The sequence below is a fragment of the Camelus ferus genome, chromosome 8 (genome assembly GCF_009834535.1).
Source record: "Camelus ferus isolate YT-003-E chromosome 8, BCGSAC_Cfer_1.0, whole genome shotgun sequence".
NCBI lineage: Eukaryota > Metazoa > Chordata > Mammalia > Artiodactyla > Camelidae > Camelus > Camelus ferus.
This window is the reverse complement of record NC_045703.1, coordinates 63,127,878-63,272,056: the sequence shown is the minus strand read 5'-3', so window position 1 is coordinate 63,272,056 and position 144,179 is coordinate 63,127,878. Positions and strand designations below refer to the sequence as shown.

The following is a 144,179-nucleotide window of genomic DNA, read 5'->3' as shown; positions in this document are numbered from 1 at the left end:
GTACCACATCTTCTTTATCCAGTCATCTGTTGATGGACCTTTGGGTTGTTTCCATGTCTTGGCTATTGTAAATATTGCTGCTATGAACATTGGGGTGCATATGTCTTTTTGAATTTTATTTAAAAATTCTTACTTTCTTATATATAACTTGGGTTCCTTTTGGCAGGGTTTGAAGTTGGAAGCCCTTTGGCCTGGGACCTTCTGAGTGGGTTCACCCCTCACCAGCTGTTCGGCCTTGGACGATCGTATCTCTTGGCCTCTGTATCTCCTCAGTTCTCAGTTCCTTATCTGTAAATGGAGGGGTTGAGTAGATCAATGACTTTCAAATTGTGTCTATAAAGCCTTGATGTGACTGTGAACACCCTTAGGGGCCTCTGGTGGGATGGGGGCAGTGTGTAGCAGCGGCTGGAGCTCTGGGCTCCCACGGTCCCTGCTCAAATGGAACAGTTTTACTTATGTCTGCGGGATTCATGGGAGTTCTATATGAGCTTTCATTTGATGAAAGTGTTGTAAAGAAAAATGCCATATGACATCATTTATATGAGGAATCTCTATAATAATAATAATAATAAGGACACAAATGAACTACTTATTATTTATAACTAAGATGATTGATTTCTTGAATACATGTAAGCACATCTGACTGTCCTTTATGATTGGATTACCGCATTCTGTTGATTCTTATTTTGTAGTTGGCTTTATTCCTTTGATAACTATGTAAGTTTAAAAAACTAAAGATCTAATCTGTTCTTAGAAGCAATGATCAGTACATATACATAAACTAAAAAAATGTGCAGTATATTGTGTGTATGTATTTACATGCAATATATGTAGATGTGCAGTCAAACTGTAATAATTCTACCTAATAAAACTGAAATAGGAAAAAAAATGATTTGCAAACCATTAGGCTAGATAAAAATTAAGGTTACTATTTTGTTCTAGAATTAAATTACTCTACTCCAAGCACCTAGATGAGTCTGGTATGAAATAGCTCTTAAGAAATATCTGGTGAATGGGTGGAGCTCATGCCTTTAGGGGATGAATAACCAAATGGAAAGATCTTCCTCATCTTAGAAAATACTGTATTGAAACAATGCTTCTTTTATCCTATTGCCATCACACTTTCTATCATTTCTTAATCTTTCAATTTTGTAAGCAGCAAAAGGGAATGCCTGTTCTCCACCTAAATGTGCCCACACTGAAATCATTCCATTCAGGTGAGTATCAGATGACAAACTGCAGGCTATGATTGTAAGGAGTTTTGTCATTAAGCTGCGTAGCACCTGTACTAGTGCTAGAAACGCTGACCTTACTGTATAAACATGGAACAATCTGGGGTGGGATTAATGGAAATCTTTCTTTATAGAGAGAAAACTCTTCCTATGGTGTGTACATGAGCACAAATGAATATATCTTAGTATGCTTTCTAAAGAAATTTTTCAGGAGAACGTTGGGTAAGTCCACATCAGAACAAGCATAGAAAACCATGGTGTTGAAACAGTACTGCAGTCCACGAGAGTCTAAGGATTGTCAATAAGTGGTTGTCTTTTTTGCTAACTCTTTGTACATCTGTGAGCTCTAGCCTTTCAGAACATAACATTCTCAAAGTTGTCCTGATAGTTCACATCTACATCCACTGAAACTGCTTAGAATGCCCTCCCACGTTGTTCATCTATGTCAGTCTTATTCAACTTTCAAAATGTCACACAAGCATCGCCTACTCCAGGTTCACTTTTGGAGTCAACCATTTTTATTTAGATATTCCTCCTCTGTACCCCAGATCCTACACACATGTCTAATTTAACCTGGATCCACTGACTGCAGTAACCATGTATTGACTTTTCTTTCTCCCTGGCCATACTGAAATCTCTTTTAGGATAGGGGTCACATCTTACTTATTTGACTTTGTGTTTCCGATGCCAGGTGCCTGGTATGTTGTAATTGTCTCATGAATCAGTATTATTTTTTAATGAAAAACTGGGTGCTTGGAGAATGTTGTCCAAAAGCCACTATAGCACTGAGTCCAAACAGAAAGACAGAGACCACTCTGAGTATTTCAGGTAGAGCAAATTTAACACAGGGAGTTGGTTTCAAAGGCATCAGAAGAGCTGGAAGGGCAAAAGAACGAGGAGGAGGGCCTGAGGAACACCAAGGAATAAGGGTGAGACCCGAAGACCGGAAGTTGAAAATGCCCCTGGGCTGAATTAAGCCCATGATGCTGCCTTCATGGCTGTTGCACCTTTGCTCCTGAATCTCCTGAAGAGGTAGGGACAGTTAAAGACGTGGTCACTTCCGGGTAGCTGAGGTAGCGTTCCCACCCTCCTGCCGCCTTCACAACTGCCAAAAGCTGCCAGCAGCCACCACTAAACCAAAGCTGTTCTGTGCCTCAGATTAATACTTCTAGTAGTTAGAGAGCCAACAAGAGAGTGTAGAGGAAGTGGTTTGCAGACCTCCAGGCTCAGTGGGTCAGGGACCTGGGTGTGGAGCTGAGAGACTACTGTCCTTGAGAGAATTCTTGGGAATTCTCTCGGGAACCCTCAGTTTTGGAACCCATAGTGCTAAATATACTGGAGCTTTTCAGCAAAACATTACTGATTGATTAAAAGCACTATGTCAGACATTTTACCTTCTGCCTAGAAACATGCTAATCAAATGTATCTCTGACACAAAAATGGGGGATAGGAGGCACCTGGATGGAATCCATCAAAATTAGCATTCAAAATTATCACAATAGATGGGAACTGTGATGCTTAAGTCAATGAAAATCTAAAAGGGAAGAAGGAAGGAAATTCTGACACGTGCTCTAGCATGGATGAACTTTGAGAACACCGTGCTAAGTGAAATAAGTCAGCTACAAAAAGACGAATACTGTCTGATTCCACTGATATGAGGTCCCTAGAGTAGTCACGTTCATAAAGAAAGTGTAATGTGGTCGCAGGGACTGGGGGGGGGGGAGGGGGAAGGAGGAGTTAGTGTTTAATAGGTACAGAGCTTCAGTTTTACAAGACAAAAAGCATTACAGGGATGGATGGTGGTGATGGTTGCACAACAGTGTGGATCTATTTCATACCACTGAACTGTACAGCTAAATATGGTTAAGATGGTAAATTTTATAATATATGTATTTTACTACAATAAGAAAGAAAACATTTAAGATAAAGACAGTTTTAGATTTAAAAAATAAAACTAACAAGAATAAGGAAATGCAAAGCTTTCATTTGGATGAAAACAAAAAGCCCAAGTCACTTCACTTGTTTTACACGTGGGAAACTTATGACCATACATGTGATATGAACTGTATAATGAGTCTTCCAGGAAAATTAGCTACAACTGTCAGCTGCATTGATAAGAATATGATTTCTATGTCTAGGATGGTAATGACACCCCTGTACTCTATTGTAACATTAGGAGTTCCTTTTCAACTGTGAGTTTTTGCATATAAAATACAAATTTCTACAGACATAGCTCCATATATCAGATTGGCAAGTGGAAGAAATTGCAGTCTGTATATATGCCCAATGACCCTTTTTATAACTACTTTGTCATACCCATTTCTCTGTCGTGAAGTGAAACTTATTGAAAGGAAATTTATAAACATAACTTCATATAATTCAATATGTCTTATACATAATATAAAAAATAAAGAACAAATCAATAAAGAAACTCTCAGTTGCTACCCAAGAAGACATAGTAAAGTAGTCAGATGCCTGCTTCTTGTGACAATGAATCGTTTCAGATTTATAAGCCAGAACAATATTCAATGGAATGTTTTTCCCACTTTGTCTCTATATTCGATTTTTTGAAATAAGGGCTAAATAAATACGTTTGTTTTGTGACCCAGAATATATTCTATCTTAGTGAATGTTCTGTGGTTATGTGGAATGTTCTGTAAGTGACGATTAGTCAACTTTGTTTACAGTGTTGTTCAAGTCTTCTGTTTTCTTACTTTCTGGCAACTTATCCTGTGAATTACTGAGAAATCTCCAATTATTTCACTTCTTTTAGTTTTATCAGTTTTCACATATTCTGAAGCTCTATTATTAGATGCATAAACATTTAAGATTGTGTGTCTTTTTGATGAATTAACATCTTTGTCATTTAAGATTCCCCCTTTTATTCCTGAGAATATTCCTTGCTCTGAAATTTATGTTGTTTGATGTTAATATAGCCCCTTCAACTTCCCTTTGCTTAACGCTTTCATGGTATATCTTTTTCTATCCTTTTGCTTTGGATTTTCTGTTTCTCTACTTTGAAAGTGCTTTTCTCATAGATAGCATTGTAGTTAGGTCTTGCTATTTTTTTATCTGACAATCTCTGTCTTTTAATCGAAGTGTTCAGATCACTTGAATTTAATGTAAATATTGACATGGTTGAGATGAAAGCTACCATCTTGCTATTTGTTCTCTACTTATCTAATTTAGTTTTTGTTCCTCTTTTTTGTTGCCTCCTGCTTCCTTTTTGGATTAACCAGATATTTTTTAAATGATTTCATTTTTTCCTCACTATTGGCTGATCACCTATAATTTTGTTTCAGTTTTTTATTAGTTGCCCCAAAGTTTACAATATACATCTTTAACATATCACAATTCATCTTCAAATAATATTATATGACTACCTATATGATGTAAGCCCCATACAACAGTGTGTCTTCCTTTTCTTCTTCCTGCCCTTTGCATTATTGTTTTTACATGTGTTATCATACACTGTGCAATTTTTGTCACACATGCCACACAGTACATGCTATTATTGTGGCTTTAAATAATCCATTGTCTTTTAAAGAGATTGAAGTGAGAAGAAAAAGTCTTTTAATATGTACCACATTTTTATCATTTCCATACTCCTCATTCCTTTGTGTAGATCCACATTTCTATTTGGTATTATTTTCCTTCTGTCTGAAAGGCATCTGTTCATGTTGCTGTGGCACATTCTTTTGGTGATGAATTCTTTTAGCTTTTGTATGCCTGAATATGTCTTTATCTTGTTTTCACTTTTGAAAGCTATTTACTCTGAGTATAGAATTCTAGATAGAAAGCTTTTTCTTCAGAGCTTTAAAGATGTCACTCCATTGCCTTCCAGCCTGCAAAGCATCTGATGAGAAGTCGGCTGTCATTTTCATCTTTGTTCTTCTGTATGCAATGTGTTCCTATAACTCTCCCTCCAGAGCTTTTAAGGTTTTCTCTTTATCATTGATTTTATGATATTTCTTAGCTTTGTTCTTTGTGTTGATTCTCCTTTGAGTTCCCTGAGATTCCTAAATCTTAGAGATTATAGCTTTCATCAAATTTGACAATGCCAGCCATTATTCTTTAATTTTCTGTTCCTCCCACCTATTCCATTTATACATATTTTAGACCACTCGATGTCGTCCCATGTGCCACTGATGCCCTCTTTAGTTTTCCAGTCTTTCTTCTCTTTGTGCTTCATTTTAGAGAGACTGTCACTTCTAGTTTACTGATCTTTTCTTCTGCTATATTTAATTTGCTATTAATCCCAGGTAGTGTTTTCCTTTTCTTCTTTTTTTTCCCCATCAGGTATCATATTTAGCATCAGTACTTGGTGAAGATTTGAAAGAACCTTTTTTGCAGCTCTTGGGAGCTCTTTCTCTCTGTGTGCAGGTCCCTCCTTGCCAGTACTCTGCCACACAAATTCTAGCCCCTCTGGCCTTCTTAACTCTGATCTCTGTCTCCTTAACTCACTGAGACTCCTGGGCTTCGTGCTGAGGCTTGGAAACTGTCTCTAGGCAGTAAGCTGGAGCAGCCATAGCACTCACCTCATTAGATCTCTCCCTTCAGGCAGGGATTACAATCCGGCTGGTGCTCCTACTCGTCCAGTTCCTGAAAACAGTTATTTCATACAGTTTGTCCAGTTTTCAATTTGTGCATGGCAGGAAAATAATTACTTTAGCCATTAATACCTTATGAATGACAAGTGAAAGTCTATATAATAAATTTGTATGCTAGTTTAGCATCATTGTGAATGCAACAGTTACAAAACAAACTGACACAGACAAACTGGCTCTTATTGATGCCTCCAATACTGGGAGCAATTGTTGATGGTGGTTTTCTTCAATGATCAATTACTTTTGGTAAATTTCTGAACAAAATAGATCTCAATCTTCCCTCAAGTTACATGATATTTGCCATCCTAGAGAATTATGTATATATTAAAATGGAAATACTTTTAGATATAAGATGCAGTTGGGTTCTGGGCTTGGAAAATACAAATGGCTTTTCCCCTTACAGAAAAGTCACGTAGGATGTGGGACCACAATCCCTGTGTAGGACTGTAGTGTGGCATCCTTGGCCCTTGTCAGAAACCGTTGCCTACAAGATTAGTACCTTTCATACTTCATATATGTTATCTTTTGAATGCATAACCATGTGGTAATTTTGAAGCCTACAGGCTATTGGAAGAGCAATAAATATCAGGGAAAGGGAGAGATACTTACTGTTGTTTTACCAAGATACTCATGGTACTGTATAGTGAAGGATCTATTTTTAGTTCACCTTTAAAACAAGCAACTCTTTCTGCCAAAAGTCAATGTAAATTGTTCCCACATCACCACAATTCATTCATTCAACAATTATTTACTGAACTTCCATATGTGCCAGGTATTGAGGATATAAATGAATGATCCAAATGGACAAGAATCTCTGAACTCAGGGAGCTCACAGGTTTTTTTAAGGTTCATGGCTGAGAAACTGTGGCCACTAAAGGAAATACTCACACAACCCTCAAATGTAAAGACAGAGTTTCCATATCACTCATTTCTGTTAACTAGTAAAACAGGTGATGAGAATTTTAGAGTTTACAAAATGGAAGTAAAAGCTTCCATCCAAATCTTTTGGTGAAGATTCCATTCTTAAAAAACATTACTCTGAAGAAGACGAAGACCAGAACTTCAATCAAAGTTTGGATGATTTGCTTCAGTTCTATTAGTAGGTTCAAAAGGATCTTGACATAAATACTGCTCAACCCACACTTCATGCTTTACTGAAAGAGAAGAAGGCTCCTCTTTCACAGAACTTAGTTGCCCTGGATTACCTTGGCTTTTGAAGAATTGTTGGTTTGGCTGGGACCCCGCTTTTAGAATATACCTCCTTTGATCTGGCAACTTGAATTCTGGATGGATGATCACTTGGCTTGTTTGGACTGATTCTTGGGTTCACTCTCTGATGTGGCCTCAAGTAAGATGCACGTTGTCTCGCTCCCCTCAGGCAGCTGCAATGCCCCTGTGGGGCTGCATTGGGAAATCTGGGATCTTCAGCTCTATGGAATGTGTAGCCACAAAAATAAAACTTGATGTTAGGAGTTGCAGGTTCAAATCCCTGATCGAAGATCTATTTCCTGTGGGTTCTGGGGTGAACCAAGTAATTTTTTTCTGAGGCTCAATGACCCCAACTCTAAAACAAAGACAATAATAACTTTGTTCAGGGATTGCTAAAAGGATTATCATGAAATCATGTGTGTCAGAATGAGTTGTAAGCCACATAGCACCACACACATATGTACTTACCTACACCTCACGCGTATCCATTGCTGTTGTGCTAAGTGATAATGACAAGGGTAGGTGGCCTGTTGAAAGATTCCAAGGTCTGAAAAATCTGTAGACCGCTGGCCCATACATCTGAATGTAATGTATGTTTTCCTGCTTTTCCTGATCAAAAAACAATACATTTTTGCTCTCAATACTATTTCTAATTTTGACTTCTCTTTTGGATTTGTAGTCATTGCTTTCGGTCTAGTCTAGATGTGATTCAGCTTGGCGCCCAAGAGACTGTGAAGTAGGTGCACGTGGCACCCAGCTTCCCTTGGTTAGTATGGGAGCTGCTGCCCAGGGCTGACCTCCTTCTCTGGGTTGGAGGTGGTCCCTGTGTCGCTGCCTCAAACTGGCTGACCTGAAGATGATCCAGACACAACTGTGAATTCCTTACCTGGCAGGGTGGTGCCAGTCCTGGGGCTAAAAGGGTAGGCTAGCTCCTGTGATCTGTGCGGCCCAGTAAAAGATGATTATGGTCCTGCTGACTGTGTGGGAGTCAGTAATGTGATGACAGCCTCCCTTGAAAGGTGGCAGGCATGTGTTCCTGTGCTAACAAGACGTTCTTGCCAGATCATCAAAATATATTTCCCTTTTCAGGACAGGACCTTGTAGAATCTCACTCCTAGGTCTGAGGCTTCAGCACCTGGGCTTCCTCCTCAGTCTGACATCTCCTCAGACAAGAGATCTGGAAAGAAACGCTCCTCCAGGAAGTCATCCACATGCTGTTGACTTTTCCTTTCTACCATATCCCTTTCTCACCACCTCCAGCCATTTCTCATGAATGCGAGTCTGGGGCTAATAGGACTAAACTGGTTTGTCAGATCTATTTACAAGCCCCTTCTAGTTTATTGGTTTACTTGGCTTCAATTCCGTATTTGCTATGTTAATACTTTTTTGGTTTAGACAAAAAACATACAAGTCATTGTGCTTCTATCATGTGATCAATACGATAATAATAATGAGCCACTTTCCAGACTCCATGATGAATCAGATGTTTTTCACACATGATCTGATTTAATCCCCATAATGTTCCAGAGTTACTTATGAGGCTTAGAAGGTACCACAATTTGTTTAAAGCGACATAGTAATTATTCGCGCTAGAATAGGACTCTAGGAAGGTCTAAAGCCAAGTCCATGTTCTTTTCACTACACCACCCTGGATCTTGTATCTTTAGTTACTCTTTGGCATGGCATTGGAAACCAGTAATCTCTTTGAGTTTAAGCTTAGGTTCCCTCTATGTTTTCTGTGCAGGGTTGGAGGATAGGGTACATGTGGTTCCACGTTTTACAAACCAGAATGTGTCTAGAGAGCTTACTATGAAGCAGATTGTCATAAATTACACTAAACACCCAGAGCTTTGTCTAGATGACTATGAGAAGCAAAGTGTAGCACACTGAACAGTGTCAAATGGTAGATGGAACCCCAAGCTCGGACTCCCTTCAAACTCCCTTTCAGTAGCCAGAGTAATCGATTGGAAACACAAATCTGACTATGCCTTGACCACAGTGTATAAATTTACTTTGCTTCGTATGATCGTTCTTAAGTTGATGGTGGTTTGCCCCAACACACTCTAAGCTCCACACAGACAAGGAGCATCTCTCTTTCATTGGGCCCTGGATCCCACACTTAATGCAGTGTCTGTCCCTGGTCCTTTAACATACTGGGATTGTTCCTGATTCCAGAAATTTGTGCTGACTCCAGCTTCTGCCTGGAAAGTCCGCACCCCCACTCCCAACACCTACTTGCTCCGCTCTCAGTTTGTGCAACATTCTGCTGAAATGATCCCTCATCCAAGGGCCCTTCCTGGCCTCCCTTTCTAAAATGACACTCCCTGCCCCCTACCCTAGGTCCATCAGCCCTGAACCCTTTGTTTTTTTTTTAATTAAAAAACTTTTTTTCCGGGCACAAATCACTGACTGACATTATATTATTACTCATAAAAAAAAAAAAATCTGTCTTCCTCCACTAGATTCTAAGCTTATCGAGGGCAGGGAGTCTGTTTTATTTAATACCGCACCCTCAGCCCTTAAAACAGTGCCTGGAGATAGTAGGTGCTTAATAAATATTTGATGATCTATTCATTTAATAGATAATTTAGTAAAGATTTATTGAATTCATGAGCAATTACCCAAATGTGTCCCTCAGCCCCGTCTGTAGCAGAGGCCACTGGTGCCCTGTGTCACGGCCCCTCTGCCGACCTCCACCTGCAGCTGTGTCCGGGGGTGGAGGAGGGGGACAATGTCTGTGCCTGTGGAGGCTGGTTCACCTCACACGCAGACTGAGCGCCCTACCTCTCTGCATCAGGCTTTGTCGGAGGTTGTGTGAAAAGTATCCCCAAAGCCAGGAACTGCTGGGGAGTTAAAGTCCCCAGGGGCGACCTCTACCAGCAGAGGAAGGGGGTCAGAGGGTATATACCCAGGATGCCTTCTTCCAGCGGGACAGCTCCGCACCTTCTACAGAGTTGCTCCGAGTCCCTGGCAGGACTGCATCCGCAGAGATGAGCATCTTAGGGAGCCCCTCCTCATGATGTGTGTCCCCTTCCCCTCTGCCTGCCCCCTTTGCTCTGGCTGCCTTAGGTCACTTCTTAGACCATCTGCCTCCGAGTCTTTGCACCTGGAAAACCCAAAGCAAGACATCGCCCTTTACGACACCCTGCGCAATGATTCAGATGCGGAGATTCGTCACTTTTGCATGCATAGAGTAGTATATTTTAAATTTATACTGAATTTTGTAGTTACCATGTGCTTTTACTCAGATTGATTAATAAATTGCCCAACAGAATCGTGATCCAAATAAAATACTGATGGATCTTGAAAAATGAGTTAAATTCAAGATGTGAAATCAAATAGGAAAAAGTATAAAAGACAAGATTTAGGTTTGAAAAAAAAACCCCACATACACACACATATATAGAATGGAAAGAAATAACCCAGCCCTCACTCTCGTGGTTTTCCTTCAGTAAGCAACTTTGATGTTTCAACTCTCAGATGGTGATCCCCATGTCCTAAGTGGCTCTGGACTCCTTACACATCACTTTGCTTCAGCTGTCTTGACAGCCTCACTGTGGCCAACCTCCTTTCCGTGGCATCAGCTTTACAGAAGAGACCCGGAACCAGCGATATGCAGGTAAATGTTCAACAGCCCGCTTCCAGGGGAGGATTAAGCCCTGATGTGTGGCGCGTGCCCATTTCCACGATGTCACTACTTCCACCAGCACTGATTTCAAGCTCCCAGTGCGATGGTGTGAGTGTGGAGCTGGGAAGAGTGGGACCCGCTGGGCTCTTGTGAGCCGGTGTTGGGGCAGCTCCACTGCTGGCACCATCATTTTAGAAGTGGAGAGGTTCATATTATTTTCTCATTGAATGCGCCTCTATATTACCAGGAAGTTGGGCAATAATACTGGAAAATTTTAATTAGTTCATTCAATTAAAGGCTAACAACATATATAGGGATAAAAAAAATCTAGTGAGTGTTGGTCTCTATTGGAGAAGCTTTGCCTTCTGGCTGTAGGAACAAGTAGTCCTTGGACTTTTCCTTTTGTGTGAAATCCTTGGCCTCTGTGAGATAATCTAGATCTTAAAAAATAGCAGATTTCACATGTTAGTCTAATGTGTGAAGGGCAGGTCTGGGCGAATAAAGCCCAGCACAAGAAAAGACTCTCCCTAGTGGAGAGGGTATAGCTCAAGTGGTAGGGTGCATGCTTAGCATGCACAGGGTCCTGGGTTCAATCCCCAGTGCCTTCCCTAAAAATAAATAAGGAAACCTAATTACCTCTTCCCCCTAACAAAATAAAAATAAATTCAAAAAAATATTAAAAAAAAAATTAAAAAAAAAAAAAAAAAGACTCTCCCTGTACTTCTCACACAGGAGTTCCAAGAAAACGAGAGCTCTTAGTGGAAAGATAACCAATAGGTTAGAATTTTCCAAAGTGCGCATCCCTTGGAGCCCTGAGCTCACTTCAAGAAGAGCGCCAGCGTTGTAACACCTCCGAAGTACTTAAGACGCTGTCTTAGCAGCAGGCCAACCTCTCATCAAGAACTGACACTTTCCTTGGAAACTCTAGGGACATTTCCCCTCGGACCACACCACGATCCAAGTTCAGGAGCACAAGTGTTCGCCCGAGGATGCGGCGGTGGGTGTCCCCAGACACGTGTGCTCGGGCCGGACCCCGTCGGGGAGCTATCCGTGAGCGCACAGGCCCGCCATGCCCTGGGGTGAACCGCCTCCCAGGGATGAAAACCCCAAAGACAGATGTTTCCTCCTGAACGCGGCGTGCCACAGAAGGTTCCCTGAGAAATGTAAATAAGCAGATTTTGAACAGTATTCAGCATATGAAAGGTTCCTCTAGAATAACAGCGTCTCATTATGAAAACTGGAGTAAGAAAGAAGGACCATACTTGGAGCAAATGTTCTAATTTAGACATTTCCCCCACTTATTCCAGATCGAGAACAAGAGATGACCTAAAACAACCAAAGCAGTCAATGGAAAGACCACCCAAATACCGAGTCAGGGATCAAAAGGAGCTTTAGGAAGAAGCCTGTGAAAATTCCTAATTATTATCAGGGCTCCAGGACTTGCTGTACTTGTATTGAACTTGACAATGAACAAGAAGCTGATTGTTTGAGATACAGAGCCTTCTTGGCAAAGTTCACGTTGGGTTTCCCCTCCTCTTTTCATAGGATACTTTTCTTCAAGTTGGAAAACCACAACTCTCCCTCAACACCTGGTTTGATTTCTTTTTTTCTGAAAAAATAACCCCTTAATACAAAGCCCATTAGTAAATGCAAGAACAATAATGACTCTTAACATGTACTGAGTACTTGCCTTCTGGGTTATTATCTTATTTAACGTATGCACACATACACATCTCTAAGATGAATGGTGTTATGTGCCGACCCCTGATTATCGATGAGGAAAGTGACGCTTGGAGAAGCTGAATGACTTGCTCAAGATCATCTAAATATCATGTGGAAATGAGCAAGGTGGGATTGAATCCATGCAGCTTTCTTCTCAACTTACTCTGCAAAGTCTTCCGAGGGGGGTTAAAGGAACCCCCCTCAAAGCACACTGTTAAGGAAATCCCTTGTCCCTGTTTCTGACATTTTTATTCTGCTGAAGTCCTGTACAAACCAAAGGTAGCGACAGTGGGGACGGTGGCAGGGAAGGAGGCAGTGGGAGATTGAGCTGTGAGGGTGGAATAGTCAGAGTATTCAAGCACCTCTCTTTGTTATGACTATCCTGCAATATTGACTTTGGACATCTTCTTCTGATCTCCTACCCACACCCTCTCCCCAAAGTTAAACCATGGATTCTGCTGCAGGGGTCTCCCAGGAGGGCATGGGTCCTTTAAATTGAGGGGCCCCTGGGGGTCTCCCTGATCGGCTCTATCCCACCAGTAACCGTCTATAGTTTGACTAACTCATCCACGACTCCAGCAGCAGATACCAAATATAATAATGTCATTATTTCTCCTCTTTCCTAATGGATGTTATCAAGGGCCAGTTTGATCAGTTAAATAATTCCCCTACTATTGAAAGTTCTAGGCTTTAGTTATTAGAAGACAAATGAAAATGAAATAAAATTCCTGCTTGATTATGAGTGTAATTGATAGAGTAAATCTTTTCTGTATCTCTGCCGAAAAATTCGAGATCAGTTATCTAGTGCGTAATCTGAAACTGAGTAGCTCCAGTAAGTTTTCCTCACATCCCCGAGGCACCTAAACTCAGAGCCAACAGGCATCACCACAGTTCCTCAGCTCCCTCATGGGGTTTAAGGCATGGGTCGTGCCAGGCCATTCAGAACTGGGTAAATAAAAATCCTTTCCTACAGCATTTCCTGTAAGTTGACTTTATTGTTGTGGCCTTGTTGTGGCCTTGGTAGAAATATCTCTAGAGATCAGTAAGTGGTTTTTTTTTTTATTTATTTGTTTAACTGTTTGTTTTTTTGTCGACTATGAAGCAACCTGCACTTGGGGAACCGTTTTAGTGTGTGTCTGAAACAGTATGAAAGAATTAGTGCAGACAGACATTTAACAGAAAGCAGGCTGCAAGAGTTTTCCGAGGAAATATCGTCCAAGTGTCCCTTTTACCTAACAGTTGTTAGAATTAGAGGCGAGAATTTTTTTTTTATTGGGCAGGTCCCACTTATTTCTCCTCTTTTTTTCCCCTCCTATGTATCCCTGCCCACTTAAAATGATAACTCACTCTTCTAATACATTTTAGTTGACAGATGATCACATTCACATACATCACCTTATTGCTCCTGGACCTCACCCTGTGAGCCGGGCTGGCTTGATTCTACCCATTTAACAAGGGAGGAAGCTCAAGGTCAGAGATCTTGTGACCACATTCAGCTCCCATATGTGGCCAGCATGCCACCGGCCAGCAGCCAGGTCATGTGAGTCTCCCTCCATCCATTTCCGCTAGACTCCGGGCCAGCCGATCTGTTTAGTGCTGGGTTTGGGGGATTTTTGTTTTGTTTCTTGGCAGATGAGGCTTTGGCCCACAAAGTAAGAGTGTAATATCAGCCAGTCATAAAAACAGAAACTGAAAAGTAAATATCACTTTCCGGAATGTTAGGGACCAAACGTTCCACCCGACACGGAATAATACTGTGTCCAACCTCACCTGGCCCTTCAACGGAAACGTATTTTAAAGTGATGGCATCATCCTTCTCGTGATGTGTGAACTGACCAGGTCTGGAGTCGTGGATTTGGACCACTCCAGATGTTATTCTTCCAGTGGGTCATTTCCCCTCATTGTGTCCACAAAGTGGTTACTGAAACACAAAGTGATCCCTGTAGATGTCTGGGGCCTGATTGAAATTTTCCTGGATGCCCGTCTATTTCCCGGCAGCAATTTAATTGGTGCAGAAATATGAACCAAACATGCCTTCTGGTTTTGACATGTCTTCAAATTACAAGATGCTTTTCCCTCCAAACCTAATAGCTGGCATACACAGAAAGATCTGAAAATATCATTCCATAAAGTTTACTTGAAAGAGTGTCCACCACAGAATGCTGTTTTGACAGCTGTTTAAGACACAGCCGCTCACGTGAACCCACTCCGGCACCCTCGATTTTACGTCTTTAAATTGATGGATTGAATGGCCTCGCCTGATTTCATTTATTGTTTGAGTTCGTATTTTCAAACCTAAGCATTTGCCTTGTATTACAATTCACAAAAATCTAGAGCAACGCTCAATTGTGCTTTTCTTAGGAGTTACGATGGATTTGAGAAGAGATTTTGAACTATAATTTCCTTTCTCACCGATTCATTAATCTACCCACTCATCCATGATCCATGTTTGAACTTGGTGTACACAGCTTTGCTTCTTGGCATTGTTAAAGACTTCAGCTGCATGGGAAGTCTTCTATTTTTGTTTTTTAATATAATGGCTTCACAGATATATAATTTAAGCACCATACAATTCACTTGTTTAAAGTATAAAATTCAATGGTTTTGAATATGTTTACAGATTTGTGCAACCATAACCACAATCAATTTTGGAATATTTCATCATCCCCCAAAGAAACCCCACACTCATTAGTGGTACACGGACAGTCTTTTGTATATGATTAAAACCCTATAAATTCTGCTTAAACCCAGCAGATTAATACATATGTTTATCTCTGCTTTTTCTCAAAACTTCACTACAATAACAGCAAGGAAAAAAAAAATTTAAAGCATAAAACTGAGGACAGAAAGAAGAGAGGAGTTAACAGCAAGGGATTCTAAGTGATTTTGGAAACTGAGCCGTGCGCAGACAAGGAGCAACTGACTCAGGCTAGTGAACACGGAAAGCGGAGTCCCCGTCGGGGTGGCAGGCGTCATGCGGCAGCCAATCAGCAACAAGTCTTCCTGCAGAGCCCCAGAAAGGCTCGGAGTCTGAGGCATCTGCGGCCTGAAGGCAGAGGTGTTTTCAGAGCCCCTGAATGGGGCCTGCAGGTAGACTTTGATTTGGGGGACGTTGGTGGAAACACTTTTAGAGGAAGGGGTAATATATCAGCTTGAAGCTGAAGACTCAATGAAGGGAAGAAAACTAACGCAAAAACAAAAAACTAATATCCCGCCTTGAAAGCAAGGTGAAAGAGAAACTTGTCCCAATATTTCAAAATGCTTTTTCTCCACGTGTGACAATTTGAGTTCCTGGATCATTTCCGAGATTGCTGCCTGCTGGTTACAGCTAGACCTTGAGGGCAAGGGAGCTTGGGTGAATTGAGGGGAACTCCTGCCCTCCCCCGATTCCCACCAGAGAATCCAGATGATGGAACTTTCCAGGATATCCCGTCCGGTCATGCCAGGTGTGGTCAGGGTGCCGTGCACAGAGGAGCAATAGAGAGATGGGGGCAAACTCATGAAATCAGCTCAGCCCCTGGGACACACTCACTGCTGGCCACGTGGGCCTGACCGTTGGAAACCTACTGTCTATAGGCATTTTCTTCCCAGGGTTCAGAAAGTTCTAATGGGGCACGAAGATGTACATTTTCAGACCATTAATTTGGACAGGTGATCGTCCACTTTACCAACTGGTAATTGTTTTCTCCTCACACTTAACCTTGCCTTAAAATGTGGGGAATGTTTTTTGTTTTACCAGTCGTCCATTGAATAATCACATGGTAGCAAACAGAAAACACTTTGATCAGAGCCGTGCATCCAATGGTTGACTCTGATTGGCTAACCATATACATGGTCAGACTATTTATAGAGCATGTTTTTGTTGTTTTTTTTTTCCCCCCAGATGAAAGAAAGACAGATAGAAAAAAATATCCTTTCTCTTCCCCAAAAAATAAATAGTGTTTGTTACAGGAACAGATGCCTATTTAAACCCTCTCCTCTGTCAGAAAAACCCTTCTGGTGTTGTGCCAGGTCGAGGATGGAATGGGTTTCCCAGGACATTCCGGCTGTAGCTGAAGAATTCAGGAGTGTCGGATGCTCTGTTACCCAAACACTAGCTCCTCACCTAAGCCTGCTCAGAGAGCCGACCTCTGACCCGCGTGCCTCCTCTCCCCCACAGTAACAAAACGGAGTTTGTGCTTGCCTGCCCTGGGTGTTACTGCTCTCCAGGATTACACATTAATCCACACGATGTAATTACCTTGAAACCCAGTTCTCTTAATTATGCTGAGGTATCTAAGGAATTTGGCCATGTGGGTGCTAAGCTTGGCATTTGTTTATACCAACAACAAACATCATTAAGCAGCTTAAGTTGGCATGAATTTCAGGCATTAGAAATGTCATGGTTCCAAAGTGAAATCACATCACCAAGCATATCTCAACCCAGGTGCAAAGCTCTGACTTTTTATATTGAATAACAAGAGTCACTCCCTCCGGCTGGGGCATGGCTAAGTTGAACACAGAAATGACATCATCCTGACTTTTTTTGGGCATTTGGCCACATAAGGGATGTATGTTTCACTCTTAACAAAAAGGAGCGTTATCTTGTGTCTTTCACTCTGAGAAGGAATGTTTAAGTTAAATTACATTCAAATTCTTTTCAAAGTCTTAAAACTGTACTTCCTAGAACTGGACTCAAAGAAGTGGTGGTCTGTATGTGACCTGGTTCAGGGAAGATCTGAAGGTGTCCCCCTTTCCCCATTCCTTACCTGCTGTGGATACGCTGGGCACCGCTCGATGGGGTTCTGTGACAAAGAGGGGTGCTGAAGCCAGAACCCCAACATTGCTTCAGAGAGAGTCAATGTGGTAATGTGGTGCTCGTGGAAAGGGTCTAGAGGTATATGTGTGGCTGTCAGTTAATTGCTGAGCCCCCATGGGTCACAAACCAAACAGTCTCATTTTTTCCGACGCGCATTTTCCTCCGGAAGGGAAAGGCACAGGGCACAGACAGAAACTTGAAAGGGCAGGTGGACCCTGGGTCCTAGCCTGGCTCACTTTTAACTGTCTCTATGACTTTACACATACAATGGAAGCATTTTGGAAGTGGTAAAACACACCGAGATTTGCAACTTTTAAAAATAAATTGTTTAGGCTAGTGGTTTGAGCACCAGAGAGGTCAGGATCTGAATCTTAGCTCTGGGATGGAATTTCTGAATTGCCCAGGCAGGTTACTCCTGGAATCTCTCAGGGATTCTATCTCCTCCCTCTTAAATAAAAACAGTGACCTCAGAGATTTACCTGTGAATTACTGCCATGGGATCTGTTGTGCAACTGAGTCATTGCCTAAAACACTGGAGGTGCTCAGTGAACAGGAAGAATTATTATTACCAGTAAAATGGGCAGGAGGGGAAACACGATCTCTAGGGTCTTGTATAACTTAGAAACATTCTAAGGAAACGTTATCAGCAACTCCTTTGCCCCACAGTAATAGCTTCCTGACATCAGACTTTGCAAGAACAGCAACAACCTCCCTGCTGCTTTGGAAACTCCTTCCGATCTCCATGAATTGGTACCACCTCTGGTCAAGGACTTCAATCAAACACAATGTCCTTCCTCCCTCTTATTGGTAACTCTCAGATCCATTCATTTCTCCCCATATCCTCTGACACAAAGAATTACTGTTTAGATAATTGTTTTCCTATTTTTAAAAATTTTCTTACCATCTCCACTAATCCTGTCACCTTGCCACCATCCTAACACCATACTCTATTAGAAGCCATTTTGGTGTGTGAACTGTTAAATTTCATTTAGAAATCTAAGTTTATTTTCTGATTCTTTCATCTATTTATGAGAGTATTAAATTTCCTGTTTGTTTTATTTTGAGGTGTTCTAAAACTTAGTCAATTATCTGCTGCATGAATTGTTGCAATTGCCTTTTTTAAAAAAATTAAAGTATAGTTGATTTACAATGTTGTGTTAGTTTCTGGTGTACAGCAAAGTGATTCAGTTGTATATAAATATATACGTATATATGTGTATATATATATATTCTTCTTCAGATTCTTTGCGATTATAGGTTATTACAAGATATTGAATATATTTCCCTGTGCTATACAGTAGTAGGTCCTTGTTATTTATCCATTTTATATATAGTAGTATGTATCTGCTAATCTCAAACTCCCAATTTATCCCTCCTCTACCCCCTTTCCCCTTTTGGTAACCATAAGTTTATTTTCAATGTCTGTGAGTCTGTTTCTGGTTTGTAAATAAGTTCATTTGTATCTTTTTTTTTTGGTAGATTCCACATATAAATGATATAATATAGTATTTGTTTTTCTCTGTCTGACTTACTTCACTTAGTATGATAATCTCCAGGTCCATCCATGTTGCTACAGATGGCATTATTTCATTCTTTTTTTATGGCTGAGTAATATTCCATTGTAGATATATACCACACTTTCTTTATCCAATTATCTGTTGATGAACACTTAGGTTGCTTCCATGTCTTGGCTATTGTGTATAGTGCTGCTATGAATACTGGGGTGCATGTATATTTTCAAATTACAGTTTTCTCCGGATACATGCCTGGGAGTGGGATTGCTGGCTTCTTGCCTTCTAATCTTGCACTTCTTGCTTTATTGATGTGTAACCATGAATGGACTCCAGGTGTGTCCATCCCCTCAGACTTCATGACAGCTGAGCAGGGCCTGGGGCTCCCCTCTTTCTGTCCCCTCATTGTGCCTCACAATATTACCATTTTCCATGTGTGTCATGGGTGCAAAATCTGGGAAGCACTAGTGTCTAATCCAGTGTCTACGCTGCAGCCAAAGTGACCCTGAAAAGAGAGAAAATAATCATGTTTATAACAGTCTACAGGTCTTCATAGCCTTTAGGATCAATCAAAATTCCTTTAGCCTGCCAGATTAAGTTCACTTCATTGGCTTTAATTTGTATCAGGCTTGCCAGGCTAGCTTGAGAAAATATTTTCCAAATTCTTTTAATTCCTTTTTTTAGCATACCAACAGCTAAGCTTGGAGAGGGGGGCTTATAGAATTCTCCCACAGTCAATTGCAGATGGAGCCAAGACGGGAGGACAGGATGTGGGTGAAGCAAAAGAAAAGTCCACTCGTTTTCTGGCCCTGGGGAGGGTGGGGAGGAAAGGAGAGACACAGAGTGTTTGTGTGAAGGGGAAGGAGAGGGAGGAGGGCCAGAAGTCAGTCCTCAGTCTCTGAGAGGGTGGGGACCCATTAAATCAGTGAGTTACACTGAGGGCAAGGAGGAGAGCTACTGCCACAGCCACCCGAGGGTGCGGCCTCGGAAAAGTACAGTAGTGTGGGTACTTTCTTTCTTTCTTTTTTTGTTTAATTTTAAGTATAGTTGATTTACAGTGTTGTGTTAGTTTCTGGTGTACAGAATAGTGTGTCAGTTATATATATATATATAAAATGTTCCTTTTCATACTCTTTTTCATTATAGGCTATTACAAGATATTGAATATAGTTCCCTGTGCTATACAGAAGGAACTTGTTTTTTATTTTTTTTATATATAGTAGTGTGTATCTGTATATCCTGAACTCGCAATTTATCCTTCCTTAACCCCTTCCCCCATACCCCATAACCATAAGTTTTTCTATGTCTGTGAATCTGTTTCTGTTTTGTAAATAAGTTCATTTGTGTTGGGTTTTTTTTTTTAGATTCCACATATAAGTGATATCATATGGTATTTTTCTTTCTCTTTCTGGCTTACTTCACTTAGAATGATGATCTCCAGTTTCATCCATGTTGCTGCAAATGGCATTATTTCATTTTTTTCATAGCTGAGTAGTATTCCATATATATGTAGGTGTGTGTATATATATATATATCTACACACACACACACACACACACCACATACTACACCCCCCCCCCCCCAATTTCTTTGTCTATTCATCTGTCAATGGACATTTGGGTTGCTTCCATGTCTTGGCTATTGTAAATAGTGCTGCTATGAACAGTGGGGTGTCTGTATCTTTTTGAACTAGAGTTTCCCCTGGATATATGCCCAGGACGGGGATTGCTGGATCATATGGTAAGTCTATTTTTAGTTTTTAAAGGAATTTCCATGCTGTTTTCCACAGTGGCTGCACCCATTTACATTCCCAGCAGCAGTGCAGGAGGGTTCCTTTTCTCCCCACCCTCTCCAGCATTCATTGTTTGTGGACTTTTCAGTGATGGCCGTTCTGTGTGTGGGAACTTTCTGAGGTTCCACCTCAGTTTCTGTGTGAGAACAAAGCCAAGTGAGCCTAGGGCCTGCTGAGACATGGCAAGGCGACCTGCTGCAGGGCTAGGAGCCCAGGGCACTCAGCTTAGGGAGGGCAGCCAGCGGGCGGGAGCCCAAGTGAGGTGGAGGCAGCCTCAGAGCCCTTCCGGTCCTAACCAAGCCGAGGGGACCCAATCACAGGTTCCATCCACACCTAGGATGCCAAGTGACTCTGGATCATGCTGTGTGGATCTGAGAACCTCAGGGTCTCCCCTAAACCTCAAAGACACACCTATCCCTTACCTCTACTCCTGTCCACCTGAAAACACTTCAGGAAATCAGCAGAAGAGGGGGAAGCTTCTTAAGCATTTTTTCCAAAGAGAGACTGGGCATTCCCCCTACGTGGGCTATTTCAGTTATAGGGCTGGACAATGCTTTTAACAGATGTGAACATTAACTTAATTTGCTTTTCTAACCAGACTTACGAAAAAGACCAAAATAAAGAAATTACATTTTTCTGCCCATCTCAATTAGAATGTGTGAGACATTATTCTGCTAACTGCTGTTATTTGTAAAGTTTGAAGAAAAGTATGGTATAACGTTGAGTACAAAATTCTCTGTTCTCCTTTCCCATTTTTTCCCCCTTTCTCCTGTTTCTCATATTTTACAAAGTTGGTAGAGAACAGAAGGCAATGTTTGGAAGTTCCAAATTCAGGTGATTAATTGCCCGAGGCTGCTGCTAACACACAGGAGATTGGAGTGGATTTGGAGCTGGGCACATGAGAATGTACATTTTGGAAAAGTTTAACTTGATGTGGTTCTGCATTATCAATACCAAGATGGTAGGGGGCGGGGGGAGTAAAGTCCAAGTGGTAGAGCGCATGCTTAGCATGCATGAAGTCCTGGGTTCAATCCCCAGTACCTCCATTAAATGGAAAAAATTAAATAAAGTGAATTACCCCCTACCCACTGCAAAACAAAACAAAACAAAACAAAGAAACCCATAATATCCAGATACATTTTGGAAGTTGCAGGTATCTACTTGCTTAAGCAGGAGATTGGGATAGGAGGTGTAGATCAGAGAGTCTCAACAGATGAGTGGTAAGTGAAGCTATTAGGAGGGAGAACGAATCCCTTGGTGAACAGTTAGAAGAATGTATATTGATGGTGGAGGAAATGGCCAGTGAGAAAGACTGAGAAAGAAGAATGCTGTTCGCAAAGTGGCCAGTTGGGAAAAAGCAAGACAAGCTTGCGGAGGGCACAGAGAAAGAGAGTTTCAGAAAAGCATCTGCGATAACCTGGGTCAAACTAGTTCATTAATTATGAATTTGTTCAAGAGATACTGAGCACTCATCCTGCGCTTGGTCTGTAATTAGGCTCTGGGGATACAAAGATGGAAAGACAAAAGCTACGAAGTCGTTGGGAGAATGTGATTTTAGAAGAGGCCACCGGATTTTGCCACCAGGAAGGCACAGTGTAGTTTCATAAAGTGATGGCATTGGCGGTAAAGCTGCAGTAGCCGAGGCGTGGCTGGGAGGGAGGAAATTCCTTCAAGGAGATCTGGGGTGAAATGCAGGAGGGCAGTGGGGCTCCGAGGAATTCACATTGGGAAGAAGAGTGTTTTAGGGAGAGAAACAAGAGCATGTGTGTAAACTGAGAGGAATAAGCCAATGGATTAAATATGTTCTTTCAGCAAATATTTAGTGAATAGCTATTCTGTGCCAGACACGTTAGCGAGTCCAAACTCGTTCTGCTCGCTGCACGACAGGCCAATAAATCGGGAGACGAGGTGTGGGGCCAAGGAATAACGACTTTATTTGGGAAGCCAGCAGACCTAGAATAAGTCTTGGAGAACCACCTTCTCAAGTCAGAATTCAGGCTCCTTTTATACTAAAAAGGGGAGGGGGTGTGGTCGTTTGTTGCAAACCTTTTGGTATTGGAATCCTTTGTCCTTACAGCTGTCCCCGGAGGGTTAGGTCATGATGTGCCTGTAAACCTCCAACAAGACAAATGTTATTCTCCTTTCTGCAACTTTTTATCTCTCTGTGAATGGAAGCGTTCTACCCTTCAAGGTCAGAGCCTTGAGAATGGGCTCTCCCCTATATTTCAGGCTGTAGGCAATATTCTTTTACAAAAGGAGCAGACTCAGCAGGACTCAGCACAGGAAACAGAACACAGGGTTAGAGCTATGGGAACAGATCTAATACGGAGTCAGATTGGTTCTCCCCGACTACAGACATTGTTACTAGGGGAGGAGTGGGGCATGGAGCAGTGAATAAAACCCTGTCCTTAGGGAGCCCCATTCTAGTCAGGGAGAGAGAGAGAAACTCTGAACACATAAGCATTTTCACATGTATAAACAAGGTACAAGGCCAGTGATGTGAGGGAGGGGCACATGGTCCAGAAATCCAGGACCCCTGTGTGGTGGACGCTGGTGCTGGGGCCTGGGTGAAGGGGAGAGGGCAGCGCCCAGACTCCCAAGTGAGTAGCCTGGGAGTGGGGAGGAGGCGGGAGTGAGTGGGCTGGGGGGAGGGAAGGCGAAGAGGCTTGAAGTATAGGCAGCCCCAGTGCATACTGGTCAAGGCAAAGTGTTTGGCTTTTGTTTTAATCGCAGTGGGAAACAGCTGTGGAGTTTAAGCAAGGGTCTGATATTTGTTTCCTTGGGGCATGATGGCTCTTAATGGAGAGTTTGCTGAGAACAGGAGACACAGCAGGGAGAACCCTCAGGAAGCCTGTGTTGTGGGTGAGGCTGGAGCACTGGGCCTGGACCACGCCTAGAGGTTTGGCACCGAGGATGTTGCCAAGAGTGGCATTTAGAACACTTTTTGGATGTAATGCCATCAGGAGACCCAGGAAAGTCAGTAGTGTTGTTCAGTCCCAGTCCACAGGCCTGAGAACTGGGGCTCTGCTGGTGTAAGTCCCAGGGTCCGAAGGCTGAAGACCCAGCAACTCCGATGTGCCAAGAAGGGCAGGAGATGATGGATGTCTCGGCTCCTGAAGGAGTGAGAATTCGCCCTTCCGTCCCCTTTTTGTTTCATTCAGGCCCCCAACAGACTGATGCTGCCGCCCTCACGGGATGTGGATCTCCTTACTCTTCACTCAGAGTCAAATGCTGATGGAGAAACACCCTCACAGACGCACCCAGAAATGCTGTTTTACCAGCTTTCTGAGCATCCAGTCAAATTGGCACATAAAATTGATCATCATAGGGGTCAAAGGAAAAACTAGCTTAGAAAAAAGAGAAGTCAGGGGAGGATGGAGTGATTGATAAAGAAGTGGGAGGCATGGGTATGGGTGCACAAGTATGTGTGTGTAAGATTTGATAGAGATGCTTCATTTTATTTTATTTTTTATCTTTCCCCCACTGTATTGAGATATAATTGACAAATATAATTGCAAGATACTTAAAGTGTACAATGTGATAATTTGATATAAGCATACATTGTGAATGATTTCTCCCCATGGAGTTAACACATCTATCACCTAACATATTTACTTTTTTTTTTTTCTGGTGAGAACATTTATGTCTACTTCTTAGCCAATTTCAACTATGCATCACAGTGTTATTAACTATGGGGTGCTTCTTTTTAGATACAGAAGAGGAATACATGAATGAAGAAACTCGGGTGAATTCCTGAACCACTCAGAGCCTTTTCTGTAAAGCAGAGAATTGTCCTTGGGATTAAATCAGCTCATGTGTGCAAAGGGCCTGGTCTCATACCCGGCACCAGAGCAGGTGGGCAGCCTGTAGATTGTACAAATGTGGGGAGAGATTTTGGGGCAGCCTGTAGATTTTGAAAGGGGAGGAGGAAGTGAAGGGATTCTGACCCTACGAACGGTGCCGTCCTGGAGAACTGACTGAGGAACTTCGCTGAGTGTGAGGGCCTGGAGGGCGGGTCGGGGCAGGGAGGAGAGCGATAACGTTTAGAAAGCTGCTGGGGAGGAGGCCGAGGGGGGCCGAGAACTACCAAGACTTCTAACGTTCTTGTTATTCTGGTTCAGTGATGTTTTTTCCCCCTGAAGTATTTTTTTAAGCCAATGGTTTTATCCCAAACTGAAGTCTCTCTGTACTGAGCCCAAGAACAACAGAAGTCATGTTATAATAATAAGACTTGACAGGAAAACCATACCCAAGAGAGCTGTCCTGGGAGATGCTCGGGAAGGGGCTGGCCACCCATCCCCCACACTGACCCGCATCTGGTCCAGCCTGAAGCCTCTTACCTTGAAAAGGAACCAGCCTGGCAAAGGGATGGCATAGATGATGGTGATGGTGGCCACGCCAGTTTACTTCTAGTCCAGCCCATATGTGGGGTTCCTTTCCTGAGGGCTGTGGGATTCAGTTACATCCAGTAAGGGAGAGTGAGGGGTAAGCATGGTGTACAATGTTTGATACACAATTTATATGGCACAAGATCCAGTTAGGCTATATTTTGATGGATTTAAATACCCAATTCATCCTTTTTTCCATTTAAAAATGTATTTTGAAAGCATAAAATACACATATAATATCCCTACCATAAAAAATTACTTAAAATTTGTGCTATTTTTCTTTGTAACTAGTTTTCTCAACAAATACAGGTAATATTGCCATTAAAATATTGGGCTTTTATTTTATAATGTCCGCTATCTTTGAAGTTATTAAGTGAATGAAACTTCTTTTGTACTTCTTGTTTTCTTTACATAAAAATCAAAATGTATAAGTATTTTCAGTTAGCTATTAATAAAAGAAGTTAATTTAATCCTTCGTGATACTGATTTCACGATGTTTCTTTTCTATAAATTGCTGTTGCTTGTTTTAACGAAACAACTTGTGAAATTTCCTGAAGTACTGTTATTTTTCCCACATACTTTCAAATTTAACTTAGAAGCTTGCAACATATTTATTTTGGGATCTAACTGTTAAGGTTCTTATCCTTAAAAAAGCTTTCTTACACAGAAATTTAAGAAATCCAGACTGAGTGTATGGCTTTAGACTTGTGTTTAAGTCAGGAAGCAGTAGATATTGCTGGTGGGTAGGAGAGAGGTCTTCAGATCAGCAGTCCTCTTTGGTCTTTTGGAAAAGTGACCTTTTCTTGTTAAATGGCAGTTACAAGGAGCATCATGGAAAGAGATGCAAAGGCACTGCTGGCGGTTTATTAATGATGCTGCCTCCCTGAGATAAAGTCAGCGCTTCAGATGCTGATGTTCTGTACAGATGCTCGGTTTAAAAATGCGATCAGAGATCCATGTAACTGCAGTCCCTGGACCGCCTGGCCCCCTCCCACTGGTGCTGGGACTCTTTTTGGTGGTCCAGGTGGTTCCGCTTTCTGGACTGTTCCTCTTCAGTCTGAGTGGAAGTTGGAAGTTGCTTTGCGTAGCTGTATTACGGCATCCACACACTGACACTGAATACCACATCTGTAAACATATGTTACCATACGAGCAAACTGAAAAGCAGTTGACTCAGCCAGTTTCCAATGCTTTAACCTATATGATAGCATTGAGTTAAGTATTTTTAAAAAATTTTTCTTGCTGCTTTTGGACAGTGACCAAATCCGCAAAGGAAACTATGCAAATATTCAGACTGAACTTCTACGTGTGTTAAATTTCCACTCATGAGAAAAGTTAAAATATCCAGTGCTTCTTGGTCAATCTTTTTTCTCTTGATTAGTCTTATGATTTCATGCTTTAAATTCTGCTTTAATGATCATAACCAAAATATAGTTTGACATTTGAACAGTGTTAGCACATTGGCTGTTTGGAAGAACAGAGACTTAGGGTGGAGGGAAGGAGTGAAATAAAAGCCTTGGGAATTTAGATTTTCTAGTCACCGGGGAACGGATTTTTTTTTTCTGTCTGGCTTGGTGACAATGAGAAAATTCATTTAGAAGTCAGCATCAGAGAATCGTGAAACTTCTGAGATATGGAGAGTCTAAAGTTCTAATATAACTCTCTTATTTTTATAAAGAGGTAAAGAGAAGAGAAAGGAGGTGACTTGTCTGAGAACTGTTAGTGGCAGAGATGAAGTCAGGACTGAACTCGTGTCCAAACTCGCTGCTCTGCCAGCTACCCAACAGCTCCTGTAGGTGGAGGCAGGAGGAGTGAGAGGGATCAGGGCAGGATGTGGATAACAATTATCACCAAGTTCTCTTTGCTGGGTCCAACCTTTTTGGAACCTGCAACCCTGAGTCAAACGGAGCTAACCAATCAGTGTCAAGGGGAAAAGCAGGTGAGATCTGCCTTGATGTGTTTCACACCTTGAAGCCTGAAGGAGATTTGGACTCAAATTCTAATTTGGATATTTATGATTCGAGGCTTAGATGGCTCAGTCTTCATATAAACAGGGTGGCATAAATCAGTGGTTCTCCAACTTTACCATGCATCAGAATCACATGGTGGGTTTGTTCAAAACTAGCTGTCCAGGCCCTGTTCCCAAGATTCTGGTTCAATAGGTCCAGGTGGGACCTGAGAATTTGCATGAAGTCTGGGAAAAGAATGCAAGATACTCTACGGCAAAAGAAAATTGCGGAAGGGCTGTAGAGTACAAACCGAGTGCAGCAAAGGCCACTCAGTGGTGCCTTCCCATGGAAGCCGATCTCAAAACAAACCTTATTTATTTAAATTGGACTCAGTGGGAATTCCCAACAAGAAAAAATAGTTGTAAGATCAAAGCACTAAGTGAGAAACCAGGGAACAAGAATTTTATGGGACTACTACCTAAAGAATTATTTAGGTAAGAATTTTCAGTTACGTCTTACTGATGCTCTTTTGTCGTTAGAAGAGCATGAAGCCATAATTTCAATCCCACTTTGGTCCTTTCTTCACCTTTGCTACAACTCTGCTTGGTTGTTTTATTGAGTTTGGCAGTTCTTTAATCATAACAAAGAGAACTGGGGAAGTCCAAATGTATAGTTATTTCTTTGTTCCTATTACAGATCCACAGTTTTCTGTAGCATTTTTTTTTCCAGGAATATACGTTGGCTGAAGTTGCTATGCTGGGGTTTTAGATATTTCAGTTACATTTTGTACAGCATGTAACATAATTGCTAAATGGATGCACTGTTTACAGTTTGTTTTAGATGGGGTTTTAAAATACTCCTAAGAGTTGAAAAATAGCTTTTAAAAGGTAAAAATTGTACTTTAGATGTAAAAATATACCCTTGGTATAAACGATTTTATTTTACATTTCTTTTTTTTTTTTGAGTCACAAATGTGCTATGATATTTATTAGCTAAAGATATCTAAACTTGAGATCTATAATTTAGACATGACTCACTGGGAAATGATTTTTTTAATGGAAGTATAGTTGATTTACAATGTTGTGTTCATTTTAGGTGTACAGCAAAGTGATTGAATTATATATACACATATATCTATTTTTTTCAAATTCTCTTCCCTTATAGGTTATTACAAGATATTGAATATAGTTCCCTGTGCTACACAGTAAGTCCTTGTTGTTTACCCATTTTATACATAATAGTGTGTATCTGTTACTCCCAAACTCCTAATTTAACTGTCCCCTCCTTTCCCCTTTGGTAACCGTAAGTTTGTTTTCTGTGTCTGTGAGTCTGTTTCTATTTTATAAATAAGTTCATTTATGTCATTTTTAAAATTCCACATAGTGGAAACGGTCTAGATTCCACAAGTGATACTATACGGCATTTGTCTTTCTCTATCTGACTTACCTCACTTAGCACGATCATCTTTAGGTCCTTATATTTCTTTTATTTAAAAATGACCCCAAGTCTGATGTAAGTCACTTAAAAGAGGTGACTTTCTTTTTCTGGTCAAGATCGAATGCATTGGTGATCTCCTTTTGTCTTGAGGACCTATGACCCTTGTAAAATGCAAATGTGTAGGAAAGAAAGAAAAATGAACCCATACCTCTCAGTTGGCCTTCTGTTGGCTGTATAACAGAGTTAGTGTTTTACCTGGTTTTTCACTGACACAGCAGGAAGGAAGATGTCTGAGAAAGGGTCTTGTGGTGAAAAATAGCCTGACTGATCATTTAAGACCATCTGGGAAACTTGTGTCCAAATAGCTGGTGGGTGTCCTGGACACTGAGTGCCTGGGCACCACGTTCCCATGAGAAGCACGGAGAAGCTCTGCTGCTGGTGTCGGGCTTAATCAAGTCTCAAATTTAAGTCTTTCTTTTTTTTTTTTTTCTTAATCTGGGTGATTTGTGAGATTATCCATGGTTTTTTTTAGAAGTAATTAAATCAGATTAAAAATGAGGTTCATTATGGCTATTTTTTAAAAAAAAAGTCAGATTGTAAATGTTGACAAGATGGAGAGAAATTGGAACACACATTCTTCGTTGATGGAATGCAAAATGGCGTAGCTGCTTTGAAGAAGTCTGGCACCTCCTTAAATAGTTAAATGGAGAGCTGCCCTATGATGGGACAGTTCCACTCCCCTTTCTCTCTCTCCCTCTGCCTTCTCCCCATACGTGTTCAAACTCTCCACACTAGAGTGTAAGCTCTGGGAGAGTCCAGACCTGGTCCATGTGGTTGCTGCTCTGTCAACATCTTGAACAGAGTTTTTGACACATAGCAGGTGCTCAATGTATTTTTCATTGACCAAACCAATAAGAAATAGGCCCACAGTAAAGTTATTAGGAGCACAGCCTCTGGAGTTACCCTGCCTCACCGTGAATTCTGGCCCAACTCTTCCTGTGGGAACTTGCTGTTCTTACTCAGCCTCTTTGAACCTCAGTTTCCTCACCTGTGAAATGGGATAGTAACAACAGCACATAAGATTTTTGAGTGACAAGCAGTGAAAAAAATTATTGAAAATAAAGAAAATGTATTTGTAAAAGGTATTAGAAATAAAGAAAATTCATTTAACACAACATTATTAAGAATTGATTGCATAACACTTTGTACCATGTAATACGGACGTCATCTCTATAGATGAGTAGGATGTGGTCCCTGGCCTCCAGATCATAAGGAACTTTCCTCCTAGTAGGAAAGATACATCAAAGCCAAGGAAGAGGCACGGGTCTGTGATGAATACACCAAAGTGAATGGACCACATTTGGCAAACACCTTAGGGATCACGGAGAAGCCTAACTTTGTTCAGTTTTTAGCTTAAGGAGACACAGTAATTTTGAAATGAATTAGTTTCTCCAAAATATTGTGTTATATGTGAAAATGCTAATTTCTATATATTTCAAGTGGACAAAGGTTAGTCATCATGAGAAAATTTTATTTTATGCCTGGCGAATTTATTTAAAAACAGTGAGGCAGGGAGGGATAAATTAGGAGTTTGGAATTAGCAGATACAAACTACTATATATAAAATAGGTAAACAATGAGGTCCTACTGTAGAGCACAGGGAACTACATTCAGTATCTTGTAATAACCCATGATGAAAAAGAGTATGATAAAGAATATATATATATATATATATACACATATAACTGAATCACTGTGTTGTACCCCAGAAACGAACACAGCATTAGAAATCAACTATTCTTCAATTTAAAAAAAGTTGAAAAATAAAATAAAAACAAATAAGTACACTGAGCACAGGATATATTCCAAAATACAGCTTTGTTTTTGACTTCCCCTCTTCTTTAAAATGTATTTGGTGGGAGTATTGCCCCTGATCATAACTTGGGCAGGTTCCAGGACTCTGGGGCTCACTTGTAGTTCGGTTAGATGTGATCACAGTAGCAAGTTGTGCCTCTCTTGACTTAAAGTCCCCCTTAGACCTAAGTACCAGGGAATATGAAAGAATTCACAGTTCAGAGATGCAATGCCTTCTGGGAAAACAAAATAGAGACGGGAGACTGGGGCCATGATTCAACAGATTCTGTCCTTAGATTTGCCAACTCTAGCTAATAACAGTCAACTTTAGAAGATCAGTCAGCACAAAAGCAGCCCCAAACTCCTGCAGGCGTTGTAAGATCACTTACAGTTGGAGAACTAGAGTTAGGATCTTTTGTGAAGTTTCTCAGAAGATTATCATGCTGTGAAGACATCTCTGAACGTGGGGGCAAATGGAATCATTTCAAAAATCTGCTAGTTTGGGTCTGCTCCACACCTGGCTGTTTCAACCCCAGAAGACACCTCCTGCTGACCTCCTTAAAAGAGTGGTCTCTCCCTAGGAGGAAAGGGTGACAGCTTGGGAGGCGGCAGTTTCTTATTCTTAGCAGGTAGATGTTAGGAAATTTTGTAAGGAAATCAAGGCTTGGTTTTTACTAACATATTTTTAAAAAATGCATTGTAGGAAAAAAATGCATTGTAGGAAATAGCTAAAGTAAAGTTGATTATTGTCAAGAAAATTACTATAGCCATAGGATGTCTACCTAATGGTGTATTGTTGTCACTATTTTACCTAAAAATATCGTATATCTATGAGGTGTGTGTATCTTTTTATCTTTTTCATGAAGGAGCCAAGTATTAATAGGCTGCTTTCAGCTTAAATAATGGAGGCATTTCCACCACTGTTCTGTTAAAACTGGAATGTCCACGCTTGCCATCTCTGTAGGAGGGATCCAGAGTGGCTTTTCCGTATAAAGCAAAAGTAATTCTGTGCTGAGCAGACAAAGATCCAATTAAGTTACAATCTTTGTGTGATGAAAATTTATTTAGTTTTTACAAAGTCCCTTGCGTGTATTTTTGCACTTAATAAAATAAAAGAGTACACTAAATTACAAATTTTTGGTGGCATCTTATACATCTTAAACTAATAATAACATGTGAGGGACCATTCCTTGTCACATACTGTAGCTAGAAGCTTTCTTTCTCTCCTCCGTTTTTATGATCTTGAATAAATTCATTTTCCTCTATCACAAAAGAGATCCTAAGAGTTGTTTTTTTCCCTTTCTGGTCCTCCCTCCACATGTTCAGAGCCTCTTCTGGCTTCAATATCCAGAGATGTCCATGCTGGTTCCTCAGGTTCTAGTGTGATCCCTGGAGGTGTGGACCTGAGTAGTTGCGATGGGAAAAGTTTGGAGAAGCCGTTAAAGCTGTTTGATAGAGGTAAGCACTTCTCAGTTTCCTGGACCCCTGTCCTCACTGCTGTCGGGACACAAGGTTGCACAGTCTTAGCTGTGCCTGTGGTAACTTCTTGCCAGTGTTCCTGAATCTCTCTGGCCCGCCTAAGAGTTCTGTCTCAGGTTTGCTTTCCCATATACTCACATTACTTTCATGGTCTGTACCGAACTTGGTTACAAAAACCTTAGCTTCTACTTTGCCTGATTTTTTTCTGTTCCTAATTCACAGGATCTGCTTTTCTAATTATTTCCAAAAGAATAATTTATAACTCATGTCTGATCTAAATAACATATAAAAGTTAATCCGCTGTACCTGAAAATGGCATCAGGGGACTTGTGGTTGGGGAAGGAATTTAATATTTAAAAACTAAAAGCAAAGAGACAAATTGACACACACAACAAAATTAAAAAATCTCTCATTTCACGGATTGACTTCTTAATAGAGGATTTGCTGGTGAAAAAATTATCATTGATTATTGCTAAATCTGTGCAGCAGATTTTGATAGCATATGAGCATTTTTTCCCCTCTTCTTTTTTTTAGCCTAAAATTTTAATGAAAATATAAAACCTTTTTTTTCTGCAGCTTCCCCGTGACTTATTGAGTTGGCCAAGGCCATACCAACTCCTCATATAACAGTTACAGCACCCCCGGCTGCCTGACTCTTGTAGTATATTGGAATGCCTCTGAAATCAGGGCAGAATTTTATTTATTTTTACATTTCCCCCCAGCTCTTAACTTGTCAAATAAATTATCAGGGGAAAAATCCTTCTCATCACTGCAGATGATTTACAAGAAGTAATAAGGTCATTGTCTGCGTGTACCCTCCGAAAAGAAAGAAAGTTTAATTTGTGCCAATTAGTCATTTATTTCAATAGCAAGAAAGATTGGGAAAAAATATGGGAGGTAAAGTCAGGAGAGTCCCTCCAGATTCTTTTATAGCCAAAAAAAAAAAAAAAAAAAAAAATCACACAAAGACCTTTTGTTTGAATGTTTTAGTTTGCTGTTTCCATTAAAATTAACTCTTAACTCCAGATGTAGCTCTTGTGGGCAGGTCTTCAAGACTCACCAGCCTTTTCTCATCTTTAAACTGAAGCTGGTCAATAAGAAGGACGGAGTGAAGACATAGAGAAGGAGGCACACATGCATGCACTCACGCGCGCACGGCTGCCTCGGTGACCGCCCTCCAGCTCATCCGGTGCTTTATGGCCTTTATTGTCTTTCTCAGGACCGGGAACTGATGAGCACCCGCATGGTAACATGTGAAACCCAGAAGCATCTGTGCCCACTTGTTGTCACAGAAAACAATCCAGGTGAGCTCACCCGTATGGAGGAGTGAACATCATTGTCAGGGAGATGCATGGTAATTAAGCACAAATGTCTAGCACTTTTATATACATTGCTATCATAATTATTCTATTTTTACCAAAAAACACAGGTTTTTAATTTCTTACTTTGGTGTGTTTGTATTCAGTCCAGAGTGTTCCCGGTGAAATCTCCCATTCTCTTTTGCTGTCATCATTGCCAAGTCCAGCTGCATTTACTCACAGGGTACTTGGGACCCCTTGCCTTCCACGGCTTCCCTCCTGCACCCCCAGCCCCTCCGCCCTCCCACACGGCCCATACTGACGGGGCCCTGACACCCTGCTCCCTGCCCCCAGAGCCAAGGCAGTGAGCACAGGTCAGAGGGCTGAGGGCTCCACAGCGGGTGACTAGGATGATAATAATCCGACGTAAAAGGGAAGGAAGACCCAAGTTCAGGGACGTCATACAGGAATAAGAGGCTCATGGATATTAATGCCTGGCTCCCCAGAATCCTTGAATTGTGCTCAGCTGTGTTGGAGAAGAGGTTTAGGAAGGAAGGGGAGGGCCTGTCCCTGCAGGACACACAGGGTATCTGGGGCTTCTCTGACACCCCCACTTACTAGGAATATTCTACTTGGATGTGAATTTTAGGAGGTTAATAATCATAACATGCCACTTATGTTTGGAGCTGTATAATTTTAAAAGAGTGTTCTCATTTAATTCTAATAACCCCATGTGGTAGGCCTTATTATCATCCCAATTTAAAAAATAATTTTTAAAATTTCAGCTTTATTGAGGTATAATTGACATATAAAATTGAAAGATATTTGAAGTGTACATCATGGTAATTTGAAACATGTATATATTATGAAGGAATTCCCCCGTTTGGTTAATTAACATACCCATTACCTCACATATTTATCTTTTTTTTTTTCCCTTGGTGAGAACTTTTAAGTTCTAGTCTCTTAGCAAATTTCAATTAGATCCATTTTTTAAAATTAAAGTATAGTTGAATTACAATGTTTTATTAGTTTCTGGTGTACAGCATAGTGATTCAGTTATACATATATATTCTTTTTCTTTATAGGTTATGGTAAGAAATTGAATGTAGTTCCCTGTGCTATACAGTAGGACTTTGTTATTTATTTTATATGTAGTAGTATGTATTTGCTAACCCCAAACTCCTAATTTATCCCTGCCTCTCCTTCCCCCTTTGGTAACCATAAGTTTGTTTTTTTCTGTCTGTGAGTGTTTCTGTTTTGTAAATAAGTTCATTTGTATCATTTTTTTTTGTTCCACATATAAGTGATAGTATATGGTGTTTCTCTTTCTCTGTCTGACTTTTTCACTTAGTATGGGCACCTCTAGATCCATCCATGTGGCTGCAAATAGCATTATTTCATTCTTTTTTATGGCTGAGTAATATTCCACTGTATAAATATACTACAACTTCTTTATCCAGTTGTCTATTGATGGACATTTAGGTTGTTTCCATGTCTTAGCTATTGTAAATAATACTGCTGTGAACATTGGGGTGCATGTATCTTTTTGAATTAGAATTTTTGTCTTTTCTGGATATAGGCCCAGGAGTGGGATTGCTGGATCATAAGGTAAATCTTTTTTTAGTTTTTTTAAGGAAATTTCATACCATTTCCCATAATGGCTGCACAAAATTACATTTTCACCAACAGTGAAGGAGTAAACCCATTTTTAAATGAGTCAGTTGAGGCTCAGAGAGGAGCCGTCCCACAGCTAGCTGGTGGTCAAGCCAGAACCCTGACTCATGGTGAGAAAGCAGAGAACAGTGGGAGTCAGAGCAGTGAACTCAGGGTAGAAACGAGAGGAAAATGGGGAGGTGATGCTGCGAGGGTGAAGGGACAGCAAGGGACAGATGGGAGCCCGAGACGAGAAACGTGTGTCCCTCTCTGCATTGTGTTCTGCTGGCCTTGGTTAACCTTCATCTCTGTGCCATTGGTTAAGAGCTGTCACAAAGGGAATGTCAGGCCCTTGGAGGGTCTACTTTTTCATCTCAGCAAGAATTATTAGCTGTAATTTTGAAAACCTGAAAAAAAATCCTATTTTGGGAAATTGCTTCCTACAGCTTTCATTCTACCCAAATTATCAAGTTCTGTTTATAATGAATTTGAAAGAACCATAAAAATTCTTCAACTGCCAACATCTGGCATCAAATGTTGCTTCCACGAGACGTCTTGGGAAGTTTTCTTTCTCTTGCAATAGCTGAGTTCTCTTGCTTTAGTGCCACCTAGAAAATATTCTACCACAGATTATTCAGTGTTGAACTGCTTCCCTGCTAATCCTACTCTTTTCTAAATTTAAAATAAGGAAAAAAGGTTTATTTAGTTTTTAAATGGGATTAAAAAAAATCTGTTGTTTTTAGATGGCAAAATCTTCTCAGCCCACTCTCAGCAGTTGGGGAACAGTTGCTCTTCTGGAGTTTTCTCTTGCTTTTTACAGTTGCCTTGTGAATTCCACACTTAGATCATTTTCCTATAAGTAGAGCCAGGTTTACGTTACTTATAATGTAGAAGCAGGTCTCTAAATTAGCAAATCCGTAGTTCTCAAACTTTTCAGTCTTAGGGTCTCTTTGCCCAGTTAAAAATTACCTGAGAACCCCAGAGAGTTCTTCTGTGCATTTCTGTGGGGGTATATCTACTAATATTTACCCATAATAGAAATTAAAACTAAGAAAATTGTGCAATGTTTATTTATAATTCATTTAAAGTAGCAATACTAATGTTAACTGAAGCAACATATTTTTCTAATAAAAAATAACTATACGAAAACAAAAGAATTTATGAGAATGGCATTGTTTTACATTTTTGCAAATGTCTTCAATATCTGGTTTAATAGAAGACAGCTGAATTCTCATATCTGTTTCTGCTTCAGTCTGTTGCAATAGCACACATCATGTAGCCTCTGGAAAACTCCACGGCAAAAAAGACAAATAACAATTTCATTTTATTATGAAAATAATTTTGATCTTGTGGAAAATCTGAAAGAGTCTTAGGGACCATGACGGGTCCCCAAACCACACTTTGATAACCGCTACACTCAACCACCATGATAAGGCTTAAAAGAGCCCAGATGCTATTGCCAAGAGACACAGTTACACTTCAGCCCCTCCAAAATATTGGCTATCCACAGGTATGCTTGTAGAGTGCCTTTTCCATGGCTGTGCTACTGAGCATTTACTGTGTAGGGGTCGTTTTTTGTGTTTTGTTTTGTGTGTGTGTGTGTGTGTGTGTGTGTGTGTGTAAATTCTATGATTTATACACCATCAGAAGAGCTTAAGATTTGGAAGTAAACAATGTAGTATAATGGTTAAGAAAAATAGCTTTACAAGGTGCAGAATACTGTGTGCTACGATTTGTGTTAAAAATAAAAAGAGTGAGCAAGAGATGCTTTATAGACCTTCTAGAAGAATAGATAAAAAACAGTAGTCGTGGTTCTTTTTGGAGTGATTACTGGGGAACAGAATATTGGAGTAGAAAAGAATGGCTATCTCCCATTTATAGTTTATGAGTTATTTTTTAACCAGGTGCATGTGTTAGTTTCTCACTGAAAGTATATTATTAATAACAAAAGAAAAATACAACAAAAACCTTAAGAATCAGAAAGATTTAGGCTAGAACCTTAGTCTGCCACTTATTACCTAAACTTGACCTGTTTCTTATCCATTTTTTTAATCTGTAAACTGAAGTTATTGCTGGTATCTACCTGATAAGATTACTGTGTAAAATGAGAAAATGAAATAATACCTTGTTCTTGGCCCACGGAAGCATATGTTTTACTTATGATTGCTAATCACAGTGATCATCGCTTTATGAATCAAGGGCTTATTTTGAAAGTCACTAATCATTCCGTAATTTTTCTTTCATTGGGTGATTCTGAAGTGTCATTAGGTGGTCATGCAATTGCAATCATGATCTGCTCGTTGAGAGACTGTTTAAAAGTCTAGATTATTCTATCCATTTATGACTGCAGCTTCTTACCTTTCTGCCTAATATTGTTTGAGCTACACTTCCATAGTCACACTTCTGTGCTTTCCACCTGTCCTTGGTCAACCTTGACCTGAGCCTGGCTCGTAGGTCCCTGGTTCCCTTACTCTATGGCGGAACCCCTAGTTCTAGGCCAGCCAGCCTGAATTGGCCTTTTGCCCTTTTCATGCTTGAATGTGCATCTTTCTGCCCTGTCATTCCTATATTGGATTTAGAATCATCTGTTTTTAGTAAACTTCTTATTTCTTGATTATTCTGCTCAGCTAGGACACATTTGTAAGTTGCAGCTCCTCCGGTTTTGGCTCTGTGTATGTTCCTGTACTGAACGCATTTCTCACTTCCTCTGACTTAATATCGAGGTGATTACTTACTGCCTGCCTTCCATCCCATCATTTGGGTTTGATCCTTGGTGATCATTTGACAAGTGTCTGAGCTTCATCTGCTAATCCTTGGTGTCTAACAAATCCCCACACTCCTATCTCAATGATGTGCTGGTTTACACGAGATACAGATCACTTGGTGTGATGTGCCATGGAGAACAGAGAAATGTCATTCTCCGATACACACGAAACACATGGTTCACTCTCGCAGACATGGGTGGGGTTGAGACAGCATTCTATCAAGGGTGCTGTTTATTAGATTTTTGCCAGAATCTTGGTAACAAGTGTCATAAGTTCACCCAGTCCAGATATCTGTGTGAAATATTAGCTCTGAAATTATTAGGAAGGAGGAAGGATTTATTGAGTATGAAATGAGAAATACACATTTTTTTCTATAGGCCTATCCTAAATAAATTATTCTGGATTTATAGTGGGTTCAGATATCAATCTTTAGGTCCCTTTCAGTAAGGAATGAGGGGTAAACTTAAGGAGTATGGCTAACAAAGTAGCCTCTGTTTTAGTCTAGTTCAGTTTCTCATTCTGGACACTATTGACATTTTGAGTGGATAATTCTATGTTGTCAGGGGCTGTCCTGTGCGCTGTCAGATGTTTAGAAGTTTCCATGGGCCAACCAGGGATGCCAGTAGCACCCCCTTAAGCCATGATGATCACTAATGTCTCCTCCAGATTTTGCCAGATGTCCTCTGGGGGATCAAAATCACCTCCTTTTGAGAACCGCTGGTCTAGTCTCTAAATTTATAACAATGTCGTCTAACTTTTGATTTTTTTTTTTAACAAAATAGGTACAGGAATATTGGACTTAATTTTCTTCTTTAATTTCTTTAATTTCTGAAAATATTTTATTATTGTAACTTTTTCATTTCATTCTTTCTATTTTTCTCCTTACTAGAATAGTAAATTATTACATTTGCTACACATTCTTGTGAAATTTTTTTATTGTTATTATTATTACCATTATTACTAATCAGTATCCCAGTAGGTTCCTAAGCACCACAAGGAAAAAAACTTTTTCTGGACCGATGTATGCCCTTGTCTATATTAATAGCTGTCGACCGGCAGGTGGTTAAGAAATATTTGTGAAATGAGTGAATGAATGAATTCTTCCTCTTGAGTTGGGAGGCAGTATGTTCATGCAGGACTAGAAAAAGAGTTAGAAGATCTGGTATCCAGTCTTGGTTGCATGGTGGGATCTTTGGCAGATCTTTTCATTTTACGGGCGTTTCATTTCCCCATAGGTAACATGATGACCCGTGAGTAATCTTGCGTTAGTTTCCCACAGCTGCTGTAACAAAGTACCAAGTCCTGGGTGGCTTAAAACAGAAATTGATTGTGCCACTTTGATCTTAGGCTAGAAGTTTGAAATCAAAGTGTCTGCAGGGCCAGGCTCTCTCTGAAACCTGTCGGGAACATCCTTCCTTGCCTCTTCTAGGCTCCTGCTGTCTGCCCGCAGTCCTTGGAGCTCCTTACCTGCGAGATGCGTCACTCTAGTGTCTACCTCCCTTGTGACATGGTCTTCTTCCCTGGGTGTGTCTCTGTCTCTATGTCTCTTTGTATCTTATGAGGACACTAGTCATCAAACCCACTCTAATGACCTCCTCTTAACTTGATGACATTTGCAAAGACCCTATTCCTAAACCAGGTCACATTCACAGGTACCAGGGGTTAGGGCTTCAGTATATCTTTTGGGGGACACATTTCAACCCGTAACAGATCTTGTTTAGTTGGAATGTTGCTCTTATGGTTCTGCTTTTGTCCATTGCTCTTAAATGACAGATCATAATTAATGTCGAGAATAGAAGTGTAATTTGAATCCAATTTAGTGATTAGGCCCCTTGGAAAGAAATGGCTGAAATCTAACAGTGCTAAAGGAAATCTCTGAGGATTGACTTGGTTAAACCATCGCCTACACTCTAATGCCTCGAGCATGTGGACATCCAAGCTCCATCTCCACCCCCTACACATAGCCACACTTTAGGACCAGGGAGGGCACATTGGCAGTCTGTCTACACTTGGGAAGATGGACTTGAAGAAGAGCTTGCGTGGCACTGACTGCAGACTTGGGTCTACTTGGGCTGTCTTATTTTCCTAAACTAAGGGTGGCCATAACAAAGGACCACAACTAGGGGACTTAAAGAACACAGATTTACTGCCTCATGGCTCTGGAGGCTGGAAGTCCAAGTCAAGATTCTGGCAGAGTTACTTCCTTCTGAGGGCTGGGGGGCCTCTCCTCTTGGCCTGTGGATGGCCGTCTCCTCCTTGGTGTCTTCACATCATCTTCCCTCTCCATGTGTTTGCTTCTGTGCTCAAATTTCCCTTTTTTCTAAGGACACCAGTCATATCAGGGAAGGGGCCACTGCAATGACCCATTTTAACTTATCTATATAAAGACCCAATCTCCAAAGAGGATCACATTCTGAGATACTGGGGGTTAGGACTCCAATAGCTTTTTAGGGGAGGGACACAGTTTCACCCCTACCAGGCAGGAATTCTGGGATTCCATGGGTTCCAGGTGGCCATGTCCTCCTGGCTCCATAGCTGCCTTCCCCTAGAGGGAAGGCCGTGCCAGGGGCAGGGCACAGGGCCCCAGTTGGTAGTGTGCCTGTTAGCGATGTACTCTGTAACGTAGCATGTATAATTATAAACTGCACCGAACTCTGCCCCACCCTTTCCTCCAGTCTTTGCCATTTCAGAGCAAACTGGATCTTCAGCAAACTGGATCTTCGACCTCCTGCCAGCATCTGCATCTCTTTGCCTGAGGGTTTTCTCCGGCCAAAGAAGCCGGCTCTGAGCCAGGGAATGAGCACTCCCCTGGGAACAGCCCTCAGCCCATGAGTGAGGATGGCTGGGACATAGATGCCTTAGCTCCCTGGCTCCTTGGGAGGGATACTTCTGAGAAAAGGGTCAATAAGTGGGTCAATGTCAAAGATTTCCCCCCTAATTATAAAATTTCATTGAAAGATATTTGTTTAATGTGAAAAAATTAACATTGAATTGTCACATAGATACTTTTTTTGTGTGTGTGTGTGTATTTTGTTTATTGTCTGTTTCCTCCATATTAAAAAGCAAACTCTGAGAAGACAGGGATTGTGTTCTGTTTGGTTGACCGCTGAATGCCCAGGCCAGCACAGGACCTGGCATGTGAGCGGGTGAGCAATTCTGCCTGCGGATGTGAATAAGAGGTGAGAATGGCCGCCCTCCTGGGGCGGGGAGGATGGTGAGGAGGCAAAGTTCAGATTACTCATGATGCTGCATTTTATCATCTTACTGTTTTTTTTTTTTCTTGAGTTATAGTCAGTTTACAGTGTGTCAATATCCAGTGTAGAGCACAGTTTTTCAGTTATACATGAATATATATATATTCATTGTTGCATTCTTTTTTGCTGTGAGCTATCACAGCATCTTATTCTGTTTTTACCATGATTTCCCTTCCTCCTAATATTATGATTATTTGAGAGCTGTTTCCACCAGGCTCACGATATTTATCAGTATTTACATTTCCAAAATAACTGACCAAAGGAGAAATGTGGTTGTTGCCTGACTGGACCCATCATAACAACCCCTCTGGCTACATGCACACCACTCAGCCCCCTCCTGGCTCTCTCTTCTTCCAAACATAAGATCATACACAATTTTAATTCTTTCCCCTGGCACCAATAATTCATAAAGAATCAATTGTCACTTTTCTACTAAATGTGGAATTCTGTTCTTTAGTCAGTTTTTATGGAACTAATTTACATGTGCACTATTATTTTTCTCTGTTCTCTTTTTCTCTTTTTATTTTCTAAGATCGTTTTCTTCAAGACATATCAGGCAATTTGGTTTTAGCATGGGCCATACAAGACTTTTTTCCTTCTGAAATGTTTATTTTTGATTTCACTGAACTTCCACAGTTTCCATTTCTATGACACAATTCAGCCAGGAAACTGAATTAATGTATAATTTCCCCAGCTGCCTAACATAGTACTAGTGTGATGATCTTGTTTATTATGTAACTTTTTTTGAGTGTTAGAAAAGATTATCTTATTTATTAAAAATCTTGTTTCATTTACATCACCTAGAACAGTAGGGGCTGGTGGTAGACACTTAACTCCTTGTTGGATTGATAACAAGATAATCACAGACTTTTTAAAGTTGTCTTAGACCTGAATAGTAAAATACAGCATAGTCATTTACTAATTTCTTTATGTCCAGGGAATACAAAGAAAGTAAAATGACACAGTGACCACCATGGAAGAGCACAGAGGAATTGAATAAACCTTGAACAATGAAAAAAAAAAGAGTGAATTTAATAGAGAAGGATTTGGTGGGACATGGGTGGAAAATAGTTAGACTGTCTAGACGGGTCTTTGGATGCAAAAAGGAAAGCTGTTGAAATGGAGAGAACCGACGGACCTATCTGACTCTGCAGTGAACGCAGTACAGCAACAGCTTTGTAAATGTTGAAAATGAACACTGTACTATTTATTTTGGCTCTGAGAAGACCCACCACATTGTACTCATGTGATAGCTCTTCAGCATTTTCAAGTTATCAGTAGAGTTAATCATACGATTTAGAGAACTTTTAGTCCGTTCTCCCACACTAGATTCTGGGGTAGGGTGTGTGTGTGTGTGTGTGTATGTGCGTGTGTATGTGTGTGTGTGTATGTGTGAATGGTTATCATTTTGATTTTTGTTTGTTTTCTCTTGAACTCTCTTCTCATATTTGTTTGTTGGTTAACACTCTGTGGAGAGATTACAGAATTCATCTCCAGTTGAGCCATTTCCTTTTTGTTTTTCCCGATGGGTATTAAGTTGAGCCTTTTCCTTTTGTCAACAAATAGATTTCACAGATATTAAATCTTTGTAATAAAAATTATCTTAACAATAGAAAAGTTATTCCACCTTTACTATAAACACTATTACCATGTAGCCCCTTTGCTGAAGTTTATTCCGTTCACTACTGATGAAATAATCGTTGAAAACATTTTCTTATCCTCCACTCTTTATCCGACAGAGATTGTGACAAATTCATCAAATGATTCATACACTCAAGAAATATTTATTAAGCACCTGCTCTGTGCCACATAATTTTTCCCTGTAAAAGCACAGCACAAAACAGAAATTCTCTGCTTTCAGGCAGCTTATATTTTATTGAGAAGAGTTTGACAGTGGATAAATTAATTATATCTGAGATAGTGATATATATTTATGTGATGGAAATCTTTTTCTTTCTTATTAAGGGATAATTAAATGGGAACGTTTTAGTTTATTTATTTAATTATTTATTTAAATTGAAGTACCGTCAGTTACAATGTGTCAGTTTCTGGTGTACAGCACAATGTCCCAGTTATGCATACACATACATGTATTCATTTTCATATTCTTTTTCATTAAAGGTTATTACAGACATTGGAGATAGTGTCCTGTGCTGCGTGATGGAAATCTTAATGTAGAAATGGTTCAAATAGTCTATCTTGGTTATTTCCTGCTGCAGAACTTAACCCCAAATTTAGCCACTAAATAGATGCCTATTATCTCGCCCACTTCCCTTGATTCAGGGCTCCAGAATCAGCTTAGCTAACGGTTCATCTCAGGGTCTCTCATGAGGTCGCAGTCAGGACGTTGGCCAAGGCTGCGGTTATCTGAAGGCTGACCGATGTCAGAGGCTTCCTTCCAGGGCAGCTGAGTGCCCTGGCTGGCAGCTTAGTGCTGGTCTTTGGCAGGAGGCCTTCATTCCTCGCCACGTGGACCCCTCTGCACGGCTGCTTGGGAGGAGGTTCTCACAACCTGGAGGCTGGGTTCTGCCTCAGAGGGTAAGAGACAGGAGCCACCTGTCCTGTAAGCTGTGGTCTCAAAATCACCTGTCTTCTCCTCTGCTGTATTTTGTTGGAAGAGAGTCATCACTTGCTATGTCTTACTTTATAGCTGTTGGGTTTTTTTTTTTTTTAATTGTTTATTCTTACTACTTCTGGACTAAGAATTGTTAAAAATTTAGGTTTCTTCAGCTCTATACTTACTGTTTTGGTTGCGTTGCTATGGTGCCATCAGCACTGTTTAAGGTTCCACTGATGAAAACATTTAAGTTTTTTTTTCATGTCTGGGTTTACTTGATGAATTTAAGATGACTCACATTACTTCACATATCTATTGAGCATGATTTGTCTAGACGACCTGGAGACTGGAATTACATGGCCCAGGGGTAAAATAAAACCCACTCTGGGTCTCAAGGAAGAGTTCCTTTTGGTGGGGCATCTGTAGTGGACAGAAACGTAGCTCTGGTGGGGAACCCACCTAGGCCTGTCTGCACATAAATGCTATAAGCTGGGATGACAACTGAAAATTGTGCTCAGCGACACTTTAGCTAAGAAAATTGATGAGAGATTGTGCATGGTTGTTCGGAGGCTATAAACAACACACAGAGAAATGTGGGTGAAGGGGTAATTCTCTGGCTACTTGGCTATAATATTTGTCTATTTGACTGGACCAGATGAGAGGTTCCCCTTTGTGATGACCGTTCCAGGGCCTGTCCCTTAATGACTGAGATGGGACATTTGGAATTCATCAGGCTGCGGTTTTCTCCATGACTGGCCTTCCCCTTTGGGCAGTCTTCCAGGGGAAGCCTTTAGCGAGTCTTTAAAACTGGCAGCTCCACTGGAGACTGACAGTGAGTTAGCCTTTGGACCTTTAAAGATAAAGGACTCTTGTCAACTGTATAACGCCTCCTTTTCTCAGAAGGGAAGAATGCTTTTAAGTTTCTTAGTGGATTAATTAGTAACTGAAGACAGCACCATTCTTTGAATTCTTCCCACTTTTACAACACATAGCTGCAGAAACAAGGGCTAGCAGATGGAAAAATAAGAAAAAAAAAGTCTAAAAGATAATCAGTCAAATTTCAGACCTTGTCATTTATGTGGCAATTTCATCCCTGCTCCTGGATCCTGACCTCAACAGAAGAAGCTGTCGATGGAGTCAGGTGTTAAAGAGGAAATGGGGGAGGAGGGGGGGGTACTTTGTCTCCCCCTCCATGGGTGGGAGTTTAGCATCTCGAATAGCTGAGACATCTCTAGTTGTACAGAGACACAGACTGAGAAGGATGGCAGCTGGGAAAGACATCCTGTTCCACACAGTGGGTGCGAAATGAGGAATGAAAAATACCCCCCAGCTGCTGATTAAAGCCATATTTGGATCCAGGAATCCTTTTGGGTAGGAGGAGGCAATCCTCAGATGTATTTATGTTGATTTTTAAACAACGTTAAGCGGTGTTGCAGTGGTTACATTTATGAGGACACAGAGTGAGGAGACACTTTGTAGATGGTTTGCTTCTGACCCCAGAGAGATGACAGATGATTCGGTGAGTCATTACTGGTTAAAGGGTTGTGGTCAGAGCTAGTTCTAGAACCTTCCAGTACAATTTTTTTTTCTGGAAAAACCAAACCACTGATTTTGGATTTTTACTTTGTAAAATAATAATTTAATTAGAGGTCATCTTGTGGATATGTTTTCATTTGAGAAGTGGGGAAAATAGCTACAGAACTAAATAGAATATGAATTGTAAAAAAAAATCCATTGAAATTATAATTCAGAAAACGTTGCTTGTGAGATCTCGTGGGCTGGAGGTAAGACAGCAGTTCAGTTCCTAATCGAAATTGGGGCCCCTGCCTTCACACCAGGTGATATTCTTTCCTGGGGATCCAGAACCTCAAGGAGGAGCCAGAGTTGGCATCTGAAGACTAGCAATACTAATAAACACTTCTCTGTACATTTAATGTTTATATTTATTGTATTTGGATACTGACAGAAGTGAAACCCTCAGTTTAACAACCAAAGTATGATTTGCTATCATTATGTTATTGATAACTTCTGACAAATTGCAAAACTTTGTTCTGACAAATTGCATATCTCCAGTCTGTGTTAAAGTCTATAGACAATATACAGAATCCTGAATCTCCTCCTTCTTCTCCCTTTATCACTTGGCCACGTCCTGTTTCCTATGCTGGTGTCAGCAAGTGAGTTTATACAACCGTGGTGAGCCCTGCGGACTCACAGTGGACAGGAAGGTGGGGGTCAGGTCCCTCGTGCAAACCGCCTTCCCCCTCATCTGCCCTCAACAACTTGCCATTCTCATTAGAAAAGAGAATTTTGAAGCTTGAAGGATCCTTAAAGTTCCTTTAAACTGAAATCCACAATATATTGGCCCAAAAAGGCTGACTGACTTGAGGTTACAGGGCTGGTTATAGACTGTGCAGAGATTGAGATAACAAGTTAGTTGGGACCTTAAAGAGTTTCACTTCAAAACATGAATTCTCTGAGAAGAGGACCGTCTTAGGCCAGCACCTTAGTAAAGACGAAATTCTTTGACCACAGGACATGGGTACAAAGTGGGAGGAGGTGGCCCTGGAAGAGAAGGTGATACAGAAGGCAGACCTGACCTCCTGGACATGTCGCCTTGGTCCTCGCAGGTGAGGCCAGTGTTGTATTTTTTCTCTGTTCTCATTTCCTGCTCCACCTGGCTGGTCACTTAGTGGGATCCACAGAGGGCATTTTTTGAAGTAGGGCAGAGGTGAGCCTTGCTGGCTTGACTCCCTGGGGTTATGCAGATCCCCAATTTGCTGCAGTCCCCCCAGCACCAAGGGTCTCCTAGGACCCAGGCATCATGAGCTTAACCAGCAGTGGGCTTTCTGTTGACCCCTAAACCGAGGTTCCTCTAGCTCCTGAAATCTCCACCACTCCTACAGTTTTTCCAGGAGAAAAACATGGCAAAAGAATGGCTACAACCCCACTCCTCTGTAACTAAAAGCAGAACTTATATGGTGCTCAAATGGAAAAAGAGATTTGATCTGGGAGCTTTTTTTCTTTCTTCTTTTTTCCTTTTTCCCCAGGGTGGAATGCATACTGTAAAACAATTACCGTAAAACAATGACTAGCACTTGTGAGCTGGTTGTGAGTTTTAACAACCATTTTGCTGACTTTTTGGCAGCAAGTGTGAGTTTTCCTGTTCAATTAGACCTTTGGGAGTGCTCTTAAAATCCTATGGAATCATTTGCCTCCCTCCAGGAAAATACTGATCGGTATTCATCTTCATCCTTTCGCCTTTGATGCTGAAGTAGACCGAAACACTTCCTGCTTTTCTAGTATGTTCTTTTTCTCTCTGCCTTTCCCCCATCCCAAATGATTATAGTATTTCCAAATACAAGGGACTAGTTGTAGAAAATTAAGGAATAGGATCCTGTTACAGGCTCCAGTGTCTAAGGATCCCACATGGGAGGCATAAACTTGCTTTCAGTGAAAATCTGGGTGTGTTGAATGGCAGTGGCTGCAGAACTTAAGTGCCCTTGATAGGTGACAACTAGGGAGAAACCTTCCTCTCCTGTATGCAATTGTAGCTGTGTAATGAAAGGCTATCATCTTTAGACTGAACTCAAAGCTCATCAAAGCTGCTTAATTATAGTCTGGAGCATTTGGTTATGCATTTCTATTTGACCTGAAATGGCATTATAAAATATCTCTGTTATGCCAAAGTCAAATTAGGAAAATACAAAATAGTAAACAACTACTTTTATGTTCTTCTTGTTAACACTTCAGGGAATTTTGTAAAATTGTGGCTTAGTATGTTTATGACCCTCAAATCTGTGTTTTATTTCGAATGTTAAAAGTTTACTAGGTCTATTATGGAGAACAGTATGGAAGTTTCTTGAAAAAATAAAAATAGAGTTACTGTATCATCCAGCAATCCTACCCCCTGGGTATACATCTGGAAAAGGCAAAAACTCTAATTCAAAAAGATACAGGCAGGCCAGTGTTCTTAACAGCACTATATACAATAGCAAAGACATAGAAGCAACCCAAATGTTCATCGACAGGTGAATGGATAAAGATGTGGTATATATACAATGAAATACTACTCAGTCATAACAAAGAATGAAATAATGCCATTTGCAGCAACGTGAATGGACCTAGAGATTGCCATACTAAGTGAAGTAAGTCAGACAAAGACAAATATCATATGATACCACTTATACGTGGAATCTAAAAAATGAGACAAATGAACTTATTTACAAAACAGAAATAGATTCACAGACATAGAAAACTTATGGTTACCAAGGGAGGAAGAGGGGGAGGGATAAATTAGGAGTTTGGGATTAAGATGCACACTGCTGTTACTGAGTCCAAACTCATTCTGCTCTCCGCATGACAGGCCAATAAATCAGGAGATGAGGTGCTGGGGCGAGGAATAGCGACTTTATTCAGAAAGCCGGCAGACCAAGAGGATGGCAGACTAATGTCTTGGAGAACCATCTTACTCAAGTTAGAATTCAGGCTCCTTTTATACTGAAAAGGAAGGGGGTGCTGTTGGTTGTTGCAAAACTTCTTGGTGTAGGAATTCTTTGTTCTTGTAGCTGTCCACATGGGTCAGATCATGTAAACCTCCAACAAAACAAATGTTATTTTCCATTCTGCAACTTGTTATCTTTATATAAGTGCAGAAGTGTTAATATCCTTAAAGGTCAGAGCGTTGAGAATAGGCTCTCCTGTTTACCAGACAGGCTAAAGGCAATATTCTTTTGCAAAATGTGCAGAGGTAGCAAAACTAAGCCTAGAAAACAGGGCACAGGGTTAAAGCCAAAGAAACAGATATAATATGGAGTCAGATTTGTTCTTGTCTATTACACTACTGTGTATGAAATAGATAAACAACAAGTTCTGGGAGCTATATTCAGTATCTTGTAATAGCCTATAAAGGAAAGGAATCTGAAGAAGCAGCTATATATAATATACACATGTGCTTTCAGTTCTTTTTGGACACTCTGCAAGTGAATAGCTGGAAGGAAACGTAGCATCAGTCTGCAGGGGAACATGTAGGATTGATTGTTTCTTGGTCTACAGCTATTTTAACAGTTGCACATCAAGAAGCTTTTTTCTGGGTATGGCCTCATATAACAACTCTTCAAAAATACAAATATAAATACTGAAAAATAGGATTTAATGGTGTCAGTGCTTCTCTTTTGTGAGTTAGAAAATTGTCATCAACTTCTCCAAGTCTGGTTTAAAATAGGTGAGGTTTTTGAACATTTATCCAACTGACATTGATCTCTGAGTTACAGGTAAGGCTCAGTGAAAGAAAGCCAAATGTCAGCTTTCCTATTGTAGGATGACTTAATTAATGTAACTGAATGATCAAAAGAATTCGAATAAGTAGAGCAGATCTTGTGAGACTTAAAACAACCAAAACAAAAAAGTTTGAGAACTTTTCTACCTGAATTATCTGATAAGGAACTTGGCATATTTGGGAAGATAACTACATGACTATGGTGTGAAAAATTCAGACCAAATGGAATTGAATGAAAGACAAGATCACTGGCAGCCTGGATAATTTACCTTTAACAGATGACTTTGCAGTGAGGTAATGACATAGATAAGAATGCTTAATGCAAACCCAGTATGATATTTCCCAGGCAGCATTTTGAAGCATTGTTTGGGGTCTCTCAAGATAAAAGATGACACAAGAGACATACAAGAGACAATTATGTGTGCAGATAATATTAAGTAATTTTCAATGTTCTGAAAAGAGTAAAAAAGCAATGGGGTGGAAAGAATGATAATCAAGAGAAGAATCTTAGATTGTGACATGACGTAGACTATTTGGAGCAGCTCTCTAAATTATCATTTCTTCTTTCATTCTGGGAAACGTTGTCTTGGACTGGGGAAGGAGCCTGGGTGTTTACAGATTAATTTGTTTCAAAGTTTGCTCCTTCTGCGCCTCTTGTGTTTATCAAATAAATTATAGTAATAACCACGAATCTAAAATGCTCCATCCCGAGTTCTCAAAAAATTAATAAAATACAGACTGGCTCAGGCTTAACATGTAAATATCACATCGATCCTTAGAACTCTCTGTCTGGGTCTAGCAGGGTCCTTTCCTTGAAGACTGCAGAAGAAAACCCCCCTCTGAAAATTACATGATCTCTTTGACCTATAAAAGCTACTTGGCATTTGTTTCTAAGTCTTTCTTGTGCCTAGTTTAGTGTCTTACAAGTACTGAATAAGTAGTTCATTGACTGAATAAATGACCTAAATGTGCAGGAGACCCAAAATCAGAAAAAGAAAGGTGCTGAGAAGAGAAATCTAGGGAACCTGGGCTCTACAAATTCAACTCAGTTAGAGAAAGGATTTATTCAGCGCCTGTTCTGTCAGGGGACTGTGGTAAACAGCAAGCTGTAAGTGAGAAATTCTGCTTCTCACGAAGATGGCGTGGCTGCAGTTTGGTAATGCGCACACACACACGCAAGGTAATAGGATAGCTAAGATTACAGCTAGCACAGAAGAAAAATTAGGAAATTTGTAAATAATCCTTTTGTATTCACTTTAATTTCCAAAACTTTTTACCTAAGATTCTGCCTTTATTATATGCCATTAGTGACTTTGGATGTCTTCAAGTTTGCATTTTAGACAGGAAGGCAGGCCTCCCTCAAACTTTCACATGCTAACAGCTATAATTAAGGGAGAAGGCCTTATTTAAATAGTAATTAGCTTTCAGGACTTGAAGTATAAACAGAACGCTAATTCATTTAGATAGTTAATTGGTCATCTGGGTTAGAGATCTTAGCATGGCCTTCCTCTTTAGCGATGATGTATTTGTGTACTGAGTTCAGATAGTGTGTTGACTCAGTGGGATGAAATTTTGCAAACTCCTGTTTGACTCCGAGAATTTTAGCTTTTTATTTGCTGGTAATGACTAATGCAAATGAATTTGAAAACATCGTGAAAACATCAAATGAGAGTCTACGGCAAACTCATTAGCACTTGACTCTTTCTTCATAATTACTGGGACCATCTGGCCCAGTTTATTCCTGTTATTCCAACATAAGTATTGATAGCTCCCCGTTCAGATTCAGGAATATCTTGGTTTGGAAAGAAGTTATGGGGTCACCCTAATCATAATCAGAGATGACACAAAATACAGTGATTGCTGTAACTAACGTTGTGGGCAAGATTGGTTACATTTTCCAGTGACTCCAGTGACAAATGCTAAATCCTCCCTGCTTCCCACAATACAGAAAAGATGGTTAATTGATGTTATTAAGCTTAAAAAGTCATCTTTTGTTTTTTTTTTTTTTTTTGGACAGCTACTCCATCTGGAATTTTGTCCTTGCCTTTACCAAGTTTCCTAGTCTATCAATAACTCTTACTCAAAAAACAACCAAAAAAAAAAAAAAAACCCATTGTATTTGATGACTGCATATCTCTCTGTGTTGTGGCTCCTCTGTCCTGTGGATAAGTTGCATGGAAGGTGGGTTTGTTGTTTCACTTGTTAAAATGTTTCTTCTTATGTACTCCAGCTCATCATATTATACAGCAGATGCCTAGGCCTTCTGCTATCATTCTTCCAACATGTGCATCCAAATGGACCTGCATAAACACTACACATCACACTAAGTCATGAATGCAGTGGCTGGCACACAGAGGGCATTCACACATCCATGTTGCACAAATAAATACCAACCATACCTTTGACTCCGTGCTGAGTGTTACCAGCTAGGTGGTAGGAAGAGGGAGAGGAGAAAAAGCCCTAAATAATCTCAGGTAAATTCTGCCCTCAAAGGGTTACCAGTCTCCAAGGGGAAGATGTAAATAAAGAACCCAGTTGAAGCTAAAAATCTCTAAGTGCCAAAAGAATCTCTGTGAGTAGGAGGCAGAGCTCCCTGGAGCTGGAGAGGGAGTGCAGTGGGGCTCCAGAGAAGAGAGGTGGATATTAAAATTTAGGATTTCCTCCCAGTTCAGGGTTAACTCTGGCTCCAGACTGAGCTCCTATAAGTAAAAAGGCCCTTCTCCTATCAGGCACTGAAACTGTGCACACGCTGTTTTTTCGTTGTTGTTGTTCTTTTTTGGGCTGGCTGACAACTTTCCCTTCACGATTGATGACTAATCCGAATGAGCATTAGCTCACTTTGCAAATGTGAGTATTACAATACAGCAATATAGAACGCTAAAAGCCACCAATTTATTATGATTCATTTTAGTTGCGAAGTGGAAAGACTGCAGCAGCATTATAAGGGAAGTGAGTTAAATTGTCACAATGTCATCCAAAATATAAATAAAGCATAATAATTTTCCCTTAAGAAACTGAAAATGAGGAGGGCTTGATCGCAGAGCAATACTGATACAAAGCACTTAAAATGAACAGAACATGCAGATCTTACTTGATTTTTGATTTTATTATTATTATTAGTTTTTAGCGTATTGTTGCTCACAGCGGGACAGACTGTTCTACTACCGACAGGACCCGGGCCTCACCGAAGCCAAGCGGCCCTCCAGGATGCACGCACGATCTACAGCCCGCCTCCTGGAAAGGAAAGCAGGGCCAGGGCCGCTCCGGGTGTGTGGAGAAGGGCTTAGAGAGGGAAAGTAACCCGAGCCGGCAGTTTGGGGCGGCCCCGCCCCCTCCCACGAGTTTCGCTGGGCGCCCGGCCCCGCCCCCTCTTTTATTCCGGGCGCGCGGACCGGAGCTGAAACTTTGTAACCCGAGCCCGCTGGCTCCGCGCTCCTCCCCGCTCCGGTGCGGCCCGCCAGGGAGGCGCAGGAGGTGGGACCTGCGGGCGGGAAGGCTGGGGACGCCGGCGCACGCGGATCGGGGATCCGGTAGAGCTCGCCACCCGTAGGAGGAGCTGGAGGGGGAGAGGAGCGCGCGGCCGGAGAACCGGAGGCGGCGGTCCCGGCCGTAGGCACAGCGGGGAGACGGGGAGCAGCCAGGCCGGGAGGGCCCCGCTAGGAGCCGAGGCCGGAGGTCTGGGCTCACGGCCCCGCGTCCCCGCAGCTGCTGTCGCCCAGGAGCAGCAGCTGTGCCCAGGGTCCCTGCAGCGGCGAGTGGAGGGGGAGGAGCGGCAGCTAGACGGTGGCAGCTGGAGGAGGAGCCGCGCGGCTGTCCGGTGCTCCGGGGAGAGGGCGCGCTGCCCTGGCTGAGCCGCGCTGGGATGTCCCGCTGACCGCGGCCATGCAGCCTTGACCGGGCACTCGGGCGCGGGGACCAGCCGCGGCGCGCGCCCTCCCGGGAAGGGGCAGCGGGCGCGGGCAGCAGGACTTCACCGCCGACTTCAGCCCCGCTGAGTGCCCTGCCGTCCACCATGGAACCCGTGACCAAGTGGAGCCCCAAACAAGTGGTGGACTGGACTAAAGGTGAGCGGGCCTGGTGGGGGTGGCAGGGTGGGCAGGCGTCTCCAGCGCCGGGGATCAGGCGGGCGAGGAGCTGGGGTGGGGGTGCTCAGCCCCTCCTGCAGGCGAGGAGCAGGGAGAGCGCAGCGCTGTGACCGTGCAAACTTCTTCAGAGTGGCCTGTGCGCCCCTCGCTCTTGTGCCTGCTTTCGGGGGTGCGGGTTGTGGCAAGCTGAAGGGAGCCCTATCTTTAAACTAGGAGGGCAGGGGTGGCGTCCGAATGGAGGGTGAAGGTTGAGGGTGCGGATCTCAGGCGGCGGGCGCCTCCCGGCCCGGCCTGGGTGCGGTGCCGGGCGCCCCGGCTGTGCATCCCGGAGCGCAGAGGCACAAGGCGCCTTTGTGTGGGTGACTCCCCTCAGACCTCGTAAACGCCGCCCGCCCAGAGCAGTTCGCCGGCGTGACGGGGCGGTTGGACAGGTAAAGGGAGACTCCGGCGGCTCGGCCAGCCTCTCTGTTTTTGTTGGAGAAGGAGAGCGGGCGGCGCGGGAGCCAACACGGAGGCATTCGCGCCGGCGTGAAGCCTTGAGCCAGACTCCCCGGGACTCGGCGACTTTTGCTCCGGGACGGCGCCAGTACCCCCGGTGGCGCTGCATTTTTAGGCTGCACTGGGATTTAAACCCTGGGAAGAAGTCTAACTGTTTTGAACCTGAGTTAAACTGTCGTTTGGGATAAGGAACAGCAGTGGGCTGGAGATGCAGGGGGGCGGTGCAGCAGGGCTGGAAGCTTGAACTCCGAGCTGTCACACTGACTTTTCAGTACCTCCCAAGATTTCGAGGGAAAGGTGATAGAGGTTCTCAAGCTTTGTACTTTTTCAAGAGAACACGTCCACCAAGAACAAGCAATTTTTCTCGGGCTCCGCATCCCCTCCCAGCTCAGCATCTCTCTGTTTAAAGTTACTGTTATTTTTTTTTCTTTCTTCTATCAGCTCTTCCAGGTGACCAATAGTGTCCTTTCTCAATAATAATAACTAGAATTGTATAGCGCTTTAGAGTTTGCTAAGAGCTCTCTCTCTGTTACTGTCCTTGGTCATCAGTAAGCCTGAGAGGTAGGTAACGCTAGTAAGATCAGGTCATCTTTCTAACTGTCTCACCCGTGGCTGTGGCATCACCGGTCATCTCTGCATCTCATTTCTCACGCCAGCCTAGCAGACACAGACCTCGTGGAATATGGGATGTGCTCGATGTGTGGGATGTGTGGGGTGTGTGGGGTGTGTCAGTGGGGTATGTCTCATCATTTCCTGCTCCTCTGGGATAAGGGACAGCAGATACTCTCCTGAGAAGAGGTTTGTCCAGAGACCACAATCTCTGGGGCTTTTAAAACGAAGATGAAAACACCAAATACTTATACATTGGGTGAAGTGTAAATAGCAGTGGTAGTGCTTGATACAAAACATTAACTTAACAGCTGTAAAGACCCAGATCCTCCTTTGCAAAGGGATGTGTTCCCCCATTCAAGATACTACCAGGTTCCCCATCTAGCAACTTGCCCAGCTGGAGTTGGTTGATCTGTTTTACTGTGTGTCCATCATAGAGGCAGCTAGGAAACTGATGACTTCAGCAGTTTTTGATCTTGAGAACCACTCTGTCCAGTGTGCTAGCCAGTAGTCACAATGTGGCTGTTAGGCCCTTGAAATGTGGCTGGTCAGAATTGCCATGTACTGTAAGTATAATATATACATGTGTGTGAAGACTTGTGAAAAACAGCTATGACCTCATTACTAGTTTTCTATACTTACTACACATTGAAATGATAGTATTTTGACATGTTGGGTTAAATAAAGTTTATTGCTGAAATGAACTTCACCTTTATTTTTACCTTCTGAAATGTGACTCCTAAAATTTTTTAAATTATGCAGGTGGCTCACTTTTGGGGCTTACATTGTATTTGTACTGGACAGTCCTGCTCCTGAATAACAGAAAGGGGTTACAGCTTATCACTCTTTGGTTTTCCTGAGTCGCTGCCAGCCTACTTGATAATGTACAACCAGAAAAAACGGTAACAGGCACACAGAAAGATTATGGAGTGAGATCTTCACACCCTCAAGATGTGTGTCTTTTTTTTGGTCCCTCTTGGGATCGGGAGAGAAGTGTAAATTCACATCCTGTTATGTTTGTGTTTGTTTAGCATTTAAAAGGCAGGGCAGGTGAAAATGTTTTTGGTATCCAGTTGCCTTGACGTTACAACTTAGTTGAGACTGCTTTCATCCAGGGAAAGTTTCCAACTGACCTGAAAGAACAATTATGGGGTGGTTTGGTATCTGGGTGTCCGGAGCACTGGATACTGATTAAGTTACATACTTGTGGCTGGTACGTGGCAACTTTATACAGAATGCTTGTGCCCTTTTGGACCCTTAAGCACAGCCTCATATAATGACCTGGATACTTTCTGTGTTAGAATCTAGAAAAGATAGAAGGAGCAAGTGTGTGGCTAACTCTTAGACAAGAGGCTACAGTCTCCCCAATGACGTAACACATTACTTGAATGTTTCTCATTGTAGTGATGTGAAAGTATGACTTTTTAGTGAACTACTGACTTACGCAAACTTGTTTGCTTGTAGGCCTATTTTCAGCTGGCTTTGCTAACCTCACTACGCAACCCCCTTTTAATAAATACATCCTACTGATAAGTGGCTCTTGGTGTAGACTTTGCCACTCTTGGTACTGCATGAGGGTGGTGTTATGGGGATGATGAGCCCTGGAGAAAGCCTTAGGTTTAAAACTATCTATGTCTGGCTACAATCTACAGCTTGCTCTCGTGTTGATGTCATTAGGCAGATGCATCCATTAGGAAAAAGTTGATGTCTGCAGAATGAAGTAGTTCATCAGGCTCTTATTATTATTATATTATTGTTGTAATTTTATTTGTACTAATCTTTAGCTCTCCCATCACCAGTGTTATCACACATATGAGTAGATCCTCAGTGAATGCTAAGCACAGGTCTAAACATTGCACAAGTGTTAGCCCACTTAATATGCTTAACCAATCGTTGACGTAGCAACTATTACTTCCATTTTGCAGTTGAGGAAACTGAGGCACAGGAGGGTTAAGTACCTTGACCAGTGTCACACAGCTGGGAAGTGACAGAGCAGCGTTTGACCCCAGTTTGGCTTTATTTCCTTCCATCCTCTCAGGAGGTCACCCCTAGAGGACTCGCAGTCGACCCCGCATTGGTGAATAGCCCTTCAGGGTCCCCATGACGTGGGTTGTATATCATGTGTTAGGGGAGGCGAGCCGTCCGCTCCATGTGTGTCTTAGTCTCCCTACTCGGTATTATGTCAGGGAAGTTATTTGTTTATCAGATTAATTCATGGTTCTTGGCACTTTGCCTTTCAGATGATTTGGTAAAAGCTTTTGCAAAACAAATGATCTTTTACAACGTGTGTCAAGAGTAGGGTCAGTAACAGAAAACCCAGCTTTTGGTGGGTTAACCAAACGGGAATTTTGATTTTTTCCTTGTAAAAGAAGCCCAGAGGTAGGGCACTCAGGACTTTGTGGAGGCTCTGTGGTGCTGTCAGGACCCCAGGCTCCTCTGCCATCCTGTCCAGCCATTCTTAGCCTGCGGTGTTCGTCTTCATACCAAATACCTCGATGCGAGACAGCTGCTCCACCTCCAGGGTGACGTTCCTGTTCCAGGCAGGAGAAAGGAGACCCAGAGACGACAAACGCCTGATGGGCACCAGGGCTTCCCCTTCCAAGAGCTCTCCTGGAGGCTCCATCCGAGCCTGGGCTTACGTCTTAGTTGCCACAACTGTCATGTGACCCCCTCATACTACAACGAAGGTTGGTCACTGTAGGTTTTTTTTTTTTTAAGTTGGGTACATTGTGGTCCTGAAAAAAATGAATTTATTCAGTAAGGAAAAGGGGAGAATAGATATTTGTAGGCAGCCAGCAGTCTCTGACACACAGTAATTTACACGCACTGATATTCATAGATCAATTCTCAAAGTAGGACACGTGACATGTTTTCCGCTTCCGTCAAGCCCATGGGTCTGCCCTGTTTTAGAAATAATGTTGTATGTTCATTCCTGTTAAGTTTTCTCAGGTCAAAACCTTAGCTCATCTGAGGTCTTTGTCTCTAAGTTTGATTTAAAAATTAGATGTTGCATTGTAAAACATAGCTTCCCAAGTTGTGTTTCTTTCAGGCCATTGGGGGTGTGTCTTCAACAAGGTGGAAGGGCTTGGGTTTGTCCCAGCTGTGCCGTCCGCCCAGCCCTTGGTCACTGATCGGTCTGGAATGGGCAGGCTGGCAGTAAGCGTGTTGTTGAGCGAGCGTGTTGATAAAACCAGCTGTAGCCCCCGAACAGAAGTCAGCTGGCCTGTTGCTGGCGCCACCAGGGTGGGTAACATTTCCCCATCACCTTGTTTGAGGTCTGAGCCCGGGAGAGTCAGGGCATCTGTCCATTCTCTGTAACCTGGCCGAGGGCACTGCTCCTTCTCTGTAACCTCTGTTATGTGTGGCAGGCTGGCAGTTTTAAAGTGCCTCACTGTTTGGTCCTGGAGAGGCTGGAGCTCCCATGTTAACTGCAGAGGTCTGGTTCGTAGCTCATCAACTAAGTCAATTCCTGCCTCACTCTGCTGGCCCTTCCTGCCGCCATCCGTACATCCTTTTTGTAGTCCTGATTTCAGCCAGGTTATACTTTGGCCACCATGGTTGCTGAAAAAGGAAGGTCCTTTCTTTTGACAGTTGTAGGTCCATCATTTGGCCATAGTTCAAGAATTCTTTTCTTTTTTTTAATATGCTTTTTTTTTTCTTTTGAAGTATAGTTGATTTACATGTTGTGTTCATTTCTGGTGTACAGCACAGTGTTCAGTTATACACGTATATATATATTCTTTTTCATTGTAGGTTATTACAAGCTATTGAATATGCTTCCCTGTGTTGTACAGTAGGACCTTGTTGATCTGTTCTGTATGTAGTAGTTTATATCTGCTGATCCCAAACTCCTGATTTATTACACCCGCCCCCAAGAACTCTTTTCTTTATTCCACTCTCTGCTGGGTCTGTTCTGTCTCCTGAACTTCTAGCTGTAGAGTTTTCCTACTCATAATAATAGAAAAGCATTCACTGAAGAATTAGACACTGTGCTAAATGGTTTATTTAGACTCCCTCATTTAATCCTCAGAAAGCCCAGTGAGGTGTACGAACCATCATTAGCCCATATTAAAGACAAACTAAAGCAGAGAGAGAATCTGCTCAGGATCCCACACTCATAAGTGGCGGTGCTCTTAAACGCTCTCCTCTGCTCCATCACTTCATCCCTTCCGTGGCTTGTATCAGGCATTGAACTTAGTGGTGGGGGTGTGGGCTCTGAAATCGGACTCCGGGTTTGTATCCTGCTACCGCCCCTGCCCCTGCGATCTTACGTAAGCTCTCAATAAATGACTGCTCTGTGTTTTTATTGCTTCCTCTCCTCTTTTATCCTATAGCTCCAGGACATATGTTATTCTCTCTGAGCTGCCTGGTCTGTCATAAGGTTGATTCCTACCATTCAGGGACACCTGTCAGTGCCGTGGAGATTCTCCTGCCATTTGTACTCAGAGGATTGGGGTGGGACTTGGCAGATGGTCAAGGAGGTTCATGGTTAGCCGAGTGATAGATGCCTCTTGCCAATATCAAGGGCCTTCTTTGGGTAAATAAATCCAAACCGTATCTTCTCAACTTTTTTCTTATAGTAACTGGACTTCCAGTGAGCATGGCATTAGGACTGGCTCTTGCTTGGGACTGTTGACCCCTGTCTGGCACCTGGTCCCTGACCAGCAGCACCCGCATCACCTGGGAGCTTGTTAGAGCTGCAGAAGTGCAAGCCCGCTGAGTTAGAATGCATTTTAACGAGATCCCCTGGGGACCTGTGTGCTCCTCGCAGGTAGAAAAATACCTCTGTAGCGTCCAGCTGCATGCTTCGCTGGTGAGTCCCACTGTCTGATCTGAAATGGGCTCAATCTGTTTTATTAAAGTCCCTCAGTGACGTCACTTAACTTGAGGATGCTTGACTTGGCCACTAATTACAGCCAAAAAGCAATCTTAGGGTGCTTATACTTAGAAGCACCACCTAGCAACAGCATCAGGTAATTCTCAGCAAACTAAATGAGATATTTCCCCTGAGCTTCCTTCCATATTTCTTGGGACTTGAAGGGTTCTCATAACAACTTTTCTGTTTTTTTTTCTAAAGACAAGTAGTAAGAAGGGAGTCATGGGCTGGTCAGTGGGCTGTGTAATTGGAGTTTGTTCTCGGGATCCTCAGGTGGACTTTGGAGGATGAGTTGGGCTTTTGGCCAGTCACACAGTCCTGTGGTTGGTGACTGCACCGGGTTGACCACCCTGAGCTGATTTTGGGGGGCGATCTCATTGTTCCTGGAAGATGACACTGAATGTCATTTCAGGGCAGTTCTCAAAATTTGAAAGTAAGTGTTGTGCCAGGACCAGCTGTCTGAGTCCTGTGTCGAGGAGACTGGGAGGTGACCTCTGGCTCCGTCCTCACCGGACGCCTCCCTTTTTGCCTTCAGATTGCCGCGCGGAGCCGCGAGGGCCCCTCTGTCCTGTCTCACCGCTCCTGTGTCTCCCCTCTGACCATTCCCAGCCGCCGCATTCTGGCTCTGGGACATTCGGGTTCTCCCCTCCTTTTCCTCTTTACTCTTATTTTATGAGATTTTCTGGTGTTTTCACCACTGGCTTAGCCATTAGCTTGACTTCAGAGTAAGTTTTATTTACATGAGCTCTTCCATGTTTGTTCTCATTTGAAATTTTCACAAACTGGAGAGGTACGTAAGGAAGGCACATCTCCACCACAGATGAAAAAATTGAGACTTTTGGACATTCTGTGAGTTGCCCAGGGTCATCGGACATTAAGTGCGCTGTCCAAGGTCGAAGGGCCGGGAGCTGGGGCCAGACCCCGCAGGCTTCTGGCCTGTTCTGTGCGGCCCCTGCTTCCTCTGCCGGTCACGGTGCTGCTGTTCATTCTCACTTCATCGACAAGCGTGGGAAGAAGCAGCTTCAAAGAACTTTTGACTTTTGTGTTTCCTGACTATCCCTTCACTCGTGGGATACATTTCTTTCTTTCTTTTTCCTTCTTTCTTTCTCTCTCTCTTTTTCTTTTTATAATTACACAGCTTGAGCAGAGCACCACACATTTCGGACCTGGCCGTTTAGCATTTGAGACACTCACTGCCAGTTATTTATTTTGATTGTAGTTTGTTGACCCTGTATTATTTCAGAATGCAGCTCAATCGTGGAATGACTCATTTCTCCTTTTGACTCTCTTAATCTAATTTTTGTTTTACTTTGAGTGTCATATGGCAAATTTTTTGTCTGATACAGTTAACAGTTCTATTTGGTGGAATTGTACATATATATGTATGTACATACGTACATAAATTTAACTTTCTTTAACAACACCTGCAATTTTCATGGCTTAATTTCCTGCTTGCATTTGATCCTTCACAGCATTTTCATTTTAACTGCTGTGGGTGAGACCAGGCTTGGTGAATAATATGCTAGCTTTGGAATAAAATAGAGCTGGATTCAGATTCTGTATTTGACACTCACTGGTTGGAAAACTTGGGTAGGGGTCTTAACTTCCCCAAGTGTGCCTTAGTTTTCTCATCTGTGAAATGGGACTGATAATTAACTCACAGTGTTTTTGTTGGAATTAAAAGTGGTAATATAGGGAAAGCATTTTGCATACTGCATGGCATATAACTGTTCACAAACTTATCATCAATTAATGCATAATGACTCCAAGTTCATATGTGGTATAATTGGATTATTGTTGCTTAAATATTTAATGCTGTTGTGGCTGATTGTCACTTTTCATATGTTTACTAATAATTTATGACAATTGCGTCCCTCTCTGTAGGTAGGTGGTAAGTTAAATCAACTCCATTATCTGTCTTCTCCCCGTTGTTTCCTTGGACACTTCCTTCACTTCCTTTGAGGACCTGTGTGTTTTGCAGGAAGAAAATGTCATGGGAAGGTTAAGTAGTAGCTCTCTCGGACAGAGCTTAGGAGGAACACTTGATGACAGATTCCACCCTGCAGTAAAAAGAGAGTTTCATTCATTCACTACGTGATTACTAAGGACCTACTAAGTTCCAGGTATTACTCTAGGTGATGGAAATCCAGTTGTGTCCTAGGTTCAGGGTCAAGCTGGGTCCCTGCTTTAATATGGTAGATTCAGGGAGGACAAACCACAGTAATCACAGCCACCACCACCACAAAACAGACGGACAAGAAAATATCCACTAGTGAGAAGCGCCAAGAAGAGAGGAAAGCAGAGGTGTGAAGGAGAGTGACTGGGCTGGGACTTCTTTGGATGGTGTCATTGGGGAAGCCTCTCTGAGAAGATGACACTTAGGTATTACTGACAAGGAGGAACCAGCCATTAGGAAATGAGGGGGAAGAGCACTGTAGGCAGAAGGAACAGTTAGTGCAAAGTCCCTGAGGCGCAAAGGAGCTTGGAGGGTTTGAGGAAAAGAAGTGAGGTTATAGTCCCATAGAGCAAGGACCGTGGGTCATGATGGGTGGAGATGGGGTGAGAGAGCAACACAGTGGCCAGGTCACGTGGGGTCTTCTAAGTCTTGGTCAGGCATTTGCAGTATTTCCTAGCTGTTAAGGAAAGCAAGGGAGTGACGTCGGCTGACTTGGATTCTTGGGGCAGAAGTGAATTTAGGGAGTCCAGCTGGAAGGCACTGCAGTATTCTGGAGATGGTGGTATCTTGGTTTGAGGTATTGATGGCTCCAACATTTGAGAAGCCAAGTTCTTGGTACAGTGGGTTCATTGATGGCTTCATATCCAGGTAATTAAAATATTATATCTGAAGTTGGGATGTATATTCACTTTTCCTTCTCTATCAGGGTTAAGAGCTCTCCCTGCCCTCCCCTCATCCTGATTACTCTCTTGTCCTTTCACACGGGGAGCGTGGTCTTTCTTTGGCGTCCACATGCTTTGTTCGCATCATTGTTCTTTCCTGGCACATTCTGCTGGCAGCTACAGTTTCTGAGGCTGTTTATTCATCTATGAATAGGGTTTTTGTGAAAGTGGACTTAGCCTGGTCTGTTTTCTTTGACATCAAATGGCTGATTGAACAGTTTTTAACCTGGGATCAGAAGGGCAGATGTGGTTGTGTTTACTAGAGCAAAACACTTCCTTAGGATGTAGATCAGTGGGTTGTAAAAATCAGAAAACTTTTCATATGAAAACCTGAAAAATAGTTGAGTCAAAGAAAAGCAGTCAAAACTGCTCCATAGATCTAATTGAAAATATTTTGTTCCACTGATAGACTGTCCTAATTTTACTTTAGAAAATAAAGTCACCATGTTTTTTATTGAATCGATGGTATTTTGAGAAATTTTCAACAGGTAAGAGTTCAGCACTCTTTTTTTTTTAACACTTAATGCATCACTTATCAACGGGGTGGAAGTGAGGGGGAGGGAACTAAAGGGAGGTAAGCTTATGTTAGACTGCACATGACTGGAAGCTTACTGAACACCCTGAGTATCATCCTCGCCCCCGACTTTAAAGAGAACATCTCTCAGACCTATTAGAGGAAAACCCCTACGTGTCATCTGTCAGAAAAGCCAGTGATTATGATCGTCTGAATCATGCTTTCCTGAGGAAAACCTTTTAGGGAAAGGAAACATTCTATTTCCTATTTTCAGAGATTTGCAGCAGAGGGGAAATTCAGTGCTTTTTGGGTTTAGGAGTGGGGTGTGTGTGTGTGTGTGTGTGTGTGTGTGTGTGTTTCCAACTTTAACCTGTGTTAATCGAACAGACTTTCGTGTTCTCAGAGTAATTTTGTATTACTGTCATAGAGAGAATCAAGTCAAAAGCCTCCCTGGAATATGACCCTTGAAACAGGAAAAGTAGCTTAATGTGTAGAGTGGACCAGACTTCACGTGACACCTGTTGACAGCACCATCTTAACCTGGATTCCAACTGGAGTCTTAAACTCCCTGTGAGCAGATGGCACAACTTGAGTAGCAGTTATGGAAACATCTGTCTACGCTCAAGACTGAAGTTGTTGGTCATAAGTATTAAATAAGAAACACCAACACTCCTTGTTAGTAGGATGTCTAGAGATGGATGCTATGAGGTGGTTTGGTCATAAGCCCCCCTAGGCCAAGTTGAAGACTCTTACCTAAAGCTGATCCATAATAAAGATTCTTCTTGGAGGTGGAGAAGCTCTTCATTCTCATTTGGCACCATCTAACTGGGATACTTAACAAGCATTTGTAAATACATGATCATTGTACTTGACTCCTGACATTTTTAAACTGAGATGTTCGAGAAACCCTTTCCCCGCCACATACCTGCGGTGCCTCTCAGCATCTTGTCACTGCTGTTCTTGAGTATCCTTTTTCAACAGCAGTGTCACCTGGGGACTCAGATGTGTAAGTTCTCAGGCCCTGTCTCAGATCCACAGAATCAGAAACTGGGAGTGGGAGGCAGGAAGCTGTATTTTAATGGGTCTGGCTAACATTTGAGAACCACTGGTCTCTACCACTCGTGTGCAGCCTGCAAAAAAAAGTGATGTGCGTCAGACCATCCCCCTTAATTCCTGTCTACGGTTGGGCTTTAGCTAATACGTAATGCTTGATAAGGAAGGAGCACTTTGTCCTAGGGGCGGTGGTTACATATGTCAGTTGGTGTGTTGATGCACCAAAGTCTGTGTCTTTCCCACAGGATGGGCAGGGAAGAGTTAAAGCCTTTATCCCCCATGGGCTCCCCGCCAGCTGCGCCACCCCAGGCCCAGGGGATCCTTTTGTTGTGTACCTCTGTGTGTGTCAGAAAGACGCAGAACGGAGGGGAAGGTTTCACGGTCTGAAAGGACCTGTTTAGGTTTTGTGTGGGATTTCCAGGCCTTGCTCTATGAGAGGAGCCGAATGTGGCAGCCCCTCCCCGGTTCCATTCTTGAGAGCGAGTGGGTAGTTACTCTCTTTCACGGAGCACTCAGCTTCTGGCTTTGAACAATACATGCAGATGCAAGAAGTGAGGGAGAGAAATAGCAGAAAAGAGAAATACTCAGAGTGGCAAATAAGTGGCCGTCCAAGGTGAGACGCTCTTTTGTTGTAGTCCATAGACACTGGATCAGTGCGGGTCGAGTTTGGCAGCTGCTCCTGCAGTTGACAAAGGCCAAGAGAGAGTCCGAAGCAAGAAAGCTACTACCGAAGCGAACACTGAAGACCAGGAATGGCATTGAGACTCGCAACAAGAGTTGCAGACTTTACTGCCTACAGGGGCCAGGCGGACAGTGTCAGAGATTGAAACATGGGGGCACGTGGGACAATAGGGAGTGGTGGAACTGTGGCAAACCCAAAGGTACATTTATTGCTCAGTTTCTGCTGACTGTGGACCTACAGTTTCCAGAATCTTCTGCCTTTGGTGGTGGTGGTTGTTGCTTTCAAATGGAGGTGGAAATCTGGATTTCTATGTGACATTTTCCAGGTTTTAGATATGTGTCAACAGATTTTTGTTTGTTTGTTTATTTGTTTGTTTTTGTATAGGCCAAGCATTACATATCTCTGGGCAAGTTTGTTGATTCTCCCTGTGGACAGCTGTGGTCTGAGGTTAACTGTCTTCATGAAAAACAGACATGTAAAATACGAATACAATCAAATATATAGTAATTCACTAATTATGTAGTAAATCTGTTTTTTACCTATCGTTTCATTTGGCTCCTTAACTAATTCGATTATTTCTCAAATTGTAATATGCAGTTCCCTATAGGTATCGTTAAGCCAGAAATACCGATGCCTTGTTGAACCCAGCAGACCACTGAGTGGTTACTCTCCAGTATAAAAACCGGAATTTGGCCTCTCTTGATTGAGTTTACTTTGCCATTGGCTGTGTGGTGTTGGCCTCTGACGGGAACTCTTTCTGTTTGGACGGAAAGATTTTATATATAAAATAAAACGTATACCTTGAAATAAGGTATTTACTCCAGGTTTCTGGGCTGGCTTGTGGGGCCCTGTTTGAAATAGGAAGTCATCTATTTACTCAAGGTCTTCATCTTGATGGTGCTCTGAATGGGGGAACAAAACAAAACAAACAAGAAAAGCACTAGTTTTAGTGCTTCAGCTGGGGTAGTTACTCACCCCAAAATACAGTCGACAGAACTTGTCAGAAGGAATTTCAGAATATTTTAACCTTTCAGCTTGCTTTGTAAGTGAGCAGTTCATATATGTGTACATTTACATGCGTAGGTATAGACACATATGCACAGACACACCGATATACACACACATATATTTTGGATATGGATGTTCTTTTGTTAAACCTTCATTAGGTTTGTATTTCAATCATTTATTCCTGTTTAAAAACATAAAATGAAAAAATACATATAGCAGTACATGCAGAGTACATGTGTGGATGCTAAAAAAAGATACAAATTTTGTCGACAAACCAGAAATAGACTCATGAACATAGAGAACAAAGTCTGGTTATCAAAGGGGGAAGGTGGGAGGGATAAATGAGGAGTTTGGGATTAGCGGACATACATTATTATATATATAATAGATAAACAGCAAGGACTTACTGGATAGCCCAGGGAACTATATTCAATTTCTTGTAATGAGCTGTAATGGAAAAGAATCTGAAAATATGTATGTATGTATGTATATAACTGAATCACTTTGCTGTACACCTGAAACTAACATTGTAAATCCAATACACTTCAATAAAAAATAAAATTTAAAAAATTTAGATTCCCTTTTTGGTACCAATTACTCTGCTTCATGCCAGGAACAAAAAGAGGAGCTGGGTATAAATAAAGCTCACGGATTCGTGGGGAGGTGGCAGCACATGACGTTGACATTGACATTGACTCTATGCACCGGCCCTGGCTGTGGCTTTTTGTAAATTACCTCATTTAGTCCTCACAGTCCTTGTTTGATGGCAGCACTTTTATCATCTTCAATTTAGGGTCAAGGAAATCAGGCCGTGGCCTCTCTGAAGTCACATAATCAGTAGATGGGGTTTGAGTCAAAGAAATGTTTGGTTCCAGAACCTGACCTCTTACCTGGCTGCTCTTTGGTTGGTACAACATGTTTGTCCTGGTGATAAGTTTTGAGGACAAGAGGAAAACATTTACGTTATTAACACTGTAATTTGAATTGATGTACTTAAATTTAACCTGTAATCGTAACACTCGATAAAAAAATTGGAGAGAATACCGTATCTACTTCTTTTCTCGTTTTAATACTTGATTGAGCTACTCTAACTGAGAAATGATGGGTTTAAAAACATATTTAATAGGGATTATGTGCTTTTGGATAGTCCCTTAATGTTTTTAAGTTCTAGTTTTGTCATAAGTTAAATTTCTGAGATTGTTTAAATATAAATTACCAAGACTAGAAGGAAATGTATTACAGGGCCAGCACTGGTTTTCTATGGATGATAGAATTAGACGTGGCTTTTGTTCTCTCGTTTGTACATACTAGGGGAACCAAATGGCTTCTCTCCTGTATTTAGAGCCATGCCTGTTTTCTGCTTGGCCTCATCCCCAGGCTGCCTGGGACTCAGAGAAGCTGCAAAGGGCAGCGTGGGAGAGAAATGAGACTTGGTTTCCTGTCTTTCTCTCCGTGATCTTGAACCCTTAAGTCCTGGCAGCCTTGGCCGCCCTCTTTTACTTTCAAACTGCTAGCCCAGCTTTTAAATTTCCTTTTCAGTCTTGTGGGTTGTTTGATACGTGTTAACCCAGCACAGCCAGATGTGTCCAGCCATGCATGTTGTTTGAATGCAAGCCTTAGGGTGTTGGCACCCAGATTTTAGTGGGCATAAGAAGTCACTCACTAATAAGGACCAAATGGCTCCTGGCCCCAACTCCCAGAGGCCTGCTGCCGTAGGTGTAGGTGTGTGGTGGGGCCCGGGAGCTGTGTGTTAGCAGGCAGCCTGCAAGTCTTTCTGGTGGTCTGTGAACCACAGTTTGAGAGCCACTGACTTTTAGGGAGATTGTTCTTAATTCAGTGGGTAATGGGAAGATAAAACAGAGATCTGAAAGGCGGGTGTATTGCTGGCAGATCTGTGGGATGTGGGGAGGGCTTTGGAGGGAGGAGTGATTGGAGTCTGAACGATCAGTTCCGGGGGGGCATTTGGGGTGGTCTCTTGGGGACGGTTGAGGAGGCCTGAGTCAGAGCAGAGGGCCTGAGAAAGTGAGAGGAGGGAAAGGCTTCCGAGAGAGGCACGACCCATGAGCAGTTGGAAGTTTCGCAGGGTCCGCATGTGGGAGTGGAGGGAAGGGGATTGAATGTCCATGATTTGTGCCTCAGTGCCTTAGCATGGCAATGCCATGAAAAATGTGTTCTGTTCTGCAAGGAGATGCTCTCCGGGTTAGAGAGTGAGCACATCTTACAGGTTCCAACTGCAGAAGTTGTGCTAATTAGTAGATGAGAAGTCTTGCATGATTCAAATACTTAAGAAAACAAAGGGCTCTCTCTTACCGCAAACCTCTGATTGTCTCATGTTTTAATGAGGTGTAAATATCATGCAGCTTGGCACATGAAATGTGTTAAAATAGGAGAGTGTTAGCTGAGAGTTGGGTCCTCAAACTTGAGTGTGAAATGATGCAATATACATGAATGTGACACCCAGAATTATTTCTGTCCGGCACAGTCTAAGGCATGGAACACAAAGTAAAACAGATTAGGGTCCTACAGGACAGCATGGAAATGGAGATACAAAATCAGTGCTGATAAATGCACAGCGCGTCTTGGAGTAATCCCTGTACTCTTGTCCGGTGCTTGGTGAGATAAGCAGTTCTCGCTGCACTTGCCGTGTGGGTGGGGAGCGGGTTCCCGAGATGAGTGCCTCCTTTGGGTTGCACTGACTGGAAGACTGCAAGGGGTGTCAGGGCTCTTCAAGGGCTTGGCACTCAAGGGCGGGGTGGCAGGTCTGACCTTCAGCAGTGTGATGTGGCCCTTTTTCTTGTTCATCATTGGCCCAACCAACCCTTAGGAGTAGATGTCATTTCTTCTGTGAGTTTCCTCAGGTCAAGTTAACAGATTCTTTACTTAATAGGATCAGCTTTAAAATGAAGATGCCTTTTCTTATCACATCTTCCCCAGTATGCTGCACGGCTGACATTCCTATTGAATTATGCTCCTTGCTCATCAATGATTTTTAAATTAGTACTAACTCCACTACTTGGTATTCTGAAATGATGCCACTTGTCTTTCATGTTAATTCCAGCTCTGGAAATGAAATTTTGGATGAAGTAGGAGAAATTTAACTGTAACTGTGCATTTAACTTTCAGTCTGTTAACTGGAGGGCCCTGTTGACTGGCACTCTCACCAAGCCTGATGAGGGTTGCTAGTCACCATGTATCCATTCAGCAAATATTTATTGAGTGCCTGCCTTGTGCCAGACACTATTATTCCAAGAGCTGAGGGTACAGCACCGAATAGAATAGACGGTAGTTTCTGTCTCCCAGACCTGATGTTGTAGCGGAGGTAGATAGACAGTAAGTAAAATTAGTAGCACGTGGATGTGGTGTGCGGCGCGGGCAGGGGCTGGAGGTGGATGCTGGAAGGGAGTGGGAATAGTTTTAACTAGGGTGACTGGGGAAAGCTCTCAGTGAGCAATCAGCTAACATGTGAGAGAATGTTCTTGGCAGAGGGAGCAGCAAGTACAAATGTCCTGAGGCTGGCCAGTGCCTGACATATTGAAGGATTAGGGAGGCCAGTGCAGTTGGATCAGAGCCAGCCCAGGGAAAAGCAGCAGGAGATGAGATCAAAGAGGAGAGGGGAGGCCAGAGAGTGCAGAGCCTTAGGGATCGCTTTATATGTTTTGGCTTTAATTTGGTGTTTCAGGAGCCATTGGGCAGCTCTGAGCCAAAAAGTGATATCAGATTTACATTTCATGATTACAGTGATTGCTGTGCTGAGTAGACTAAAGTGAGCAAGAGACTGAGAACTGAGCAGTGTATTTAGTGTTGAGGACATTGGTGAACTTGAAAATCAGTTTTGCTGGGTTGATGGGGGCAAAAGTCTGAGTAAATTTAAGAGCAGATGGGAAAAGGCATTGATGTTGCGAGAGACCAGCCAGTGTTAAAGCATCTTCGGAATGAATGCAGCCCTGTGTTATTCTTTGTCGGACTCAAGCACTGAATGCATTTTATTTAATTCTTTAAAATCTGTAACCAACTTTTGGAATAGACGACGACTGTTTGGTAACTAGGTATCTGATGCGCTGGGACAGGTTCTGCCCTCCCTGAGCTGGGTAACTACTCTCTAGATGATTCAGCCTCTTATGACAAAGCCAGTCATTCACTGAATGACCATATACTAGTGGCTTCTATAGAGAAGAGTTATTCCACAGAAACTCTCTGTCTCTACTCCATTTTTTTCCACAATTTTTTTTTTTTTTTTTTTTTTTTTTGGAAAATGAAAACTTGGAATTGAGAGCAAATAGCTCTCTACCTGGGTTCTGTGTGATTCCAGGGTTTGCCCACTTAGGTAAAAAAGATTTGTTATGGACAGGTCTGAAACCAACAAGGAATAATGCCTTGTTGCTGATGATTTTCCTTCTTATACTGTAAGACTTACCTGATATTCCGAACGCCGTGATGTCATGTATAAGCAATGTCTGTTACAGCCCGTAGATGGAAGCAGGAAAATTGGTGCCAAAAGAGATAAGCCAGTCGACTTTAAATATGTCACTAAATGTCTATTGAGCACTTAACACTTGTCATATCTCTACCAGGCGCAGTGAACCAGACAGGGTCCCTATGTCATTGGCACCTTTCACTGAGTGGCGAACATAGACAAGTCCACAGGGACTTAAGCTCCAGGGCATCCTAGGGGTGCAGAGGAGTAATTAACTCAGATTTGAATGGACACAGCATGGAGGGCTTCTTGGAGGAAGCCACATCCCAATCCGGGCCTGTAGGATGAGCAGGGGGTAGCCAGGCCTAGAGAAGGGGGAAGAAGACACTTGGCAGGAAACTGGGAGGCAAGAGAGACGTGGCATTTACTCGCAGCTGAAAGAACTTAATTGTGCTGGATCTGTCGTGAGGTGGAGAGAGGTGAGCCTGGAGGGATGGTGGCAGGGAAGGGGCTACAACACCAGGGCCCTGTTTATGCCTTTGAGCAGGTGGAAATCAGTGGAGGACTTTGTGTCTTCGGGTGGTCTTCCTTTGTGGAGGAAGTGTGTGTGTGTGTGTGTGTGTATACATATGTAATACATATATATATTGATGCATACATATAACTATACATATGTGTGTATGTATTTTTTTCAGGCTTCTAAATGTTAAATTTGATTCAGGATTCCATTAGGGAGGCACTTGCCTCAGTGTTACGGAACAGCATCATACTGGATTTTAGACGGGGAGTGAACTGGTCCCTCTACTGTAGGGAAGTCCCTGAATCTCAAGGAGAAACAACAGGTAAAGGCTCCGTGCAAAAATTAACCTGACTTCCTGGGTATGTATTTCCTTTGATCTGTGAGATGTGAAATAGATCGGACTTTTATAGCCTAAGGAAACATAAAAACTCTTCGTTAAAAAAAAGCAGGAACTGTGGGAGGGTAATAGCTCAGTGGTCCAGGGCATGCTTAGCATGCAGGAGGTCCTGGATTCAAGCCCCAGTACCTCCATTAAAAAAAATTTTTTTTTTTTTTTTTAAAGGAACTGCTTTAAACATTGACTTGAGTTAAAAAAGAAACAGGAGTTTGGACTGCCTGGCAGTGGGAGAGAAAAGGGGTGAGGACTGGGGAGGGAGGCGGGAGCGCAGAGGAAGTGAGTGCTGCGGGGGTGTGGCCTGGAGGTCACACCTTGAGCCGTGGGAGTTAAGCGTGCTACCACCCTAATCAGCTGCCCGCGGCTGATGAATGATTCATGGTCGTTTCTAGCTCAGCAGATAATGTCGTCTTTATACGTTCTGTCTTCGCTGTAGCGGGCGAGCCCGAGCAATAGCAGAGCTTCTGTAGGACTTTACTGTCGTCCGAGGGTTAGGAACTCTCCCCACCCCCGCAGCCCCAGGAGGACGTAAGAAGCACTGTCCCCTACTCCCATTTCCACTTTTAGCTTGGCGCAGTTTATACCTAAAAAAATCTTAAAAATACGTGCTATGAACAATTCAGACTCGGGCCCAGATGACACACCGGCTCTACCAGATCCAGAAGCAGCCGCATGGGGATTCATTCCTGAGGTCCTGAACTCTGGAGGAACCCGCGGATTAGACTTTAATGAGGCTTGATTTCGGTAGGACGAAAGAACACAAGTGAGGACCCACCTCTGCGGGGTGTGGCTGCTGTGTCTCTGGCTCCGCATTGTTTCCCAGATTGTTGTGGGTGGTTGACGTCGCCGCAGCCTTCCCAGGGCGAACGTATACTCGGTTCTGGGAAGGCTTCCATCTTCCACAGTCCCCCGTTGTAATTCCGTGGAATGTAGTTAAAAAAAAATGATTTCACAAGGTAAAATTGCAGTTTTTAATAGTTACCATTTTAGAAAAACAGCCAGTGTTTCTGATTCTGTCTCCTCCCCCGCCCCCATGATTTCTGAGTATGCGATCCCTTAGAGGACACTTAGGGCTGTTACTTTAAAACGTTTAGCATCTTTCTCTGTATATTTTAGCAATCCGGAATTCTGTCTTGTAACTTCTTTTTACATCACTGAAGGTGTTTCTGTTTCTCCTTCATCTTTTTTTTTTTTTTTAAAGCCCTGGAATGGATATTTGCAGAAGTATTTTATTAAGGTAGCCTATATATTGATACCTTTTTCGTATTTTGTATTTTTAAAATTAACTTTGAGGTAATATGTGTTTCAGCTCTGCCATAGAAATTCCATCTCCTAAAATCATGTTCTGGTGAATTAAGGAGAAAAGGAACATTTTCTAAGGCTAACTAATAACAAAAGAAAGGTATAAATGGCCTAGAAGCCGCCAAACGAATTCAGGGAGAAATCTGAGGATCTAGGAAAAAGCTGTCTTATTAAATGCAATTGTGGTAGACTTCCCGGAAGTGATAAATGTAGTGAAATCAATCTTTTCTAATGACTTAATTGTCATCAGAAGATCTGAAAACAGTTTTGTGGGTTAAGGTAGGTAATTATCATCCTTGGTGATAACTATAATAACTATCATGTTATAAAAACACTATAAGACTGTTTTTGTTATAAAAGCAGACTTCATACTGTAGATCTTATTGTTAATAATTGTTGGCTTTTGTTTGCTTTTTACAAATCCACGGTTATAATGAAAGTGACATTGTTGCAGTGAGATGCAAGGAATAGAGTTGTTTTGTTTGTTTGTTTTGTTCCATGCAGTTAACATTCTTTTTTTCTTTAAAAAAATCATTTTCAATGATTTCAATCCAGCCAAGTGACAGGATTAACATTTGCACTTGAGATGGTCAGGGATGGTGTCTCCTCAAATTAGGGCCTTTTGTTAAACACTTGATCGGGAGGAAGGTAAAACCTGAAGGTCTTCCTAACAGAGGTGGAATCAGTTTTTAAAAATCATGGCTCTCAAAGGAATGTGTCTACTTTGGATGAAGACAAGGGCACATGCCTGTAGTTAATTGCCTGCAATAGAGGAATAATTATTTTACTCTTAAGGATTTTTTCTTGGAGAGAAAATGTATTCATGTATCCAGTTATAGTCTCTCTCTGTCTCTCTTTTCTGTCTTTTATGGTTATATAAATGTGTGTGTTCCTGCTTGGGCCATTCCTCATTCTAAAAACATTTGTGGAAGTCCACAGTGCTTAAGACGGAAACTGGCTGCTTAAGTTTGGATCCATTCCGATCACTTACTAGATGGGTGATGTTGGCCAATTTCTATGCATTATTAGTCAACGAGCTTATTTTTAAATTTAGGGTCATGCTGTCACTAAACTTTTCAGGGTTTGTGGTGAGGATTAAGTAAGATAATGCAGGTGGAGTATTTACCACAATAAATGATAAACTCTCTGGCCTACAGTAAGTGCTTGATATAACTCCAGCTGTTGTTTTGTTGCACAGGGAGATCCTGGGGAAAATTTTTTTCACATTTCCAACAGAATAGTTTCAAATGAAACACATCCTCTCCCTTTTACAAGTAGTAAATTACGACTCAGGGAGAAGCGTGGTAAAGAGAAAGACTGGATCATGTTCCCTTTGGGGAGTGTGTCGACCTAAAATCTCATTGAGAAGAGGAGATGCCAGTTACACCTTTTAAATTCAAGATATGATTTCTTAAATCCCTCTGCCTGGTTATTCCACTAATGCAGTGCTCTGAGGCTTGACAGCTCCTAGTAGTGATCTGTAGAATATGGTCCCCAAGGGTCGGAGGGAAGCCTGTCACCCAAGTCAGGCCCTTTGAGTGTGTATTTCCTGCTTTATCACAATTAATGTCCACGATTTATTACATTTCCTGCTTCGCTGTGGCTTTTGATAACTGGTGGGTGTGACAGTTAATCCTTGGGTGTGTCCTGGTGTAGTAAGTATTCCATTGAGTAATAGTCTTCTGTCATCATTTGGTCCATTAGCCCCACATGGAAGGCGCCCCGTCTCGCCAAACCCAGTGAAGGAAACCAGCCCGGTTTCTTCTTGGGAGCCAAGGAGTGATTTCGTAAGATCTGCTCCTGTAAGCACTGTGGGAATAGCTGTCAGAATGTTGGTTTCTTCTGTCCTTTAGTCACCAGAGTTGATTCCCTTGGTTTCAAAGTCACAGAAGGTTGCAAAGGTCCCCAAGGGCTTTTAGGGTTACAGGTGCAAAGGGAAAAAGAATGGTCCCCTCAGAAAGGCACCTGTTCAGGGAGGCACCTGGTGGAAGGCGGGACGTGCTGTTAGTGCTAAGAGCAGACCTGGGCTTCTGAGCCAGACTCATCCCTAAAGTTTGTTCGGGAGGCAAAGGGGGTTAAAGAAGAAGCTTCAGGGTGCAGAGGATAGCTCAGAGGTAGAGTGAGTGCTCACTCAGTGTGCACAAGGTCCTGGGTTCAATCCCCAGTGCTTCTGTTAAGAGGAAAAAAACAGTTAAAAAAAAAAAAAAAAAAAAGGAAAAGCTTAAGCATTTACATTTGCTTGTCTATAGATGGAGTACTTTCTGTAAGACATCTTTGAGCTGAGGAAGTAAGTGTTTTTATATTTTAGTCCAAATGTACCTGCTTCTGGAACAGGATTTCAGCAGTGAGTACTGTAGACAAGTTGTCTTAAAACTGAATAAATCTGTATTAGCCAGAGAAGGCCCTTTCCCCCTTGAGAAACTGGCACCTAATTTCTTCTAGATCAGTTTCCAACTTAATATATTTGCCTAATTGTTCTATGTTTATTTAAAAAAATTTTGTCTCCTCGCACAGGGTGATTATATACATATATTTTAAACTGAAATATAGTTAATTTAAAATGTTGTGTTAGTTTCTGGTGTACAGGATAGTGATTCAATTATACATATATCATTCTTTTTCATTGTAAGTTATTACAAGCTTTTGAATATAGTCCTCTGTTCTATACAGTAGGACCTTGCTGTTTATCTATTTTATATATAGTAGTGTGTATCTGTTAACCTCAAGTTCCTAATTTATCCCTTCCCACCCTTTCCCCGTTGGTAAGCATAAGTTTGTTTTCTATGTCTGTGAGTCTCGTTCTGTTTTGTAAATAAGTTCATTTTGTCATTTTTTTTTTTAGTCTCCACATATAAGTGGTATCATGATATTTGTCTCTCTCTGATTGACTGAGTTCACTTAGTATGGTCATCTGTAGGACTATCCATGTTGCTGCAAATGGCATTCTTTCATTCTTTTTTAAGGCTGAGTAGTATTCCACATATATATGCATACTATTTTATGTTTATTATTACTTTAAAAATATATTTGTAGGCTATCTGTACCATTCCCTCCTCCCTCCCCCATTACAGCTTCAGAACTCAGTGTGGAGAGATGTGGTCCATTATTAATGAATTAAGGGGGCAAAGGTATAACTCAGTGGTAGAGCAGATGCTTAGCATGCCTGAGATCCTGGGTTCAGTCTCCAGTACCTCCATTAAAAAAATGAATAAACCTAATTACCTCCCCCCCCAAATGATAAAAATAAATAAAAATTAAAAAATAAAACAGTTGGGCATTATTAATGAATTAACACATAGCATATTTTAGATGCTATCAATTTTTGAACTGAATTTAAAAGCTGAAAAAACTCCCACAAAGAGAGAGTTAAAATCTGTGCTAATCGGCAGCACTGTCTTCGGGGGAACTGCACTTTTGCTCTCTAAGAAAGCAGGGGTGATGACTCACGCTGAAAATCCCTCATCCAGAGGCCCGAAGCGGTCAGGCCAGGAGCTGCCACCAGGCTGGGTGGCTACTTTACCATCTGTTTACAAACCTTTAAAGACCCGGAGTTCACTGTCAGTGTCTTTTGCTGCTTAAAATGGCAACAGAGGACTTTGTTGCAATTAAAATATTAGCAATTTATTTTTATTGTCAGATTTTAAATTCATTTTTTGCAGGGCAAGGTGTTGGGGAAAATCATATTAGGTTTGAGATCACGGAGACCAGGAGGAGCCCGCTAGTGGAAGGCTGTGTGTGTTTGGCAGTGCTAAGATGCTAATCCTGTTTTGCCTCGTGAACTAGAAAACGGCCTGTGTATTAGGAAAACTGGGGTCCTTCTTGGCTTCTACTGGGAATGTAAAGGGGAGGGCATTGTTCCTGGGGCTGTGGTTCCAGCACCCTGATTTCTGTTTTTCCCCCTAACTATATACTCTTCAGGATTGGTGATGACCATAGGTCCTATAGCCCAAACACATGTTCTTTTGAGTGAGTAAATTGTTTCATTTTAAAGTTAAAGGAACTGGGGCGCAGAGAGTTACAGGACAAAGATGTAGTGGCAGGGCCTAGCCTGGAATGGAATTCTCCAGGCTCCCAGTTCTGAATGTTTCTGATTATACTATTTTCCCAGCTTTACCCTAATTGCCCTCTACTCCCAAATCCTATAAAATTTATGGCTGTGTAGGTCCCACCCACCAGCAGTAGTGTGGAGGGAGCCTCCCGTCCCCATCTGGACTGCAGTCCTGGGCCGTGAGCCTCTGCTGACCATCTGTGTTGCAGACTCCGTGTCAGCTCTGGGGGGTCCAGCAGTGAGGAGCCTCTGTCTAGCAGGGAGGTGGCAACACTGATTTTTATACAATATGGTGGGGTGCACTCAGCAACGGACATGCTTACAGGTCTAGGAGCCATTCAGAGGAGCACAGGGTACAGTGTGTGTGGGGGTTGTGCGTGTGGGTATAGTTTAGGGGACAGTTGTTTGCAGATAGTTTTAATGGATAAAGGGGAATTTTCCAGCCAGATGGAGGTTGAGGGTAGAGCCTTCCAGGTGAAGAGATTTGGGAAACTAAAACCAGTCCATTGGCAGTGCTGGAGGGTGACCTTGGTGGTAGGACCGCGGCCACCTGCAGACACATGTCGGTTGTGCTTCCATTGTTACCTCCTGTGGTCTGTTTCAGAACAGAAAGAGGTGTTGAAACTTCATCAGTGATCCCTGTTTTCTTTTGGGCTGAAGAACATTAAATGTCTTTGAGTAGGACGGCTGGTGTGACATGGAGAGGTCGTGATGGGTATGGACTGTCAGGTGCTTGGAGGCTCCGTGGCTTGGGGATGTGATCAGGGAAGAAGGTTCAGGAATAGTGCTTTGCTTTGGACTCAGAAATATAAAGGCAGCAGGTTCTGTCTGGAGCCTTCCTGCCCCTCCTCCAGGATGCCACTGGGGTGAAGGTGTGGATGCAGGTTTACACGTTCAGCCTCTGGAACCAGACAGAACTGCCTTTCAGTTTTCACGGCCTTGGAGGAAACAGATAACGGATAATAGGAAACAGCTGCTCTTAATGTGGCAGCCAGAAATGCAGCCGATGGAGCAACGCGGTAATCACGAGCATATTAATGGAAAGTCCTCTCTGATTAAACACTGGGAGCAGTGGAATGTGGTTTGTTTTCCTATATTTACCCCTGCCCCCATTGTCTCTCTGTTGCCTGCAGCTTTTATTTTTATTTGTCCAGGAACATAGAAATACTTTCTTGTAAAAAAAAAAAAAGAAATTTAAACAATATTACTCCAGGTAATTTAAAAAATATTTCATTTTCTCCTTCCTGGCGAAACTCTTCTCCTTTTTCCAAGTTGGCTGTGACTATCTTCCAGAACCCTTCCTAGACATTTGCATAAATGTTTATACAGATTCATGTATAATTATTTTCATTTGTATAAATGGAGTTGCATGTAGTTTGAATCTGATCTGTAGTTCTTTGTACATTTCATACCGTCTTAAAGGTCTTTCCACATCACCCTAATTAGAGAAACCTCAGCCAGTTTAGAAGTAATTATTTATACAATCAAACTTCATTAGCTTCATCAGTCATTTAGGAATGGCTGGATGGAAACCTGGGTGCCTCTTAGGAACAAGGGGGTGGCGAGGCTCACCCACATCGGTGCCGAACAAGGATTCAGGATGTTTTATGGCAGACTCTCTGGCACCTGGCAAAATATCTTGGGTCAGCCTGACAAGGGAGACTGATTTCTTGCTATGAGAGTTTATTACTGTGACACCAGTTCTGCTTTAAGCACACAATTAGTGTTTTCTTGCCAGAATTGTATTAAAGTGAGGGGTGGCCTGATGTGCAGTGTTTGAGATCTCCTACTAAGACATTGGGAGCATGTGGGACTTGGATCTTTCCTCAAAGCTTGCTTCGTAATTTTGCAAAGCCTGTTGAAGAGAAGTTGATCCAAAGGACAAGTGGACTTTTAACCCCAAGAAGTGAGACCCAGAACTGATGAGGGGAACCCTTTGGAAGGGGAAATGGGACAGGTAATTGTTTTGATATATTTGTGGGCTGCTGACATCATGGGAGGCATTCGATAACATCTTGCTGAAATTGTACCTTTGAGCTTGCCAAACCCCAACAGACCACGGGCATCTGCGGCTGCTCCTCAACTGTGATAGCACTTGTCCCAGGAGCAGCCACTGTTGTTGGAATGCCGTCATTATGACCTCAGTCCACGTTGTTTAGACAAAGGGGGAAGATGCCTTATTGGCTTGACAATTTGCCAGCCACCTGCTGTCATTCTTTTTCTTCAGCGCTTTGAAAGTGACCAGAACCTCGTCATCAGGCCTCTTTTTAAAATAACAACACAGGCACGCATAAACTCTCCAAATCCCAAGAGACGATGTAATTTTAAAGGTCACATGTCAATGTGTGCCTGTTTTCCTCATCTCTTCTCTTGAAGGCTGCGGGTCTCTTAGATTTCACGTGGCCAGTGGCTGCCTTAAAGAGGGAAATTCTAGAAGAGAGAGGAACTTTCATGGTGAAGTTATTTAGATTTTTACTGGAACTAGCTGTTATCAAATAAGCATTAGAATGACCTTCAAATTTCTTACAAGGTGGGGCCACATCCTGGGCTTTATAAGGAAATTACCATCTCTAAATATAATGGCCCAGGCACAGTTAGCTGTTTTAATCTGGCTTTCAAGGAAATCAGGGTTTATGGGATATCAAGAGATGCAGAACACAGTATTTCTTCTGTTGAATGTGAACTTGCTCCTTACAGTTCAGTGGAGTTGTCTGGACAACATACAATAGGGACTTGCTCACTCATTTGGGTTTTCCATCCACTGCCTTCCTTCATTTAACTGAGCATCAGCCAGTTCCAGCACATTGAGGACCAGTCATGGGGACAGCTCTGTCTCCCTACGTCCATCCCCCTCTTGAGACCCCCGCACACTGGAGGACATTACTTGCTGTGGGAGATGGCAAATACAGGAAGGAAACTTCACATCCTGTCACCTGCTGTCAGGAGGAGGCAGAGCCAGCCTGGGGCAGAGTGGAAAACCCTGCATGGAATTCTCACTCCAGTGCTTCTTGGGGGTGTAACGGTGCACACCTAGCCCTTCAGAGCTGGTTTCCTCATCTGCAAAACTGGGATGATAATCATACATTGTGTGCTTCCTCTGAGGGTTGATCAGACACCGGGAGGGTGTACCTAGCTCGTGTGATGGGACACAGGAGGGCTCAGGAAATAGTACTTGCAATTTCTTTCTCTTTTTCTCTCATATTCCCCTGTCCTGAAATGAGATGGCCCCCATCCTAGACATTCTGATGCATGGTTCTCAATACTCTTCACCAGGGCTAATCAACAAAGAGAAAGTTGACCTCTCCAGAAATTACCCTTCTGGAGTTTCAGCCATCCTGCAGTCGGCTTGCCTCCCCCCCACCTCCCCCTCTTACAAGAGCAGTGCAGTGAACCCCAGATCTGTCCAAAGGCAGAACTAATTTTCACCACAGTGTGAAGGAGTCTGGGGGCCGGGGGAACCAACCATATACAGTTACATTGAGTTGCAAGTACAAAATCTCAAATGACTTTGGCACAAGTTTTCCACTTGAAAGTCTCTTCCAGGTGCTTTCTCTGGGACAAAAACCAGTTAGCCTTCCATGGAAAAGGGACACTTTATTCTTAAAAAAGCCACTTTGAACTATGTAAACACAAACGTTTCACCGTAGGGAGGGCCACTGTCGCAGTTTTGGGGTGCACATCCCCGTATTCGTGTTTAGCAGGGGGCTCGATTTGTCTGGTGATCACTGTCAGCTCTGGTTTGACTCATGCATTCCTCACCAATGCAGTAAGATCTGTGTTTATGTGAAATATGGGAACAATTCCTCCCTGCCCCCGACCCTCCACCTTCTTTTGTGCTTGAGTTGGGATGGAGCCGCTGAGTTGTTCTCCTTTGTTATTTTTAAAGGGTCTTCAGTTTCAGAACTCCAGTCTGGGCTGGAGGAGGACAGCTGGCAGTGTGGCTGAGGCTGGTCCTCAAGAGATCTGGTTGGCATTTCTGCAGCTAAAACCTGACTCTGAGTCCAGCATCCTGACGCAGACACAGGAGGCTCTCCTGTCTAAAACTCTGATTTGCCCAATGTTGAAAACAAAATGGAAACTAACGTAGCGGCAGAGGAATTGGTACTGAAGGCAGAATTTTTGACCCTAAGTTTGTCTTTTTCATCAAGACCTCTATGTCTTGTGTCCTGGTCTCTGCCTTATTATTATTAATTATTTTCTTTTTCTTCAACTGCTTGGGTGCCGTGAGGATGGGGAAGGTCTAGGCTGAGTTGTTAAAGGTCCAGAGTTTAGTTGTACAAAGAAAAAAGCCACAAAAAGAGTGTGTGCTCCTCCTCATTTAAAAAAAATTTATCCTCCTAAAAAAGAAAGTTTTGTGAGAAGGCTGCCAGGCTGTAAAAGAGAGGGTCCAGCGCCACATTCTCACTGCCTCGTTAGCAATCCTTGTAAAGTGTCTTGGCAGATAGGGGCTCTTCCTTCACAGCATAATGTTTTTCCAACAGCAGAGTTATAGCTGCTTCGTGTGCCATGACACATGGCTAGGTGTCAAGATAATTTTATAGGGAAAAACCCAAAAAGACATTTAAAATGTGCAGCTTTCAGGAAAAAAAAAAGTCAATTTTACAAAGAGAGTTTTGAATCAAAGGGCATTCATGGGTCTCTGCTCTCTCTGTGGGCGGGTCTTTTCAGGGATGGGGGTGTAAAGACATCCATTCATTAACTGAGCCCCTGAGGTATGACTGTCTCGAAGGACCAGGCGCTGGGGATACAGGGATGAATGTCACACTCTGGCCTTCAAGGAGCTCCCTTTTACTCAGGGGTCCAGAGACTTGAGTAAAAATACATGGTCAAGGTGGCAGAAAGGAGCGGTGATGAGCTTTGCTGGGGTGGGAGGTGGCGTGTGGATGGTGTCCAGAGATGGCCTCATTGAGAAAGAGAAGTTAAGGTGAATCTCGGAGGATCGGGAAGAATTTGCCAGGTCAGCTTGGAGTGTGGGAGGCATTGCTGGCAGGAGAAGAACAAATGCCAAGGCTTGAGCTGTGTTAGGAGAAGGAATCCCAGCTCAGGGAGGCTGGAGTTGCCGGATGCAAGAGGGAGAAGGCGGCTTGGCCAGGAAGCCCAGGGCTAACCAGGAGGCCTTCCCGTGGCAGGAGGTCACGCTGCTGCGGTCAGGACTTTGCTCCTCTCCCGTGAGAGGCTTGCTCTGACTAGTATCATTCTTAGTTCCTTTCCCTGCTTCAGCCTTCTTCCCAGCATTTACACCTGACCCGTTCCAGGCTGGTGTGTCTGTTGCCTGTGTCCTGATGTTTGGATGGAAACCCCATGAGAGCAGGGACTTTGTTCTGAATGGATGGCCGTATCCCCAGTGCCTGGCATTGAGTCATGTTATTGAGTTTGGACTTTATCCTCTGCATGACGGAAGACCATTTTAGGGGCTAAATGGAGAGGGGTGGGTTACATGAGTATATCTGGGTGTTAGGAGGAGCAGTGTGAATGGCACGTGTAGCTGGTGACAGGTCTCTAGGAAGGGAGCTCCTTGGAGAATGCGGAGAGCAAAGAAGGGACCATCCGGCGATCCTGCCCCTCAGATGGGCCTCAGATGGGCCCAAGCTTTGCTGACCTGGCTCATTATCAGGAACGAGTATCAGTCTCATTCTCTGGCGGATGTTTTGAAACTTTACTGAAAATTACAGAAAAGCTCTGAGAATTCGCCCCCCCTACTCTACAAAGCTGCCCAGGCATTCATTCCAACAGACATCAGGATGTCGTAATATGATTATCATTTTCTTCATTTCTTGATAGTTCAGTGATAGAAAGCTTTGAGAAATCTTGATGAATTATCTTTCTTTGGAATGCACTGAACGCTCCCATAGAAAACTGGGTTCTTCCTGTAAAAATAGGTTTTAGTAGGTTCAAGACAGCTGACCTCAGAGCTATTTGTGTCTTGCAGTTAGGTTGTCGGCAAAGTTATCAAAAAAGATAAGAAAGTGGACATTCTGCAGTTCTTCTGAGAGCACTGGTAGGACGTACCATCCCACGGACGGGACTTGGTGAGGGATGAATGGCTCCCCATACGTAGCTTTTCCTGGCAACTGAGCTTCATCGCTTTAAAAGCTGGATATTTTTTATTTTTCTCTTCAATTTTGGATGGAAATCTTTCTAAAATTATTGACTCTCTTGTGCTCCTGAACAGAGTGCATTCAACATTCCTTTCTTGGGAAAGAATTTTGCACAATCATTGAAGCATGTGATTACTGTAATGATAACATATTGATGCTTGTGACTGCCTTCCAAGCGACCCCAGAAGGCCGGGGTTTCAAAGTCCCTGGTCTGGGTTTCTAGGTAGCAGATGTTTCTAGCACCGTACATGTGTGTGCCTTCCTCATTTACTCAACTTGTCTCCTTGAAGGCCGGGAAACAAGTCAGCTTCCTTGCTTTCTGAAATGAGGCTCTGTCTCAAAAGGCCTGTGTAAGTCAAGTGAATGTATTTTACTGCAGAGGCTTTATCATATCTTTCATATTTGAAAGAAAGAGGACTCATTCTTTATTTTTCAAGTCTTGCTGACATAAAACAATCCATATCTGAAAAAACCCGATAATAATATCGTCACTGTCTACTGTCAATACTACTGGGTTTGCAGAGTGGAAAAAAAAAAAATCCCTAATGGTTGGGTGGGTATAGCTTAGTGGTAGGGCATATGCTTAGCATGCACAAGGTCCTGGGTTCAATCCCCAGGACCTCCTCTAAAAATAAATAAATAAGTAAGCCTAATTACCTCACCCCTCCCCCCACCAAAAAAAAAGTGAAGGAAAAAAGGCATTAAAAATAATAATAAGTAAAATTATTAAAAAGAAATCTTCAAGCCTCTTATAGTGTTTGTCCAGAGGCCTCCTGGCTTCCCTTTGGGTCCAGGGTGTGCAGGGCGAGGCCACTGGAGGTGTTTCCATACTAAAGGCTGTTTGTCACCCTCTTTGACAGCAACGATTATTACCGGGCGTCTACCATGTTTATGTAAGGCACCAGGAACAACACGGAAAGTGCCTTCTTCCTAGAAATGTAAATCCTAGTTTGGAAGAGGAAATAGTGGAGGAGAAACAGCGACAGAACTTGGACTTTGTCAGAGGGTGCGCACTTTGAGATGCGCCCGTGCCTGAATGAGAGTCCTCTGTCCAGAAGGTTGACCTCTGACCGAGAGGACAGCTTCCAGGACAAGTGCGATGCAGCTGAGGGGGAGGAAGAGCCCCAGGGAAGGTGGAATCTGCAGCCGAATCAGCCCTGTCCATCAGGGTTGCACATGGTGGCCAGATCAGCATACCTCGGTGAAAGCTTGTCTGTGCATGCCATGTGGAGGGGGGCGGGGAGGAGGGTCAGGAAAACGGCGTGGAGTGGGTGGATTCTTGCTGGATCTTGATTCATGAGTGCAGTTGCCAAATCACAGGAGGGGAGGAAGATTGGCCCAGAGGAGAACAAGAGCCTAGGATGGGGGGGTCGGTGTGGGTGTGTGTGTGCAGAAGGGCCAGGTGTGTGTGACACCTCCGTTCTGCTCTCCTCCCATGAAGGCGGCTCCTCTCTCTGAGCCTCCCAGTGGGGAGACAGTGAGCTCTGGAGTTGGATGAACTGGTCTCAAGACCAGCTCTACTGCTTTCCATCTGTGTCATCGTCAGCACTTTTCTTAGTCCTTCTAACATCCATTTCCTCATAAAAGGAAGGGACATAGTAAGACTGATCTGTGGACGCTTCAGCAGAACAAATGAGACTTCCGCTGGACCAGGTGCACACACAGTATGTGCTCAGGAACTGGTCATTTCCTTGGGCCAGCCCTTCCTCGGGACCCCGGGCTGGTCTCCCACTGCCTGCGGGCTCCGCCCACTTGCTGACTGTGTTGTAGGCACAGTCCACTCAGCAGGTGCAGGGAGGAAAGGCGTTACCTCATCTTCTTCCTCCACGTCTCCTCTGCCTTTTCAGGTCTTTCCTGTTGGCCCTTCCCTGTTGCCGGTTTCTACCTGGTTAGGGTTTGAACTCTTAACGGTCACCCTACCTCAAACCCTTAGTGCCGACTTTGATTCATTTTTGCCACTCATATGACATTTCTAGTCCGTCGTCGGATCCTGTCCATTTCTTTCTCCTGTGATGCCATCGCCTCCATCTGCGCTGGGCTCACTCCCATCACTTCACCAGCAGATTGCTCAAAAGCTGCTGGAGGGAGTGTCTGACTTTGGTCAGCCCCGTCCATCTGCACATTCTTCAGATACTTCTGGACTCCTCTCTCCTTCCATAGTCCTTTGATTTGGCCATACCTTTTCCGGCGAAACTTGCTTTTCGTTAGTTTGTAGAGTAATAATGGCTAACATTTATTTATGCTTATTGGGTGCCAGGTGTGTGTTAGGGGCTTTATTTGTATTAGACCATTTTCTTTTTCACGGCCCGCAACTGCTGCACAGTTCATCGGTGTGTGAACCCTGGTGTCTTGGCTCCAGCCCTATACTCTTTTTTTCCCCCTTCCCCTCCTTTTTTTAAATCGAAGTATTTCAGTCGATTTACAATGTTGTGTTAATTTCTGGTGTACAGCATAGCTATTCAGTTATGCATATATTCCTTTACATATTCTTTTTCACTATAGGTTATTATAAGATACTGCATATAGTTCCCTGCGCTATACAGTAGATCCTTGTTGGTTATCCATTTTATATATAGTAGTGTGTATTTGCTAATCCCAAACTCCTAATTTAACCCTCCTCCCCGTACCTTTCCCCTTTGGTAACCTGTGAGTCGATTTCAGTTTTGTAAATAAGTTCTTTAGTATCATTTTTTTTTTTAGAGTCCACATATGAGTGATATCATATGGTATTTTTCTTAACTCTTTCTGGCTTACTTCACTTAGTATGATAATCTCTTGGTCCATCCATGTTGTTGTAAATGGCATTATTTCATTTTTTATGGCTGAGTAGTATTCCATTATATAGCTATACCACAACTTCTTTATCCAGTCACCTGTCAATGAACATTTAGGTTGTTTCCATGTCTTGGCTATTGTAAATAGTGCTGCTATGAATATTGGGGTGAAGGTATCTTTTCAAATTAAAGTTTCCTCTGGATATATACCCAAGAGTGGGATTGCTGAATCATATGGTTAGTCTATTTTTAATTTTTAAAGGAATTTCCATACTGTTTTCCATAATGGCTATACCAAACTACATTCCCACCAACAGTGTAGGAGCAGACCCTACACTCTTAAGACCTGCCCGTCTTCACTGCCTTCCCTCCATATCAACTCCTAGAGAGCAGGAGTGACGTCATTTATCTCTGCTCACCATGCTCTGTGTCTTGTCTGGCACACAGTAGACGCCTACTGAATGCATGCGCTGCATACGTCCTCATTCCTCCTCTGAACCCTGGTGTGTGCTGTTCTCTGCCAGCATCAAGGCAGGAAGTGGAGGAAGGGGTCCATTCCCTGACAGGAACTCATACAACCTGGGTTCAGATCTCAGACACCCACTATCTTGCCTTGGTTGGGTGGCTTCTCTTAAGCCACAGTTTTAGTCTACACAGTGCGGATAATAGTAATGCCACCTCACAGGGTGCATAGGAAGAATCAGTGGAGTCATGTGTGTTAGATGCCGTGCTGGCATGTGGACAAGGGTCAGTAAACATTAGCTCTTAGAAGTAGTTGTATTGTAATGCCCTTGCCTGCCTCTTTCAGCTCATTTTTGTCTGTTGTTTTAAGCCTTTTTCAGCTCACGTCTTCTATCTGGCACTGGTGTAACTTCAAGGACCAGACACTTGCTTCTGTTTGATCATTTATGAGCTGTGTGGCTTTGAGCAAGTTACAAAATTTTACAAGTCTCAGTTGTATCATGGTGACAACAAGGTTTTGTGTGTGTGTGTGTGTGTGTGTGTGTGGATTAAAGGAGTATGTGACACATGGTAAGCACTCAGTAGGTTTTAGTTTTCTTGCTTGTTTCCTCCTCCACTGACCAGCAGACCCTCCATAAAGGCTCACTGATGGACTCAACTGTTAGTTTAGTTTTTGGAAGTTACACGGAAGAGATGGAGGCTTCTATTGTAGGGAAAGGACTGGTTTGTGGTCAAGTAGCAGGAAACTCTAGGAAGTTGAAAAACTCTTGCCCTGTGCCCTTTTGTCTTTTGGAAATGTACTCTCGGTGGTGGTTGTAAATATGGCCAAGCCGGATACTGTATGGCAGAATTTTGAACTCATTTATTCAACAAATAGTTCTTGAATGGCTACACTGGGCCAAGAACTGCCCCAGCTGTTGAGGGTATGTTGATGGGCAAAACCAACTTGGTTCTTGTCTTCACGGAGCCTGTCCTGTGGGGGAGACACACACCAGCCATTCAAAGATTGAATTATAAAGCCAGGTGTGTTATGAAGGGAAAGCAAATGTGCTGTGAGATACAGGCTAAGGGGCTTTCGTATTGAGAGCCAGGGAGATATTTCCATTGGACGGGATGTTTGAGCTGAGATCTGAGCTGAATAGGTGTGCCCAAGGAAAGCGGCAGGGGAAGACCTTCAATTTTTTTTTTAAACTTAAGTACAGTCAGTTACAATGTGTCAACTTCTGGTGTACAGCACAATGTCCCAGTCGCGCATATGCATACGTATTTTCGTTTTCATATTCTTTTCTGTAAGACTTTTAAATTTAATACTCACCCTTCTTCTCTCAATGGAAGATCTGTTTAGTACTCTATTAAGCCTGGATGATGACAGATGATAATTAGTTTTCAAACCTGGAGGTGCCTAAATATGCTGTCCCTGGCTGTTTTTATCTGACTTGTGCATAAATAGTGCATGTGTCAGGCTGGGAGAGGGAGGCTGAATGCACTTGATCCCAGCCAGGCATTGTGTTTTTATTATACTTGGGGCCAACACTGTCAGTCAGGTTCATCCAGGCACTTTGTCACATTACGGGTCGTGTTGTCTGGGCTTGTCTGCCCAAGGGCAGGTGCTCTTTATTTTAATTTGTATTACGTATATTTGCTCTGAAAGTTGTTTCTGTTGAAACTTGGAGAGCCAGGTGCTGGCAGCTAGAGTAATGGCCGACTTACTGGAAATTTGAATGAATTTTGTTAACACCAAGAAGGGACACCCCTCAGCCCAGTGTAATGGGCTGTGAAAATATGACAGCTGTTAGGGACTAGTCTGTTACACCTCTGGGTATAACCATCACGATGGAACCCGGTTTCCGACCTTCTCTTTCAGGAAAGGCATTTTCTGAAATGTTACAGCAGAGTCTTCCAAATTGAGGAGCCCATGATAATACTAGAGATACATTTAGACTGTCTGACTAGGTCAAGGGAAGACTGTGTTTGCAGCTAGCCTTTCTTCAACACCTGTCTCTTCCAGTTTCCCTTTTAACAAGAAGAAGCAGACCTGGCCCTAGGAGATTCACATCCAGCTAACTGCTTCATTTTCATGATATTTATGTTTATGATACGTTCACAAGTGATACTAATTTATAGCTGTGATTTACAGACTTTTTCAAAAATAATGTCAAAAATGAATTGATTTTTTTAAAATTAAGTATCTCATAGTAGAAATGGCATTCAGATTTGACAGAATCGTTGGGGTGGTTCTTGAATGAATGAAGTTTGGGAACCCTGCCCTGATGCAATCTGGATTTTTTCCCCTGCCATCTGGCATTTGTAGTCTATTTCTAAGGACCTATTAAAAACTTGTATGTTAATATCTGATAACACAATAAAATATTTCATCACACCCACTAGTATGGCTCTAATAAAAAATATGGGTAATAATAAGTATTGGTGAAGATATGGAGAACCTGGAGCCCTCATAAATTGCCAGTAAGAATGAAAAATAGTGCAATTCCTTCAGGAAACAGTTTGGCAGTTCCTCAAAAAGTTAAAATGTAGAATAACTAGGATTCAATAGTTCCACTCCTCAGTGTACACTCAAGAGATCTGAAAACATATGTTCACATAAACACCTGTACACAAATGTTCATGGCATCATTATTCATAATGACCAAAAAGTTGAGAACAGCCCATATGTCCATCAACAGATGAATAGAATAAAATACATAATATATCCATACACTGGCATATTATTCAGCCATAAAAAGGAATGATGTATTGATTCTTGCTGCAACATGGATACATTATGCTAAGCGAAATAAACCAGAAACAAAAGGTTGCATATTATAGGGTTCCATTTATAGGAACTATTCAAAATGGGCATATCTATAAAGATAGAACGTAATTAGTGATTGTGGAGGTGGGGGTTGGCTGGAGGAGGAATGGAGAGTGACTGCCAGTGGGTGGACGGTTTCCTTTTTGGATGATGGAGATGTTCTCAAATTAGATGGTGGTCACACAGTCTTTTGAATATACTAAAAATCACTGAATTGTACACTTTAAAAATTAAGAATTAAGATGTAATTCACATACTGTAAGGTTTATAGTATGTGAATTGTATCTTAATAAAAAACATTGGGCAACATAAAGTGTATGGGTGGTCATAGAAGGCTTTGTGTGGAGGTGCTGTCTTCTGCTGCCAGTGGAATGGGACTCCTGTCATTGCCCCTCTGTTACTAGGATTATACTTTTCCCAGTGGTGCCCATGTGACCTTGGAGCCATAATCCTGACATAGACCCACATGGTAGGTTGTAACCTGCTGTGCAAAGCCTAGCAGTCCATTTCTCTCTTCACAGCAATACTCAGACTGTGGGTTATTCACATACATACACGTTTACTATATGTATGTCTATATATCATATGGAATAGGGGAGATGAGAAGCTGGGTGGTAGAGCAGGGACTTGAACCCAGTCCTTGTGCTATACTTTCTACTGTAATATGTAAACAACTCATCGTGCTCCTGTGAGGTGGCAGGCCAAGGTGAGAGTTCCAAAGTGGGGTTGAAGATGAGAAAGCTCATTCTCACTAGATTAACTCACACTTATTTAAGGATGTAGTCTCATGATCTTTTTCATTGATGCCAGTATAAATATTGATTCAAGATACCTTTAATAGCAGTAATCGAATACCTCATAATTTACAAAACACTCTCAAACACAAAACTTCATGTTATCTTAGTTTAAAACTAAGGAAACTGAAGTCTAAAAGTTAAATGACCAGCAAAGTAAGAAGTCAGCTGGACTTTAGGCCGGGTTGTCTAACTCCATGTCTGCAGTATTTGTGTTCGTGCTTCACGTCCTCTCGTTGTTTTGTCTGGTGTGTGTGGATTCATTCATTCTTTATTCATTCCACAGTTCCTCACTGAACGCCTCCTAGGAGCAAGAATCTATTCTTGGAGCGGGAGCTATGCAGGCGATAGGCTAGACAAGGACCTTAATTCTTTTTTTCTTTTCATTGATGTATAGTCAGTTACAATGTGTCAATTTCCAGGGTACAGCATAATGTCCCAGTCATACGTGTATATATATATATATATATATATATTTGTTTTCATAAAAGGTTATTACAAGATATTGAATATAGTCCCCTGTGCTATAAAGAAATTTTTAAAATCTTTTTTTAGATATAGTGGTTATCATTTGCAAATCTCAAACTCCCAAATTTATTGCTTCCCACCCCTTTTCCCTTGATAACCATAAGATTGTTTACTATGTCTGCAAGTCTGTTCTGTTTTGTAGATGAGTTCTTTAGTGTCCTCTTTTTTTCTTTTTTTTTAGATTCCATATATAAGAAATATCATATGGTAGTTTTCTCTCTCTGACTTACTTCACTTAGAATGATAATCTCTAGGTCCATACATGTTGCTGCAAATGGCACCATTTTATTCTTTTTTATGGCTGAGTAGTATTCTATTGTATAAATATACCACAACTTCTTTATCCAGTCATCTGTCGATGGACATTTAGGTTGTTTCCATGTCTTGGCTGTTGTACATAGTGCTGCTATGAACACTGGGGTGCATGTATCTTTTAGAATTAGAGTTCTCTCCAGATATATGCTCAGGAGTGGGATTGCTGGATCATATAGTAAGTCTGTTTTTAGTTTTTGGAGGAATCTCCAAGAATCCTAACTCTTATGGTGCAGATGGTTTACAGGGAGGAGCCTGATGGGAGGCCATTAGCTTATTAAAGCAAGGTCATTTCAAAGAGTGATAACTTAAGAAAATAAAAAATGTGTATGATAGAAGTGCCTGGGACGCACAGATGGACTTTTTTAGATTGGGTGGTCAGGAAGCACCTCTCTGAAAGGTGACATTTGAGTTGAGACTGGAGGGACCTGAGAAAGTCAGCTGGGCAAAGATCTGGCAGAAATTTTCTCTAGGAAGGTGAGCATCTGGTTTAGTGCACACCCTCAGTGTTTCCTATGCTCCTTAAAGGAATCAGATTCTGAGACCTGAGTTTGAACTGCTGTTCTGGTCTCCTGTATATGCATCTGTCATTTTCTACTTTTTGGCAGTGTGGGTGTATATGTGTGTCTGTGTGTATATCTACAAATATATAGATATATATACACACATGCTATATTATATATATAGTAAATAAATAATAAACAACTTGAAAATAAATTTCACATTAAATACCTCTTTTTCGATAGAAAATATCATTCTAAACGTGTGATGTTCCTGGCAGGCATCAGGCTTTTGCAAAATCACTTTGAGTGATTACCTCTCAGGAATGTGACCTGTGGTTTTTCGCTTGGGTGACTGAACAGTTGTCATGATGACCATGAGAGGAAGATGGCATCTCCAGTTGTCGGCCTTCCTCAGGACCACCTATTGACCATATATTTCATGAGGACCCCTAAAGGCGTTTGCAAACCCTGAACGCACTAGCATTGCAGGGCAGCGTCTGGTTGATGCTAAATAAATACATCGAAGTTGGCTCAGAGGGATTGAACTCTTTGTTCTGGGGAGAACGTCATTCTATTAGAACTCCCACACAGAAGACTTTTGTTTGTTGGTAGGGCCACGTATCTCCCAAAGTGGAAACAGGCCAGTGAAGGGATAGAGGTGATTTGAGTCAAATACTGTGAGTCTCGGGGCAGTGGGGGCGGTGGTGGTGGTGGCTGGGTGGCTGCAGTGGCATTTGGGGAGGACGAGGTAGGAGGTTCTGTGAAAAAGGTTTCAGGAGCTGTGATTTCCCTGAAGGACCGGTCTTGGTGATGATTGTCACTGTCCTTTGGGGTTCTCTGGGGAAACAGAGTAGCCGTCTCATCTGTGTTTCCTCTTCCTCAAAACTTCCCCTCCCTCCTAGCTTGGCAGCACCTGCCTCCTGCATCCCTATCCTTCTTACTCTCTCTACAGTCATTTCTCTTTTTGTTGATTTTTATTGCAGTGTAGTTGATTTACAATGTTAGTTTCAGGTGTACAGCAAAGCGATTCACTTACACATCTACATACATATATATATTTTCTTTTCAGATTCTTTTCCATAAAATGTTATTACAAGACATTGAATATAGTTCCCTGTGCTGTATAGTAGGTCCTTGTTACTTATCTATTTTACATATAGTAGTGTGTGTCTGTGCGGTTACCTTCCGCAGAGCAGCACTGGCACATTTTCTTCCCCTTGTTAAAAAACACAAGTGGAGGAGAACAGCTCAGGACCTCTTTCATTCCCATCCTTCCTCTCGCTCTCCCCAAAGTGGGGAGTTCCTGCCGGGAGTTCTCCATTCTTTCCCCGAGGGCAGAGCCTGGGTCCCAGACTCTGCTAGACTGAAGCCTCCAGTTTTACGGTGTTTCCCAGTTTTGCAGCATCCCTGCACGGGCTTCTGGAGGGCAGGTGCTGCTTTTGTTTTGGCTTGTGTGGTAGGTGCAAGTCAGTACCTGAGCCCAGTGACCTGGGCTGTTCTGTGCTTAGAGAGCATACCACACACAGGTTTTTCAATTTTCTTTTCTTTTTTCTTTTTTTTTTCTTTTCTGTAGCCCTCAGGGTCTGACAGCTCCTCTTCATTTTCTCTCTCTCTTCTTTTTTTTTTTTTGTTTGTAGGATTTTCTCTCTCTGCCTCTGTCTTTCTCTGGGATGCTAATGGCATACAGAAAACTTGAAGCATACCATCTAATGTTCCCTATTTTTATTTGATCCCAAAAGGAGATAGCTTGCCTTTTTCTGAACTTAAGTTTTTGAAAAATTACTTTGGGAAGTACAGGTAGGTGGAGAGTTTGGATTCTGCCGATATTGAATCCTTGAAAGGCAGTTGGTTTTATTGGTGGATCACTCTCTTCTTATGGTCACCACTGGCCTAAAAGGCCAGTTTCTAGAGCCACATTCAAAAGTGAAAGAGGGGGAGGGTATAGCTCAGTGGTAGAGCGCATCATGAGGTCCTGAGTTCAATCCCCTGTATCTCCATTTAAAGAAAAAAGTGCAAGAGCTGGTGAAAAAGTCAGTTCAGATTTCCTAGGGAAAAATAGAGTCCGTCTCATCTGTATTTTAGAGTGTTGCTAAGAAACTTGGGACACCAACTCAAGATGTTATCGACAACCGGTCTGTAGGAGTTGGTGTTCCAAGTTTCTTAATTTTCTCATCTGACCCATCTGGGTGGGAGAGCCATTTATTTTTACATTGCCATTAAAGTTCCTGATGGCGATTGTAGACAGTAAACTAGGTCAGCTTAAATGACTTGGATAATTTCCTGTTCTATAATATGTACTTCCCTTAGATCGGTTAAAGGGAAGTCTGTGAACGTTCTACATTGGAGGGTGGAGAGCGGTATGTGGTGGTGAGGACAGAGACCCTGGTGCCAGCCCTCTTGGTGTGGGCTCTGGCTCTGTGTGGCCTTGGGCAAGTCACCTCCCCTCTCTGTGCCTCAGCTCTTTATCTCCGAAGTGGGACACTTATAGTACACATTTGGGGGGACATTGGAAGGATTAAAGGGTTTATAAGTATTAAGTTTTGGAAGGATGCTTGCCGTGTAGTGACATTTAACTGTTTGCTATTATTGTTTGTGTAATTTTACATATTTATTTTTCCCAATTCTAGTTTATTCTTCTTACTTTTATGTCACAGAAAGCTTAATATCTTCTTAGCCATAGTATTTTTTTTTAAATTTTTTTTTGTGGGGAAAGCATGTAATTAGGTTTATTTATTTGATGGCGGTCCTGGGGATTGATCCCAGGACCTTGTGCATGCTAAGCAAGCGCTCTACCAACTGAGATGTACCCTCCCCCCTTAGCCATAGTACTGGGTGAGATAAGTCAATCCTATTTTATTTTGCATTAAAGACTTGAGAATTCGTTTGAAGCCATTGATTTTGCAGATCTTGAGACTGAAACTCTTCTGTTTATTCACCAAACCCTCTTGGAGTGTTTTCATCTGCACTTCCTCTGGTACCAGGATGCCGCGCTTCAGAGGGTGCTGGGGGCTCAGGCTGTGTGCACTTTCTTTAGTGTACTTTTAAGATCCACCATGTGTACTGTATGCCTGTGTGAATGTTTCCGTGTATAGATTTTTTTTTTCTTTTGAGTAGTTCAGAAAGCTCTGGAGACGTTGTCTGGTCCCTCTGTGGGAGGAAGATACTGCTGGTCCTGCTTTGTGAGGAGGGGGTGGTTCCAGGGAGGCCGGTGGCATCACGTTCTGAGCCAGTCCTGGCTGAGCCGGCACAGGATCAGTTTTTAAATCATGGATGGCACAAAAACAACGAGTATAATCTGCAAAATTCTGCCCTCATTCTGGGCCTATATGTTCTTACAATGTACTCACCTCGAAAGCACTATTTTCTCCGCATGTCAGTTACTGTATACAGATAGTGCCAACTAGCTGCCCTGTTGATGGGAGCTGGCTTTGACACGCGAGCCGTTGCCCTTTCTGTTTCCAGGGGGGTGGGTGGATGATGGTGGTATCTTACTCATCTGAGGATGGGGAGAAGAAGGTGGTACCTAAGATTACAGAATCGTAGAAATATGCTGGTGGGCCACGGGTCAGCTTTCCAGCATTTGCCTTTGCACGCTGGGGAACAGGGGACACCGTCTGCTCCAGGTCACATAGCCCTGAGAATTAGAGTCACAGGCCCACGTGCTCTTCCCTCTGCGCAACATACAGGTGACCTTTTTACAAGAAGAGAGGACCTATGAGATTAATGTCACCCAGTAGCACTAGACATGGGCATTTCGTATTTCCCCAGCGTGCAGTAAATACGGGATTTTTCTGGAGACGGAGGAGAATGCTTCACTTTAGTCACTCAGGAAACCAGAGGGGACATTCTATGAAGTCACAATTATGGCAAACTTGTGGGAATTTTGTATTGAAGAACCTAGAAGATTCGTCCCCGCCACACCATAAGCTGGGAATTTCTCTTTCGATTTTTTCCATCAGCAAAACCCACAGCTCTGGTCTTGAGGGGTTAATGAGAGACAGGTGAGGTGAGAGCTAGACTGGGTCCCTGAGGAAGACCGACAGGTCGGGGGGTCATTCAACCTCAGCAGGTCACACCTCTCCGAGTTGCGGTCTTCAACCTCGACCAGGATGTATTTTATTTTTTCTCTTGCATCCCACCAATATTTGAGTGCCTCCTTTGTGCTGGGCAGCACACAGGCATAACGGTGAGTCATCAGCCCATGCGTAGCCCTGGCCTCGTGTTTCAGAGACAGAGAGAGGCAAATGCAGGCTAACGAGCAAATAAATACGCACGGATATGCCCAGTCTTATGAAGAAGCAAACAGGATGCACAGAGAGAATAGGGATGATGAGGCTTCTTTATGCACTGGGCTCAGTGGGGGCCTCCCTGTGATGTGATATTTGAGTGGAGGCTGAGGGGCAAGGAGGCACGAACATTCCAGGTGGAAGGAACATCACGGGGGCAGGTCTCGGGGTAGCGAGAAGCTTGAGGTCTGGAGGGACTAGATCTCACCAGTGTCCAGCACGCTGGGCTGAGGGAGAACATGGCAGGAGATGGAGGCAAAGAGGCGGGCAGGAGCCGGGCAGACCAGACTGAGCTTTGCAGGCTGTGGATTTTATCTCACGTGCACTGGGAACCAGCAGGGCTTGGACCAAGGGAGTAACATTTAAACTGTGTGTTGAGAAGGTTTTAATGAGCCTTGAAAACATTAATCTACATGAAAAAGCCAGTCACCAAACCAAAGACCATATATTGTATGCCTCGATTTATGTGGCGTCCAGGATTCATTCCGTGAAATAGCGAGGCCAACCCAGAGAGGCAGAAAGTACATTAGTGCTGGCCCAGGGCTGGGGGTGGGCGGGGGGAGTGGGGAGGAACTGCTTCATGGGCACAGAGGTTTTTTTTGGGGGGAAGGAGTGTTGAAAATATTGTAAAATTGGTTGTGGTTATGGTTGTGCTCCTTTGAATATACCAGAGCTCACTGAATTGTACGCGTGCACTCGATAGAGGTGAAGTGTATGGTATGTACATTTTATTTCAGTAAAGCTGTTATTATGAAAATAAAAAAAGATGCATGCTGCCTGACAAACCTGCTCCATCGTCCCAGGCAGCTGTCCCCAGTTTAGCAGCTGTTCGGACCTTTCTCCCCTTCCTTGTCTGTGAGCATCTCGCCCTGACCCCTCTGCTCCCTCACCAAGTCAAAGGCATCAGCTGCTGATAATGTCAGATTCTTGCCCTCAGACTCCACATCTCCCCACCCCACCCAGGCTTCTGTGCTGTCCTTTTAAAATGCTCAGAAATGGTTTTAAATCCTGACTCTGCATCTTACTAGTTGTGTGATGTTAGGCCAGTTACTTTAACAGCTCCTTGAACCCCAGTTTTATTTTTTTAAAATTAAAATTTAAATTTGTATTTCACAAACACTTAAATAGCATTTACTATGACCCTATCGTTAATATTTGTAGATGCTTTAAGAATATTAACAAATATTTACAATCTTTTAACATGTTTACTCACCCAGATAACCCCATGAGGTAGGTACTCTTATCTTCTCCATTTTGTAAGGGAAAAAAACTGAGGCACAGAGAAGTTAAGTTATTTGTACAAGGTCACACAGCTAGGAAGTAGTGGAACTGAATCTAGGCAGTGTGGCTCCAGAAGCCCCCAAAGCATTCTCCTGGCCTGTAAAATGGGCTTAATGTAAAGCCCCTTCCCTGCTTTGTTGATAATCCTTTGATCTTCAATTATTGTATCTTATACCATTTCTGCAGTGTTCAGCAGGGAGCCTGAAGCAGTCTGTAAGTTGATGTATTTCTTTAAGTCACTTTCTGTCCATTTCTTCACTGACCACCTCAGATCCTGCAAGGATTTGGGTGCCCTGTTGATGTCTGGGCTCTGCCTCAGCTCTGCTTTTTTATTGGCACGATGTCCTGAAGAAGGCACTCTTTGCACTTGGGAATCCTCATCAGTAAAGTGGAGGTACTGCGACCTGGCCAGCATCCTCCCCAGGCTCACTGCAGGGATCAGTGAGACATCATCATACGGGCAGCTGCTCTGTAAACCATGCAGCCCCCTGTTGACGCAGGTACTTAATTCCTTATGCAGCCTAGCTGTTTGGACTGTGCGCTTTGAAAGGGTGCTGGCAGTGTTGGTAGAGGGTTGGATAAGCGGCAGTTTTTCCATGGCAATCCTGATGGACCCAGGCGGAATGGAGGTGATTGATGTGCTGCATGTTCGCCTCCTCAAGGTGGAACTTCCCCCAGGCAGTACTGACACTCAAGCAACGGGTGCAGCGGAAGCTTCCAGGTTTGCTGCCGTGATCCGCAGCCTGGTCCACACCCTGGGTTGGTTGTCTGCAGTTCTAGGAACTTAAATGTGCCGTGTGTACGGGGAACTAGTTAATTCTTCCTTTGGTTCAGGGTACGCGTGCCAGTGACAATAGTTGTAGCCAATGTTTGGTTTTTAGACCAAATCTAATTTATTGTTTTGGAAAAAGAAGCTGTGCTGTGCTGTGGGTGGGGGTTGGAGAGCTCAGTTTACTGGGTGAAGGACATTCTTTTCTTTCACATGCTGCCCCCCTCCTCCCCTTGGGTCCAAGTGTTCCAGAAGTGGTTACAATGGTTTGGTTACTGAATTACAACAACCAGCCTTGGAAAGTACACATTTCTTTTACCAGAGTATTGTGGCATATGTGCATTTTCACAATTTTATTTTTGATTTTTATTTTTATGTTTTTAGAATCTGAAAACTTGGTTTGCAGTTTTTGTTTAATAACAAATGTGACATGTACATATATGGACATCTGTGTGTGCACACGCGCCCCCCCCCCCCCCAAAACCTCAGACGTCTAAGGCAAAGTTGAATTTCTTTCCTGCCCTCGGTGTTATTTTTCAAGTCCATCATTCTTTTGGGTGGTGGGGGTGGGGGCAAGGGAAGAGGAGCTCAACACTGAACATTCAGGGCTATCATTATAGTCTCTTTTTTCTAGGGGAGTGGGGAGAGGTAATTAGGTTTAATTATTTATTGTTTTTTTTGTTTTTTTTTTTTAAACAGAGGTACTGGGAATTGAACCCAGGGCCTCATGCATGCTGAGCACATGCTCTGCCACTCAGCTCTACCTTCCCCCTGTCGTGATAGTCTGAATTCTGATCATTGCTTTAGACCATCAGTTCTTTGGTTGATCCTGATTTACATGTCAATTCTTTTTCAGTGATTTAGATCCTCATAAACCTCTGCGTCCAGCGATGATTTTAGGCAGCACTAACTCCGGTCCTGTCCCCTGTCCCCACTGTGGGCACGTCTCCCCTTTGTGGCTGGGCTTGGGATGCCGAGGGCTGGGGGGATGGTGGGCTGGACCTTCCACAGCGTCAGAAGTTGTGCAGTCTTGGGGGGTTTGGGCCGGGCGGGTTGCCAGACCTACAAGTTGGAAGCCAGAGGTTCCTGGTTAAAACCTTCAGCTGGGATGCATTCCTTACTAGTCAGGAACCTCAAATGAGGGCAGTCCATCTGCTGTTGTTTTCTGGATAACTTGAATCCTTGAACTCCTATTTACACGTCCTTAAATTATCCTGGCCAGGGCCTTTGGCTATTTCCAAGTTTTGTTTCAGTAATAAATCCTCTCCTTATGTAGTGAAACCCAAAGAGTGGCTGTTTCTTGGTTACATCTTCTGATGTCTTCAGGGTGACCTCGGTCTTAGAAGACATTGGTTACCAGCAAGAAAGTTGCATTTACTTTAGAAACAAAACTCTGACCACCCTCTGCCCTCTCTGTTGTGCCTTCTCGTAAGAAATGGAAACCATGGTTTTGTTGCTACATTCTTTTGTAGCTCTTCCACGGTATATGGACTGGTTTTTCCCAAATGTTTAAAAGCACACATTTTTATTTTGGCTTCAGCATTTCTGTTCTTACAGCTTGGTACCCCAAAATGGCCAGCAGCACATCCTTCCTCCTCAAAATCAGTTGCTCCGTTGGATAAACATAGTGAAGAGGCTCTGTTGGTTCCTAATTGGGTTTCCAGGGTTCTCGTGTGGCTGGGTCTTTGGATGTCTTTGGATTTTAGGCAGCTTCTGCTTTGAAGGCAGCGGCAGCCCCAGTGATGGCGTTATACGCTCATGGCTCTAATCAGGGCAGAAAACCTGCCCAGAGTTTTCCTCAAGACCAAGTTCATTCATTTGCTAATCGTTTTTGGCTCTAAGGATGTTTGGGGTTTAAGTTTCTGGGCAGTTGGTTTCCTTCTTCATACTCTGCATCTTTGCGGGGAGAGATTTATGCTGACCTAAATCACGAGTGGAGAAGCGCAGACGTTTAGATCTGAAACGAACGGAGAGCTCTTCTGATCTGGTTTTCAGACGTGGCGTCTCATTGTGGTCCCCTTTCCTCAGGTTACCCTTAACCGGAAGCCTGGCCGGATGACTGAGAAAATCAGAGCTGCGAGTAGGGAGTGTGTGGGTGTCAGTTTTAATCGAAGCCTCGTAGTTCACACCAGGGGCCCAGGAACCGGATATAAGCGGTTGAGCCAGTGTTGCGCATGGTAGGACCTGGACTAAAGCCAGGATAAGAAATCAGGTTCCCTTCGTTAGAAAGTGGGTCATTGGTTGCCAGGGGCTCTGGAGAAAGAACTAACACACAAGCGGGGCACAGGGGAACCGTTTGGGGTGGTAGAAATGTTTACATCATGATCGTGGTGTGGTTAAATGACTGTGTGTATTTGTCGAAACTCATCAAGTTGTACACTGCAAATTGGTGAACTTTATTCTGTACAAAGTGGTTTAAAAAGTTGGAAGCGGTCTCCTGAAACGTGTTCAGCACTTTTTGGTGGAGGGAGGAATATGACCTTCTCTCTGCTTTTAAATTCAATGTAATGATATTAAATGATTCTTTCAAAAGTATAAAAACAAAAGAAAAAAATCAGATTTACTTAATTCCCAGTCTAGTCTGTGCCTCCAGCTGGCAGATTTATCATCACTCTGTACTCTTTGCTGCTGGTAGTTGTACCAAGTGTTGCACACCTTTTCTGTAGACTGCCAGATAGTAAATATTTCAGGCCTTGCAGGCATTTGGTCTCTGTCTCAACACTCAATTCTGTTATTGTATCTCGAAAGCAGCCAGAGACAATATGTAAACAAAAGAGCACGGCTGAGTTCCCTTTATGGGAACCTTACCTACAAAGCCCATGAGCTGTGTTTGCCAGCCTGTGAGTTGCACCTTTGTTCCTTTTGAGAAACCCAGCAAAGCGGGTGTTTTCTGCATCCTCACCAGGGGGATGAATGTTGTAGAAAAGCGAGACTGTAGAGGAGTCAGGAGACGACAGGCCCTAAAGGGCTTGGAATGCCCCGCGAAGCTCACGGATTTGGATGATGGTAGAAATCTGGGCAGCTGTGACAGCAGGACAAGATGGAGGGGGCCTCTTGGAGGGACACAGCATTAAAATGGGGAGAACTCGAAGACCTGGAGACGTAAAGTCCTGGGGGTGAAGGATCTGGAAAAGGAGGGCACAGCTCCCACTTTCTGGTTTGGGCAGCTCTGTAAGCCTTGGAGTCATTGACCAAAATAAGGAAAAGGGGAGAGAAAGGGAGGCTAGATGAGAGAGAGGAGGGTTTCAGGTCTGAATTGTGCTAGGTCTTAGATTAGAGAGCAGAGCTGGGGAAGCATCACGGTCTAGCTCTGTAGCCTTCAAATGTTGATCGTGCTTTTCCGTAAGTAAATAATTTGTGGCCATTCACCGAACAACATGTAGACATTTATCTATCAGTTCTATGCAGTCTACTGGACTGGCATGCACATTATACAACCGTAACATAAGAAATAGGCATTTCCAAAGGATAAGAAGTTTAAAAAAAAATCATAAGGCATATTTGTTTAATGTGTGATTCTTCATTAATGGTAGATGTGACACCATACTTTCTGGTTGTTCTCTTAGATTTGGTCATCGTCTGATTAGAAGCATCAGTTGACCATTTTTGATGGTTAGCTTGTGCTTGTCTTATCCTCAGTTCATTTTGCTTTTTCTGGGCCCCTTGTCCTCTTGAGATTGGTGGGGGCAGACTGGATACTGAGCCAAAGAAAGGAGGTCATGGTTGCAGTGTCTCCCCTCAGCACGGATGCAGGATATTCTGACAGAGGAGAAAGAGGAGGGCTTGTGAGGAAGTTGGGTCCTTCCACATCCAGAAGAGGGAACTGTGCGTCCATCAGGGGCCTCAGCAGGTGCAAAGGCGGTGGCACGTGCTGGATGTGCCCTTTTGTCTCAGGCTGCCCCATGGGTCTCCCCTCCTTCCTGCATCCTAGAGACACTGGTTGCAGTTTTGACTCATTACGGAAGGCTGAGGGGTGGATGGGTATAGCTCCGTGGTACAGCGCATGTTTAGCATGCATGAGATTTTGGGTTCAATCCCCGGTTCCTCCTTTAAAACAAACAAACAAGCCAACCAACCAACCAACCAACCAAACTAATTAAAAAGGAAAGGCCAGCCAGACCAGGCAAAAAGAATTCCTCAACCCTTTGAAGTTATAGAGCTAAAGTCAGTACACTCTATGTTTTAAACATGATGTTATTGCCTAGATTCAGATGGCTATACTTAAACCAGTTTCATCAGCTGGCTTTAAAATTAAGATATACAGACGTCAACGAAACAGGGTGACGAAAGAGTCATTCCAAAAGGGTAGAGTTGGGTGGCTCACTTCAGAAGAGGGCACTCGGAGGTCTGAACAGTACACCACCCTTTTGAATTTTGGGAGACGTTACAACATATTGGATCAGGAGTATCAGTAAGTTGAGAAGGCTGGAGAGCTTTGATGTCAGATCTTTGCCATTTAATAGTTTTAAAAGTGTTGGGAACTCCGGGAATATTGTAATTAGGTGTAAATATTCCACTCAACCCTTGTTCCCTTCCCTCTGGTTCAGATCATCAAGAACTGACCTCTTCCTAAGTCCTCATCTCCGTCGTAGTGGAGGTCCGTACCCAGCGCAGTGCCTTGTATGGGGTAGTCGCTCCATACGCTGTTGAATTAAATTGAATTCGTGTGATCTGTGATGGAATCTCCTATTCGAAGAACACAGTCTACCAAATCCTGTTCGCATCATCTGTCACTGGGGGCCCTTAGAAGTCCTGGATGAGATGCGAATCTACAAGCTTTAGCTAGACCCATTTCTGTATCAGTACATTTCCTTAAAAACAGGGCAAAGCAAAACAAAACTCTCTCGTTAAACATGCTTTAGTGATCAAAAGTCCTTGATGGGAAGAGCTGTAGAACCACTCCGGGCTCACTGTCTTTGCAGGAATAGAGCTTTGGCTGACTTGGACCTGTTGGCTGAGAGCATGGTCTTGTTAAGTCCTTGCCGTGGGCTGTACCTGCTGGAACAGAGGGCCATCTAGTCACTGACCTGATTTTAGTCTCGTACAGGAAATAGGAAGAGAATAGCTCTAGACTTTTTTGCATTGGGGCATCCACTCTCACTGCTTAATCCTTTTCATGTTTTACAGAGATTAATTAATCAAAACCGATTCTTAGTACAGGGTGAGTAGCTCGTTAAAGATTGGAGTTTTATTTTGGGGTTTTATTTAGTTTATACTATTTCTCAATGTGGAAATGACCTCCTTTAATCTTGAAACATTGAAACTTGCAACCAGTATCTTAACTGATATCACAATCAGTAGTTCGTTATCTCTACTCATTTGCATGGGAAAATAAGATCAGGTGACTTGTGCATTGGTATAACATTCATATTTACGTGAAGTCCTTTGTCTTTCTTATGCATTCATTTATTTATTTCACAAATACTGTGCACCATCAGTGTTCTGGATGCAGGGGGATAAGCAATGAATAAAAAGGAGACTATTTTCATGGTGCTTATGTTCTGATATAAATCCTAACATTTTTAAGTGACAATAATGATAATGGTAAGTTCACAAATCAGGGGCACCTTCCAGGGAAAGTAATAACATGGGCTGTGGAGATTTTGTTTTATCTCCAATTTACTCTGTTCCAGAGGGGGTACCTAAGTGTTTGAGAGTTTATGTGTCTCTGTAGTAGCTTTTGTTATTGAACCTATAGGAAACTGAGGGCCTGAATAAATTGCTTTTTTAACTGAACAAAATACAAAGAGTGTTATTTGCTTCATAGTGGTCTAAGCGCTTTATAACTATTAACACTTGATTTTCATTTCAGATCTGGGTAGTAGATAGTATTAGTATCTCTGTTTTACGAATGAGCCAACTGTGTAACTTGCCCCCGGGCACCCAGGTAGCAAGAAGCATGACTGAGAGTGGAAGTCAGACTCTTAACCACTGCCCTTCTGCTTTCTGATATAAATCATGGAGTAGTATCTTTTAAATCATAAAATGTTTTATTTTTTTCCTTTTTGCCTTTGGGATTTCTTTGAAGGTTTAGGATTGCTTACAGATTTGGGAACCGGAGGATGTCTGGGCCGCCTCTCCCTGTGGCTTCTATTCCATGGGACTCCCTTTTCTTTTAATTTGTGCTTCTTTTCACATGCAATTATGTGTTTAATTTAATTTGTGTAAGTGGACTGTGTTTAATCTAATTTTATTTAATTATGTGTTTCTCTCAGTCCTGCTAGACTTTCTGTAAATTCCTTGAACCAAAGAATTGACAAATAGGTTAAAGTGTACAGTGTATTACCAATTCTAAAACCAGGTTATTTGTAAATGGGGACTTCCCCCTCCTTTGTGGAACTGCATAATTGTTTGATTTGGCTTTTTATAAATGTTTAATTGTATTCTAAACAATTGGAAAACTGAACAATTGGCCATCATGTATTGAAATAATGAAACTGGGGACAATACTGTTTAAAAACTAGCATATTCAATATATGTGTCCCTTGATGGGAAAGCCTTAAAGCCACTTTAGAGTCTGTGTTTGGGTAGGTAGCAACATGGAGTTTCTACTTGGTAATTCTCCTGTACCTCGGGATCTTTTGATTAGTTGAGGTCAGATCATTATATGCCTCAGAATTCTCAAGGAGAATCTGGCCCATTTCCAGGGAAATGTTCTTCTGTTTTCTTTATTTCTCTCCAACCATTTGCAGCTCTTGTCCTCTCCAGAACGCTCCTCCCACCTCCCATCTCAGCCTTCCTCTCTGTGTCCAAAATATTTCCGTCATGCTCCGAAGCTACTTCTGAAATCCTGTTTCTTCAGTGAAATGTTTCACAGTTCATTAGAAGAGAAACCTGGCCTCGTCTTTATTTCTGCTTGTTACTCAGGGATGAAGTTTAATGAACCTCCGTTGTGCATGGCTCCTTCACTTTAAATTTGATGGACTGATTTCTTCTGCACATGAAAACTAATCCAAATCTCTCAGTTTTATGGTTGTATTTTGAGCAATGAACTTGCTTGGCCCAGTAAACAAGAATCTCAGTTCTGTTGGTCATTGGGCCGTGTTTATTTTAGGAAAGAGTTTATCACATGTGGAGGAATATGAAATAAAATGTTATTAGGTTCATATTGGCTTACTAGGGCTGTCAAAACAGAGAACCACAGACTGGGTGGCTGAAACAACAGGAATTTATTTTCTAGCAATTCTGGAGGCCAGGAGTCTGGGATCATAGTGTTCGCAGGGATGGTTTCTTCGGAGGCCTCTTTCCTTGGTTTGCAGATCCATTCTTCTCCCTGTGCCCCACATGCTCTTCTCTGTGTATGTATCTCCTCTTCGTGTCAGGACACCAGTCACAATGGATTTGGGTCCAACCATATGACCTCATTTTAGCTTTATCACTTCTTTAAACATACTCCCTCCAAATACAGTGATGTTCTGAGATACTGCGATTAGAACATCACCATATGAATCTTGGGAAGATACAGTTCAGCTGTAACAAGGTTTAAATGTATGATTTAGTTGTCCTAAACTTTTATGACAAATTGAAACAAAAATTCTCTTTAAAGCTTAAAGGTAAGCAAGGGAAGACAAACTTCTGAAGGAGGGGAGATGGTAGGATATGGGTTTGATCTGGCTTAAAGCTGGCTAAGTGATGTAGGGTAAAACTCACAGTAATTAGTCGTTTGTCTGTATTTTCCCAATTTTTTGGATTCAGTGAAATGTGAAGTATCTTCTAAGTACCTCTAGGTTTCCATGATTCTGTTTTAGTAACTGTTTTGTAATTTGACCTTTCTGTTTATTTGGGAAGATGCTTGGAGAGGAACTTTTATAATCTCATGTTTGCCAGGTAGAATGCAAAAAGATTAGGGCTGGTGTCAACAGACCTTGATTTGAATTTGAGCTCTTCTGTATTGAGCTGAAGAAGATGGCTAACAAAGTCCTCGGCATCTTACCAGCTCTGTGACTGTGGACAAGTCATGCAACCTCCATGAGCCCTAATTTAGTCATCTATAAAATGGAAGTATAGTTGCCAAGAGGTTCTCTTTGGCTCTTGGCCCTTGTCACTGTTGTCAACTGCAGATCGGTCCTGCCCCTGAGCAGACAGATGGCCCTGGGTACCCAGGTTGGATGCCACCCTCCATACCTGCTGACTTGCGTCGCCTCCACTGCCTGCCCCACTCACGTGCCATGGGGGCCACTAGTGGCTTGAGGCCATCAAAATGGAGCTGGGTTTGTATCAGTGTCCCCAACCTGCTGCTAGACAGATGTCGCTTCAGGGAGGATGGGTTGGTTCCAACTAGCTATCATAAAATTAATTTTTTCTTGCCTCCTCTTCCTGTAATTTGGTAGCCCCCAACTTTTATCAGGATATTGTTCCTCTTTCTGTATCTTATCTAGAGGCAAATGGTGAAAGTTTGTGGGGCAGAGGTGTGGTCTAGCCTAGCACATGAGAATTTAAAATCCATGGACTTTAGTATTGCCAAAAGTAAGTACTGGACCTACGTCTGCTTCTCCTTGTTCAGAGTATCCACACAGAGAGCTTTTGTGAGGGGTAAATGAAGTGGATGTGCGTGCGTGCGTGCGTGCGTGTGTGTGTGTAGGGAACAGCAGCATGCCTTCTACATACTTTGTTCTAGTTAAATTGAGTTTTCATCCTGTGTGTTGGGATTGAATTTATATAAATCTAGCCTTAAAACACTAAGGTGACTTTTAATTATTAGACTTAAATGGATCAGTTGATTCAGTGTAAAATTTTCCAGTAAAACCATTAAAACATGTTGACCAGAGAGTTCTCTATACAGGAATAAAGAATCTTAAGTTCTATTAGGCTTACCTATTTTAATCAGTATATAAAAACATTAAAATACAACACTGTTGGCAGTTGTATTTGACCTGGAAAAATTCCTGTAAGCTAACCTATTCTACCACTGCTGGTGCCTTCAAAAATTCCCATAACCTAACTATTTCTCACTGCTAGTACCTTCTCCTTTGGAGTCTGTGTTCATCAGAACTTTTTCAGTTGCAAGGGATAGAAACTCAACACAGATCAGCTTAAGCTAAAAAGGGAATTTATTTTGATTTAAGTACAAAATTCTGGGGTTCAGGTATCTCTAAGAAGGGTTAGATCCAGGGACATGTAGGATTTTATTGGGGCATATTCTTTCTCTCTCTCAATTGGATTTATTTTTCAAAAACTGATTGGAAAAATGACTGCCAGCATCCGCAAAGTTGTGTCTTTATGTCTTCCAACTGGAGAAGAAACAGTCTTTATCTTCTTACGTTCATATATCAAATATCAGGGAAGATTTTGATTGGTTCTGCTGGAGTCACATGGTCATCCGTGAACCTATAACTGGCTGATGGAGAGAATATTGTGGCCAGTCACTGTGGCAAAGCATCTTGATTGGCAAGTCCACTGGGCTCACGTGGGCTAGGAGAGGGATGGCGTCCCAGAGGGAGAGTGCTTAGCAGACAGACATGAATAGCGCAGATAACGAGCATTTCAAGTCATCAGGGGGTTAGTGTTTATTCTTTTAGCCGAAAGGGGATGAGAAGGTAACAGTCAAAATTGTGCTGCATCCCTCTGAACATTTTAAGATGCACATTTAAAATCTGTTTATAAAGAGGAGGACACACGTGAAAGGTGTCCTTCAGGTGGAACACACATTGTGCAGACAGTCAGAGCATGGAGTGTAATTGGCAGTTCCTGAGGTTGATTTAAACGTGGGCAATTTTTTGAGCCACGGAACGAAATGACAATGATGGACATTTTTGCTTTCTTGGTAGGGTTGGATGATTGCCTGCAGCAGTACGTCCACAAGTTCGAACGGGAGAAGATAAATGGAGAACAGCTGCTCCAGATTTCCCATCAAGATCTTGAGGAGCTGGGTGTCACTCGGATTGGCCACCAGGAACTTGTGTTGGAGGCTGTGGACCTTCTCTGTGCACTGGTTAGTTCAGGAAAAGGTGATCTGTGCCGTGATGATGATTTTTAGAACCTCATCTTTTAAATCTCCATTGTTTGCGATTTCCCTTATCATTTTCTTAGTGATCCATTGAAGTAAAGCCTGAGCAGAAAATAACCTTGGAAGGGAAGAAAAGAAACATTTTCTAGATAGAGTTGGCAAACTCTGGCCTGCAAGTTAGATCTGGCCTGCTATTTTTATAAATAAAGTTTTATTGGAACACAGCCACGCACGTTCATTGAAGCGTGATCTGTGGCTGCTTTGTGCCACCGTGGCAGAGTTGGGTGGTGGTATCAGGGACCGTGGAGGCCCCTCAAAGCCTAAAATATTTGCTATGGTGGCCTTTACAGAGAAAGTGTGCCTTTTCTGGAAAAAATTCTGCATGAGTCTAATTTTCTTATCTTTTGTAAAGAATAAAAAGATGAACATCATTCTGAATGAATACGTTATCTTCTACATCGAAACAACAAATGGGTTCTGATTTGCACGACTGTTTTTGTTACTCTAAAAAGCATTTTTAGGTTTCACAGATAACTTGTGCTATTTCAGTAAGTGATGCTGGTGCTTGAAATAATCACCCCAGGAAATGGTAGCTAGAGGGGAACAAACGTCAACTTGATTACACTTCGTAGCTGAGTTTGGGCTTAAACATGAGTGAGTTAAACCCTGCCAGGTTCTGACTCTTCATCACACTTGTGGCCGTGTGTGTCGCTCTTTTAGGTGTAGATGAAAAACATCTATCAGGGCATGGTGTTTATAAACCGGTTGGCACAGGGTGGGAGCCGTGGCAGTCTGTCACGGTGCCACATGAACGATGCCGTTTCCTAAACGGTCAGGATTTGGACACACGCAGCATTCCTGCTGGCTTAGTTCTGCTGTGAACCTGAGCCAGGGGTAGATACAGTGACATCACAGAGAATGGTGGGAAAGAATGTTCCCGGCGATTCTGCCCTTGCTGGTCTGCGTTCTGTTGCTTATATAACACTTGCTGCCTGGTGCGTATTCTTCTTCTTAAAATGGACAGAGCCTTGTCTTCTGCTCTCAGATGCGCTACCCTCGTTTAGGAAAGTAACGGGGAAATTATTTGTGGTTGATAAATGAGCTGCCACCAGGGAGACGCCGTGGCCAAGTGGTGTGAGCGCTGGCCTGGGAGGCTGGGTTTTGCATTTTCATCCTGGCTGTGCTGCACACGCCTGGCTCTGTGACCTCCCGGGAAACGCTGGTGTCTGTTACACTGGAGTCTGTTTTCCCCATTTGTGGGGTGACATTTCCTTAGATGTGGCTGTGTACTAACGTGTACATGTTTTGCCCTGCCCAGAAGACATCTGAGTCCTGTTTATTATTAAAACCGTGTTTTTCGTACAGTAAGACATGTTCGAGTTACTCTCAGTATACTTCCTGGGGACATTGCTTTTTGGTCTTTGCTGCTATTTGAGATTGTCTGTTTCACTTTGTGCTAGGGCTCTGAGGGCAGGTTAAGTACTTTGAAATCCGCAGTGTATGAGAGGAGGGAGGAGGAAGGATGGAAAGAGGCACGTTGCCTGCGTCCAGTGGGATGATTAACATAACAGCTGTCTCCCTGCTTTTCCCCCTTCCCTACCTCTTAAAATATTAGACTAAAATGAACAAAGCTGAACAGATGCCAGAACCTAAAGCTGTGTTTTATCTCCTACAATTTCCTTCTAATTTCCTCTGTAGACAAAGCTCTGACCTCAGACTCATTCTGGACATGTTTTGGGCAGCAGAGTATCAGTGAATGCATTTGACAGGAGGGTCACAGGAGGGTTCTTATATGAATGTGCCTCTTCTGGGTTGGGAAAGGTTTTAGAGAGTTTCACTAAAATAACTTTAGCCTTGCTATAATCTCTTTAAAAATATTCTTATTGTAATGCATTTATCATTCATACTATCTGTTTAATTCATTTATACTATATGGATCTTTGTATATATAAATTGGTGATAATCTTTTGTCTTGAACAGTCCATCCCCTGAACAAGTTAATATGTATTTGCAGTTGTCCCCAGAGTTATAGAAGACACTTTAATGTAAACACTTTAGTGGATGTTGATTTTATGATGGAGAGGAAATGAGTAGAATTAGAAGTGAGAGAGGAGGGAGGAAAAAAAAAAAAACGCTGGAAAGTTTTGGAAAGCAAAGGGCAGATAGAGTCTCCAAGAACCTAAAACAGGGAACAGCTATTGATGAAGATTCCAAAACTGATGAGCAGATGGACCACAAGTTGCTGGTTCTGGATGGGCAGCAAGGGGAGAAACTGCCTTTTGTGAATATTGACCTTGGCTTTGGAGAGTGACTTGGATGCAATGCAGAACCAGAACCACTTCCCAGGATTGAATTCAGGGTTGGAGCCCAATTTTTCTCCTCCTCTCTGGGGCAGAGGGTAACTGGGACAGGCTGCAGAGCTGCTTCTTTCTAGTAACTATTAGCCACATGCGACTATTTAAATTAAGATTAATTAAAGTGAAATGAAGTTCAGTTCCTTAGGCGCACAGCTACATTTCAAGCGCTCCAGAGCTCCTTGTGGCTGGTGGCTACCATATTTGGGCAGTGCAGACAGAGAACATTTTCATCACTGCAGAAAGTCCCATTGGACAGCATCCGTCTCTAAGGTGGGATGGAGAGCAATAAGGTGTAATTGTAAAACCCATTTTCTTTGCCAGATCAACCAGACCCTAGCTTCCTACAGGCCAAGTCAGGGACAGATGTGTTTTTGAGGCTGAAGTAGGCTGAGAAAGTGAACAAAATTGGAATCAATACATGTGTTAAGTGATGCCCCCTACATGTGTGCTTAAGTGAAATAGCTGTCATGTGTCTATCTGCCCAGGGTGCTTCTGTGCACCCGGTGGCCCCGAGATGATTCATTGTTCATCATGTATCCAGCCTTGGCAACGATTCGAAAATGTCATCCTTTTTGTTATGGGGGAGAAAACATGCAGGAAGAGGAATCCTTGCTAGCAACTTGTGTTTCACTTGATCTTATTACACCGTGGAGTAACTTTCTTCGGTTGAAACTTAACTGACCCAAGTCGGTAGGATGGATTTGATCGTGTGTCTGTGACACTCTTTAATCACTACGTGTGTTAGATCTCAGACAAAGCTGGAAGGAACAGGAAAAGAAAGTAGCAGAGAAGTTGTGTAAGATTTGTCCTTTGCTAAAACATATACAATTTAAGACAGCAGAAGAATGAGGAGCTGCCTGTTCCCTTTTCTTCTGTGTCGCGTCGTTTCTCTGGCCAGACCAGGAAATGGCCCCGATGGCTTATTTCTAATGAAGTGAGATCTTGGTGGAAGGTTTTTAGTCTGTGCATAGATTTTTGGAAACTCATTTCGTTTCTTACTTAGTTTGTATCTTCTTAATACCTTATCTTGAATTAAGCAATTTCTGAAGGAGACAGATTTTAGGGAAAAGATTAGTGAAAATAATCAAATCTGGCCTGAGAAATTATTCATTTGCTGTCTCTCACTGTGGGGCACGTAAGTCAATAATACTTTCCTGATTATGTTTCTACAGTAGAGGTTCTTTGGAACTAATATAATCAGTTTCTTGTTCTCTTCTTACTGTGGAATGGGGTAGAAGGGGAAGGAATGTTCCTTCTTTATAAAAGTATAATCTATTATAGCTACATCTAGCCATCCTTCTAGTCCCATTTGTTTTTGATTAAAAAAAAAAAGGAATCCTAGAAACTTAGTGGAAATGGGAAAGAACCCGTTAATAAGCTACTCTCCTTTATTTTAATATTGAAAGTGGCAGGTTTGTAGAAGATGGAGGTTTAAAATTTCTTGTAACACTAAAATGCATTTAACCCTTTTTGAGTTCAAGCAATAAATGTCGTGTATGGTAGGTAGCAAAAATTCCAAGTACTTTGTGATGACATTGGCTGTAGAGAGCTGAGTTCCTGCTTTTAGTTCAGAACTTTTGATATAAGTTGGCAGGCGGAGTACTTAACTGAATAAAGGGACAGTTCCCTTTAATCGCAGTCATAAGTCCTTCCAAACAAGCTGTGTCATGTGGCCCCTTATCTATTCAGTTGTGGGTCTTTGATTCTCTGATTTTAACAAGCCGTGATGAAAATCCATCTTTATTTTTGTCTTCTCAAATGAAGGACAATACCATATTTTGGTCTCCAGAAAATGACTCTGAAAAAAATGAAAGAATATCAGGTTTAGATGGAACACCACTGTTCATATGGGAAGACTCATTTTTGTCATGAAGTTTACATTTTTTTTAAAGCTTGCAAAGACAGTTTTCAGTTAATGCATCTGGGAAGTTTTTTTCTTTATATTTGTTTTTCACTCTTTTCTATCTAGATTTTTAAAAAATATTTTTTATTTTACTAAGAGCAACATGCCATGTAAATTTAAACGTCACATGAAATCGAATTAAAGTTAGAAATGAGGTCCGGGATGGCTGAAGCCAGCTGAAAGAACTTCTGACACATCAGAGGGGGTGGAACAGGGCAGGACAGAATTTAGGGGGGTTAAGCAGCTTGTTAGTTTGTCCTTGATCCAGAATCACTGGCCACTTTTCTGTTTTCTTGTCTAGTGTCCCTCCTGTTTTCTGCCTCATCACTTTGCCCTTTCTTGGACAGGGAGTGTGGAAGGGGGGATATACAGCATCATGATTCAAAGCTCGTGCCCCTGATGTGATTGCCTTGGTTAGAATCCCACCCCTACCACTGAATAGCTGTGTGACTTGGGAGAATTTATTTAGTGTCTCTGTGCCTCAGTTTCCTCACCTGTAAAATGGGGATAAAATCATTTCCACTTTCCTGTGCTTTTTCCCTGAGAGACTACTTGCCAAGCCCTTAGCAGAGTTTCTGGCATAGAGTAAATATTCAAAAATGTTGGCTGTATATTTATTCCCAATATTTAAATGGGGCTACATTCTTGCTTTGGGATGCTACTGACACAGTTTAATATACCCCAGAAATATCTTGACTTCTTGTAAAAAAAAAAAATGAGGAAACACCAGCTTAGGACATGTACATGCAATTGAATACTGAAATTCATCACCCCTTCCCCTAGAGTCATCTCAGACTTACGTGTTGTTTCCTGGGATTTGTTCTTTATCTGAAAGTCCAGGGCAATAATGTCACATGAGCTGGGTTTTTTAAAAGCACCCAAGTACGTTGAACATTGTTCAGAGAGAACACTGGTTAGAAACCCATGAGATGGAAGTTACATTTCAGGTGAGTTGGTGTTTAGTCAGTGTCGCTTTGCTTCTGTGTGAGTCTCATCCGATGGAAGTTCCTCCATTCAGCGACTGCTTTGTGTCTGCTGTGCTGGAAATGTGGTAGTGAGTGGTAAACACAGAGCCCAGCTCTCCCAGACCTCGCATCCCAGTGAGGAAGACAGCAGGAACATGGTGGTTCAGAGGTGACAGCGGCGATGGGCCGGGGAGTGACCTCAGGGGACTTGGCGATGTCTTGAGACGTTTTCTGGTTTTCACAGCTGAGGGAGTGGGGAATGCTACTGATACCTAACGAGAACATTCTACAATCTACCGGAACCCCACCTCCCAACCCAACCAAAGAACTCCTGGACTTTAAATGTCAGTATGGCCCAGGTTGAGAAACTGCTCTAGGTGGTCCAAAAACCTTGAAGAGGAGGGGATTTTTGAGTTAATTAGGATGTAAGTGATAAGAAAGAGCTGTTCATGCCAAAATTTGTGGGAGGAGCATGTCGAGAAGAGAAACTAGGAAGAACAAAGCTCCTGAGGCAAGAGTGGGCTGTGAGAGGAACAGAGAGAAGGCTGGCATGGCCCACGTGGGTGAGATCAACACTGTGGGTAAATCACGTAGGGTTTTGTGGCTGATGTAGGAGTTATTCAAGTTACTTAGGAGGCTTTTGAGTTATTAGGAGAGTTTGGACATTGTTGATTGTTTTGAATTTTTCCCTGTGATTTTGTTTTCCACAGAATTATGGCCTTGAGACCGATAATATGAAGAACTTGGTTTTGAAACTGCGAGCATCTTCCCACAACTTACAGAATTATATAAGTAGCCGGCGGAAAAGTCCAGCTTATGATGGGAGCACCTCCCATAAGCCCCCCAATGAGTTCCTGACCTCTGTGGTGGAGCTCATAGGTGCTGCCAAGGCCTTGTTAGCTTGGCTGGACCGGTAAGTTAATGGGTGTGTTTTACTGTCCTATCAAAGGAGAGTCTGAGATGCACTGGTAATCTGTGCTTTGCCTTAGAAAATGAACCATTGTCCCTTTCTTGTCCTTGCCACTGGACCTGTCCAGGAGTTCTTGATCAGTGGTTGATTTTAGGGTCCCTTTGGAAGTTACCAAGAAAATGAGTAGTAGGAACAAATTAACAGCAGTTTAGAGAAGAGTTAAAGTTGAGTTTTACTGAAGTGAAACATTACTGATTATTGGTCGTGTGAAAGCTGATAATTGACTTCTGAAGGGACATCAATTCTCTTGGCTCATTTTTGATGTATTTTTATTTAGAACTTCTGTGTCTCTTTTCTGTCAGATTGGTATTTTGTCTGTGACTTGAGAGGAAACAATTATAAAACAATTTAAACTACCTGTTGGATAGCAGTGCTTGTTAACATAGTGTGGTATCCCAGTGGATTCATCCTCTCCACCTTTTTTTTAAGAGAATTTTTGTTGCTTTCTAGGGCTCCGTTTACAGGGATCACCGATTTCTCAGTAACGAAGAACAAAATCATTCAGCTTTGCTTGGACCTGACCACTGCAGTCCAGAAGGTCAGTACATCACTGTCACTGTCTAAAAGCTTTTCCCCTTGTTCCCATTTCCTTTCTTCAAAAGGTTTACATGCAGATATGAAGTACCATTCTTCCCCCCATCCCTAGGAGAGATGAAAAGCTTTAGATCAGATGCATTATACAGATGGTGTCTGTGAAAAATTACCAATGGCCTTTATAGCAAAGATTACCTTCTTTTGTTTTAAAATAGCTGTGCTAATAGTCTCGTACTTTTTCTACAGTGTTAGAACACTTCATTTTTTTTTTAAATAGAAATTCTAGATTAACTCAGTTTCATCAGAATCTTTGTTCTGAGTATGTTACTGTAGCTGCTTCTTAATTTTCTTTTCATTTTGACATTTGCTGGTTGGGTTAACAAGTCAGGATGAGCTAGGTTGTGATGCAGTAACAAACAGTCCCCAAAACCTAAGCAGTTTATTCCTGGATTATCTACATCCAAATGGGTCAGCTGGGGGGATATGCTTTTGTTCTTACTTCAGGATGTAGGCTGATAGAACAACCAGTATCTCAGGTTGCTTGTCCCCAGGGCAGAGGGACAAAGAACCTGGTGATTCTCACACTGCCAAAGTTCTGGTTTGGAAGTGACATGTCATCAGGCACAGCTCATTGGCCAGACCTATGCATCTTAGTAAAGGCCGGGAAGATAGTAATTGGCACGGAGCAGACTCTTGTAGAAACATTTTTGAATTGAGTTGAGGCCATAAAATGTAAGGAAGAGCTTGTCCTTTTTTCATGTCCCACTTGTTCTAAACTTCTGTGATTGCACGTTTGTTTCCACTGCTGATTTGGCAAAAAGTAAAGAACATCCTTTCCTCAGTTCTAACCATTCCATAAAATAGATGCAGTTCTGAAAAGCCATGTGCTTTCTGTCTGTTCCTGGAACACGAAGAGTGGAGTTTGGCTGTTGTTTAAGGTCCTGTCCTGAGCAGCCCTTGAACTTGAGGCATGTGTGACTTCATCTTGCGCTTTTGAGGCCACGTTCTGAGGAGAGAGCTCAGAGCCACAAAGTGGCTCAGAGTTTCGGCTCTTTTTCATTGTGTATAAAGTAACTTTGACAAAAAGAGCCTGACACCGACTCTGGTACATTCATCATGCAACCACTAAGTGCTGGCATTTGGGGTGGATGGTGCCCAGGGATACAGATCCTGCTCTGGTCACGTCCGACCCTGCTTAGAATTAGAAGGGCGCCCACTGGGCATCGCCATCGCACTTGCCCCTGCTTACTGGGCCGCACGGTGCCTGGCACACGATTAACGGTGCTTTTTCAGTGTGTGTTTGAACGAATGAGATAATGCGTTTGACCCGTAAGCAGTTTAACGCAAACTTGAGGGACACGGGTATTGTTTGTGTTTGTTTCTTGTCTCTGTTTTCCTTTCGGTGCTCCTTGAGCATATGCTTCAGGGACAGACAGCCACGGCTCTCCTCTACCAGGAATTAGCCCTGGGACTTCCGACAAGTCTCTTAAAACTTATGAGCCTCAGTTTTCTTATCCGTAAAATGTGAATACTAATACATACCTCACCAGATGATTTGTGGGAATTTCTACGTGCTATTGTGGAGTAAGAAAAAAGCAGGAAAAAGTGTAATATGGAGACAGATGGTGGCCAATAAAATTTTAAAATGTGTGTGTACATGCATGTGTAATACACACATACATCCAAAAACCTATATACAAAGGAATGTATAAATACAGCAGGCAATTTGGAAGAAAAGTTGGATTTACTTTGGCAGGGAGGGAAGTGGGGAGGGGACGTAGGAGCCAAGCCAAAGAAAACATTTTTTTTTCGTTAACCAAAAGCATGTATGTGACCACATTTATGCATTCATGTAAAATTAAATCTAGAGAAATAATATAAAATATTTCAAAAATAGCAATACTTACCTCAAAAGATTGTTATGAAGATTAAATAAGATATAACGCATGGAAAGCACAGGGCCTACTTGAGAAATTACATCCTGTAGTGGGAAAAATTAAAATCTTGCCTGGTCCTGGTTTTCTGGAACCAAACTTGGTACTTGAAGGAGACAAAGTTAACAAATATTTTGGTATTTCTGGTGTTTTTTAGTTTATTTAAAACTTTGGACAATTTTTAAGGATTAAGACTGGCAATGTATAAATATATATGGGAATGTTATTTTATGAACTTAGATTGAAATAATATGTTTCGCTCTCGGTGAGCACGTGTTTTCTGTAGCGCTGGAGAACACAAGTGCTTTGGCAAGTGGTATAACATCCGTGTGCACAACTGAAGGATGCTGCAGTGTCTTTTCCAATGTGCGGCGTCAGGGCAGCAGCAGGGCCGAATTTGCCAGGGATTCCACCCCCTCTTTCAACCCGAGGAAGTGCAGTTTTTCTCAAAACTTCTTGACAGAAGATCTTTTGACTCTTGAAGACGAAACCTGTCTTTTCCATTTGTCGCTATGTCTTCTGGGGAATTGAAGGTAACAAAGCTGAGTCTGTTGATTCTTGGTGATCAGGAACATGCCCTCCTTGAGTCTTCATTCTTTGTGTCCCTGTCTGCCAAAAGAGGCATCTGCTTGTCCTTTTTCTGCTTCCCGTGTTCCATGCATTGCCGCCTTCCCCGCCTCTTTCGTGTCACGTTCTCTGCATCCTTCCTTTGGATGACAGCGTGTACCTCTCCTGATTGGAAGGACGGCCAGTTGCTGGTTTTTTCCCTGTAAGGAGACTGCACGCTTCTTTTCAGCCTGCTTCAGCCAGAGTCCCACCCCGAGTCCAGGGAGAGAGAGCTTGCGTCCACATTTCAGGCTGTAACTTCAGAGGAAGGATCCTACGGTGGGGCGGGACTCTGATCTCTGTCCTCCCGAAGTCACAAGGGCATGAAAGCTGAAATTGTGATGGTGAGAGACTGAATGGCAGTGGCAAGTGCGGAGTTCCCTTGCGGGAAGAGATGGGCGAAGTGAGTAAGAAGGAGCCCGAGAAAACTGCATGGAAAGAAAGAACACCCTGCAGCAGAGGAGGGACAGCCACGAGGCCATTTGTTGGGCGCTGGTGGGGTCTCAGGTGTGGACCACGTGCTGGACGTGGGTTACCACATTTTGTTCTCGACAACGCTCTGAGATAGGTTTTATCATCCTCGCTTTACAGAGAAGGAAACTGAGGTGGAAAGGTTCAGCAGATCGCCCCAGGCTGCTCAGTTAGGAAGAAGGAAGAGCAGCAGAGGGAAGGGGCACCTGGGAGCTGCCAGGTGGGCTGGCCTGAGCCTGCTGATGCAGGTGACCCAGGACTGTGACAGAGCTCAGCCCTGCTGTCGGGATCTGGGGGCTGACTCGGTTCCAGTACTTCTTTTTTTCCCATTCTGTTGCCTTCACACCAAACAACATGAAGTCAGACCTGCAGCTGCTTCCTGCCAGTAGGAATGGGTGTGGGGACCACGTTCACTGCGGCGGAAGGGAAAAGGCGAGCCTTTCACAGGCTGCCTGGGACAATTCGGGGAGGCAGGAGCGCTCCTCTCACCCACTGGCTCCATCGCCACAAGGAGATCATTTTCTTGGTGGCTTCTTGGATCCATCAAGGAATCGAGTATGAGGACTCAGGAGGTCCCACCTCCACCTTGGCTCCTGGCCCTCGTGTAGGGAGAGGCCTCTGCCTGTGGGCGATCGTCTCGCGGGGATGACAGCCCTCCCGTCATTTTGCGATTTGTAACAAAAACCCATAAACACAGAGTATTAGTTTTATTTCTAGCACAGGGCTGTAAGTATTCTATTTTGCTAAAGCTGGCACATATTGAATAATTCTGTCCTTCAGGTGGTGTGAGTAGGGGAGGGGCCCTCAAGGTAAGTGATGTTTAGCTCCGTGCACAAGGTGAAGGAGGAAGGGCACACTTCTGAGCTGTAGTTGTTCATATTTCACAGAGGTTGCTCCTGCAGTTTAAACTTGCTTCAGATTCACGTGTACAAAAATACATTTTTGAATTTCTTTTTTAAAAGTGTTTTCTCACTTGGCTGCTCCTTTCCTGAATCAATATAAATTTGGGGAGCACTGGAGTTAACTATTATTTCCTGCATTTTTACCTAGTAGAGGAAGTTTTTTTTTAAAAGTTAAGAAGGCGGGAGCGAAAATCTGATTATAAAATCACATAGTGTAGATTATCCTACATTTTTATCTCTACTCCCTAGTGGCAATTAAAAAAATGACCTAAAATGGCCCTTTTTTTGGGGGGGGGTAGACTAGATTTATTTATTTATTTATGTATTTATTTTAAAGGAGGTACTGGGGATTGAACCCAGGACCTCGTGCATGCTAATGAGCATGTGCTCTACCACTGAGCTACACCCTCCTCCCTAAAATGACTTTTTGATTGAAGTAAAGATTTTTGTTTGACAGTTCCAACGGACATCTTTCATGGACATAAAATAACACACTTTCTTCAGGATGTCCGAGTGTGGGATTATACTTAATGGTGCCACATCTTGTTGCTCTCCCTTTCTTCTGTGTGCACGCTGCCTGTGGATTGGAATCTTCTGCTGCAGATACGTTCTAGAAGGTTCACTACAAGAGCTGCACGCTGGTGGTTTCACTTTAGCTGCTTTTAGACAGGACGATGGTGATTCCTAAAATCAGCTAATGGGGTTCATATGGTTCCGAGTCTTTTGTTCTTAAGCTGAGTAAATAATGCTTTGCATTCCAGCCCATGGTTGACTGTCATCAGCAGCATACCTCAAGACCAGTTTTTTGGCAGCGGGTTAATGAATGTTTTGTGGAACCCTTTTCATCTATTAAGGACTGAAATATCTGATTTAATCTCAGTGGTGCTTAAAATAAACGTTGTGGCTAAGTTTACACAAACCCTCCTTTGAAAGCTATTCTTGTGGGCAGCCCCAGAGCTACAGACGCCTGGCTTGTTGGCTCAGTGCTAGTGCAGCTTGGGGTCACACTGGGGAGTCACCGTCAGCTTTCTTGGACTCTGACTCCTGACTTCCTCCTCTCTGTGCAGTGTGGACAGTGGGTGGATTTCAGTTCAGTGATTTTTGTGGGTTTTCTGATTAAATAGTTGGTCAGACAGGTTCCCTGGATGATGAGCGTCCTGCGTCAGGAGAGAGTAGAGCCTTAGGAGGAGAGGAATGCCAGCCCAACTCCTGCTCTGCCCCCTTCTCCAATCCAGGTCTCTCCTGCAGCTGCAGGGTCGGGGTTGGGGCAGGGGCCTCCCAGGGCCCCAGGGAATATCTCGTGAGAGCTAAGCCAACCGTTTCCAAAAGCTTTTAGCTCTTACAGTTTTCCTTTTCTTTCTTCTTTCTTTAGGACTGCCTTGTAGCAGAAATGGAGGAGAAAGTTTTAACTGTAGTAAGTACACCTTCTAAAAGTTATTGTAAAATTCCTTTTCCCAAAGCAGTGGGAATCACATTAATTAAAGTAAATGTACTGTGGCTGATTACTTCAGGACATGTTTTGAAATATTGGCTTTGGGGATATGAGTCTGTTCACTTAGGTGGAAAGGGAAGAATAAAAGTTATTTAACAACAAGACCAAATACTGTGAAAATTCCTGTGCTTAAGTTGTGTATATTGGGGGTCTCTGCTTTGCTTTTAATTTTTTCCCTTCTGAACACTTTTAACGCTTAAATTGCTAGCTAACCTGTTAATCAGGGTTAAACTGATCTGCAGATTTCATGGTAGGACCATTTTGATTAAAAAAAAATTCTTGGCAAGAACCCTGTGATGGAAGGGAGATGCACTGTGACTGTTTAAAGAGCATTTGGTAACTATTCATCACCGCTTCCTCCCTTTGATATAAGCCAGCCTGTGCTCATTTGATAAGGCCTTCCTCCTACTGATGTTGAGGAATTTAGCAATGAAACTGCTATAAATATATTTTCCATAAATAGGGAGGCTAAACAAATTGGAGGAATGTGAAAAAGTGTCACTTCTTGGGTTCTCCCTCTTGGAAAAAGAAAATCACTCTTTGGAATTTCCTGATTTCCTTGGTTGTTTAATTTTGAAAGGTTAGATGACTCTGATTGGGGGAAATAATCTGAAGTAACCACTGCGATTCCTATATGGAGACCCCTTAACTCGGGTCCTCCTGCCTCTAAAATCTTACCCCGTCAGTGTTTGGCCTTCAGAGAATGTGAACCATCACTAAAAAGATCGTAGACCTGAATGTCAAATGCAAAGATGCCTAGAAATAACAGGAGAAAATCTAGGTGACCTTGGGATTGGCAGTGAGCTTTTAGATACTTGAAAAGCATGATCCATGAGAGAAAAATTGATGAGATGACTTCATTAAAATTAAAAACTCTGCTCCATAAATACACTGTTGAGAGAATGAAAAGACAAGCCAGGGACTGGGAGAAACTGTTTTCAAAACACATTATCAGATAAAGGACTTGTATCCAAAATATACAGAGAACTCTTAAGACTCAATAATAAGAAAACAAACAACCTCATAAAAAAAATTGGACAAGAGATCTGAACAGATACCTCACCAAAAAAGATACTCAGCTGGCAGATAAGTATATGAAAAGATGTTCAACATTATGTTTCGTTAGAGAGTTGCAAATTAAAATAACAATGAGGTGCCACTCCCCACCTGTTAGGATAACTAAAATCCAAAATCTGACAACACCAAATGTGGAGCAGAAGGAACTCTCATTCATTGCTGGTGGGAATGCAAAATGGTACAGCCACTTTGGAAGACACGGTAGTTTTTGACAAAACTAAATAGACTCTTACCCTGTGATCCGGCTCTTGTACTCCCAGATATTTACCCAAATCAAAGAAACTTATATCCACAAAAACCTGCGCAGGCTGTTACAGCAGCTTTAATCGTAATTGCTAAAACTTGGAAGCAACCAGGATGTCCTTCAGTAGGTAACCAGATAAACAAACTGGTACATCCAAGCAATGGAACATTGTTCAGCAAGAAAAAGAAGTGAGCTGTCAAGCCATGAAAAAATACGGAGGAACTTTAAATGCATATTACTAAGCCAATCTGAGAAGACTACAGGCTGTATAATTCTAACTGGTTGACATTCTGGAAAAAGGCAAAACCATAGAGACAGTAAAAAGATCAGTGATGGCCAGGGCTTCATAGTGGGGGAGAGGGGACAGACAAGTAGGTGGAGCAGAGGGCGTTTTTAGCCCAGTGACACTGTTCTCTGTGATGCTGTAATGGTGAGTATATGATATTATACATTTGCCAAAAGCCATAGAACTGTACACCACCAAGAGTGAACCTTAATGTAAACCAGACTTTAGTTAACTGTAATGTATCACTCTCAGTTCATTGGTTGTAACAAATATACCACAGGAACAGAATGCAAGATGTTAATAATAGCTTGTTACTATTAACTGTATTATAATAATATAACTGTGTTGGAAACTTGTCGGGGTGAGGAAGGAAGTATATAGAATTTCGTACTTTCTGCTCAGTTTTTTTTCCTAAAAACTAAAACTGTTTGAAAATGTAAAATCTATTTAATAAAAGGTGTAGGCAAAAAAATATGTATATTTTACCTTGTCAGTATTTGGTTTGTAGAGAATTTGGTTTCCCTAAAAAACCCACCCAGATAGCAGGGAAACCTGATTCTCCTTAACTGCCCAGCCTGTGATCTCCAGTGGCTGTAAACGAGTTAATATAGAAGCTATATTAAAAAAAAAAAACTTTATTAGCCTTTTTTTTTTTTTCATCTACGGGGAGTTGTTGATTCCTATCTTTTGCCTATTAATCTAAATGTAACTATTTGGGGGGGGAGGGTAATTAGGTTTATTTATTTTTAATGGAGGTGCTGGGGATTGAACCCAGGACCTCGTGCATGCTAGGCACGCACTCTACCACTGAGCTGTACCCTCCCCCTAGAAGCTGTATTTTTAAAGTGAAGCTGAAATAGCGACACCGTTCACACACATTGCAAATATGGAGTCGAAGTGCCACGTGTTCATAGAACAGTATCGTCAAAATTGCCAGCCAGAGCTTAAGGTGATAGGCAAAGTGTGTTTTTTAAAGATTTAGCTTGAGATAAACTTGGTTGGTGATTGAATCTTCCCTGTTTGCTTCTCCAACTCGAGGTCAAGGTTTTAAATGGCATCTGTGACAAAACAATCCGATCTACCACGGATCCTGTTATGAGCCAGTGTGCGTGTCTGGAGGAGGTTCACCTACCAAACATTAAGCCCGGGGAAGGCCTGGTAAGAATTCTAACAACATTTGTTTATTTTCAAATAGGAACACATCATCATTTATTAAAGTCATTGTGTGTGTGTGTTTTAAAATAATTCCTTGTTACTGTCACTAGAATTCTGAATAGTAGAATTCAATTAGATTGTTTTCCACCATGTAGTTTGAAGTTTGCCATCCTGAACTCTTGATACGTTTTATATCTTCAAAGAATAAAAATAAATACTGTTTTAAAACTAGACACTCATACCTTGAAGGAATTGTCTGAAACAGTTTTATTTTTAGGACTTAGCAATATAAGGAGGTAGAAAACATTTACATGAAGGAAAGATGATCTCTGGGTACAAGACATCTGCTATGAAAATCTCTATTAGCACTTCAGATGAATGTGAGGAGAGACTGGTTGAAAGAAATGATTCTTAAAAAAAAAAACTTTGGAAAGATTTCAGAATTAATGCCTGAGCTCTGTAATAACCTGCCCTGAGACTACGTAGAGGTAGATACCGAGGTCCATACCTAGGTACCTAGATCTCCCAGGAGCCCATGTGATTAAGGTGCTGGAATTTAAGGGAAGAAACAGTGAGGCTCATGGATGAGCTTAGAGCCTTTGCATCAGACAGAGCCGGCTTTAAACCCCAGCTCTCAAGTAGCTTAACATCTTTGTGTGCCAATTTCCTCATTTGTCAAATGTGAATAATAAGAACAATAACCCTCACAAGGTTGTTGAATGTATTAAATTAGATGATGCCTGCTGAGCGCCGAAGCTGGACACATAGTCTGTGTGCAGTGATTGGTGGCTGCAGATACTGTTGCAGGTGTTGGTGATCATGAGGACGAGGAGGAGGAGGAGGACGCCTAGTGTGTAGGTAGCTGTGGGGAGATATCAAGGCAGTCCCTGCTCTCAGGAAAACAAAAAACCCAAAGTCGACAAGCCCACATTCTCAGTAAGGAGAAATGTACATGCTGAGACTGCTCGGCTGCAGAGTAAATGATGGTTTGTAATAAACAGGGAGGACTTCCTGGAGGTGGGTTTACAGTCAGGTGTTAAAGTGGAGAACTGCCCTGAGTGAGCAGACGTGGAGGGGCCGTTTCAGATGGTGAAATTGTTCTAGCACAGCCTGGGAAGAGGAGTACAGTGTTGGGGGAGAAGCCGACGACTCCGCCTGTGAAAGCGACAGGAAAGGAGGGGAGGGGGCACAACCTTGGAGGTGTTAGTGTTGTACGAGATTCTCATCTCAGTGCTGCAGGTTGCTGGGCAGGCAAGTTCAGGGTCAAAAATCTGTGATTACAGTACTAGTACCGGCAACTACTCTTGGCACTATCTACTTTTTGCTCTCTTTCCCCATCTTAATAAAAGTTGAATCAATGGGTTTTTATCCATGGTGTGTCAAACGGCAGAGGTGTATTCCCCGTGAGACGGTGATCACCCCTGAATTTGCCTGTCAGGTCTTTGAGGAAGGAGCGTGTTAATCTTTGTGCCTCCCTTAAACTGGAGGGGTGCCTGTTTCTAATTTACTTCCTATGTTGTGTTGTTTAATAGTCTTCACTCATACGTCCTGGTCTGGTTGTTAGTGGTTTGGATAAGTCACCAGGCAATGACTGGTGATACCAAATTAACTGAATACATTATGTCACCACACAAAGAGATGGTCAGGAGAGAACAGTCTTTACCTCATTCATTCTGCAGGTCTGAGGGCATTTGTTCTGAGCCCCCAGAGTTATAGCAAAATTCTCTGTGCCTACACACAAATGATAACACCAAGGAGATCTCATTTCTGATTCCTTTCTCTAGTGTTTCGACTTGGTCATTTCCCCTTCATCGCTCTTTGGATCTTGTTTTACAATGTTTCAGGAGGCTTAAAAATGAGTGTTGTTCTGAAGGGACTGCCTTTAATGTTTTATAAGTTTGTTTGTTTGTTTATTTATTTATTTATTTATTTTTAAGCATTTTTTTATTGAGTTATAGTCATTTTACAATGTTGTGTCAAATTCCAGTGTAGAGCTCAATTTTTCAGTTATACATGAACATATATATATTCATTGCCACATTTTTTTCTCTGTGAGCTACCATAAGATCTTGTATATATTTCCCTGTGCTATACAGTACAATCTTGTTTATCTATTCTACATTTTTAAATCCCAATCTGTCCCTTCCCACCCCCCGCCCCCTTGGCAACCACAAGTTTGTATTCTATGTCTATGAGTCTGTTTCTGTTTTGTATTTATGTTTTTTGGTTTTTTTTTTTCTTAAGATTCCACATATGAGAGATCTCATATGGTATTTTTCTTTCTCTCTCTGGCTTACTTCACTTAGAATGACATTCTCCAGGAGCATCCATGTTGCTGCAAATGGCGTTATGTTGTCGGTTTTTATGCCTGAATGGTATTCTATTATAGAAATATACCACATGTTCTTTATCCAGTCATCTGTTGATGGACATTTAGGCTGTTTCCATGTCTTGACTATTGTAAATAGTGCTGCTATGAACATTGGGGTGCAGGTGTCATTTTGAAGTAGGGTTCCGTCTGGATATATGCCCAGGAGCGGGATTCCTGGGTCACACGGTAAGTCTATTCCTAGTCTTTTGAGGAATCTCCATACAGTTTTCCATAGTGGCTGCACCAAACTGCATTCCCACCAGCAGTGTAGGAGGGTTCCCTTTTCTCCACAGCCTCTCCAGCATTTGTCATTTGTGGATTTTTGAATGATGGCCATTCTGACTGGTGTGAGACTCATTGTAGTTTTGATTTGCGTTTCTCTGATAATTCGTGATATTGAGCATTTTTTCATGTGCCTATTGATATTTTGTATTTCTTCCTGGAGAATTGCTTGTTTAGGTCTTCTGCCCATTTTTGGATTGGGTTGTTTGTTTTTTTCTTATTAAGTCATATGAGCTGCTTATATATTCTGGACATCAAGCCTTTGTTGGTTTCATTTGCAAAAATTTTCTGCCATTCCGTAGGTTGTCTTTTTGTTTTACTTATGGTTTCCTTTGCTGTGCAGAAACTTGTAAGTTTATTTCAGGTCCCTGTTTTATAAGTTTAAATCTCACTTGCAGCAGTATTTCTAAATGTCGGAGTAATGATAACGAGTTAATATATTTGTGACTCATTCTAGGGCATGTACATCAAATCCACCTATGACGGATTGCACGTAATTACTGGAACCACAGAAAATGTAAGTTCACGTCCTCTATTAAATACAAAAGCTATTGTATGTTTAAACAGATTTGACTGAGTCCCTATACTTTTCATTTAAACGTGTGCGTGCCGTTTTATTATCTGTAGTGAGAGCGTGGGTGCCTGTTTTATTTCTGTTGCTGGCTTGCTGCTTTTCACCAGCTGTCATCCATGTATTATTTAAATTGTCCTTTATTGTGCTTGTTTATACACCTAGCCCAGTTTTTGCCCCCACCCTTGTGTTTATTATTTTTTGCACCCTGGAGGTGTTAACCCATGAATACAAAAATAATCATCTCTTTGTTGTTGAGAATCACTCTTTTTAAAAATATTTTTATTGAAGTATAATCAGTTTACATGTTGTGTCAATTTCTGGTGTACAGCACAATGCTTCAGTCATATAGGAACATACATATATTCATTTTCATATTCTTTTTCTCCATAAGTTACTACAAGGTATTCAGTATAGTTCCCTGTGCTGTACAGTATAGAGAATCACTCTTATAAGAGCTGGAATTGGTGACCATATGTGTAAAATGGAGTGTTTTTTTTGCTTGCTTGTTTGTTAATGGAATTTATGTGTGTCACCAGAGCAACTATTTTGGGATTTTTGCTCAACAAAGATTCTTTTCATAGAGTTGTATTTCATAATATTTGCATGATATTGAAATTTAGTCCCCCCGCCACCCCCTAATCCTTTGAATAGAAAAAGCAGGGCTGTTTCTTCTGGGAGGGACTTTGTACCCTGTTTTCTTCCTTTTGAAAATTCTGCTACATGAAAGGTTTTTCTTTAGCCCCTGAACCATTTTGAATTTGTGAAAAGTCGAGCTAATTGAATGCTTGCTTTATGCAACCTAGAATATGGCTAGCTTCTGAATGACATTGATATGAAGCTAAAAATGTTTGAAAAGCCTCCCTGCATCAGTGTAAAAGAAGCCTGTGTCTATGGAGTTAATGACTAGCTAATTACTTAAGACAAGAGAAAGTAATTCCTAAAAACGAGAAACTTGGTAACTCCTTTTCTAATCTGTATGTGTCCGATTTTGAGCTTCAGCTGCTAGGTCTTCTGAGAAGATAAAACAGCGTGATCTTTGATGAGGGTTTGTGACACACACTTGATTTAGTAATAAGACCAAAAGGACGTTGCTTAAGGCAGTCAATGAATTATACATGAGTTGTGTGGTTCAGGCAGAAGAATGAGTAGAAGATGCTCGTATCATTAAGCATCCTTTGTTGAGCTACAGAGAGAATACACTGAGCTTATTATTATACCACAGCACCTGATTGGCAACAATGTACAGGAAGTTCTCCTTTTAGGCTGGGGTTGGTGCGAAAGAAAAAAAATCACAAGTGTTCCTCCCTTATCCTTGTCAGAGACTTCGTGCATTTGAGCTGAACCACAGCAAGAACATACTTGTGTCCTACTCAGTACATGTTTTTGGAGGTGGATAGATTCAGAAGGATGATGAATATTGTTTCATTATTTTTTTTTCTGGGGATGGGGAGGAGGTAATTAAGTTTATTTATTTATGTATTTTTAATGGAGGTCCTGGGAATTGAACCCAGGACCTCATGCTTGCTAAGCACATGCTCTTCCACTGAGCTACACTCTCCCTCCTTCGTGTCAGTTTTTAAAGAGTTGAAGTTTTGCATCTAGCAATTTGGCAATTGCATTAACAGCCAGACCTGTGGAGTTCCAGGCTCAATCAGGTCTTTGAATCCATTTTATTGATCTTGGATAAACATGCGTGACACTATAATAGTATTACCAGAAGGCACATAGATTTCTTCCCTTCACTGCTCCCCACCCCAGCTCCTACCCCATACTTTGAAGGATGAGCGTTGAATGAGAGATTAAACAAAACTGCTTTTAAATCAAATGAAATGTTAAATGATATAATCCCTAGATTTCCTACCAGACTCATAAGACTGGGTGAGAGATTAGGGTTGTCTGTCTGGTTGTGGTCGACCCTGGTGGTCCCGTACAGGGCGGTACCTGTCCCCTAGGGAGAGGTGGTGGTTTCCATCTTGTGAAAGATTGAAAAGGGGAAAACTTGTCGTATTCCATCTCGTAATCCACTTGAAAATGTCCCTCATTCTGTCAGTCAATCAGCTTGGGTTCATCGAGTCCTTGGAGTGTGCCAGCCACTTCCTAAGTCTTGTCGGCGAGGGTGGGGGGTTAGGTAAGAGCTCACTTCTGAAGGGCTTGATCTGGATATTTTACACTTAGTGCTGGACATTTTACACTTAAACAGCATCAGAAAATGCCAGCTCCAGGGCAACTTTCTGGCTATCATTTAGGTCGCTATGGCTTCAGAGTCAGAATGTTTTCATGGAAGCCTAGCGTGGTGGGTGGGAGTGGAAGGAAGTCACCATTGGCATTCCCAAGCGACGCATCTCCACACTCCGCTATCTTGGACTCCAGGCTGAAGCAGTGCCAGCAGGTCATCTCAGGCATCCAGTCTGCTTTTTTTTTGGAGGTTACCTGAGAAGCCAGGCTCATTCCAAGGTCAGACTAACAATATCTAGTGATTTACTATCTGTCTTCCTTTCTCAAGTTATTCAAGACCTCGGCAGAAGTCTTGACCACACCCCATCTGTACGCTCATTCCCCACCCCCAGCACATGCTGGGAAGGGGGTGAACCTCGGAGGAATGCATGCGTTCTTCTCCCCGTCATCGCTCTTCTACAGCAAACCAAACGAGCATCAGTTTCAATAGTCTGGCCCGGCACATGGAGGAGATGGTGAAGATAGGCCAGCGCTACTGCCCTAGGGAGGATTTTGGTCCCAGGCTCTCTCTTTACCGGAGTCCTGCCAAGCACAGCTCTTAACCACATGGGGAGGCGTTTGAGAAATGAATGTGTGAGGGTCCTTAGGAAGAGAAGTCAGGTCAAGCCATCGGGGCTTACTATTTTTTAAGATTGCCTATTTATAAACAGGGACTTCCTGGCCTCAGGCCCATGTTTTAGAAAGTGAAGCTTACCTGAAATGAATCCCCAGGCCAGGAAGGTTAACTGGACTGGACTGACTACAGGCAGACCTGTAAGACTTGATCCGTCACCTGGGTTAAGCATCTGACACCAGGGGCAAAAAGCGGCATTGATACATTGTATTCATGTAGGAGGTGCCTCAAGAGGAAGACATTTGAGACAGGCCATCTCCCAGGGGTACCCACAATGCTGGTCTCTCAGGTGAGGCACTGCTGGTTGTTATGGTGGCAGGTTAAATGTTTTAAAAAATAACTGCCATAATTACCTGGGCCTTGTGTCGGACTAGCTGAATCAAAGGGACTGTTGCTACGGTTGCCACTTGCTCATTTCCGGTTGAGCCCGTCGTGACAGTTGAGTGAGAAGGTTCACCAAGTGTGCTGCCCCCTTCACCGTGTTCAAGGTGCTGTTTCTAAAGGCTGTTTGGAGATTGTTTGAAGGTTCAGCCATTTATATGTCATAAAATAAAATACACTGGCTTAGATAACGTTTGATTATAATTTGAAATCAAAGTTTTATCCTTTCCTTCTCTTTCGGTCATATGAAATATCTTTTTTTGTTTTTAATTGAAGTATAGTCCTTTTACAATGTTGTGTCAATTTCTGGTGTACAGCACAATGTTTCAGTCATAAATGTACCTACATTTATTTGTTTTCATGTTCTTTTTCATTATAGGTTACTACAAGATATTGAACATAAGTCCTTGTGCTATACAGAAGAAACTTGTTGCTTACCTATTTTATATATAATAGTTTATTTGCAAATCTCAAACTCCCAATTTATCCCTTCCCACACCTTATCCCCCTGGTCACCATAAGTTTGTTTACTTTGTGAGTCTGTTTCTGTTTTGTAGATAAGTTCACATCTCTTCTTTTGGTCATATGAAACATCTTAAACAAAGAATTCTAGTTTGATTAAATGAACAAGAATACCATGGGAAATATTTGACAAATAGTTTACACCTAACTATCTGTCTGTACACACATATGTGAATGTGTATATGTATCTGTATTGATATTTGCAAATTTGTATGTAGCAGATATTATTTGGTGGATACAAAGTCTGGACTTTGTTTGGATACTGTGAAAAGACATCCACCTGAAAAAGAAAAATACTTACATTTTCCCCAAAGAAATACATTTTCTCCTGCCACTATCTGTTTTAACAGCATTGTGATAGCATGTAAAACAAGTTTGAGTGAAAATAAGATTTTGTTTTAATAACTGCTCAAAAGGAAATGGGGTGGTAGAGTGACAGAGATGGTCTTTATGTGTTAAACAGTCGGCTTTTGCAAGATTAATTTTGGTACGGATATGTGTCAGTTACTTTCTAAAAGAGTCGGTGGCTTTGCTCAGCCCATCGTGTGTCCCACTCTTCTTGATAGGTTAGTTGAACCTTAGCTGTTCCAACTGACAAATTATCTGTTATAACAAACCACTAATAAAGTAGATAACACCTGTATTCATATGCCGGGTTCTGCAAGCTGTGAGCTCTCGGGGAACTCAAGTATACTGAGTAACATTTCTTGGGAAAATTGTATTTCCATTGCTCATTTTCTGAAGAAAGGGGAGAAGAAATAGAAGCGGAAAGAAATAGAAGATTTGAAAAATAAGACAAGTCTCTTTGTTTCTAACAGTCTCCTGCAGACAGATCTCAGAAGATTCATGCTGGTGATGAAGTCATTCAGGTGAATCAGCAAACTGTGGTGAGTTTGTTCGTTGAGACTTAAGACTTAATAGTCCCCCCTAAAACTTTTAAACCGTCTTGCTTGCATTTTTAAAATTTGCAGCTTATATCCGATTTTCCATAACTTTAAGCAGTGCAGAGACAGACACATGTATAGCTACTTATTTGCTCACAGCTGGTTTCTTTGAGATAAAGCCATAGGCTTGAGTTTTCATTATTCATGAGTGAGTCCCCTCTCTTCATTTTCTTTTGAAGGTGGGATGGCAGCTGAAAAATTTGGTGAGAAAGTTGAGAGAGAATCCTTCAGGAGTTGTGTTACTGCTTAAAAAGCGCCCTACGAGCTCCTTCAACTTTACACCTGCTCCCCTGAAAAACCTGCGATGGAAGCCGCCTCTGGTGCAGGTAACTGTCCCTACTTGTAAGCCTTCATCTGGCATCAGTGCAGGAACTGTGTCCGACAGCTAATTTGTCCCCCAGAAGAAAGACTACAGTTTGAAGGTGATTGGTTTCCAGAGTCTGTGTATGGATAATTATCCTGTAATCCTGTGTATATGAAAATACACAGGTTTGCCCTGAACAGTATGGCAGCTACTAGCCACCTGCGACTCTTTAGATAATTACAATGAAAGGTTCAGTGGCTCAGTCTTACCAGTTACATTTCAGGTGCCTGGTAGCCACTTGTGGCTCATGGCCACCATCACTGCAGAAAGGTCCTTCTGATCCTTCTCTGTCCTTTCAAACACACGCCCACGTGAAGGGATCCAGTCTGAACATTAACCTTGGAGAGACCACATGGGGTTGAGTCAGCGGTGTGTCAAGGCAGGGTAGGGACTGTGGGCCCAGCCCAGCCAGCATAGAGGCAGAGGGCTGTATCACTCCTTTGTTTAGACTTGGAGGTCTTGGGTGATAATAAAAGGCCAACTGGCTTTTAGTGAGTTTTATTATTTAAATTCTCTACAAACAATACACTCCTTATTGCCTAACCTGGGTGGGAGGACTCACTGACCAACCCCACTGTTATGTCATCAGTCCTTAGTGTTTAATTCCTAAACCATGAATGAAAAGCAATAACATTTTAATGCCCTTTTGTAAGAGTGAGATTGCAACTGTGTGATTGTATTGTCCATCTTCGAATGGAAAGAACAGTGGCAGTCTCAAGCCATCACTTTGGAAACTTCGTGATGCAATGCGTGGAGCATGGGAAATACATCTCCATATGTACCTTAGGGGTGTGGCCGGGGACATAAAAATAAATAATAGGACGCAGAGAGTGGAGCCAGGAGGGGCACAGAATTAAAGTCACTTCTTAAATAATAACAGAGCACATCCGTCGCACCCCCGCTGCTTCTGTTTGCATCGCTCAGTAGGAGGGGCGCCATCTCTGAATAGTTCTGGAATTCTCAGAGTGTGTTATGTAACATCATGGAGGTCTGCACTCATCATCAGTTGCTGATGGAGTGCTTGCTGTCCCCTAGCTCTGCCAGCTCCTTGGTGCCCAGGGGTAGATGTTGGGTTCTGAAGAAGGGGCGATGGGGACAGACAGGTAGGTGAAGGCGCCTCTTCGCAGGGAGGTGGGGGCACTTTGAAGCCTGGAGAACTAGGTGGGCTTTGGGAGACAGATGGGAGGCGGGGTCCTGGAGGGGATGAACACTGCTCCTTAGACACGAGACGCAAGCCCACAGACCCAGGATGTGTGGCCATCAGGGTGGGGCGGTGCCCAGACAAGCTTTCCTAGAAGCAGACGTTCTTGTGAAGATGACCTAGGGCATGTGCTTCAGGGAGAGTTTGTAACGCAGGGAGGGAGGCAGGATAAGGAGGGAGAGCCAGCCAGGTGCTGTCTCAGGTAGAAGCTAGGCTTGTCCTGTCGCACAGGTGTAACCACACAGTGACGTGCTCTCAGGGCTGTACTCAGGGAAGGCAGCTGTCAACTGAGGGTGGTTCTCCAGAGACGGGGGCAGCTGTGAGCTTTTGGCAACAAATGTTCACAGCAACTGGGTTCCTGGTGGACAGAGAGGCCCTGAGTGGGTGCCACAGCCGTCCTGCAAGAATGAGCAGACCAGGCCCTCTGGGGCAGAGGGCGGGAGAGAGAGCTGGGCTGGCGGGCCGAGCTGGACGAGCGGTGTGGAGTCCCGGGCTACAGAGTGTGTACAACAAGCTGACAGTTGGTTTTTACATTAATATCTGTGTTAGGTTGCTGGGGCCGCCATAACAAAGTGCCACCAACTGGGCAACTGAAACAAAAGTTTATTTCTTCAAAATTCTGGGAGCTGGAAGTCTGAGATCAAGGCGCTAACAGGACTGGCTCCTTCCGAGGTCTCCCTCCTTGCCTTGCAGATGGCCGTCTTCTCCTTAGGCGTTTTCACATCGTCTTTCCTCTGTGTCTGTGTCCTGATCTCCTCTTCTTACAGGGACGCCAGTCAGACTGGATTAGGGTCCACCTACATGACCTCATTTTAAATTAAATGTGTCTTCAGAGACCCTGTCTCCACATACAGTCACATTCTGGGGGTTGGGGGAAGGAGCCCCTGATGCTGTCTAACCACAAGGAACACAGCTGGGAGGTGTTGCCTGTCTCGACGACTGGTGATGTGGTTCTCGGCGAGGCCGGCGACCTGGGTGATTCTAGTGAAAGACTAATGCAGGGGGCCCTTTGGAAGAAGCATCAAGAGGACTCACAGAGCAGCAGGGCATAGTGGACAGGAGGGGGCTCCAGAGCTGAACTCCTTGAGTTCAAATCCCACCTCTGCCCCGTCTTAGCTGTGGGACCCTGACAAGTATTTAGTATTTCTAAGCCTCACTCCCAGGCATTCGTGTTGACTGTTAGAAGAGGCTCTGGGGGAGGGGCGAGGAGGGCAGGCAGGGCAGGGGCGAAGCAGATGAGAAATGTGACCGTGGTCCCGGTGGGTGATACCAGCGACGGAAATTGGCAAGTCAGGGAAGAGCCATCTGGGAGGCGGAGATGAGTCTTCTGAGCCTCCCTGAGTTTGAAGCGACAGGAAAATCCAGGTGAATGTGTGCGGAAGGGAAGTGCAAATTATTTCAGAGTAGAGGCTACAGTTAGTCCCTTGACTCCTGGAAATTCACTGAAGAAGGGACACACGTCCCTTTCCTCTGGTTTTGGCCGCCATCCTGCCACGTTCCACTGACAGTGCAGTTTGGGGGAAGAGGTGACGGTGAGGAGGGGGACCCTAGCTTTGCTTCCGACCCAGGGAGAGAACGACCACCAAAACGCAGAGGCCATTTTGCAGCTTGGCTGCCCTGGGCGCTCCCTAGTGTGTCATTTCTCAGGGGTCTGTGTGCCTGGGGGCCCACCTCTGGGGGGAGGGAGCTGCTTTGGTTCTTGTCGACATCATCAGTGCTCATCACCAGTGGAAGGGTGTTCATCGCTCTGTTATTAGGCTCCAGTCCTGGTGAATGAGAGTTACTGGTGGAGAAGCCACCATCAGTGCTGGAGTGCCGGTTCTGTGGAAGTGCTCCAGTTTGCTTCTGCTTCTGTTTGTTGGGGGCTTGGGTCCTGGCCCCATGTTTCCAGACATTGTGCAAGATTGACAGAATGAGATGTCAGTTGGCTGCACAGTGAGGAGAGTTGACAACCTGTGTGTTAGGGGCTGACTTGCAGGATATGGGGGTTATTTTATGAGGGACTGGAGACTCAGCCCCGTCCCCCTGTGCTTCAGCGTCTCTCCCCAAAATGGGGCTGTGGCTCAGCACTGGGGACTCCGTCCTCCCGCTCCTAGACTATAGTTCACACTCTCACTTCCAGGAGATACCGGCTCGCTATCAATCACCCCTGCGCTGGACGGGATGTGGCCGTCTTTTTATGTCCCCCAGAGTCTGGCACAGTCCCCACGTGGCGCCTCCCACTGCCTTCACCAAATATCTCCGAGCTTCGACTCGGATTTCTTTGCTGCGCCTTTACCAGCCGGGCAAGGCTGGCCATCGCTACCAGACTGTGGGGGAGACAGGACTGCAGGTCTCACACAAGGCTTAAAAAATAGGTCCTCTGAGACCAGTCACATGACTAAAATTAAGCTGTGTGGATTTTCAGTTTTAAAAATTAACCTCTGTTATGTGTGCATGTCTGTAATACTAAATTAAGCAGCATAAGGTTGGGTTTTTTCTGTGTGACGAGCTGGGTGCTAAGCGTGTACGTCTATACTGTCACTTAATCCTCACAGCCACCCCATGTTGGTACTATTCTTGCCCCCGTTTATTCCCATTTTGTAGATGAGGCACAGAGAAGCTGAGTGAGTTGCCCAGAGATACACAGCTAATAAGAGGTCTAGCCAGGATGGCACCCAGTCTGAGCTCCGAGCCCACACCCTTCGGCAGTGGTGGCATTGCTAGTGATTTGCGTGAACTGACTCATTCCGCCCTCACTGCCGCCCTGTGTGAGAGGCACTGTCAGCTTGGCTGTTTTTCACAGGAGGAAACTGAGGCTCGGGGGGCTTCAGTGATTTGCTGAGAGCTAGAATCCTAACCCGTCTGGCACCTGGTTCCCGGGCCTCTGTTTCTCACTGTACATCTAAGGCTTTCAGAACTCTCAGTAAGTGGTATATATGTGCAGTGAAATATTACTCAACCACAAAAGGATGAAATAATGCCATTTTCAGCCACATGGATAGACCTAGAGATATATTAAGTGAACTTAAATGCGGAATCTAAAAAGTGATACAGATGAACTTATTATAAAACAGAAACAGCCTCACAGACATAGAAAACAAATTTATGGTTAGCAGAGGGGAGAGGGGAGGGATAAATTGGGAATTTGGGATTGACAGATACACACTATTATATGTAAAATAAATAAACAATCAGGACCTACTGTATAGGACAGGGAACTATTCAATATCTTGCAATAACTTATAATGGAAAAGAATCTGAAAAAGAATCTATATATGTATCACTGAATCACTTTGCTGCACACCTGAGACTAACACAGCATTGTCAATGAACTATACTTCAATTAAAAAAACAAAAACTCTGTGCTATACAGTATAATCTTGTTTATCTATTCTGCATATGCATACTGTATAGCTCAGGGAAACATATACAAGATCTTGTGGTAGCTCACAGTGAAAAAAAAATCCGACAGTGAATATATGTATGTTCATGTATAACTGAAAAATTGTGCTCCACACTGGAATTTGACACAACATTGTAAACTGACTATAACTCAATAAAAAAAATGTAAAAACAAACAAACAAACAAAACAAAAACTCCTGGTAAATTCTGACTGTCTCAAAGAAGACCACACGTTGAATGTTGAGAGTAGCTGTGAATGCACAAATGACCTGGGCCCCTGGGTACCCAGGGGCTGGTGTTGGCTTTGGGGACAGGCATCTCTGAGTTAACCTCCACGCTTTTACACTTGCTCCCGTTCAGACCTCGCCTCTGCCCACGACCACCCAGTCCCCGGACAGCACAATGGATGCCTCGCTAAAGAAGGAGAAGCCAGCCATCCTGGATCTGTATATTCCTCCCCCACCGGCTGTTCCCTACTCACCCCGGTACGTCGGTGCCCGTTTTTATGGTCGGCACGTCTCCTGGGCATGGAGACTCTAGTGGTGGTGGGAAGACCAGGAGCGTCTTGAGAGGAGATGCTGCTGAACTCCAGAGTGATGGGGCTGAGTCTTGAATCTGCTGCGAAGAAGTATCATCCTGGGGGGGTGGCGGTGGTGGAATGGGTGAAGGTGGTCAGAAGGCACAGGCTTCCAGTTATGAGCTAGGTCCTGGGGATGCAGTGCACAGTGTAGTGACTGTTGTTAACAATCCTGTGTTGCGTATTTTGAAAATTGCTAAGAGAATCGATCTTAAAAGTTCTCATCACAAGAATTAGTAACTACGTGTGGTGATGAATGTTGATTTACTGTGGTGATCATTTTGCAGTACATACATGATTATGTTGGACGTCTGAGATGAATACAGTATTACATGGCGGTTATATCTCAGTAAACCTGGGGGTGGGGGAAGTGTGATTTTTAGGGGGAAGTGTAGGGACAGATCCAGTTTGATGCATCTTGAAGCCATACAGTTTGGTGGGGAGGGGGCTCCCTAAAGTATGTGCTCTTGGAAACGCATTGTCTTGGCTCCTCACTAGGCATTGAAAGGAGCTGTTTGAGGGTCCCTGAAGCTGAAATTTCATTAACTACATAGTAACTTCATCTCTGGGGCAGAAGATACTAAATATTTCTGTAAGATTAACTGAAGTTACAGTTTTCTTTTGCTGAGCGAGATGTATTCTTCATAGGATTTAAAAAACCCTGTGACAATAGTTGTGGGTGGGCTATATTTGCACGTACTTGTGTGTTTGTATCTATTATAAATTCTTAAAGATCATTGCTTTCTTAATGGCTGTCTTAAATGTTTACAGTAAAATGAGGATTGTCATGCTAGACGTTATAGGAGATGATTAAGGGATGAAATGTAGGCTTATTTATATCTTACGAAGTTACATATGCTGGTAAAGCTAGAGAATCTGGCTCATCTATTCAACATATATTTACTGAGAGTTGGGCCTGAGTTACCATCTTATGCAAAACAGATGTAATTCTTGTCCCCAGAGAACTGTCAGTGCCTTAGTCAGCTGTTCAAGCATAAATTGAGAAATACGTAATCATGCTGTAATATTTCATAAGACAAAGTTTGGACTGAATTTATAGTGATGTTTCACTTTATATTGGAGTTTTTCATTTGTTTGCTAAGCTGAGCTCTTCGCTTCTCCTGTGTTTCTTTCCTGGGCACAAAGAAGAATTAATGTGATTTTTCTCATCCTTGAGTCTTGGTTGCTCAGAACTTATTACAGCATGTAGAGCAGTGACCTCGCTGTTCAGGGCCATTCTGGTTGGTAGACAGGACTCTTCTGAGTTCACAGACTGGAGTCCCATGGGCACGGGGTATCTTAAGTGTGTTTAAAACTATAAGGAGTTTTTGCCCCTGCACGTGGAGAACAGAGGGTTTCACTGATGAGCAGTGCCTGGGCAGTTCACTGAGACTAGGGAGGGCCCCACCCCCAGCCACCACCAACTCCCCTAATCTTAAATATTCCTGTCTGAGTCTCAGCAAGAGGTCACAGCTGTGGCAAAAAAAAAAAAAAAAAAAAAAAAAGGGTATGTATGTGTTAAGGGTGAAAGGGAACCGGGGCTTTTAATCTACTTGGGGGAGACGTGCATGAACCCCCCCCCCACACACACACACACCACTGGTGAAGGGTATTTTCTGCAGAATGAAAAAATGCAAATGGTGACAGAGAACAAAAGTCAGTAAAGCTTTGTGAATGGGGAAGTTACACGCCCGGATTAAAAGTATGGAAGGAGATAGAGTCGTAGGGGGAAGGGGTATGCAGGCAGCAGGCTCAGGGGGGACACCACTAGGCAAGGCTGACCTTTAGATTATTTTTGGACCCAGTGGATTCTGTATTTTTCTAGTAGTTTTCTGATGATCACCTTATGGAACAACCTCCTCCAGTATTTTCTGACTAAATGCAAGAAATTTAACCAGCTGGTAACCTGGACTCAACTAAAGTTAAGTTTTATTATGAGCTGACATGTCGAAAGAATTAAGTTGTGATCGGTGATCCAGTTTTTGTTGGTTTCTATACTTAGTTCAGAAAATAGACACTCTCCATTGGTTACTCTGAAGGCCTTTAGTATTTTTTAACATCATTTTCAAACCTAACAACTGCATCACACACGAAGTGTCTGCTTTATCTTGCACAGATACTGCTTGACGTGAGAAGAAAGGTTTGCTAGATCGTACCTTAACTTACGGTCTCTGTAGTAAGTAGGAGATTCAGTTATAGGACAGATGTACAGGGAAACCAGAGTTAGCTTTTCAAAGGTATATTTGTATCATTTAAACACGTATGAAAAAGAAAATCTCATTTTACTTAGTAGGTTGACTTCTTATGTGTGCTAGAGGTGGTATGTCTCGTGTAATTCTTCAGCGTGAGAGGATCTTTGCAGGCATCTGAATGATTGCCCTCTGTTTCTCAGGGAAGAGAACGGGAGTTCTGTTTATGGAGGATTCAGTAAGTGTAAACAGCCACTGGCTGGTCCTAAAGGTTCCGAGTCTCCCAATTCCTTCCTGGACCAGGAAAGCCGGAGACGGAGATTCACCATCGCTGATTCTGATCAGCTGCCTGTGTATTCAGCGGAAACCAATATTCTGCCCACAAAAATGAGAGAGAAAACACCATCTTACGGTACGTTGCGGAGGGTTTGTTTGGCTTCCTCCCCCTGCCCCCAGCCCCTTTCCTTATTTGGAACTGTTGGATGAATTTGGCAGACTTGAAGGGTAATCCGCGGAAAACATAACCCTCAGTGAAATTCTAAGTATGAGACCGCTATTCCTCTCTCTCGAGAGAAGGCTGTTGGGTCATTACGCTGCGTGGCATCAAAGCCCAGCCGGGTGAGGTCATGCTACAGTTCTAGCTTTCAGAGCCTGCGTTCTAACTTGCACTTCCTCTGCCCTGTGCACCGGCAGGCTCAGGTTCAGCCTGCCTCTGCCCTGAGGGCGTGCTGTGGAAATCGATGCTTTCAAATCCTGTGCCTCATTCTAGAGCACGTTATCTCTTCTGCTGAAGTGAGTGTGCTGTCGGGTGGGGGGAGGGGCTCGTTGTAAAGAAAGGGACGGATTCCCCAAAGCCCCCCAAACTCAGCTTTTCCGTTTCCTTCCCTCCCTCTGAAGGCAAGCCCCGGCCTCTGTCCATGCCTGCAGATGCGAGCTGGATGGGGATCGTGGACCCCTTTGCCAGACCCCGAGGTCATGGGAGGAAAGGTGAGTTTAAGTAACCTGAAAAGCACCACACCTGGAGTCAGAAGGCCAGGCCCTGGGTTCAGCCCTAGTCCTGAGTGGGCTCTAAGGACGGGAGAAGGACCCGGCCTCTCTGAGCCCCGTCTTCTCATCTACAACATCGGGGGTGCTGAAGACCTCCAAGTGCCTACCCATTTCTAGAATGGCAGAATTATATCATCTTAATCAGATCGTGTGCTCGAAAAAGGCTGTAGACCTTGGTGGTGCAATTTCTAAACAACTAGAAGTACATGATTTGTTAAACAGTCTCCTCCTGTATTCTCTGACTATAATTATTGGAGTCTGTTTGATTTTTGATGAACAGACATGACTTTTTCCCTCCCCAATCCTTCTTGTGTTAGAGCATAATTACTCTTGGAAAAGAAACTTGCGTTTAATTTACCCTGTAATCAGAGTTACTAGTGATGACACTGGCCTTGAGGGGGGACTGTCTGTAAATATTTTTGGCCAGATTACATTTGATGGTCAGCATGGGCAGGACCTAGTAACTTCGCTTTTACTGTGCAGAAACAGAGAGCAGGTGGAAGTCGGAGTACGTTAGGCTTTTGATAGTAAGAGGAAGAGGAAAGATGTTTTGGAGGCCCAGCTTCCAAAGTGGTCAACCCCTTCCATCTTCCTGGGACTTTAAAGTTGGTCACCAAAGAACCCGAGTCACCTGGATTGCACTGCAGTAGAAAGGGGAGAGAAGTGCCTTCCCTTCTAGGGGCCACGACACCCTTAGCTGACACGTGAAGATCTGCGGAGCTGCCAGAAGGGGGCAGGGCTGTCCTTTGTTTGGATTTAGCAACGTCCACGTTGTCACTGCCATTCTTTTTGGCCTTTGAAGCCCCCACTTAGCCTTTTATTTCCTTGACTGTGGAGAGTTGGGGGGTGGGGGTGGGGAGTGTGAGGTCAGGAAGTAGAAAGATGCTCCACCCTCATCCCGCCTTCCACGTTTTTCTGGTATATTCGTTTTAGAAAGAAAGGTCTAAAGGTCTACATAATGGGCACTTTAAAAAAACCCAGCTTTTTAGAGAGACAACTCACATACTATAAAGCTCACCCTGTTAAAAGTGTACAAGTCAATGGTTTTTGGTACGTTTGTCGAGTTGTGTGTCCAGCACCACCGTCTCATTCCAGAATATTTTATCACCTGAAAAAGAGACCCCTGTAGGCGGTCATTCCTCATTCCTCCTCCTGCAGCCCTTGGCGCCCAATAATCTACTTTCTGTCTCTGGATTTACCTATTCTAGACATTTTAGATTAATTGACTCCTACGAAACGTGGCTTTTTGACAAAGGGTACTTTTGAAAAGTAACTTTTCCCCTTTGATTATAAAAGCAAAACAAGCACATGGAAAAACATCTAGAAGGTTCGAGGAAACTCATCTGTAATCTGCTCCTCTAGCCTAGAAATACTCACTCTGCATGCTGTGTGCGTTTTCTGATTGCTCCCATATTTACACATTGTACACCTGGAAACCATGTGTGAACGGAGCAGATCGATGTCCAGTAATACCGTGTTGCGGAATGCTGTTTAGACCAAGTGCGTTTTTGGTAATAGCTGCGTGAGCAATCCGTCTTAGGTCTGTAGTGCGTCCTGACTCAGTCTGCTGCTGTTGGGCATTCGGGTTGTTTCTGCTTTATTCCCCCCCCCCCCCCAGTTGTAAATAACACTTCGATCAGCATCTTGTACATAGATCTTCGTACACTTTTAAAAGTGGAATTTCTGGGTCTGAAGAATGCTGCGTGTTATCAGAGTGCCCAGTGTGTTAGGTTTCTACTTGGTTTCTTAATCCCTCCCTCTCCCCATCCCAGGAGGTCTTCTGGCCTTTAGGGTGGGATCAGCCTTCCTTTTCCGGAAATATCCCAAGCCTTGCAGAGCATGGAAGTCTTTGAACCCCATCCGTTAAAGGTGAAGAGTGCCTGCCCTGCATTCAGGGTCACAACCAAAGGCACCCCACCTTCCTAAATACTCCCTGGGGATGCTCCACGACGCGTGCTCCGTGCTGCAGGCACTGAGCAAGGACAGATGTGAAGGAGTCATAGAATTATAAGGCTTCTTTGATTTTTGATTGCAAGTGACAGTGTGAAAATTCTACACGGGTAAGAAAGTATGGACTCTCTGGTTGCATTTGGCCCTGTGTTTCCTCTCAGACGCACGAGCAGCCTGCCGTGTGGACCTCTTCCGTTTCGTTTCTGCTTTCTCAGCACCCGGTGGGGAGGGCGTGGCCGCCTGGGAGGCCTGGTAGCCCGACCCCGGGAGGAGGGCGGGGAGTGGTGCCCCTTTCCGAGAGAGGCGTGGGAAGTCAGAGCAGCTGCGGCCCGGCCGCTGGATGGCGCCCTGCAGAGGACGGGTATTTTAATGGACCTGTGGGCTTTGTCTGAAAACAGGCGAGGACGCCCTTTGCCGGTATTTCAGTAACGAGCGCATCCCCCCCATCGTCGAGGAAAGCTCGTCGTCCCCGTACCGGTTCTCCAGGCCCATGACCGAGAGGCAGCTGGTCCGAGGCGCAGACTACATCCGAGGCAGCAGGTGCTACATCAATTCAGATCTCCACAGCAGCGCCACAATTCCATTCCAGGAGGAGGGGACCAAAAAGAAAGCCGGCTCCTCGGCGGCCAAGTCCTCCTCCGCAGAGCCGTCCCTGCTGGTCAGCTGGTTCACTCGCCTGAAACTGTTGACTCACTGAGCCCCGCGCTGCCCGGACCCTCCCTGTCTCCTGCTACCAAGTGCCTTGCTTCTGCAGTTGACCACCTGTTCTGATTTTCGTCCACAGTGTTATGCAGCGACCTTATGCAATTTTGTGGGTTTTTTTTTTTTTTTGTAAGTTGTATATTGCATTTCTCGGAGTTTTGAAGTCATTGGATGGGAACAAATCCAGAGGATCGTAGGTGCTGCCTTGTGGAGGCAGAAGGAGAGAGATGGGTAGAGTCTGCTGGTGTTTGCGTCCTTAAGTGTCAGAACACAGAGACACACTCTCTAAACCGGCGCCCCGGCCAGAATATTGTGGTCATTATGGGGAACGGGGCCATTGTTTGTTTTGGGGGTAGGACTAAGATTGGTGGCCGCTGTTACGCAGATGTGCTGGTTTGTGGTCCAACTTCTTCACCCGAAAAAGCCGGTGAAGAAAACATTTTTATTTTGACTTTTTGAGCAATGTACCATACGTGGAAGTGTAGCAGCTTTGACTTTGAAATAATAATGTGGCAAACTTCTCCTGCCCTTTCCAAGCAGAGGTGTACGTGTAGGCCTGTTACACTGGGTTAAGGCCCTTTTCATAACCATCTCAGCATAAGTCAATTAATCCAGAAATACGTGAACACGTTCAGATAGGGCTTATGACACACAAAGAGGTTTATGGTTACTTGTGAGGGATCTCGTTTTTGTGGTGGTTATATAGTCTTGTCTTTAAGGGAGAAGAAGCTATACAATTTGCTGACAGCCAAAGTGTCATTCCGAAAAACATTTTGGAATAGCAAAATGTTTATGGGTTTATGAGAGAGACATTGATTCGCATTTTCACCTATTCAGTGACGATCTTCCAGAAAAGAACGGACAGTTCTTCAAAATTAAACACTTTTTGCTAATGCGAAATCTCTTGGAAAATCTCACGGTCACTAATTTTCAACTAGCATCAGGTATTGTGGAAAAGTGTGTCTGGATATTAACTCTTGTTTAAACTGAATGTATGATATTTTGTTAGAATGGAAAAGTACTATCTTGTTAATTTAAGTGTTTTAAATATAGTTGTATATTTTTCTTACTCTTAGTCACATGTAGTTGATATATTTCTGTTTTGCGTCCTACATGAAGCTAACAAAAAAATCTTCAAGATGTTTGCAGGTTGACGAGTGATCACGTGGCTGTTGCCACCGCGGGCGCTCTTGTTAAAAAAGAAAAGAAAGCTTCCCCAGGCATTTTCGGATTTTAGGGATTAGAAATTGGGGCTTTGAGGGAGCATGTGAATAGTCAAATTACATTCGGGGACTTTTCTGAGCTGTATTCTTGGGCAAAGCTGATATTCCCTTCTGAAAAATACCCTCTCCCCACCCATCAAATTGTCCACTTTGCTGAACTGCCTGAAATTCAACGAAGTGGACATTCCCTGAAGTTAGTAAACATCTTCCTTTTAAAATGCCTCTGGTGGGGTTAAGGGAACTGGCAACCGGTTGTGTATTAGTGTGATTGACTTCAGTCAAGCCGGCTTCCTGTCAACCCACCCCTAAGGGGACTGCAGTGAAGATATAGTTGTTTCATGGGGGATGGAAAGGATCTTGGCAAACAGGGAAGAAGAGGCTTGGGACGTGCGATTCATTGGATGCTCAGGATACCGTATAAGGGCCAAGCTGGGGCGGGAAGGTCTGGTAATAGGGCACTGATGGCAGGAGGGGGCTGTGGAAAAGGAGGAGCGCCAGCCCTGGCCCTTTTACTGTTAGCCTGAGCTGGCTTTGCGCCCAGAGAATGGGGTGACAGCTCTTTCTCTCTCTCCCCAGATTTTAGCAGAGGGCTCTTAAGGCTGTAGCTTGCCTGAGTGACGAGTCCTGGAATTTTGGAGCTCTTTGCTGGAGCTTAGCCCCTTTTCTGTGGAGAAGATGCCCCTTGTGATCTAATGACCATCCTCAAATGAATTTTCAGTGCCCAGCTTAAGTTACTGTACCAGATCGGTGTTTTCTAGACTGTTCCCTAGGGGAGGCCAGAGAAGTTTCTGGGTTCTCTGCCTCCAGTCAGCCTACACAACTTCATTTTTATTTTTATTTGGGGTTTTCTCTTGAAATGTGTTTGAGAAATAGATTGCTGCTTCAAGAAGTTTGCATAAATCTTTGTATCTTTACTCTTGAGGTACAAAATAGGTTAATTCTAATTTCTTAGAAATTAGTGGAAACTGCTTGCATAGAAGTAATCCAGGTTGAATGGTGGCCATGTGTGAACATCTGAAGGTGCAGAATGTAGAATGACACTTTGGGATATGGTCCCTTAAAACGGTGATTTTTTTGAATACCACCAGACCCAACTCTGCACTCACCCCTTTTTGTAATAAATGTTTTATAACGTCACTACAATCATAAATGAACATCATGGCTGATACAGCCTACCTTCACACATAGAAGCATCACCTCCATTTGCTATTCCAAAATGAAATTAATAGGTAATGTAACTGACCTCTACACACTCTTCAGAATGTCCTGACTACAAACAGACGTATAGAAGTATTTTGTAATGAAATAATTATTTTAATATATAAACGCTCTAGTGTGATTATGTTATAAGATGTGTGAAACAATGAAGTGAAGCACATCCTAGGACCTGTGTGTGGAATCCCCAAGCCCGTGGCAGCTGTGCAGGCCGGCTGTGTTAGCAGCTCAGCACCAGAAATGGGATTGATGTCAGCAACGCAACTTTCTAAAGTATGGCCAGTTTTTTTTTTTTTTAATTGAATGAAAGATTCTTTATAGTCTGTGGTGCTTTATAATGTTCAAAAGCTTCACACACATGATTTCATATAATCCCATAATAGCCCCCTTTCCCCTGCATCCCTATTCCCACTGGTAACCGCTAGTTCTCTGTATCTGTGAGTCTACTTCTTTTGTTTTATTCACTAGTCTGTTGTATTTTTTAGATTCCACATATAAGTGATGTCATACAATATTTGTCATTCACTATTTCACTTAGCATAATGCCCCCAAGTCCATCCCTGTGGCTGCAAGTGGCAAAATTTCATTCCTTTTTTATGGCCAAGTAGTATTCCATTGTAGATTCACATCTTCTTTATTCAGTCATCTGTTGATGGACACAGGTTGCTTCCATACCTTGGCAATTGTAAATAATACTGCTGTGAACATTCGGATACTTGCATCTTTTTTAATTAGAGCTCTTTCTTTCTTTCTTTCTTTCTTTCTTTCTTTCTTTCTCTCTTTCTCTCTTTTTCTCTTTCTCTCTCTTTCTTTCTCTCTTTCTCTCTCTCCCTTTCTTTCTCTCTCTCTCTCTCCCTTTCTTTCTCTCTTTCTTTTTTAATATATACCTGGGAGTGGAATTGCTGGGTTATATGGTAGTTCTATTCTTAATTTTTTGAGAAACCTCCATGCTGTTTTCCACAGTGGCTGCATCAATTTACATTCCCACCAACAGTGTACAAGAGTTCCCTTTTCTTAAAATGTGGCCAGTTCTTGATAAGGTTCTAGATAAAACAAAAATCTTTAATCGTTACATCCAAATGATGCTTACTGGATGCCTGGCATTGGTCTAAATCCTTCCCTAGCAGCTTTCTGAGGTGGGTGGTACTGTTACTCCCATTTTACATATGAGGGTGCATAGCTGGAAACAGCAGAGCTGGGATTAAAATCGAAGTGGTCTGGTTCTGGCATCCTGTTCATTTTGCTTTGCACTTTCTATCAGTTTATAAAATAATTGCCTCCCTGAAAAATCCAATGCATATTAAAACTGGGTTAAAAATTCCCTGTATGCTTATATATAAAATGAAATTAGATTATAATTTAAACTAAACTCAGGTAATTCTAGACTGGCTTTCCATCTACATGAATGTTCGGTGGGGCGGTTGGAAGTTGTGCTGATGGGGGACAGTTCTCTGCTGGGAGGGGGGTCCAACCTGTACTGTGTAGCGTCCCTGCTCCACCTGCTGAATGCAGGTAGCGGCCTTCCCATGTTAGGGCCTCAAAAGTCTTCACATTCCCACAACTGCCTCTAGGGGGCGGTACCACCCCTCTGGGAACAAGTGATTTAAAAGAAATCCTGTTCCATCATTGAGTAG

At 42.8% G+C, this 144,179-nt stretch overlaps 1 protein-coding gene across 3 annotated transcripts; it reads left to right on the top strand.

The window, feature by feature from the left end:
- Positions 1-51,825: 51,825 nt before the first annotated feature.
- On the top strand, positions 51,826-141,182 carry CNKSR3 (CNKSR family member 3). 3 transcript variants are annotated; one of them, XM_032485215.1, is made up of 13 exons: positions 51,826-52,472; positions 105,696-105,859; positions 111,810-112,012; positions 112,520-112,607; positions 117,889-117,930; positions 120,654-120,773; positions 123,881-123,940; positions 128,567-128,635; positions 128,872-129,018; positions 134,003-134,127; positions 136,612-136,820; positions 137,306-137,395; positions 139,804-141,182. In XM_032485215.1, exons 1-13 carry the CDS (start codon positions 52,421-52,423, stop codon positions 140,100-140,102), a joined length of 1,668 nt encoding a protein of 555 aa, XP_032341106.1. In that variant the 5' UTR covers positions 51,826-52,420; the 3' UTR covers positions 140,103-141,182. The 3 variants fall into 3 exon arrangements, with proteins under 3 accessions (XP_032341106.1, XP_032341107.1, XP_032341109.1); XM_032485216.1 differs by having other exon boundaries at positions 105,696-105,875; XM_032485218.1 differs by lacking the exons at positions 111,810-112,012; positions 112,520-112,607.
- The last annotated feature ends 2,997 nt before the right edge of the window (positions 141,183-144,179 follow it).

Coding starts and splice junctions, on each gene's coding strand:
- CNKSR3 (XM_032485215.1), top strand. CDS start 52,421: ATGGAACCCGTGACCAAGTGGAGCCCCAAACAAGTGGTGGACTGGACT. Junction 105,860..111,809: donor TGGACCTTCTCTGTGCACTG/GTTAGTTCAGGA, acceptor TGTTTTCCACAG/AATTATGGCCTTGAGACCGA. Junction 117,931..120,653: donor AGGAGAAAGTTTTAACTGTA/GTAAGTACACCT, acceptor CTCCAACTCGAG/GTCAAGGTTTTAAATGGCAT.